The following is a 118,714-nucleotide window of genomic DNA, read 5'->3' as shown; positions in this document are numbered from 1 at the left end:
CAGGAGACCCAGGCAAGAGGCTTGCAAGTTCAAGGCCAACGTGGGCAATTTAGCAAGACCCTATCAAAAAATAAGAGCTGTGGTTGGGCATAGCTCAGTGATAGAGAGAAGGGAAGTGAATCAATTTGTGAGAAATCAAGGACATTTACTAACCTTGTTTTCTTCCCTGACCCCCTTTGTTTTGGATGGACAGGATGGGGTTGAGCCTAAAAATAAACTGGGAACCCCAGGAGGTCAGCCACTGACCAGCTGAGCTTACTCAAAAGTTTTTCTGAACTTTAGGTTCTTCACTGAAATTGTGTTGGGGGAAGAAGGGTGTACTGGGAATTGGACCCAGGTTGCTCCACCACTGAGCTACATCCCCAGGCCTTCTTACTTTGAGACAGGATCTCACCAAGTAGCCCAGGCCAGCTTTGAACTTACCATCTCCCTGCCATGCCACACCCAGCTTTTCTCCAAGGTTGCTAAAAAATTATTAAAATTAAAAACCGAGTTACTGCTGCCACTGCCCAAATAGTTATGATAATCTGGGGAACTGCTTCCACACTTCATGAAATTAAAAACTAGTGTGACCTTGACAGGGCATTTGCCTCTTAAAATACATTTTGAGGACTTGGGCTGAGGCTCAGTGGCAGAGCACTTGACTAGCACATGTGAGCATTGGGTTCGATCTTGAGCACCACATAAATATATAAAATAAAGGTATTGTGTGCATCTACTAAAATGTATATATTTAGATATACATATCTAAAGTGTGAGAAAAAGGCTTTTAAATCAATAGGACATATAGTAAAACATGAAGCTTTTTTTTTTTTTTTTTAAAGAACCATTTTTTATGCTTAATATATTTCAAACTATCTTTTCCCAGTGCATGCTTTAAGAACTCTCAGGTTAGCCCCTAATCCTTAGACTCTGCTTGCTGTAGCTGCCTGGCAAGGTTCTCACCTGGCTGCACAATGCAATTGCCTAGAGATACTTTTAAAATACCAATCAATACCTGGCTGCCACCCCAAACACTGTCATTTCGTATCTGGTATTGAATGTGCCCTGAGCAGCAGCATTGTCCCAAGTAATTGGAATGTACAGCAGTTAGCACTGTTTGGTCGTGGTAATGGCCTAAAACCTCAACTTGCATGTTACTTATTTTACTGTTTTGGATGGTGATTTCATTTCATTATTTTACCTTTTTGAACAGCAATTGGATTTGTTTCATTAAATGAAATCTACCATAGAAAGGATTTTCTCAAAGTTAAACATACTAAAGTGGGATGGAAGAAACAGTATCGTGGGAGAGGACAACTTTCTTTTAGATTGCAACCTACTCATCAGTTTTTGTTGTTTTTGGTGGTATTTTGCATTCAACAGTTGGTTCACTTGGATTATGTCCTCACTTTGGAAACTGCAATATTGTTTAGTTCTGAACTCCAGCATTACTTCTTAGTTGAGGTATTCAAAGAGTGCTGGATGCTCAAAATAGTCTTTGCTGTAACTGATGCAGAGGAGGTAAATTGAATCCACTGATATTTGCCAACAGTATCTTACTCTACTTAGGGCTGGCTTCACTGTGTACCAAGTTCCTACAGTTTTCATCATGAGAGGCAGTAATTATTATAACAATGGGACTGAAGAAAACAAGTCACAATCACAGAGGTCTCAGTATTGTGAACAGTCAAAATCTGTAGAGGGAACAGTTTTGGTGGATTTTTTAACAAATATTTTTCTCAGTTGTAGATGGATACAATACCTTTATTTTTATCTAGTGCTGAGGATCGAATCAGTTTCTCATACACGTTAGGCAAGCAATCCCCCACTGAGCTACAACCCCAGCCCCAGAACAGTGGCAAAACTAAAAGTAAGGTTGAAACTAAAGTAAGGTTGGTGGTTATTCTCACCTCCTGGGAGACTTACAGTGAAAGGATCATAGGAAACCTCAAGGCCAAAGTTTTGTCTTTGGGAAGAAGTTTATCTGGTTATTAATAATTAACATAGCTTGCTTACACAAAGTGATCAGAAACATATGCTTCCTAAGTGTACAATGTCAGGTGTGGCCACTAGTAATGTTCCAGTGCCATCCTTATGACATTTTAGCTTCACCTCATTGTCACTTTTTCTTTGACCAGTTCGATTTCCCCCTCCTACAGCACTTGCTGCTGTTGCCTGTCACATCTTAGGACATACTTCATCTGTCCTTTTATTCTCCAGTCCTCAACTTCTACTGCTGATTCGTTTTCATCTTCTCCTGTGTTTGTACACTTGGCTCACCCCAGTCTCAAAAGTCAGAGCTCACTGAATAGCACCCTGGATGGTTTCCAAGCCCATTTCAGAAATTTCTGCTTATATGTCAGTCACTGCCAACTCAGCAAATGAAACAAATCAAAGTGGAGAAAAGTGCTATCCAGGGAGAGGCCATTACTGGGAGGCTCAGTGAAGAACAGGTGCCTGTGTTGGTTGGGGAAATGAAGTATTTCAGAATGGCCAGCCCAGTGATGTCTGAAAGGGAAACAGGCTTGGGCTGGGGTTGTGGCTCAGTGGTAGAGTGCTTACCTAGCATGTGTGAGGCACTGGGTTTGATCCTTAATACCACATAAAAATAAACAAATGATAGTATTGGGTCCATCTACAACTAAAAAATATATTTTAAAAAAAGGAAACAGTCTTGGGAAGACAGGCAGAGACCTAATCAAAGGACTTTAAATGTTTGGCAGCTGTACAGCCAATCAATTTAAAGCAATCCCAGTGGTGCGAGTGAAGAAATTTGCATTTTAGAACCTTTCCGCAGGTATCTCACCAGCAGGTATCTCACCGTGTTATTACTGGGAGGTTTGGGACCAAGCAACCAGGACAGGGAGGATAGGAATGGAAGATATTTAAAAGGCACAATAGAATTTAATGAATGGATAAACTTTGTTAATTCTCACAATTCTGAGGAAAGGAGTCATAGAACCTTTCTGGAAACCCAAAGGATGGATGGTAAGGTGGTGTTTAAGGAAGGAAGGAAACCAGAGAGATTACCATAGAAAACTAAAGGACTTTTGAGGCACAGACCAAAGATATGAGATCCCATGAAATACTGAAGTATTGACTTGATTTGGAAATTGGATTATTGGAGATCTCAATGAAAACTGAGTCTAAGCCAGAATTCAATTTAAAAAGACAGAATGATAGGCTACTGACTGTTGGAACCAGGGTACCAAGGCAGAGGAAAGGGAAAGATGGTGAGAATAGAAGGCAGGTGGCTGCTTCCTGAGACATGGAAAGGATGACAGCTGTGGCTGATTCCCTGTAGCAAGGGTTCCAGAAATGTGGTGAAGGTGCGTTAGTGAGTGACCATGTTCTCTGTAAAGAGGTGTGCTGGACATACTGCTGAGAGCAGTGCAAGCTCCATCTTTGCCACCTAAGGACAGACGGCTGAAGCTGGGGAGGCACAGAGTACAAGAGTGTCGAGGCATGGCCACATGGCTTTCCCCCAATATGCTAGACAAAAAAAAAAAAAAAAAAAAGGCAAATAAAAGTTACACTGATTGATAGTTTGGAAGGGCTGAGATTAAAAGCCATACTTTGGGGGGAGGGTGGAGGACGGGAAAGGCAGCGGAGCACAACAGACACTAGTATGGCAATTTGTAAATCAATGGATGTGTAACTGATGTGATTCTGCAATCTGGGTATGGGGTGAAGGTGGGAGTTCATAACCCACTTGAATCAAAGTGTGGAATATGATATGTCAAGAAATTTGTAATGTTTTGAACAACCCACAATAAAAAATTTAAAAAAAAAAAAAAAAAAAGACTGGAACAAGACAGGGATGCCCTCTTTCACCACTTCTATTTAACATAGTTTTTGAAACACTGGCCAAAATTCTAATTTCTGTTTAAAACATTAAATTTAACCCTGAAAAGAAAAAAAAGCCATACTTTAAGATGTGAAGAGGATGCAACTGATTGTTTGATACTCAATAGCTATTGTCAACCTATATGTTCCCAAATCCAGGCTTTGGATGAATTTATTTTAAGACAGACACTAAGATTTTCAGGCAGAGTGGTGGAGGTAATGGATACAGCATAGGAAGAAGGCATTCACTTGAAATTCAAGTGTCTTTAGATATCTTCCATAGTATGTGACTGATTTTTAGTAAATGTTAGCAAAATCCCAAAGTGTCTATTCTGAGTGTCTCTAATATGATCATTTCCTGGGGAGGGGGCCAGGGATGGAATAAAATATAATCTTTGACCAAAAGGAGTATTATGGAAAAAAAAGAACATAATACAGAAGGTACCAAAACATACAATAACAATTTTCACAACTTGAAACATTTAGGAAATGTTCTAAAGGGAGGTGGACTTTGAGATTAACTTCCAAATAGGATGAGTGAGACTCATGCTTTTATTAAAAAGTACCATCAGGTCCGGGAGCAGTACACCTTTTAATCCCAGCGGCTCAGGAGGCTGAGACAGGAGGATCAAAGTTAAAGGCCAGCTTTTGTAATTTAGTGAGGCCCTAAGTAACTTAGAGAGACCCTGTCTCAAAATAATAAAAAGGACTAGAGATTTGTTCCATGGTAAATTGCCCATGGGTTAAGTCCCTAATACCCAACCCCACAGAAGTACTATCAGGTGTGTATGGAAAAGATAAATGATTAAAACAGGAGCATTTAAAAACATCTTTTGGAGCCAGGCACAGTAGCGCACGGCTGCAATCTCAGCGGCTTGGGAAGTTGAGGCAGGAGGATCATGAGTTCAAAGCCAGCCTCAGCAGTAGCAAGGCACTAAGCAACTCAGTGAGACCTGTCTCTAAATAAAATACAAAATAGTGCTGGGGATGTGGTTCAGTGGTCAAGTGCCCCTGAGTTCAATCCCTGTACCAAAGAAAAAATCTTTTGTCAATCTAAGTAGTATCATCAAATGCATAAAGGTCAAAAATATTAAGAATCCATTCATCTAATAAACAAATTTTCTTTGTAGTAGAGCATTAAGATGCAGAGTCACAGGACCTAGTTTTGTGTGAAATTAGGCAATTCAAGTGATCTTTTTGGTACCAATTTCTTAACCTGTAAAAGGGCTAGAATTACTTGTACTTCTTACCCTCCGAATGAGAACCAGATGGCTTGACTCTGAAGTGGGTCACATATATAAATTCTTTAAGTGTGGCTAACTAAAATACTAAATTACATAAAGTAGATCATTATAGTTCATGATAAAAATTAGGAAGGACTTGGCAGCATGCAGATGTTTGCCGAATATTCTTATACTAGGAAGCAACAGAAGTGGCATTTCTTCACACTTGTAAATATTGTTAAAAATATCACCAGAGACAAGATAAATTTCATTTCTATATTTCAGAAAACCTACTTGAATACACTTTGAAACAAGAGTACAACAAAATAGAATATACTTCAAATGTTGAATATACAAACTATTATAGTTCAAATCTGAACACTGGTACTTTCCCTCTTAAACTTTTAACTAAAAAAGAAAGAAAAAGTAAAAGAAATAAGGAAAAAAAAAAGAAAAAAGAAAAAGAAAGAAAACAAATGCCAGGTACTAGAGCTACCTGACAAAAATTCATGCTGCGTCTGAACTTCCAAGTGACAGTAGAACTGAAACTGACGTGTCTGCACAGATACCAGGGCTGAGTGAATGACACAGGCATGTTACAGCAAAAGGCCAGAGCCAACTGTTAATTTGTCCACAATTAAGAAACTGACAGACTTAAAACTACCATATAAAATGTTACATGTAAATTCTATAACAATACTGTGCTAGGTACAAGATTTTTAAAATTTTTCTTTTAATAAAAAAGCTTTACACAAACAAGCCATTAGCTTATTTCAAGAAAGAAAACCGAAAATTAGTCTAAGGCCTTTGTTTTAAATCAGCTTAAGCTATATGATATTAAAAAAAAAAAAAAAAAGTCGCACTAGATCTTTTTTGCTATCCTCTTTCTGAAGCTTTTGGATCCATTCTTCAATTCACATTCTATAATACCTATATTAGCAGAGTCTTCACATAGCACCAGTTAAGTGAGTACTGTGCGAACACAGTAATAATTGCTGGTATGCATATAAAATGCATCAAAAATTGCTCTATGTAACAATGAGATCACCCATCCCAACCCCTCCCCACTGAAAACTATATAGCCTCTTACAGATGTTAGTGTTCCAAGTCTTAGTGTAACTTGATATTGTAGTGAGCTGCTTGGTCCCTTTCAATCCTTTTCCTTATTGACGGGTTCAGTTGTTTCCTACTGTAAGAGGCAGTTTTCTGTCAGCATCTCAATGTGTAGTTCATTTCCCACTGAAACATGGGATAGGTAATTTATTTCCAGTAAGTTTGATTGTTTTCTTAAATGCATTAAAAATGTTTTAAAGTCTTCCTTTGACTTTTCTTGATGACTTCCCTTGCAAACGTTTATGTCAGTACTACCACTAACAGTCTAAAAGTCCACAGTGGAGCTGCTCTTTATTTCTCACATGTCACTAGTCCTTCGGTCTTCATAGTTACTGGAAGGGCGAGAGCTGAAGGGGCGCTGACAACCACCACGTGGGTCACTGTCTTATTTCCATCTGCCGGTTTTTCTTCTACCAGCTGCAAAGTTTTCACATCATGTTCCTGCTTTTTTACTACTGCTTCTGATTTAACCTCTGGCCCTTTTATCACCGCACTGATAACTCGAGGAGGAGTCTGGCCAGATGCCTGTTGAGTGGGCACTGATAGTCTCATTACAGGTGTGCCATGGGCTATTGAAACAGGGGTAAGTGCTCTCACAGCCAATGGGGTTCCAACAATGTTAATGCTTCCTGATCCAGTCAAATTGGACTTTGTCTGCAGTTGACACTGTGCAAGTTGTGTAGCTGGGATGGTAATGATTTTGGCAGGCTGCATGGTGATTTTGTCTCCGTTTTCAGCAGAGGCTGGCATCACAGTAGGGATTGTCTGAATGACTACCTTTGGAGAAGTCGCTGTTGTTGGACTAGTGCTGGTTATTAATGGTGCACCTGCATTCACTGACTGAACTGCCACAGTTGAAATCTTCTGACCCAATGATGTCATTACAACAGGTACTTGCATTGCCACACGAACTGTCCTAGTAAATTAAGAAAAAAGTTGGTTATAATCGATGCTTAACTAGGAAATGAGTCTGTGCAAAAAGATGAATAAAACTCCAAAATGTGTAAAATTTTACAGATAAACTGGCAATCCAAGCTTAAAATATGAAATACAACAAAACAAATTTAAGAAAAAATTAAAACCCACATTATAGGTCCATCCAGTGTTGCTCTTGCCTAGTATGTACAAGGCCCTGGGTTCAACCCCACCATTGTGGAAAAGGAAAAAAATCTATGCAACCAGAAAAACCAATTCAAGTTACTTGAGGCATCTACTTTAACAACAAGAGTATTTAAAATATCAAGCACTTTTTAAAGTCCTGACAACAGTGGGTTTGTAGAATGTTATAATACGTACTAAACAAAAGGGGCATTTCCCGAGGAGCCTTTTCCAAAAACAGTACACGTTACAAATAACTATATGCCCCTCACCTTGGAGCTGTTGCTGCTGACACAGAAGCCGTAGTGGTCGGAGACCTGGAGGAGGCATCATGAGCAGGGGAAGTGATATTCACCACTCTAGATACACCCTTTTCTGTTCTGGAGCAGTTTATAGGAGAAGAGTTTTTTCCACCACGAACAGAAGTTGCTGCTTTCAGGAGACTTTCTGCAGACAGTGACACTCGTTCTAATGATTTCTCATCAGCAGCTGCTGCTAAATCTTCATTGCAGGTTTCACTTTTGTCATCATCTATGACCACTATGTTTTTGGGCATATCCTTGAACTGATACACAAGCCTCTGACCTTCAACCTTTGCAAGAATTCCCCGCTGGTAGTAGTATCTGAAAAGGGGAAAGATTACTAAATAAATCAAGTGTATTATCAGCCCCCTGTCCAAAAATGCAAAAACATGCACAGCAAACACCAGCATACATTCTCCTATCCCTGTAAGAGAAGGAAGAGCTTACGGCGTGGACTGCTCAAAAGGTTTCAGATATGCAGCAGAAATGAAGTAGAACGTGATACCATAGGCCCTATAATGGTGAGATCTGTTAAACAGGTGGCTAATTTGACTCTTTTTTATGTAGGAGGGGGGCAATAATGGAGACTGAATACAGGGGCACTCTGCCACTGAGCTATATTCCCATTTTTATTTTGAGGCAGGGTCTTGCTAAGTTCCTGAGGCTAGCCTCAAACTTACAATCCTCCTGCCTCAGGCCTCCGGCCTCCAGAGCTGATAAGATTACAGGCATAAGCCACCATGCTCAGCCACAACTCTTTCTTAAATGAAGTAATTACTGGAAGAAATTCTATTAGGATTTACAAAGGTTATGAAAACAATGTGACATTATATGAACAAATTACTTGAGTCACACTTACTAAGTGAGATGAATCTATGGGATTTGTGACTACTATCACATAAAACCCAATGTGTTTGTTTATAATACCCTTAGTATGCCCACCACATTGAAAATTTTGTGGATTTCTCAAACAGACAAAACTTAGAAAATTTTTCATATCAAGAGAAATCCATTTGTAACAAAATTGCAAGAAATTAAAAAGCTAAGTAACTTTCGAAACTTTTAGAGGGGGGTTAATTTTTTTAAAGGCCTACAGCTTGTAAAAAGGATTTTTTTTTTTTCTGTATTTTTCAATGATGCTGAAATTATAGGCATGTGGATCAAACTCCTCACTCTTTACCTATTTCCCAATCTAAGAAGCTCCTCTAAAATACTCTCTAAAGTTATATTAAGGGATTTTTGAGCTCTTAAACAGCTAACAGACAATATAGAGATATATACAAGTTGAGTTTGAAAACTGGCTCATTTGTGTTCTTACCTTAAAGCTCGTCCCATAGTTTCATAATTCATGTCCGGTTTGTTCTTATGCTTTCCCCAAAGCTTAGAGACAGCCTTTGAATCCACAAGCTTGAATATACCCTTTTCTCTCTGAGTCCACTTAATATATCGAGGACACGTATTTTTATCTTGAAGTAGATCTAAAAGAAACTCCCACAAATAGGTTGTGTTTCCTTTAAAAACAAAGCAAAAACAATTCATTAACACAATTAAAGGCAAATAAAGTATCCTTTTTTATAATATAGAATGCCTACCGGAACTCTGTGGCACACAGCAATGTGGGAGGCTGAAGCAGGAGGAATGCAAATTTAAAGCCAGCCTCAGCAACTTGGTGAGACCCTGTCTTAAAATGAAAAAAATAAAAAGGGCTGGGAATGTAGCTCAGTGGTAGAATGTCCCTGGGTTTAATCCCCAATACCCACCCCTTCCAAAATAAATATAAAATAGAATCCTAAATATACTTGCTTGCTGATCTTAAAAACTGCACGTTTCCAATTATGATACTAATAAAATAAATGTCCTGGGTTTTGTACTATCATGTATCACTGAATTCTAGAGTTTGAGTTTAGTGAAGAGAAAGACACAATTCTTAGCACAAAAGTTAACCTGAATTAAACAATCAAATTTATTAATTTGCAAAGGTCTGAAATCTGAATAAGTTAACATATACCTGTGTTTATTGTATTATACAAGCCTAAATTCCATATCAAAACTAATCAAAAGGCACTATTAGTTTTATTAAATAGGCCAGCAATATATAATAAAATGTGAGAAACTTTTTGGCATCAGTCTTAGGATCTTTTCGATCCTAAGATCCTACATCCCCAGTCCTTTTTTAATTTTGACACAGGGTTTCACTAAGTTGCTAAGGCTGGTCTCAAACTTGAAATCGTCCTGTTCCAGCCTCCTGAGTAGCTAGGATTTCAGGTGTGTGTCACTGAACCCAGCAACAAATTATTGCCTTTGAAACCAGATTTTTAAAAAACTCCTCTCATCTCTTTCTGCTGGTTATACCGGTATAACAAAAATAAGTAATATATTTAAATAATTTCATTGTATAAGACATTTGTGCTTCAGTCTTAAACATGAGCTTCTTAAATGGACTACTAGAAAGAAATAGGGTGATCCCTAAAATTAGTATTTATCAAATGTCAGCTACATCATTAGCTCTGGATCGCACAACTAATATTAAAATCTGAAACTGAGGAAATACATTATTCATCACATATAGTGCTTAAGTGCAGTGGAGGATACAGAATAAAATTTAAAACCTGGTTTCTACCTCAAGGTATTTACAATTTAATAGACAAGAAACAAAAAGTAGATAAGTTAAACAACACTACAGGAACAGTATATCAGAAGGCAATGCATAATTACATTCCAAATGAATCACAAAAAACAATGGGGCCTCAGGAATGGGAATAAAGCAGGCTGGCAAAACATCACAAAGACTTAGAAATTGGCTGAAGTTTGCATAAAAGGAAGGAATCTGGGCAAATAAAATAAGGAACTTAATCCCCAAAAGAAGAAAGAAACCCCGCCCACCCATTGGAAAAGGGAAGAGAAGTGGGCAGGGGTCATGAGAAAAGCAGGCTTTTCAGGTTTCTTTTATTCCCTGTGGAGCCTTCAGAAGCAGAGGTTCTGAAATTGATGAAAGAACAGAAGCGTCCTAAGGAGAAGACACCACCACTGGGCCACCAAGCAGTCTCCATAACCTTAAACCCAGACCCAAGCTACAGGCTACCTGAGAAGCTTCCAAACCAAGCTGCCAACCCAATTCTCCTTTAATCGACACACTGACACTCTTCCTCTGGTATTTAATTTTTAATCTGGATTTCCCTCACAATTAAACAAATTCATGGTTCCAGAGTGGAACCAAGTATGCATCTCTCAACCTAAAAAGACTGACCCTCAATTTTCACAATATTACATTAACTATCTCTGAAGCTCTATTACATCAGCATCATTAACCTAGAAACCGATGAACCATGTATCAACTACATTAAAATTTGTTGCTGGGGGCATTTTTATTTTATTCACAGCCAGGGGATTATCAGGTCCTTAAAGCAGACATAGTAAAAGTGAGCAGAGGCTTTATGCTGGAAGAAATTTTTATACAGCAGAGACAATGCCTAATACATAGCAGGAGTTTGCTTCAATGCTTGTTGAATTAATTAAATTCATCAACATTGCTTGGTTATCTTTAAAAACTCCACTCAAGTTTCCATCCAAGTTAATTAACAATCCTAGTTCTGGTTTTAAGGAAAACAAGATTCAGAAAGGGAAGCCTTCTTTGTCAGGTAAAGCCTATGTCATTTTGTAAAGGAGGAGACACTGCTAGATTTTGAATCCAGGTTTGCCTAAAACAAGTGTCCACATTGTAACATCTGCCTCAAGTTTAAGACTGAAATTTTAATGAAAAGCAATTTTTAGGCTGGGGGTGTAACTGTATGGTAGAATGCACGCTTATTAGAATATGAGAGGCCCTGGGTTCATTCCCCAACACCGCAAAAACAAGGGGTGCGGGAGGAGGATTTGACTGGTAAAAATAGGTCATCACAAAATTTTTCTCCAGAGTTAAGCATAAGGTCTTTTTTAGAGGTGAAGGGAGTGGGATCCCAGGGATTGAACTCATGGGGGCTTTACCACTGAACTACATACCCAGTCTTTTTTTTTTTTAAGTGTTGAGACAGGATCTTATTAAATTACTGAAGGCCTCACTAAATTACTAAGAGTACTGCCTTGTACCACCATGCCTGGGTAAGCATAAGGTCTTTGGGTGTAAGGATACCACTGACACTGATAAGAATTATAATTTATCTATCAAATCTTAGTCTGAAAACATTTATTCATTAAAGTGATTAATTTGGGGCTATCAGATTATGAGACAAAATATATCTAAAACCACTACTGAAATGTTACTTGAAGTCATTTTACTCAATGAATTAAGAAAACAGAGTGGGGGAAGCTTATTGCAGTTTTTTATTTTTAGTGAGGATACACATATTTTCAAGCAAAAAGTTTTTCAAATCTTAAGTTTTGTCTCATGACTGAAATTTGCTGATGAGAAAATTAAATTCAGCCTGCCCTAAATTCTTGTACTGCTTTAAACAAGTTAAAAAAGTATGTTTCAGAAACAAGTCTTAGTTGTAACCTCTTTCAATTCAAGTGGCTCTGTGTGGGGATGAGTGCTAGTATATACACACGCGCCCCAAAACCAGCGCCCCTAAGAAGGATGTGCATCAAGTTGTCCTAAGGATGTCAGGACCTCTTGATACTCCCCCCCAGTGTTGCTATGGCTATAGAATCTCAGTGGAGGTTGGGGATGACAGGGAGGACCAGGTCTAGATATTCTGATAAGGCTCCCCAGGTAATGCTGATCCATCCCTAATTTAGAAACACTACTAGCAACTGTAGTCCCATATACACATGTAGTAGAAATGATTTTTTTTTTTTAAACCACTAATGTAAACATGTTACACCTAACTGGGGGAGAAAGAAAATGCTCATCTCCAAAATAATCCTCCCCAAATTACCTTTTCCTTCTCTGGGTTTCTTCTTGATACCTAACTCAGGAGACCCATTGGAAATTGGTGATTGCTGGGTTTTTGGTTTACGGCCAACTGAAAAAAATAAGATATCGAAAACAGGAAAAATAACAGAAGTATGATTAGCTGACCCTCTGATAACATATTATTAATTTAACTACACATTAACATATGGCCTAAAATACTCAGTATATGTATGTAAATAGTTGCTTCTAAAAGCAACATTTAAAATACTTCTGCAATTTTAAATGAAGCAGCTAGCTCCTCTTCAAGGTATGCAGCAAATAAGATACTACCAATCTATTTTTATGGTCAGAGCCTCAATCTGCTAACCTTTTTACATTAATGTAGCAATACCAACAAGTCCTAGTATAATGTTTTTTGTGGTGCCTGGGATTGAACCCAGGGCGCTTAAGCACTGAGCAACATCCCCCCCAACCCTTTTTTAAAATATTTTATTTAGAGGCAAGGCCTCACTAAGTTGCTGAAGCCAGCTCTGAACTCACAATCCTCCTGCCTCCGTCTCCCCAGCCACTAGGATTACAGGCCTGCACCACCATGTCTGGCTTTTGTATTCTCTTCTATGGGATTGTTAGAAACAGCTCTACTTATTGCAGAGGATATGATGATCTATAAAGTCCTCTGAGCTCAAATGAGGAAAAATAAAAAATATTAAAACACTCTCTATTGCTCTGAAACAGATGATTCACCAGAATTTAAGCAAAAGCGTTTAAATTCCCCTTCCTCAACATGCACATATATTTTAAGAGTTAAAAAAAAAAATTCCAGGTGATTATTTTTTATGTCTAATAAATGTCTGTGCCTTTCTCTTTTGTTTCTCCTCATTTCTGTCATTAGGCTCTCAGACTAGCATCTACAATGAAGAGAAAAGCAAGGGCTAAATCTACACTAAAGAAGGCATAAGTCTAAAATGAGTTACATTAGATCCTCAGCACAGATGAATGACTACTTGGCAGAGAGGAAGTCTGAAGGAAACAAGTCTATCATGTTTTCAGATTAAAAAAATTACTGATTTGGTGACTGTCATACAGTTAGGATTTCTGATGTCATTCTCTCTTCTCCATTAGCAAGGCTAATTTAGATTAACCACATAAAGACCTAAATTGTCTTAATACGTATTATAAAATAGATATTTTCTAGGACTTCATTTTGGTAACTAATAAATGAAACTCTGCATTTACAAAAACCAGAATGCAAGTTCTCTGGTGTCCTTATTAGAATAAAGCTTAATTTCTCAAATAATACTTATTCTGTCAGTAATAAATCTAATATCTTCACCATCTCCTCAATTCAAGCATGAAAGCCCAAGGTGAAAAAGAGGCTAAATCAGGTGTGGTGCCATGCACCTGCAGTTTCAGCTACTCAGGATGCTAAAGTGGGAGGACCAGCTAACCACACAAGTTCAAGACCATCCTGGGCCACATAAAGAAATCCTGTCTAATAAAACAGTTGGCTTAATTTCTTTTCTTAGAAGGTAGCATTTCCAAATCAGGTTCCTTAAGAAATTAACAGAGTACTCCTCAGTAGGAAATAGGGCTCTATCAAATTAACTTTTAAAACACCGACACTGAAGCCTATCCTTTCTTGGAAATATACTACATACATTAGTAATTAAAGGCACTGAAAATAAAAAAGCTCTGCTACTAAAAAATAAAATGTACTTGAAAAAACAAAAGTAATGGCACTCTGATGATTCACTGACATCCTAATGGCAATGAGTATAGAATAGTTATATGTAGTTTTTAGATGGTCATTCAAGAAGAGCTTTCAAAGATATAGTAGTAAATTGGCAAATTATTTCCTGATTTATATCATACACATCCTGGTTCTCTATATGACCCCCGCTGTTCATGTTTTTTCCCATCTTTTTTTGTTCTGTTTTTGTTACATGCAACCAGCCAAAGGCTTTTAGTGGGTAGTGAGTTAATAAAGCTGCTTATATGTATGTCATTTGGTTTTAAACATTTATAGTAGGAAATAATTCTTGCTTCTAAATTCTCTTTCCTATCTTTCTCAAGACCCAGCTACCTCCAGGTATACTATGGGGGAGGGGTGGACCCCAGGGCCTTGCACATTCCAGGCCAGTGCCCTATCCCTGAGGCACACCACCTCCCAGCTTGGTGCTCTGTCCATTTCTTCCTTACAGCAGTGAGTACACGGCAACAATTTATGAATTTTATTCATTAAACTGGGTTTAATGAATAAAAGAAAATACCATTATTTCTAACATACCTTATTTTTGCTTTCTTTTCCCCCTCTATTTAAATGCAAAGACATAGGGAAGAAACTAAAATTAGATGAGTACCTAACTTAGGATTTTACTCCTTTCAAATTTTGGCTCCTTTAGTTTCAATAGGAAAGAATACTGGTATACTCTGTTTCCATGTGAGATTGGAGATGCCCTTTTTAAAAATTTTTATTTTGAAACAGGTTCTCACTAAGTTGCCAAAACTGGCCTCAAACTAAGTTGCCCAGTCTGGCCTCAAACTTGCAATCCTCCTGCCTCAGCCTCCTGAGTAGCTGGGATTATATGAATATACCACCATGCCAGGCTTAAAAGCTCCTTTTTAGATAAGTACCATTAGAGCCTAAATACAAACTTGTTTAAACAGTATAAATGTTAAAACACAAAATTAAAATCTCAGTTTGTCATCAGTGAGGCTCAAGTCCAGAAACTCATGGCACCAAAGTAAAGCCATTCAAATTTTTTAAAAATAATAAAAACAAAAAACTCAATCTGTCTTTTAATATTTTTTTTTTAGTTGGACACAATATCTTTATTTTATTTACTTACTTTTATGTGGTGCTGAGGATCGAACCCAGGGCCTCGCACGTGCTAGGCAAGCACGCTGCCGCTGAGCCACAACCCCATCCCCAATTTGTCTTTAAGACTAGATAGCATTTTTTATTTTTTTGTGTGTGTCCCTTAAAGGGGGGAAAAAAGTTCCAGCAAAAAAAAAAAAAAAAAGTCATCTGTTTTCTCAGAAATTTATAAATATTCTCTACCTTTTTTCTTTTTCATTGGTTCATGGCTCTCTGGTGACGTAGGAATAGGAGAGGTATCCATTGGTTCAGATTCTTCAGTCGACACCTCCACTACAGTTTCTGTAATGACATCTGGCCTCATAGCAGCATGGATAAATTCTGGAGTTGATACACAAGGAGGAACAAACACTTCCACTATAAAAAAAAGTTGAAAAATTAAAATTTCCCACCCCTATTAATATTTCTTATAGGGATAGTTCAATATTTAGAAGTAAGGTTTACCATGAATCAAAGCAGGATAAAAACTAAATACTAAAGAAATTAATTTGTTGAATATTCAATATGATCCAAAGTATGCAAGAAAATAAAAGTGAAAGAAATTATCTTAAAGGTGGTAAACAATCACTTTTTTTTTTTTTTTTTTTGGTGTTACTGGGGATTGAACCATCCAGGAGTGTTCTATCACTGAGCTACATCCCCAGCCCTTTCTTATTTCAAACAGGGTCTCAATAAATTGCAGAGGCTGGCCTCAAATTTTCAATACCTCTTGCCTCTGCTTCTCAAGTAGCTCAGATTAAGGCATGCACCACCACACCAGGCTTCTTCACACTTTTAAGCTCTCTATAAACTTTTGATTAATTTTGACAGCTGGGAAAACATTTTAAAATTATGGTCTAACAGTTCTTTAGTAATTACTTTCCTTCCATATATCCATAATTATTCTTTAGGTAATATATGCAAATTTATCAGATTTATAAATATGTATTCAGTAAAAAGTATGCACTTATAGTTCATTTTAGAATATAAAAAAGAAGACTGTTCATTACAGATCAATGAAGATTACATTTCAATATTTCAAATTCATATTTAATGAAATAGTCCTGGTTTTTAGGTCAATAAAAACAGTACATACAAATTGCTATCTTGTATGGTATTACACACTAATGTTGCTCTGGCTTCCTTTGAATATGCGTGATTAATCTGTATGTGACATTTCTATTTCAAATTTAAAGATATACTATCATGGATTAATATATTGACCAATAAGCCATAATTTACTTCTCCTATCCCTGAATAAAACACAGGGATCCCTATTTGAATTAAAAAGTATAGCTGCTCTTAGCATTTATCATAAATTGGTATTAAGTATCTATCTCTATCAAATCAAAGTAATATTTGAACATTTTATTAAAATTAGCACTACAGTCTAAAAAGGAAAAGGAGATTTAAAAAGTTAACTCAGAGGCTGAAGGGGCATGAAGGAAATGGCATAAGCTCCCTACTCCACCATCAAGGGTTCCCTAGAATTATTGCCTGTTTATAACTGAACAAAGGACTGATAGTGGTCACAGAAGGCAATGGCCCAATGTGCCACTCTTAAGGACTCTAAAAGGCCTAAATTTACCCAGAATTATGGATACATACATAACATAAAAGGCTATTTCATAAAAATCTATATACCTACAGTATCATTTTCTGCATCATTTATTATGAGATTAAGTATTCAAAGTAGGATTTGGGAACCTTAATAAAGATCAATCATTCTCTCAGGTTTTTATGTATAATAGACCTTTGAGAAGTCCAACAATAATACTCTGGCATTAAAAAGTCTTCATTCTAATATGAAGTAATATGACAGTAAGATGAACAGTTCACATACCAGGACTTCTTGCATCCCTCAAGCAGGTAGGAGATTCCATATGAAGCAAGGCTTCAGCAGCTTCAATCGTCTTATCTGTACAGTGTGCATTACTGCTATGAACTGAGGCTTCCACTGGGGGAAAAGTAAGTTTTACTGAATTAAAAATGAACTACATACATTACTGTTTAAGACATAACTATAAATTATCTTCTATGTGAACAACTCTATTGATAATACTTACAGAAATAACTTAAAACCAAAATAAGGTAGTATTTACACTTAATGAATGTGCATTTAAAAAGCAACCAATGAGGCTGATGAAAAATTAATGAGAAGTTTCTGGATCTTATCCAAAGGAACACAAAAAAAGACCCTCCCTTGAAATTTGAAGTCTGTATCAATTTTAGGCCAAAATTAACTTGGGGGTGGGAAGCAGGGAGAGGATGGTGTAGATTAACAATCCTACAAGGTCAATTATATATTTTGATATATTGCCACTAAAAACTACAAGTAAGAAAATACTTAACAGAATCGGTCAGAAACATTTTTTATTTCTAAGTGATTTTAATAAATTAGTTTAATTTACAGAGACTCTCTTGAATGAGCAGGGCTGCCTGAGATGTATAACAACACCCATTAACTTTAGCTATAGGACAATTGGGAACTTTCTTCACAATAACCTTGTTCTTTTCCTCGGAACTTCACTTGACTTTGCTAGGTTTTACCTTGGGGATTTTTTTCTGTTTTTGTTTCATTATTTTGAGATTGGCCCTGGCTGGTCTCAAATTTGTGGACTCAAGTGATCCTCCTGCTTCATCCTCAAGTAGCTGGGACTACAGAGGCCCACCACCACACCTGGCTCTCTTAAGAGATGTTTAAGTTTCTTTAACAGTTATCCCCCCACCACAAAGCCTTTTCTAATTCCATCACCTTTTGGGTGTCTCTTCTACCACTTCTTTTCATGCTTTGATATTAAGTTACTTGTGAAACTGTTCTAGTCTCTGCCACAATCTCTTTAGGCCTCAATGTTCTTCAAAAAACAGGAATATTACTTACCTCAAATAGTTTTTAATACCTTTATTTTGTTTGTTATTTTTTTCTTATGTGGTGCTGAGGATCAAACCCAGTGCCTCACACATGTGAGGCAAGCACTACCACTGGGCCACAACCCCAGCCCCAACCTCAAATAGTTTTGGGAATTAAATGATGTGATTTCCATTAAAAAAAAAAAAAAACTTAGCACAGTGCCTGGCATATAAATAACTTGATAAACAGTGACAACTTAACACTCCCACAAGATACTAATAGACTCCTTGAGGTCAAGGGAGCTATCTTAACTCAACTTTATAGCTGCTATAATTCTCAATGTTCTTTTATGTATTGAATGTCGAACAACCCACTGACCTTCCAAGGGAAGTGGGGGACAAACTTCTTAATGTTTTATTAATTTTGCATTATATATTCAAATACTGAATACTTTCCTTGGTAAAAGGCTCTAAAACATATATGTGTAGCAGTTTTTAATTTGATAGATTTTTCTCAAGATGTCCTCTCAAGAAACTGAAAGTAAATGTTTATACAAGTTTCATAAAATCATATTCAAATTCACAAGTTCTATTCACTAATGACATGAATCTTTATTTTCAGGAAACTTATAACTGGGGAGAAAAATCCACTTGGTTTCAGAATTCACCAATGCTAAAGCTTCAGCTTTAAGCACCAGTCATTTGGGGAGCATTTATTTTAAAAATCCAGAGACGGTTCCACCACCTGTTGCACATCATCCACACTCTCAACCAAGGTACTAGGTCTCTCCAGTTGCTCTTTCCATTTATGGAAATCTGCTCAAAGCTAAATGGTTCCAGAGAGGCAGCCAAACCTCTAAGTAAATCTATCTTTAGGTGACCCTGCTTACTCTTATCTGCAGCTTCACTAAAGCAAAGGATTCAATCAGTCCTTCTAGCTCAAATTTTTAAGAAACTTAGTAGTAAGTATAAAATATATTACTATTCTCAGGAATTTTTTCAAAGTGCCTCCCTACAATACTCACATATACTACTGAACCTGGAAAGCGCACACAGGTTTTAAAAATTTAATCTAGGAGCATTCTCTTTAAAAGTCTGCTTGGTGCTGCAATTTAGCTGTTGTCTTAGGTGCTATTAATAAACTATCCTGTGTAAACTAATGCCTTATGTAATTGTGTTAAGACACACCCTAAAACTCTACCATATTAAAATCAGACTTGAAGTATTCAGTATTAGTAATTTACCAGATTTTTAAGTAATTAATTTATGAACAAAATGAAATTTGCCTAACACATACTATGTGCCTGAAATTCTTATGTAGTTTGAGGCATATTTTCAAAACCTTAATTTCTTGTTGTTATAGAAAAAATTTTAAAGTGTTATTTTCTTATATTTCTGACCTTTTCCTTCTCCCCAATGTGCAACATATTATATCCTAGAAATGCCTTTTTAAAAAATTTATTTGGTAAGATAAATACATATTATAAGAAAATTTATATCTTCAATTTAGGATGAGAATATAAAATATGTATATGACATCTAAGAATTATCGACCAGAGAACTAACAGTTTAAGGATAATCAACAAGTGGTTGCTGAGTATTTCACCAGTGTCTGCCCTGTGCTACAAATCTGGGATACAGTGTGAATAGGTTGTCTAGCTTCATGAAGCTAATAGTTCAGAGGATGTCAAAAACTTAAGTATAATAAAATATAATTTTAAAAGTTACTCTGTAAGACAACAGCTCAAGGAGACCACTGATTTCACTTCTTTTTCGATGCTTACTTCTTTCACTTTCATCTACCAACTCAAATAATGCTAAACACAAAATTCCAAGAGCTCACTCTCAATTTACAATAATGTACCACTGACAGTTCCAAGAATACCTATTTTGTAAAAACAGGCACTATGTCTATACTTTTGTTAACAGAAGTAATTTTTTTTCCCTTGCACTACTGGGAACTGAACCCAGGAGTATGCTACTACCAAGCTGAACATCCCCAGTCCTTTTTATTTATTTTTTTGAAGGACAGTCTCACCAAGTTGCCCAGACAGGCCTTGAACTTTGAATCCCCTGCCTCATCCTCATTGTGTGCCACCAGCCCAGCAACAAGTAGTTTTTGATAACAGAAATTTTAAGAGCCACCTCTTTTATACAAGTTTCTATAATTAAAACAATTTTTTTCAATACTATTTTGTTCAGATCAGTAATTAAAATTTAAACTCAAACTACACACAATTCTAAAACAAAAGCATAAATTTAACAGTGTTGTGCAATGAAAGTAAGTAAACTAAAAGCAATAGCTGAAAAATAACACTCCTTACCTCTTATTTAAAATCTGAGAGACTAGTATCCTTTTTAAACCTGTGTATGAAATTTACAGAGGAAAAACAAGCAATTCCTTTTAAATAGAAACAAATGAAGCTGAAAGTAACCAGAAAGGTATCATTTTCTAGTAGTTCATATTACTAGTCAATCCTCCTTGAAGAAATAAATGCATCAAATACATTTCAAAAACTATTTTCATTTTAAACACAGTGCCAAAACTAAAAATTGCCCAAGTCTTCATTTACTACTGGTAGGAATATTCTTGTTCCATTTCTATGTTTCTAATCAACTGGTGTTTGTATGGTAGACTATTCCAGACTCACTCAACAGCTGTTACAAAATACCAAACTTGGTAATTAAGTCTGACAAGAGGCATACCTCTCAGCTTTGCATAAGAGAATGCTGGCAATGGATCTAGTTCATAACAATGTTCTCAAGTCAAAAACAAAATTTAGTAGCAATTTCATTTGAGAGCAATGGAGGGAAATGTTAAGATGTTCCATTAAGTGACAGAGTACTCTCCTACAAACAGCACCACAAACCAGTATCACAAGATCATCACTGTTCAACCACCACACACTTAACTTATGTCATGCACAGGCTGTAACAACAATAGTAATGAAGAATACAAATGAAGGCAATGGAAAGAGGGGAAAGTAAAAGTTTGGGTACTCTACCTTTTTTTTTTTGCCCTTGACCTAATTAATGTATCTGTGTTATAAACTATAAAAGAGAAAATAACTAAATACTATTTTCCAAGAAAAATAACTAAATACTATTTTCCAAACCAAAGCTGTCCAATAATAACAGCAACACATATAAACTTTTCCTGTAGCCACGTTTCAAAAAGCAAAATTAACACCTTTGTTTAACCCAATACATCCCAAACATTGCCATTTCAACATGTAATCAATATAAAGAAATTTAAAACTCTCAGTCACATTTCAAGTACTCAGTAGGCTACTGGCTACCATACTGAACAGGAATACTGTAATTCAGCTCTTCTCAAACTGTTTCTATTCAGAGGACCCCAGAGTTTGATAATATAAGGTCTTGTCTATAGATATGTATCATATTTGAAATTAAAACAAAAGAAATTTTAAAATACTAATTAATTTTAAAATAATTACTTGTAAACAAACGCCTTTGTGAAAACTTCTAAACAAATGTTGTAAACTTTTATAAACAGATTACTTGTAAACAGATTTCTTTTTTAAACATTTAAGTTGTAGGATGACACGACACCTTTATTTATTTATCTATTTTTTTTTCATGTGGTGCTGAGGATAGAACCCAGTGCCTCATGCATGCTAGGCAAGTGCTCTACCACTGAGCCACATCCCCAGCCCTGTAAACAAATGTTTTTATGAAAAACTTTTTTAAAAAATTTATTTTAATTAGTTACACATTACAGTACAATGAATGAAAAACTTTTTTTAAAACAAAAAATTCAGAGTAGCTTTGTTTTTTACATTTTTGCAAATCTTTTTTGTTGTGCATGCATACACCTACACCACTGGGGACTGAACCCAGGGCCTCCCACATGCTAAGCAGGAACTACACCACAGAGCTACATTCCCATCCCTGAACATCTTTTTAATACTTAATTTATTTGAAGGCAGACAGATTTACCTCCTTCATTCAATATGTTGGAATACTGTGTCACAGCCTTTAGCAAACTCCTCGCATACTTGTGAAAGTGAAAAAACAAATGATCTTTTAGTATCATCAAGAAAACAGTTTTAACTTCCCAGATAAGACTCTTGGGACTCTCAGAATCCCCAGATCAGAGAATATGGGTTTTAAGGTACACAATTGTGTATTTATCATCAAATGTAATCAATAATAACTACATTCTATACTCATTTCTATGAGTTTTAGCTTCTAAATATAAATATCAATATGTAAATGAAAAATTACTATTCCATTTCTATAAGTAAAACATTATTTGTCCACTTACATATTAAGGATTTTTTAAAAGCTGCAATTTTTTGAACATTTAAACTACAGAGTACACAAACAGTTATTTTAAATGTCAAGACATCCTTCTCTGCCCATAAAATTGGTTTCAAAATTAAATTGCTTTATGTTGAATTATCCTGGTTGACTTTTTACACAACAATGTTACTCTGTAACTCATTTTTATATAAATTTTAGTATTAATGCTGCAATGAATTCTGAAGGTCAATTTCAATACAATTCCCAACCAGCACCCCTTCCGCACCCCCACCCCTTAATAATACAAGGGACTGAACCCAGGGCCTCATGAAGGTTTGACAGAATTCTATCACTGAGCTATACCACCAGCCCCCAAAGGAAAAATTTTTTAAAGAAAATTAATACCATTTTAATTTTTATTTCAACACATGCTTCCTGTCTTTTTTCACATACTGCTATTTTTTTTTTTTCCTATTGATACATGTTGAGCACTCCAAATCTGAAATGCTCTGGCATTTATGCAAATATTCCAAAATCCTAAGAACTCTGAAATCTGAAACCCTTCTGGTCCCAAGCACTTCAAGATAAAGGATACTCAACCTTCACTAGATATTCCAATTCATAGTAAATCAGAAATAAAATTTACAATTTCAAATTTCATGACAAATGCTGACAAAATACAACTTTTTCTTTTGTCAAGTGAAAATATTCAGGCAAACCTTCCAGAGAAAAATTTCCCCTTCATTTAGTAACTATTATAAAACAGAACTTCTGATGCCTTTACTTCTCAAATGTAAAAAAAAGAAAGAAAGAAAAAGAAGTCAAGGAATGCATATGTGGCGATACAAAGGTGGCATTTTTTTTAAAGTTGTTGATGAACCTTTATATGGTGTTGAGAATCAAACCCAGTGCCTCTCACATGCTAGGAAAGAGTTCTACCATTGAACTACAATCCCAGCCCCAAAGGTAGCATATTTTAAACCAAAATCTTTCAGGAAATCCAGACCATAGACACACAATACTTTCACATAAATTCTAAGCATTAATGCCAGACATTTGTTTTCCTGTGTTAAGCTAACTATACTAAAACCAAGCCTTAATTATTAAACTATATAAATAGACTTAATGTATGTACATAGCCTCAAATTCCAATTTGTCACCCATTTATAAATAAACTAACCTCTTAAATATGTAATACCACAAACTCGTAGTATAATTAAAAAAAAAAAAAAAAGAAGAGCTTTAACTTTCCATTAAATATTCGAACCAATTATAACTTTAGAGCTTAAAAAAATCTTAGAGGTCATTTACTTAACCCTGTCAGAGAAAATGAAGCCATAAGTCACCAGGAAAACCTAGTGTTAGTGATAACTAGATAAAGATCCTCAACTCCTTGTTTCAGGGTCAAGGCTCACTTTTACAAATCCTGTTGTCAGTGAAAGTTTTATAAAGTGTTAAGTCTTGACCACAAAAAGATATTTTGTGTATATAAATGATAGTGATATATAATAAGCTCATTTATTTCATCCCACTGACAGCATAAATACTGACAGCTGAAGGAGTACATATACATGATAATTAAGTTCTAAAGGAAGAAAACATTAGCAAGTCTATTCTCTTGTACTTTAATATGTGACAGTAGTTACCACTCCACACTAATCATCAATCTATTATTATAATCACCACAGCTATTCTTACATTTATACATCATAGAGATTTTCATGTATCTTCTCAACTAGATCATAAAATCTCTGTGAGGAAGAATTTTCTCTCACTCTTGATGACCTCCCTCAGAGATAAAAAGTGTGTCCTGACCATTTTACAAATACAAAATTTGCTAATATGACAGAAACTGGCAGCAATAAAAATTTAGAACCATGTATCTTAATTTCTGGGATATCTCTTCTAACTTATCAAACGCAGTGCAAGGCAAGTGCTCTACCACTGAAGTACAACCCTTGTCCCCAAACATATTCTTTGTAGAACATCATGATCGAAAATGGTATTGTATAACACATAATCTTTCTTATTTGCGCACTCTGGAGCTATGAAAACAAGGTACACAGCTTGCCAGAACATGAAAAGTAAAAGACATAACTATAAGATCTGCAGTACTAAAGAAATTCAGTAAAGCTGGAAAAGGACATTTAATTTCTTTAAAAACCTTTATCATGGCTGTGGGTGTAACTCACTGGTAGAGCACTTGTGTAGCATGCTGTGGCCCCAGGCTCAGATCCCTAGCACCAAGGGGGAGGGGTGGGAAGTACACCATTATCAAAAAAACCAAAACTCTGTATATTCAAACCAAACACAGTTTATATCTACAGGTCACTTCATTTTGCTGATCATTCCCAAGGACTAATGAAAAAAATGCCTCCTACTGATGAAGTTAAGCCCTCTCACCTTTATTGTACTTTTCAAAAGATCTAACTGCAGAAGCTATTTCAAGGTTCTCTGTGGAGTATTCAATCAGTGGAAACAACCTCTCTCATTCAGCAGTCACCATTATCACTGACCCAACCAATTGTAATTATTGACTGCAATATAAAGTCAAAAATTTATATTAATTCATATTGTATTATTAACGGACCGAAAACATAAAAAAGAAGTTTTCATTGTGCTTTCTTGCATTCATTAAATTCGTGTGTGTGAGAGAGAGATGCTGGGGATTGAACCCAGGGCCTTGTGCATTCGAGGCAAGCACTTTACCAACTGAGCTATGTCTCCAGTCCAAAAACTTAAAAGTCTTCATTTCAATTACTACTCAGAATACTGTGATTTGTCTTTGGAACTTATGAAAAGTACAATACTACGATTCATAGAATAAAAGGCTATTCACCATGTGTTATACAATACATATGGTTACATGATTCCAGTTCTGTTAAATTTAAAGATACACGTGTTCATGTTTTATCCTCAATCGAATTGCATTACATAGTTTTGCAGCCAAACAACTAATTTCAAGACTCCCTACCTAAAAACAATGGATAGAAAAAGTGCAAGACCTTTCTTAGCATTACTATTCCTTGGACATTTCTCATTTTCCAATTCCCATCGACAGTGATATGACACAGAACCCGGAGAAAGGAACATGTATATTTATTATTACATTAAGCAAATAATATTCAAGCCATGCTACAACGACCTAGGGCCCTCACTGTGCCGTCTGCTATTAAGCAAAGCTGCTTTTTCTATGTAACTTAAGTCCATGCCCTTCCGCTGCAGCAGTGGCGCTGCACATCCCCCACCCCTCAGCCACTTCCGTGTTTACACTCCTCTTCCCTCCAATTCCATGCGTACATTGTCAGCTTCACTCCCGCCCAATCTTCATTGGCCCAGCGAGGGCCCGTAGTCCCGCCCCCAGAAATCAACGTTCTTATTTGGAACATCTCAGAGAGCAGATTGGAACGGGAGACCTGTCAATCCCGCGGGTTCTGTCCTCTCCTAGGCGCTTCCGCTATGGTGGGAGGTTTGGGGGGGAGGGGAAAGGGGGCAATTCCGTGCGGAGACTTCCCTGGGCCCAAGACTCCCTCCCGCCCGCCCCGCTCCTTCACATTCACCCACTGTTTACAAAAATAAACGCTCTTCCCTCTCGCCCCGACGCACCAGGTCAGGGGGACGAAATATACTCCGTGTCCTTCCCATTCTCTCCCCCAAAAATACACCCCACGAGGGAAGGGGCATAAACCTAGTTTCTTCACAGCCACCCACTAAACGAGGAGAGGCGAGCCCCTGGGAGCCGTAGCACCCCGGTTCCTCAACGTTATTAAGTGACCCTTTCCAGGACCGTTACTCCTGAGCTGCATAATGCGGGGATGTGGGGAAGAGGGAGGGTCCGGGCATTTTTTGGCGGGTACCGGTCCACCGGACATCGCCCGGGGCTGCCCGGTCCATGCGGAAGTCACGGATGCGTAGGCGAAGTCTGAAGGGGGGCGGCGAGCGTCCCCCGGCAAGCCCGCCGCCCCCGACCGCCGGCAGTAGCGGCCTCTCCAGCCAGACAGCGTGGCAGGCGCAGCGGAGAGACAACAGCTTCACTCACTTCCTGGTTCCTCGGCAACTGGGGTGAAGCGCGCAACTCGTCCGCCCCCGAGTCCCCAACTTAACCGCGGCTCGGTTCCCCAGCACCCGCTGGCAGCGCTCCTCCCGGCAGCTGCCGTCGCCGCTCGCCGAACCCACCCTGAAGCGACAACGCCGGATTCAAGGCAGGTTACTCTCCAAGGTGATCACTTCCTGATTCGTCGCCTCCATTACTTCATTCACTCCCCCCTCTCCCCGGCCGCCCCAGTGACTGAGGTGGACACTGTTCCCCCTGCACTGACCGCTACCGGGGAGGCACCCCGCCTTCTGTGCACCCCCTCTGCCGCTGCACCGATGCACAGGAGAAAAGTTCCCCTGTCCTTACCGGCCCGGATGAGCAGATCCAGCTGGTTGGTGGGTCCCTCATGCAGAGACGTCGCCATGTTTATCCCGGGGCTGGAGCTGCTGCTTCACATTGACTTCCACCGTGAGCAGCGGCGGCAGGGGAGGAGGCGGAACCCGCGGCCGGAGACACACGCCGTGCGACCGACACACACTCACGCACTCGCACACACTCCGACGCCCGGATCCTTGCGCGTCCTCCGACAGGAAGCCGCGGCCGGCCCGCCTCCCGCCGCCGGGCTGAGAAACCCCACCACCTAACGGCAGGGCGGCGGCGGCCCGGCTGGCAACGCGATCCTTCCGCCCCGCGCCCAGACAGGAAGTCCCGACGCCCGCCCGCCCGAGCGGCCGCGGCGACACCTGAGGCTGCGGCGCCCGGCAGCCGGGCCGGGACCCGGCCCTCGGCCGCACGGGGCGCGTTTCACGCCCTGCGGAAGCCGAGTCTGCAGTCGTGCCCCCTGCAAAAGAGCCATTAATCAGGTGGTCCTCCTGGAAGCGACCGAGCACTGTCCCGCAGCTGGGAGCAGCGGTGGCTCTTAAACTTGTCTGGGCCTTTTTGTAGCTTATGCAACACGATCAGTTCCCTTCAAAGAACCACACTTTAAAACAGGAACGCCAACGAAAAACGTCACATCTAGAAAATATTCCAAAAGCATGGACTTGGAAAGTAAGAAGCTTCCACTACTTTCCGAGCCCGACTTGGTCCCTCTCCCTTTCAGAAGTCATAGGGCAGGCTACACAGGCACGCAGCAAACAGAACGCAGCAGCCCCGGGCGCTGGCTCCCCTAAGGGCAGTCTGAAACCTAGGTGCCCTTACATTTCTGTTTGTTCGTTTGGAAACGAAGGTGTTCATTTACACCGTCATCTACTTCAACAATCTTTTTGCGAGAAACTAACCTTCTTACCAAAAAAGTACATATTAAAATACAGTAAAAGGAGATAAATTACCAACTTTGTGACTATGAAGTTAATTGAAAACACAAAAAGTCAAGCCAATGAAAATGATGACTGGAGACCTCATTATAACAAGAAAAAGTCTTCCTAAATTTAAGATAAAAATCATTTGAAACAAAATGTTACCCTGAAGTTGTCACAAAATTTTCATAACACATTGCCTTCTACAGATTAAGTGTTCGGTGTTTGCCGAATAAACTCAAAAAAGTTTTGCCAGATACAAATTGAAAATAACAAGGTGACATACGTTTTATGATTTGAATTGATTATTTAGAGAAAAAATATTTAACAGCAACATTTATAAAAATGAATAAAATGATTTTTATAAAAGTTTACCCAACAGTGCAGCGTCAGAATGGATTTGCAAAAAGCCCATGATTCTTTTTTTTTTCAAATTTCTTCTGTCACTATTTATTCTCTAGGACCTTCCCCTACCTCTGCCTTATTACGAAAAAGAACCCACGTGCTGTTTCCAAAAACAGTTCCCTTTAGTCCAAATAAAGATCTCTTTCTTGGAGTAAGTAAACCTGATAAGATTGAGGCAAAAGAAACTAAATGACTGGTTACTTTCACTTATTGGTAATCAATATGAAATAAAGATCATCCACTGACAGTATCTTTAACAGTCTCCATGTGAGGGATAAGGAATACCAAGACGGAACCTTTAGTCAGACCACCAAAATTGATAACAAATCTCAATTTTTACCTTTATCAGTATTTTTTCATGCATTATGTTTAGAAAAGAAAACAGTACCATAAGCCCAAGTATATTTTTTGTGGAGGTGACAAGACAACATGGCTCAAGAATAGTCTTCTCAATGTAGGAAAGACTCAAGTCTGTAGCCTGATAGGCAACTTTTACTTTACTATCTGCTTTTAAAATGTATCTTAAGAAGTGTATGTGCATGTATGTATGTACGTGTGTGTTTTTAATTTTCTGTACATCCTAATTACATGTGTCTGTGACCACCTTATATTTTTATCTCCAGGAGAATAGCTGTGTGTATTCTTGCATAATATTTATTTTACTTATATACACAACACAAATGAACTCAAAAAGACTGGAAAATATTACTATATTCTAAAGCTCTTGTAAAAACAAAATTCTCTGGGCATTAATACCATTATACCTTACTACTGTAACTAGGCTTTCAAAAGCTACTAATGCTTTTTAGAGACCAATAAATACTAACTGGGAATAACAAGAAAGGATAAGCCATTGCTCATATAAGCTAGAACAAACATCCAGGACAGCAATGTACCATTTATCAAAAGTCTAAAAGAAGCTCATGTTTCTGATGTAGGAATTTCATTTCTAGGCTTATCCTGAAGAAACAGGGAAGATATTCAATGGATTGCTCTATTTAAAAACAAAAACAAAAAAAGGCACAGTAGCACAGATCTGTAGTTCCAGTTACTAGTCAGTCTGAGGAAGGAGGATCACATGAGCCTCAGAGTTTGGGGGAGGCTGGGCAATATAGTGAGACACACCTCTTTAATGAATAATGATAACTTCAAATTTGAATTTTTGGGGGAGGAGAGTGCTTAAGACCAAAGGTAGGGATTCACAGAATGGGACTTTTTGATGTTCAGTTTTTTGTCGGTAGTGGTGGTTGAATCCGCGGCCTTCTGCATGCTAGACAAGTGCTCTACCACTGAGCTATATCCCAAATCTTTTTTATTTTATTTTGAGACACTCTCACTAAAGTTGCTAAGGCTGGCTTCCACCTTGTGACCCTCCTGCTTCAGCCTCCCAAGTAGTTGGGATTACAGGTGTGTACCGCCATACTCAGTTCCTCTTATTCCCCAAATTTTTAACATGAGAAAATATTAGAAATATAGATGTGGCAAGATTTATACATTTTTCTATAGTTATAACTCAAACCATGGGGCACACATGATTGTACATATTTATATATAAGTATGCATGTTTATATATATCACAGTATGTGATACATATACATACATTTAAGTATATCTCTGTGTATATATGCACATACACATCTGCACTTTTCAAGTTTTCATCATGAGTAGGTAAAGTAGAATTTTTTTTCTTTTTTAAGCTATGAATTTAACCCAAGGGCACTTTTTACCACTAAGTATATCCCCAGCCCTATTTATTTATTTGTTTTTGGTGCTGGCAATTTAACCCAGGGTTGCTCTTCTATTGAGTCATATCCACAGCTCTTTTTATTTTTATTATGGGACAGGGTTTCACTAAATTGCTTAGGACCTTGCTAAATTGCTGAGACTGGCCTCAAACTTGCAATACTCCTGCCTCAGCCTCCCAAGCTGCTGGGATTACAGGCATGAGCCACCATGCCTAGCTATGAGCAGAATTTTCTTAAACTTTTGAGTCTGAATGTGCAGGCTATTACCATAGACACTTTAAATTCATATTCTGCTAATGACATTACACTTAGAAAGACATCCTCTATAACAAAGTAACTAATATGTCCTTGAAGAGGGAAAAAAGGAAAGTAACAGCTTATTGAATGCTCATCCAATAAAAGTCTTTATGCTAAATACTTTACCTTCCTATTTTACTCACTCCTCTCCACCTGCCTATGAAATACATACTACTATTATGCTCATTATATAGATGAGTGAACTGAGGTTAGAAAAGGGCAGGGTCAGCATGCAAACAAGCACCCTGACACCACAGCCCTCGCTCTCAACACTCCCCAGGAACCAAACTAACAGCCTGTTTACCTGAGATGATAAATTTAGTGCCTACATATTTTCTCATCCACACACTTTTTTTCACATTTCCCCCTTCATGGGAATTAATTAATTCCCCCTCTCCTTTTTAGTGTGGACAGTACTTAGTTCCTGTCTTCTAACAAAAAGAATAAAGCTGAAGATGAAAATCAAATGCCACTCAAGTCATGAGTAGCCCCCCCCCCCCCCCACAGCAGCTCTGCGGAGCTGAAACATAAGGCAAGAATGTCCTGCCAAGAGCCATGTCTGACAGACAGACCCTCCAAGTCTTCAGATGAGTGAAGCCCTCGATGACCAGAGCCAGGGCCACACAGCAAAGCCATTCCTCAATTCTCAACCTCAAAAATTGTGTGAGACGGTAAATGTTTGGTGTTGTAATGGGGTGGCTTGTTAATCAGCAAATATGTAACTGACATGGAAAGAAGGGGAAGTTTAAAATCCCAACTGGTCACAACTCACAATTTTAAGAAAGGTTATAAAGCTTGTTAATGGTCTCTAATTTTCAAGGACAGAATCTTAAATTCATTTCATTTGTTAATTTGCTTTAGTTGGGCAAACTCTTTCAATCACTAATCTCTTGTGTTTTGAAAATGTCTGAATATATAATCATTACAATTAAAGTACACTATAACCAAAAATAAAAACCCTTGGCCTTTTTACAGAATTTGAATGCTAATGGCCACAAAATGTTCACTTGTGATATTTGGGTGATTTTATAGTCCTGTAGTAACAAGAATAAAAAAATGCTTGAGATATATAATTGTTCCCAATACCATATAGGTTTTAAGTGTTTTTATTTTTAGATTACACTAATGATTTCATTTGTATCCTTTTGATATCTAGTACAAAGAATGATACAATGTTATGGTTGGAAAAGAGTCAAGTGATCCTATCACCCACAGGTTTTCAAAACATAAAGAACCTGATCATGACCTTTTTTCTTTGACTATCATGGATTAGGCATATGACACAGGAACACCCAAACCTATAATGTGTGCTCTTTCAGATAGTCTCCAGCTAGATTCTAACACAAAGGGTGTGGGAAGTGTAACTGAGAATAATAACACAAAGGGTTTGGGAAGTGTAACTGAGAATAAAATCCGGGATCATTCCACCTCTGAACTTGTATCTTCAGCCCTTTTTATTTTTGAGATACAGTTTCACTAAAAGTGTCAAGGCTGGCCTAAAATTCACAATCCTCCTGCCTCAGCCTCCAAGTGAAATTACAGGTATGTGTCACTACACTGGCTCCTATTTTAATTAGCAAGCTCTCCAACCACCAAAAGGAGAATTACATGAGAATTAAGTTTTCCCTTATTCTATATATACCAATAAACTTGAGGCCCCAAGAAGTTAAATACTTTGACAGAGATCATAAAGTATCTTATGATTTCAAAGTCAGAAATTCCAGAAAAATCTTCTATGACATTTATAGGTTATAAAATAGATGAAGTTAAATCCATTTTACTATTACTTTATATATTGCCAACTGCAAAATGGTTGCTGTTTTGCTTTTTAATGTCAAAAGCTAAAGCAATGGGAAGTATCTTTCTGAGAAGTTAAGAAAAAGAAATATTTTGAGCAGTGAGTAGGAGAACAAACAAGAGGAGGTCGGTCTACGCTTTTCTCATACAATCATACTAACAAATAATGAAATTCAAAGTTTGTGTTGCACATGTTTAGGAGAAAAGGGAAGTCAAGAAAACTAATCTATAAGAAAAAAGACAATAAGCTAGAATCAGGTGATTTAGGACCACTAGGTAAAAAACTTGGTTCGCCTACATGAGAAAACAGGAGTACAGTCTACAGATTTACAAAGAGAAAAGATGAGTTAGTTCATGTTTTATCCTACGGTTTGTCTATTTGCAGTTTTTCTGGTCTACTGGCTTATTTTAATATCATATTTTACATTATATAAGTAAAATAAAGATGCTTGAACCCACAGTCACATATACATTCATGTATTCAACAAATAATTAAGCTTATATGCCTACAAACTGGAAGCCCTAAATTATTAACAAAAGAAAAAAAGTAGTCTGACTTTTCAATTCACTGAGTCCCCCCCTTAAGAGTGAAAGTCCTAAAGACAATATGATATACAAAACTGAATATACATAAAGTTAAACAATAATGGGTATATGCTACATCTTTAAACCCCACCTAAGAAAGTTCAAATATTTATATGCGTACAAGCCTGCACAAGCCAGGCACAGTGGTGTACACCTGTAATCCCTGTGGCTTTGGGGGCTGACATAGTAGGAGCCCAAATTCAAGGCTAGCCTCAGCAATTTAACAAGGCCCTAAGCAACTGAGACCTTGTCTCAAAATAAAAAAGTAAAAAGGGTTGGAGATGACTCTCAGTGGTAAATTGCCCCTGAGTTAAATCCCCAGTACCAAAAAACAAAACAAAAGCCTCAAAAGTAATGAGAGTTTTTTGTTTTTGTTTTTTGGTACTGGGGATTGAACCCAGGAATGCCTAAACCATTGAGCCACATCCCCAGCCCTTTTTGTAATTTATTTATAGACAGTGTTTCTCACTGAGTTGCTTAGGGCCTGGATAAATTACTGAGGCTAGTTGAACTCGAGATCTTCCTGTCTCAGCCTAATGAGCCACTGGGATTACAGGCATGAACCACCATGACCAGCGTCATGAGTGTTTAATAGAGGTTCACAATGACAAAATTTTCTTAAGAAAAGAACATGGCTCTTTTTAGATTTTCATGACTTCTAAAATATTTTATCATAAATCATCTACAATAAGAGCATTCATTGTAAGGTATAAACCATGCAAATCCTATAATGAGTGAGTAGCCAGTATGTACCATTGTTGATAACTACATGGCTTAGTTATAATTTGACTTTTTATTCATGTTGTTTACATTTGACTTTAAGTTTTCCCTGGGCCAAACTCTCCTAAGTTTGATTGTTTTTCTCTACTTGAGACAGGGTCTGGCTAAATTGTCTAGGCTGACCTCAAACTCTCAATCCTCTTGCCTTAGCCTCCCAAGTAGCTGGCATTATAGGAAGTTTGTTGATTATATGCTTCATGATTTATACTAGGCAAAACACTCCTTCAAACTTAGCAATTACTCATAGGAGACTGCAAATTAATTATTCCAACTAGTCTTTTCTAATGAATATTAGACAAACAAGTAACACTTATTAAGCACCCAAATATGCATGGCACTCTGCAAAGTGAATTAAAACAGTTAATGGTCTCTATTTGAAATAATACTGTGACAATTGATTTCAAGGATTTGAGTTTTGTTTGGGGCATTTTTTGTTTAGTTTGTTTTTTTTTTCTTTTTCAATTCCACTTGTAGATCAAGATCAAACTCAGGGTCTCACACATACTAGGTGAGCATTCACCACTGAGCTACAGCCCTAGCCCTCTTAATTTTTTTTTTTTTTTTTTTTTTATTTATTTTAGTTTTTTTTTCGGCAGACACAACATCTTTGTTTGTATGTGGTGCTGAGGATCGAACCTGGGCCGCACGCATGCCAGGCGGGCGTGCTACCGCTTGAGCCACATCCCCAGCCCCCAGCCCTCTTAATTTTGAAACACGATCTCATTAAGTTGCTGAGACTGGTCTCAAACATTTTTTATTTGTTTTAATTAGTTATACATGACAGTAGAATGCATTTATGCACTTTGATATATCATACATGGATGGGAAGGTCTCAAACTTTTCATTCTCCTGCCTCGAAGCTTCCCAAATAGCTGGACTTATAGGTATCTATCACCATGCCCAGCCTAGCAAATTTTAAAAGTAGTTCTTATGCAAATTGTTACCGAAAACAGAAGAGAGCTGTGCACGCCTGAAATCCCAGTGCCTCAGGAGACTGAGACAGGAGAATCACAAGTTCAAAGCCAGCCTCAGCAAAAGTGAGGCACTAAGCAACTCATTGAGACCCTGTCTCTAAATAAAATATAAAATAGGGCTGGGGATGTGGCTCAATGGTCAAGTACCCATGAGATCGATCCCCAGTACCAAAAAAAAAAAAAAAGAAAGAAAGAAAAAAGAAAAAGAAAGAAAGAAAGAGAAGAGAAAGCCACACCTAGATTATTTGATGAGCCCAGTGTAATCTTGACTCTAAAATTAGATAAGAACAAGAAAATACAATTACAGTTACATTTCACTTATAAATATACAAAGCAAAGATCTTTAACTGAAGGCAAAACAAAGCAAAATGATGAGAAATGTGGAGAGGTGACCATCTGAGAATGCAAGAAGAGATCAACACCTGAGAATCCATCACTTTACAGCTATGTGAACAGGTTAGAGGAGAAAAAACAAGATGTCAAAGAATGCTGAAAGGACAAAACCAAAGAAACAGAAAAAGACTCCTTAATTTAATATACATACTAAAAAGCTCACAACAAACATTAAATTTCAAGTGGCAACTTCAGACACACCTCCTTCAGAGATTAGGAAGGAAACAGGGATGCACAGGAGGATCACCATTCCTCAACATAACACCAGGTCCTTGACCATAGCATAAGAAATGAAAAAGAAATACGATGACTAGAAAGAAGGAGGGCTGAGTTGACCCAGCTGAGGCCCCCACTAGACAAGCCAGCTTCCAGCTGATGGACAGATCAACACATTTAAGAGGAACCAGTTCATATCAGCAGAACCACATGACCACAGAGGTCTAGGAGAAATAATAACTGGTTCTTCTTTCAAATTTTGATTTTGATGTTTTTGTTTTTTCGGGGGGGTGGGGGGAAGAGGGAGTACTAGGGATTGAATGAACATAGGGCACTTTACCAATATCTATATCCCACTCCTTTTTATTTATTTATTTATTTATTTTAGCTGTAGATGGACAAAATACCTTTATTTTTATTTATTTATTTTTATGTTGTGCTGAAGATCGAACCCAGTGCTTCATGCATGCAATGCAAGTGCTCCATCACTGAGCTACAGCCCTAGCCCTCCTTTTTATTTTTTAAATTTTATTTTGAGACAACCCTAAGTTGCTGAGGATAAATACTCTTAATGTGGATTGGAACATAATAAGGGGTATATACTAAAAATCTACAGCAAATATCATACTTCATGGAGAAAAAGTACGGCAGCTAGGTATGGTGGCACATGCCTGTAATCCCACAGGCTGAGGCAGGAGGATCTCAAATTCAAAGCCAGTCTCAGCAGTTTAGCACTGAAATTTAACAAATGCTTTTTGGATCTATTGACATTGTTACATGGGTTTTCTCCTTTACTCTAGTTACATGATTACATTAATAGACTTCCTAGTATCTGGCCATCCTTGCCTCCCTACTAATACATCTAGTCATTATGTTTTTAAATCAATGCTGGATTTCATTTGCTATTCTTTATTTTGAATATTTATAGCTGAGATAATACATGAGTTTAACCAGAAACTTTTGTGTACTGGAAATTTTAAGCTTAGGTTAGTCCCGCTTCACAAAATCAGTTTGGAAGTTTTCCGTCTTTTTACTACTTTTCTATGATAATTTGGATATAACAGGAATTATGTATACCCCTTAAAATATAAAGTACTAGAACTGGGTCTGATGGATTTTATTTAAATATATATATGAGCAGCATGCATATTTAAGATTTTTAAAAACGAGCAGCATAGATATGTAAGATTTTTTTAAATGAATCATTATTGATTTGTTCAGGTTTTCTATTTCTTCTTGAGTCTGCTATAATTTACATATTAAGATTATCTATTTCAGGGCTGGGGTTGTGGCCCAGAGGTAGATTGCTCGCCTAGTATGCGTGAGACACTGGGTTCCATCCTCAGACCACATAAAAATAAAGATACTATGTGTCCACCTTTAACTAAAAAATATTAAAAAAAAAAAAAAGATTATCCGTTTCATGGGTTTTCAAATTCCTTGGCAGTAGTTTGTTCAGCATTCTTTTATAGTTTTTAAACTCTATTCTGTTGTTCATATTTTTTGTTCTCAGTGCTTATTTATCCTTTCTCTCTCTTTACAGAGGACTGTCCATTTTATTAATGTTCTGGTTTTATTAATAATCTATTATTTTGCCCAACACAGTTGTACACACCTAAAATCTAGCTACTCAGGAGGTTGAAATGAAGGACCACAAGTTCAAGGCCAGCCTGGCAACATAGCAGGCCCTTGTCTCAATTTTTTAGAAGGCTGGGGAGTTGTACGTGGTGATTCATGCCTGTAATCCCAGAAACTCTCGAGTCTGAGGCAGGACTTAGATCCTCAGCAACTTAGCAAAACTCTATCTCAAAATAAATAAATAAAGGATAGGATGTAGCTTAGTGGTCCCTGGGTTCAATCCTCAGTACCAAATGAGAGTGGAGGGGTGTGGGGAGGAGGGGTGGACTGAAGATGTAGTCCAGTGGTAGAGCATCCCTGGGGGTTCAATCCCCAGTACTGTAAAAACAAAATCTATTGTATTTTTACTTTCTATTTCATTAATTTTGATGTTTATTTTTATCTTTCTTCTACTTTATTTGGCTTTGTTATATTGGTCCTTTATTAATTTATTAACATCAAGATTTGAATATATGCTCATTATATCAATCTTATTTTCTAAGAAATACATTTAGAGCTACTCTATTACCCAGTGAATTCTGCTTAAGTCACATTCCAATTTTTTTTTAAGATGGACAACTTCATAAATTTATGGATCATCCTTATATACAAGGGCCATGCTTATCTTCTCTGTATTGTTCCAATTATAGTATATGAGCCACTGAGCAACATCCTCAGCACCTTTTTATTTTATTTTTTTTAAAGAGAATTTTTTTTTTAATATTTATTTTTTAGTTTTCGGCGAACACAACATCTTTGTATGTGGTGCTGAGGATCGAACCCGGGCCACACACATGCCAGGTGAGTGCACTACCGCTTGAGCCACATCCCCAGCCTTGGCACATTTTTAAATATCTTTATTTTTATTTATTTATTTTTATGTGGTGCTGAGGATCAAACCCAGTGCCTCACACATGATAGGCAAGCGTTCTATCACTGAGACAAAACCCTAACCACTCAGACCCCCTTCCCCCCACCCCCTCAGCCCCTTTTTAAATTTAGAGACAGGTCTCACTGATTTGCTTGGGGTCTGGCTAAGTTGTTAAAGCTAGCTTTGAACTTGTATTCTCCTGCCTCAGCCTCCAGAGTGGCTGGAATTACAGAAGCATACCACCATACCAAGCCCAGGTTTTAATATGCAATGCTTTCATTGTTATGTAGCTATTAAGTATTTTATAATTTTCATTTCCTCTTTGACCTGTTAACTGAGCTTTAGTTCCCAAAATCATAAAGTATTATGATTGTCTTTTCATTGTTTTCTAATTTTATTGTACCATCAAGACAATATATTCTGAACATTGTTGAAATTTCCCTGTAGCATAGCATATGGTTAAAAACTGGCCTTTGGATAAATTTTAAAATATCTGAGGTCTTACTTCTATAGTTTAGGTACAATATTCTATGTTACTTCAATTTATGAAGTTTGCCAGTCCTGTGGCTCAATTCTTTGATGCCATTTTAAATTCTGTGTCTAATTGACTTTTCAATTTTGAAATGTGTTCAAGTCCTACTATTTTGTAATTATGTCTGCTTCTCCTGGCAATTCTGAAATGGTGTTGTAAAGTCATGCTGTTAAATACATGTATGTTTATGATAATTATGCTTTCTGACTATTCTTTTTTCCCAGTTTGAAAACACTCTTTGACCTGATTAAAGATATCCACCCTAAATTCTATCTTATTTCTCTAGATCCTTTGATTAGAATTTTTCTAAATGTTTTTCCATTTTTTAAATTTAGTTTTATCTGTTATGTGTTATCTGTTTCTACTTATTTGATTTACTTTTATGACTCTGTTATAAATATCACAGATTCATTCTAAGAACATCCTTGAAGGTTTTAATACAATTTCTGGCATGCTTTGGACTTATTTCAACTATCTTGATTTATAAATTCTATTTCCATCATTTTTTTCCTTTCCTTTGTTGCCTTGTGAAGTTGGGTCAAGTTTAATTCCCTAACCTAGTAGTTCCCTAACCTCTCAACCTGGTATTTTGAAGGTATGCCCCTTGCTACAGTCTGAGTGTTTAAAATACATCTTTCTCTTTTCACGTGTCACCTCCAGATGTTGTTTCACACAGCTCCTTTGCTATTCACATTACCTTAAGGGCCATCACAATCTGGTTCCACTGTACCTGTCCAGCTCACCTCTCAACCCTGCCTCTCCTACAAAGGACTGCTGGTTAAATTGCACTGCTCATCAGTCTCTAAATACAAAATTCCTGGCATTCTGTTCTGGTCCATGATGCTTTTCTCATTCACTCAACAAATAAATACTTTAATGAAAACCTACTGGGTTCCTGACTGAGAATTCCAGTCAACAAAGCAGATATGGTCTCTAACTTTATGGACCACAGTGTGTAAATATCAAGCACATAAATACAAATATAAATATCATGGTAAAACTTCATGAATTAATGAATTCAGATAAGGCAACTGGTATAGTTGCCCTTCTTTATCAGTGGGTTCTACATCCTCAGTTCAACCAACCACCAATTGAAAATATTGAGGAGGAGCACTTGTACTGAACAGAGACAAACTTTTTGCTTCCTTATTATTCCCTAAGCAACAGATAACCTGGGGCTGGGGTTGTGGCTCAGCAATAGAGCATTTGTCTAGCACGCATGAGGCACTGAGTTTGATCCTTAGCACCACATAAAAATAAAATAAAGTTTATTATGTTCACCTATAACTAAAATAAACATTAAAAAAAGATAACCTATTTATAGAGCACTTATGTTGTATTAGGTATTATAAGTAATCCAGAGATAATTTAAAGTACACAGTAGGATGTGCATAGATTATATGTAAATATTATGTCATTTTATATAAGGGGCTTCAGGATCTAAGAACTGGTATGGGGGGGTGGAGGGTAGATACTAAAACCAAACCACTACAGATAATAAGGGACAACTGTAATTGGCTCCCATTTTCTACACCATCTTCAAACAGCAGTCACATAAGGACATAACTACCACCAGGTGGCACCAAACCACAGTCAGACTTGGACAGACCTGAGAGAACTTAGTCTGAATCCTGAAACCTACTACCCCCATTCCACCCCCAATACACAGAAGAGACCTCCTTCTCTGCGCAGAATGACTCAGGTCATTTCATTAAATTCACAATAATGCCAGTTTTTATAAGAACTGAACTTTTTGAAGTGTATTTACTACTATATGTGGGTATCTAATATATTACAAGTTGTGGCAGGTGCTAACCAAAAAAACAAAAAAATGGGGCTATGATAAAAGTGATAGTTATCAGTTAAGGCCTGCCCCCAACCCCATTCAGAAGCTGACATTCAAACTAAGGATAACCAGGAGTTAGAAACTAAAAAATGAAATTTTTTCTGGAATGAAAATGGTATACGGGAAAGTCCAATGGAAGTTAAAAGTCTGGATTCATGGGTAGAGACAGCAGTAGAGGGAGGGAGGGACAGGATATAATTCATTAGTGTACAATGCTTGGGCCTGGGCTCTGAAGTCCTACTAGGCGCCTGAGTTTAAACCCCTGCTTCTACACCTGAAATAGCTGTTTAGCCTTGGAAACATTATCTGGCCTTAAGTTGTAGAGAGTGTGAAATGTGTTAATATGTACAGCCTTCAGGACTATTCCTGGCAAAAATACAAAAAAAAAAAAAAAAAAAACCTTACATGTTAGGATATTGGTGGGGGTTTTTTTGTTTGTTTGTTTTGTTTTTTTTTTTTTTTTGTTTTTGCTTTTGTTTCTGTTTTCTATTGCTGTTTCTAGTTAAATGAGAGAGGCCAAATTTTTCAGGTTCTTGATGACTGTGTTAAAAACTCCTGAATTTGTGCAATAAGAACAGGCTAAAGAATCATTATTCCACTTACAAATAAACTGGCATGATTTGGTAATGGCCTAAGAGAGGGAGGGGAAAATAAAACCAGAAAAGTCTTTGCTTCCCAAATGCATTTTATCAACCTCCCAAGCTCAGCTCAAATATGAAATTTCCATTAGAACAACTAACAGCTCTCTCCTTTCTCACTCTTACAACACTGATTTTATTAAACATTATGTAGAATTGTTTCCTTAGATATTTTCCGCACAAGAGAGCAAGCTCCTTTACAGCAGGGGCCCTATCTAATTTCTTTTCTAGTCCACACAAAACACAGTGCTATGCACATCATAAGCAGCCTCAAGTAGCCCCACTAATAGTCTCAGATCCAGGGCAGCTACTCAGAGTCTTTTCCTTCCTTTGACAAACACAAGAATTCAGCCTTTCTTTTCCTTCCAGCTATTCTGTGTTTCGGAATTGTTTTCCCGCAGACTAGCTGCAGAACTAACTAGAGTCTCTCATTAGCCTCCCCATTTCTTATGATCTCCAAAAACAAGTATATAGGAATTCTTTTTGTTAAAGCACCTGCTACTAATTACTAGAGAAACAGAAGACAACAAAATTGAACATAGGGTTATATGATATTACAATGGCATCTCCCTTTGTGAGACAGAAAGCTGAACGCACTGGCTCCTGCCTTTGCTTTTATTTCCAAGAAGATAGCTCACCAAAAATTCTGCCTTTTTTCATGGAGGCCTCTCTTCCCAGAACACTCAGGCCTGCAGATAAAGCCTAGGCAAAATCATTTGTGTTTCTTGCCTCTGTAGATGACTAGCACTCTTAAGAGTGTCACATAATGTTAGCAATGAATCAAAAGCAAATGTGACGCTGCCAACCTTGTTTTCCAAACCAGATGGCTGACACTTAGTGTTGTAAATCTAAATAGATACTAACTGTAGACCAAAGTCTATAAAGATAAAAAGAAAAAGCATAGTTTATTCAAGAAAGCAAATGTCTCAAAAAGAAATTACTACCTTTTAATTTTTCATCTCAAACTAGATCCTTGGTTTCTTCTTCAAAAGATTTTTTTTAATTCCAAGTAATTATTCTAAATCTTGACTTTATTTTCTGACAATTTGCATTTTAAAAATGTAATATGGAAAGAAAATAAGAATTCAGATCTTCCTAAAAGTTTTCTCAAACATAATGCACAGTATCTTTTTGCTATCTAAAGAATTAAATCTTTTCTTTTTGATGTAAAACATTCTAGAGTGATCTCTTGCAAACTCATCTAGTAACAAGAAAATCTCTCTAAAATGCTAACAAATAATCCTATTTTGTTTAAATATATTCCTTTTTTGGGGAGAAGGTGGTAACTGAGGAATGAAGGCACTGGACCACTGAGCCACATCCCGAGCCCTATTTTTTTTTTAGAGACAAGATCTCACTGAGCTGCTTAGTGCCTCGTTGTGGCTGGCTTTGAACTCGTGATCCTCCTGCCTCAGCCTCCTGAGCACTGGGATTTCAGGCTGTTTGAATATATTCTTATTTTTATTCAAATATATTCTTAAATAAGTCCTGAAAAATAACTACATATTATCACCACCCAGTCTAAAATAAAACATATGAAAAGAATTTTAGTTAAAATTTTTTTTAATTAATTACTTTTTCTTCTTAAGTAGTCTATGTATTTTAGCTGATTTACAAAGTAAAAAGAAGCAAAAAATTCCATTACAACCAAACACAACCTAAAACCTGGAGAATACAGAAGTTCTTTTATAATTTTTTAAAAAGTTCTATTTTACATAGAACATAATATTTGATAGTCTATCTTAATAGTATATAATGGAAGGAAAAGGATATATATATATATATATATATATATATTGGAGTGGGGGGGTCAGTGATAGGGGTTGAACCCAAGATCTCATGTGTGCTAGGCAAGTGTACTTCTACTAGGCTACATTCCCAGCCCTGACTATATACTGTCTTCTCTTACTACACTCAATGAGTAAGGGGGACAGGGATTAGACATGTAAATTATAAAAAAGTCAAAGTTAGTCCTACTTCACCTCCTAATCCCACTTCCACTTCATAAGTATCATTGCAAACAGGTTAAGTTCTTAGTGCTGTACCCTGGTTTTTCCATGAATGGGGTGGGAGGATCACTCTAAGTTGGTGGGGGTCTTTTTGTGTTTGTTTGTTTTTGTGTGTGTATGTGTTTTAGTACAGGGAATTAAACCCAGGGGCACTTTACCACTGAGTATATCCTCAGTCCTTTTTATATTTACTTTGAGACAAGGTCTCCTTAAATTGCTGAGACTGGCCTTGAACTTGCAATCCTCCTGCCTCAGCCTCCCAAGTCAATGGAATTACAGTTGTGCACCACCACATCCAGCCCACTCCAATTTTTGATGGTATTATTTCCTTGTGTTAAAAAATTTGAGCTGGGCAAGGTAGCATACGCCTGTAATTCCAGCGGATTGGGAGGCTGAGACAGGAGGATTGTGAGTTCAAAGCCAGACTCAGCAAAAGCAAGGCTCTAAGCAACTCAGTGAGACCCTATCTCTAAATAAAATACAAAACAGGGCTCAGTGGTCAAGTGCCCCTGACTTCAATCCCCAGTACCCACCCCCCCAAAAAATTATAAAATTATAAGATTTGAAAAAGAAGTCCTAAATTTCATTTGAAAGAATAAAAGGTCCAGAATAGCCAAAGCAATTTTAAGCCAAAAGAAGCGATGCTGGAGGCATCACACCTGACTTCAAATTGCACTACAGAGCTATAGTGACAAAAAAATGCATAGTTTGGCATAAAAACAAACTTATAAACCAATAGCACAGAATAAAAGACACAGAGAAAAATTCACACACACATCTACAATCGTCTTGGTATCCTTGACAAAGATGACAAAACATACACTGGAGGAAAGACAGCCTTTTAGACAAATGGTGTTGGGACAACTGGTTATCCACATGTAAGTTGTTATCTCTCACCCTGCACAAAAGTCAACTCAAAATGGATCAAAGACCTCAGAATTAGATAAGAAACTATGCAATTCCTAAAAGAAATTAAGATCAACACTCCAGCTTTTAGGACAGGCAATGACTTTCTCAATAGAAGTCCTAACGTTCTGGATAGTGCCAAGAGTTAATAAATGGGACAGTATCAAATTAATAAAGCTTCTGCCCAGCACAGCAAACAATTAGGAATGTGAAGAGAGAGCCCACAGATGGGAGAAAATCTCTGCTAGCTACTCTTCTGAAAGAGAATTAATATCCAATATCTATAAAGAACTTAAAAATTTACATCAAAAAATCAAATAACTCAATTAACAAATGGGCAAATGAATTACACAGATGCTTATCAGAATAAGAAATACAAATGGCCAACAAATACATTTAAAAAAGTTCAACAACGTTAGCAATTAGGGAAATGCAAATCAAAACTATACTGAGATTTCATCTCACACCAGTTAGAATGGTAGTCCTCAAAAATGCAAATAATAAATGCTGGAGGGAATATAGAGAAAAAGGAACAGTTTAACACTATAGTGGGACTGTAAATTAGTATAACCACTATGAAAATCAGTATGGAGGCCCCTCTAAAGATACACATGGAACCACCATATAACCCACCTATGCCATTCCTTGGTATTTATTCTGAAAAATTAAAGTCATCCTACCACAGTGAGACATGCATACTTAGCAGCACAATTTACGATCTCCAACTATGGAACCAGCCTAGGTGTCCATCAGTGGATATATGGATAAAGAAAATGTGGTATATATACACAACAGAGTTTTACTTATCTATAAAGTAAAATGAAATTATGGCACTTGCAGGAAAATTGATGGAACTAGAAACCATTATGTTAAGCAAAATAAGTAAACTCAGAAGGTCAAGGATCCTATTTGCTCTCTTATGTAGAAGTTAGAGAAGAAAAAGAAAAAGAAAGGTGGAAATGGATCTCTTAAAAATCAAAGGGAGATCAGTAGTGGAAAGGGACCAAGGGGTGAGAAATGGGAAGACAGGGGGGAAGAGCTGGGGAGTGATACTGGCTAATTTCTATTGTTATAGTGTGTGCATGTAGAAATATGTGACAACAAATCCCACCATTATATTCAACTATAATACACCAATAGAAAATTGTGGAGAAAAATTGTAAGATTTAGGAATGCTTAAATTCCATTTGACTTGCTCCTCCGCCCCTAAACTCAAAGGCTGTCAGCTATGTCCTCCTGATAAAATTTAAATGTGACTACCACAGAAGCAATAATGTTAAGTCTGTAAATATCTCAACTTTACCTAATAGATATTATATGGAAGGGGACAGTGGAGAAGTTATTCTAGCAGTGGACGCATGAGTTTAACCATATTGCTTAATTCCAAATATTAACTCCAAAGAAAATTTTCAGGAGTTATGTAATCTGATTTATGAAAAAGCAATTTTAAATAGTATGATGAACTTACAAATTTTTTCTTCACTAGATTCTAAGTATAAATACAGAGACTCTTTCTTGTCTACCACTATAGCCTCATGCCTAAAATAGTACCTGACACACAGTAGGTATTCAATGAACATTTATCAATGAATTAATTGAAAGTAGTAATGTATTTTATCCTCTCATATACCTGAAAGAACTTTACTGTCTTTTTACCCCTCAATAATAAGCTTTAGGGCTGGGGTTGTGGCTCAGTGGTAGAGCACTTACTTCACATGTGTGAGGCACTGGGTTCAATTCTCAGAACCGCATATAAATAAATGAATAAAACAAAGTCCATCAACAACTAAAAAAAAGTATTTAAAAAAAAAAAAAAAGCTTTAGTGGCTATCAGAATACAGCAAGTACCTGCAGTGGTAACTGGGTTTTCACAGTGTCAGAAGCTCTTTTGGTGATGCCATTCCCAATAGCCTAGGGTAATAATTTCCAAAGACAGATCCTTAAGCCAATAGCATCAAGTATCATCTGGGGACTTGTTAGAAATGCAGATTTTCAAGTCCCACTACAGACCCTCTGAATCGGAAACCCTGGTCAAGCCGGGGGACAGTGCCAGCTACTAGGAAGGCTGAGGAAATGGCTTGAACCCAAAGTTCAAGACCAGCCTGGGCAACACACTCAGACCTCATCTCAAAATAAATAAATGAATGAATGAATGAACAAATGAAAGAATGAATGAATAACAGCTATTATGGACCAGCAATCTTTACACAAGTCCTTCAAATAAGTCTAATGTGAGCTCAAGTTAGAAAACCACTGGCCACAGAAATTTATGCTATGAAGATAAATGAAATTTCAAACCAACAAAGAAGTCACAAAATATTGAATGGACCTTTAAAGAAATACTAAATATTCAAATGGTCAAAGAAATTATATGAAGTCTATCAATTAAAAGACATAGAAAACTACCATTACATTTAAAAAGCTTTTTTACCCCCTTAAAAACCAGCAGGTATCATAAAACTGTACTTAGTATGTGATACATTTAATATAGATGTCAGATCCCTACTATGGATTATTAGAAAAAGGAGAACAGAAGCAGGGCAGAACACAGCAAGAAAGAATGATGAAAAAGTAGATGACAATTAAAATAACAAATGGATGAGATCAGAAAACAAGCTTTCAGCTTCTAATGAAATTTAGCACTTTAATTTCAACAGTTTCTTTCTTTCTTTCTTTTTTGTCCCCTCTGTACCAAGTATTGAACCACAACCCCAGCCCTTTTTTAATTTTGAGACAAGGTCTCACTAAGTTGCTTAGGGCCTCGTTAAGTTGCTGAGGCTGGCCTCAAACTTGCAATACTCCTGCTGCTGCCTTCCCAAGTTGCTAGGATGACAGGCAGACACCATCATATTCAGCTAGTACTTAAATTTTAAATAAAAGTACAAACCACAGTAGTTTGAACATACCTACAACCTTATGATCAATAAAAACCACAGATATTTTCACACTCTATTACATTTGTTAGAGATATCTCAAAATAGTTATGGTCATCCTACCTGAAACTACAGCAGCATATAAGATCTGCCATTGGGCCGCTGTACTTAAGGGAATAAGCAGCACATTCACTGATATCACAATTTAAAATAGTTTGATAATTGTCCATTATTTGACTCCCTTATACTGCTAGGTACTTTTACTTTATATTTTAAAATGTTATTCTGAAAGAAGGTTCATAGGCTTTGCCCTATGGCCAAAGAGGCTCATGATACAAAAAGACTGAAAAAAACCTCAAATATTAACAGGTAAAAAGATTAAGAATCTGAAGAAGCCTTTTGGCAGAAAGATGTTCATATTCACCCCACCTCCTGCTGTCCCCTCTGAACCCATTTGGGTTTAAAAAGTTCCATTAAAATCAAAAAACAAGGGGCCGGGGTAGTAGCTCAGTGGCAGAGCGCTTACCTGGCATGCATGAGGCACTGGGCTCAATCCCCAGCACCATATACAAACAAACACATAAAATAAAGGTATTGTGTCCATCGACAACTTAAAAAAATGTTTTTTTTAAAAATCAAAAAACAGCATTAAAAGTAATAATAATCAATAGTTGAAAACCATAATTAAAAGTGACAGAGACATCTTACCATTCAATTGGGAATTTTTCACATTATAGAGGAATTAAATAAAAGCATCTCTCAGCAGATAAACAGAATTCTCCTAAGTTCCTTAATCTCATCAGAAACATTTAGGTAATCTAAATTCAAATTTGAATTTTAGAAAGGTAATATGACACACCTACCAAATATAACACTACAGGCAGACATAAGACTCCCATAATTAAACTGATCAATCATGAAAGGATCAAGAAACTCTTCCTAGAGATATCTGACCACAGATTTTGAAAAACTAACCAGATAAAAGTGGGAGGGGCTATATTTTTAGTAAATATAGTCATCCTACTTGAAACTAAGTCTTAGAAAGTTTTGGAAGTTAGTGAATCACACACAAAAAAAGAAGTGATAAGAGCTGAAAAAGGAAAGGTGAATATAATATGGTAGTGTATCAAAGTCTTATGTCTTTCTCTGATCTGAGTGTGTATATGTGTGTGTGTGTGTGTGTGCGTGCGCACGGCACATGTGTGCACACACGCACACACACACTGGAAATTAAACTGAGGGTCTCACACATGCTAAGCACACATTCTACATGCCCAGCAACAGCATACCTTTCTAAGGCATTTCATTTTTTCCAGTTATGTCTTAATAATTAATAAAAGGGCTTTATGAAGGAAAATGATAATTGTTTTCAAAAGCTTATGCTAGCAGCAGCATGAAGAATGGATGAAGTTTTTCTAATGTCAACACCATGCTAAACATATTTTTTATTAATTTTCACAACAGTGAAAGATAATGATACTTCCCATTTTGGAGATAAAAAAATTCATACTAAGAAAAACTAAGTGATTTCCTCAAGGTGACATAAATATTAAAAGTAGAAAGTGGGGCTGGGATTGTGGCTCAGCAGTAGAGTGCTCGCCTAGCACGGGTGGGACCCAGGTTCGATCCTCAGCACCACATAAAAATAAAGGCACTGTGTTATGTCCATCTACACCTAAAAAATAAATATTAAAAAAAAAGTAGAAAGGGGACATGATTCTGTTTTAGTATCTGGTAGGAAAACAAATTCATAACACTATTAATACTTGTTTTATGGAGGCCTACTGAAAAGTAAAGAATAAAGAATCTTTCAGCAGTGCTTTAGAACAGAAAGAACCTGTCCTGGGAATCAGAAGACCAGGGTTTCTGGACTAGTTCCACTGCTAACTAACTCTGGCACCTTTTAAGAACTGGACTAGATTACCCCTGAAATTCGCTCCTGTTTCTATATTTTTAAAATCTTTGTAAAAATGACATAAATTGACTAAAAAAGGATTCCCAAAATAGCAAGACAAGTTGAGAATGGCAGACAGAAGGCAACAAACCACCCAGCTCTGAGAACAGGCTAAGCTTTATCAAACAGGTAAACATCTGCCGGTAGAAAATAAGATCAAAGAACTGAGAAACTGGCTGCTTAAGGAAGATGCCAGAAGACACAAATGAGTGGGATGGAAACGTTCATACTGAAACTTAAGCTTTAACAACCATAGTAGGGTAAGCATGCTTCCTGCCCACTTTCCAAGAACTGTTACAGTAGTGCTGATGGCAGTGGTGGGAAAAAGCACCATAGCACCTCTTCTTTACTTAATGGAAAAAACCTTCTGTCACAGGTATCATGTTCTCTCTCTGAAAAAGCCCACATAGACCTTAAGGAGAGGATCATAAAGAAGCAACATCCCCACAGATAACCAACCAACTTTACTTTTTTCAAGATGTTTCAGCAACTTCGAAAAGGAAAGCAGGGGGCTCCGCTCCATGGTAGAATGCTCACCTAGCACGCATGAGGCACACATGAGGGTTTGCTCTCCAGCACTGCGTAAATAAGTAAATAAATAAAGGGAAGCTAATGGCAGTAGTTTCTTGGTCCAAAACTTAATTCTGATCACTAATGTAAGATCATTTAGGGGGCTGGGGATGTGGCTCAAGCGGTAACGCACTCGCCTGGCATGCACGGGGCACTGGGTTCGATCCTCAGCACCACATAAAAATAAAAGATGTTCTGTCCACCGAAAACTAAAAAATAAATGTTGAAAAGTTCTCTCTCTCTCTCTTTAAAAAAAAAAAAAAAAAAAAAGATCATTTAGGGTCTGGCCAATAATCCTAACACATAGTATTTAACTCTCTCTCATATACAAACTTATAAAATCTAAATCTGGGCAGGCAGTGGGGGATACACTACTAGGCAATGAGAAAAGCAGCATTAAGAAGTGACAAACTTAAAAAAGAAGTTAAACAGCTAAATATGTGCAGTTTATTATAAAGGAGAATAATCAGCCCTATTGTCTACTTATGCCTGCAGTACACTGGCACTAAGTAGTATTACTCTAAGGACAGAAAACTAATCTGTAAGACTTAGTCTTAAGAGATGTAATGTTCTCTAAAAAAGACATACCTTTTCTTTAAAAATCACAATTCACATTTGCATATGAAAACCTCTAAAAAGTCTTGATGTAAATAAATCTATTTAATTCACCCCAAATTTTCTAATTTATTGAATCAATAATTCTAGTTGTTTGTTTGTTTGTTTTTTGTGGTGCTGAAGATTAAAACCAGGGCCTCTTGCTTGCTAGGCAAGTTCTCTACCACTGAGCTACATCGCCCCCCACCGCCCCCCTTTTTTTTGGTACTGGAAATTGAATACAGGAGTGCTTAACTACTAAGCTACATCCCTACTCCTTTCTATTTTGAGACAGGATGTCGCTAAGTTGCCTAGAGCCTTGCTAAATTGCGATCCTTGTGCCTTTGCCTTCCTAGTAGTTGGGAGTACAGGCATGTGCCACCATGCTTAGCCCAAAGATTCCATTTTTGTCTAACAGTTAATGATATATGTAAATCATCTTGGAAAACATTGCTATCTTTGATGTGAGCATGTACTAGCTATATCAACTCAAAGAAAATATTTAAAGTTTGAAGAATTTATAGTCAAAGCTAAGTAATGCCTGTGCCACTAGCATAACAGAAGAAAAAGCTACCCAATCTCAATACTAAAACTAAGACTCTTCAGGTATCAAAATAGGATGAAGCCACTGACCATCAGTAGAGCACGTTTTGAGGTCCCAATCCTTCCCCAAAACAACACAATAGTTGTGCCATATGTTCTTGCCTGATTCGTGTTGTAACCAGAGAAAGCTATCCAAAGATGAAATGTTTGTATATACCATGAAATACAGCTAACTTAAGATTAAATCTGGGTACCAAAAAAGCCAGATCTTCAATTTCATGAAACATCCTTCTAATTAAGAAAGTGACCTGATACCCATGTCATAAGCTAATTCATGCTGCCATAGTATGACGTTATTTATAAATAGGATCTCAAAATTGACACAGGTCATAAAAAGAAATATGGTTTATATATGTAACTTACACCTGAATTCTTTTTCATATCCCTACTGAGTGGCAGTCTAGTTCATGCTTTAAATCAACTCCCTCTCTATCTTGGAACAACTGCCTTGCTTCAGAGATTTGGATGTAAATCACTACCTATCTAAATCCTTATAAAAGTATAAACTGGTACCTAATATGCTACCCCCTTCCAAAACTTGTTGAACTGAAAGGTAACTTCTTTTTTAGCAATGTTAAAGCTCACTTATCTGGGATTTTCATATTTCTATTAATATCAAAACAGGATAGTAGGTATCTTAAGGAAAAAGTAAAGAGGAATATATTAGATCAGGTTACACAAAAGGAATTCAAACTAATACTCCTCCAATGTTTAATTAATTTGGGGAGTAGGTACATGGGCACTGAGTCTTTCACAGCTCTTTTCCTGTTTTAAATATTGTATATTGTATATTACTTTTTTTAAAAAAAGATTCCATCATAAAGCCCTTGTTGTCTTTTTTTAGAGGGGAGGGTACCCAGGTACTCAGGGGCACTTGACCACTGAGCCACATCTCCAGCCCTATTTTGTATTTTATTTAGAGACAGGGTCTCACTGAATTACTCAGCATCTTGCTTTTGCTGAGGCTGGCTTTGAACTCAAGATTCTTCTACCTCAGCCTCCCGAGCCGCTGGGATTACAAGTGTGCACCACCATTGTACCTGGCTTATAAAGCATTTTTATTTACATTTAATTGTACAGGCTCAAAGCACAGCTCTTTCATATGTAATTTTGCTCATGGTACCTACTATGACTCTTTATTTGATTTTCTTTTTAGACCACAGAATCCCATTGAAAAGTGACACTCAACCTGAATGAAACTCTATTTATTGAAGTAAATATGTCATATTGAAGTTCTTTTTACTCTTCTATCTCAGCTGGTAGTAGTGGCACACATCTGTAATCCCAGTGAGTCAGGAGGCTAAGGCAGAAGATCACAAGTATGAGTCCAGCCTGGGCAATTTAGCAAGACTGTCTCAAAATTAAAAGGGAAGGGAAACCTAGGGATGTGTAAGCTCAGTGGTAGAATACCACTGGGTTCAATCCCCAGTAGAGGGAAAAAAAAAAAAAAATCTCTCTCTCCACAATCTAATACCTTATTGTTAGTTTGTATGCTTTTAAACAATGTAGTTAAATTATTTATTTTAAATATTCTCTCTTAGAAGACAATAAAGGGGAACTGGAGTTGTAGCTTAGTGGAAGAGCACTTGCCTAGCATGCGTGAGGCACTGGGTTCAATTCTCAGTATCTCATATAGATAAATAAAAAAAAAAAATCAAAGTCCCTCGACAACTAAAAAAAATATATTAAAAAAAAAAAGACAATAGGGGCTGGAGTTGTGGTTCAGTGGTAGAGTGCTTGCCTCATGTGTAAGACACTGGGTTTAATTCTAAGCACCACATATAAATAAATTAATATAATAAATACATCAACATCTAAAAATATTTTTTTAAAAAGACAATAAAGAATTCAGAGAGCTTTCTCAGCACACATTAGGATTTCCATACAGCAACTCATACCCATTTTCAGAAGCCAGATGTTTTGATGTCTAATTCCAAGTAAATGAGAGTTTGGGAGAAAACTCATAATTCCATGATATCCTATTTCATTAATTCTAAGATGCACATTTTTTTAAAATTTTACCATGTCTGAAACCAGGATGTATCTTATAATTGATGGTCTCTTAGAATGTATAATTGGCAGTTTCTTTCTCTTTTAGTGATACAAAAATAACGTTTCTTACCATTGTTGGCATCTTAGACTAAATGAAATTCGGTTATTAAAATATTAAAAAACTTTTTCCAATATTGCTTTCTAACTGAAATCACAGTACAAGTATAATTCAAACAATTCTAGAATGAAAACTCAATACACTTACGGTTCACATTTTGCCATTTCATCTATGGCTAGGCTTGGGGTACATTGTAGCTCAGTGGTAGAGCACTTGCCCTGGCATGTGTGAGGCACTGGGTTCAATCCTCTGCACCACTTTAATAAATAAATAGATAGATAGATAGATAAAATTTTAAAATAAAAGAAAATCTGTGGCTAAATCAAGAAAATAGGTACCTAGGGCTGGACCTGGGGCTCAGCAGTAGTTCACTTGCCTAGTATGTGTGAGGCACTGGGTTAAATTCTCAGCACCGCACATAAATAAATAAAATAAAGGTTCATCAACCAAAAAAAAAAAAAAGTTAAAAAAAAGAAAATAGATAACTGGAAGAAAACATTAAAAAAAAATTTAGAAACGATCTAGATGAGAAGAGAAAATAACAAAAGCAAAAAGGAAAAAAGAAAGACTTGAAGATGTTTAGTCAATAGCAGCTTCCAAAGAAAGAGATGTATGAAGTTGCCCTACACCTTTATCTAGAAAAGAAGCAATTATTAGGAGCAAGGTGAGGGGTGACTCAAATAGCAAACCGTTCATGAAGGAAAACACTATTTTATTATATTTCCCTCCTTAAGGAGGTATTATTGTTGCCCTTTAAACAAAAAAGTACTATAGGTAGATGAAGAAATTTTAATTAAATGTTAAACTGTAAACATTCTGAAAAAATTAAAACCAACCTACCAGCATTGTCTTCCTTCTGGCTCAATCTGTTTCACCTTCAGGTAATCCTAGGGTAGGGGCTCCTTTTCAGATCCCCAGTTTTTCATGTCGATCTTCTACCTCCCTGTGGCAACAATATTTTCTAATTAAAAGCGTCCTTTTGTGCCACAGGGAGGATTTCTGATGGTATAACAAATATAAATGTTATCACTCACAGCTTATCATTAAGTCAAACTAGGATTCCTGAGATTCTTTAAGAAAGAAATTGGGCTTCTTAATATTCAATTGATAAATCTTTTTATTTTTTAAAACCACATTTTAAAAACCAAAACTTTCATTTGTTAAAAAAAATAAGCATTGATTTTTTTATTGAATTATGTTAAAATTCTTATTCATCTGTCTTTTCAACTAATCTTTAAATACAATTTTTCCTTATTATTAAAAGAAGTTTTTTGTTATTGTTTTGTTTTATTTTTTGTTTTTAAGCTTTCTTGATCATTAACTATAATAACAACTTAGGAGCACTTGCTTAGCATGTGTGAGACCCTGGGTTCAATCTCCAGCTGTGCAAAAAAAAAGTCCTAGGAGATAATAGAGTGGAAGAAGGGAACCATGGAGAGAAAAGAGGGGAGGAAGAGGGGAAAGGGCCATAATACAGACCACATCATATTGTTTTACTGTGTGCATGCACAAACATGTAATAATTAATATAATTATTATGTATAATTATAATGCACTAATAAAAAACGGGAGGAAAAAAAGCAAAGTCCTATCTCTATAGATCAGAAGAGAGAAGCAAGAAGTTAAGAACTACTTTGCTGCCAAGGTTTATCAGTAAAGAGAGTAAGTCTACTTGTATTATATAATACAGAGTAATTATGTTCAAAATATACATTTACAAGAAGAATAGAAAGAAATGTTAAAAATATTAAAAATAAGCAGTGATCAGCTGGGCATGGTGATCTATGGTCTGCTCTATAATCTCTACTACTCAGGAAACTGAGGACAGGAGGATCACTTGAGGCCAGAATTAGGGTCAGTCTGGGCAAACAGCAAGACCTTATATCAACAACCAACCACACACACACACACACACACAAAAAAAAAAAAAAAAAAAACCCTCAAACACGACCGTACCAAATTAAAGTCATTTGGAAACAAAAAAGTCATCATCTCCTTATTGGTAAGATCATGGGCGATGATTTTCAGTTTGTAATACTCTCCAGTTTTTCCACTGAGCATATATTGCTTTTATGATAAGAAGAAAAATCAAACTTAGTATAAGCAAGAATGATTAAAACCAACTACGATTAAGAGACAAGAGCTCATCTAAATACAACATTATGAGACAAAAGCAACATTATGGCTTTGACATAATACATTAGATGGCTATATTGGTATAGCCATCTTTTGTTAAGACTTTTGTTAAGACTACCCTTTAACATTTTAAATAACTTAGGGCACTCGATATTTAGCATATTTACAAAAAGAAAATATGTTTAAGATTTTACAGGTCAGGCATGGTGGCACACGCCTGTAATCCCAGTAGCTCAGGCTGAGGAAGGAGGATTGCAAGCTCTGCAATTTAGAGAGACACTGTCTCAAAATAAAAATTAAAAAGGGCTGGAGATGTGGCTCAGTGGTTGAGCATCCCTGGGTTTAATCCCTAGTATCAAATTTGGGAGGGATTCAATTTTTCAGTATTGCCTAACTAGCTATTATATGTTCAATGTTCAACACTATATTCAAATAGAAAAAAAAATATGACCTTCATTTTCATGGTGCTTATACACTCACAGGGAAAACAAGAGTATATGCAAGAAAAATATAAGTACCTAAATCCAGATGGATAACAATCAGAAAAGAGAATGTTTAATGTAGGCCACAATAGTTGTGGAAAGTTTCACACAGCTGAGCAGATCAAGATGATACCAGAGCATGTTATGAATAAAGGAAACTAAAGCATAAATAAATAGCACAGTCCATGCCAGAGGCAGTACGGAAAAGAGCCAGGAGGCTACAGTGTTTCTACAGATAAGAAGGCCAGATTATGATGAAGCATCTACTTCTGGATGTTTCCTTAAACCACTGAATTTGGCAAAGGAGTGGCCTTTGAAAATTGGTAAACAAAGCGCTTAAGGAAAATAAGTGTAGATGCCAGAGCACAATAACTTAAGGGATGAATGATAAGGAAAAAGTATAGAGGAAAGGCATAAAGTGTTTGTCTTTTTAAAACGTGGAAGTAAGAGGAAAGGGGGAAAGACAACAGAGATGTAAACAAAGTTAAACAATGTTCTGTGTTTAAGGCACACAGAAAGGCAGGAATCAAGGCAAGGGAACTTTTACATCACAAGCATTGTGTTTCAAGTATTTATTTTATGGAATCCTCACAACCTCGAATTCCTATATTTTATGACAGAGAAACACTGAAAAGTTTAAAAGCTGCCAATTAAGTGACAAAGCAGAAATCTAAACCTGGAACTATCTAACCAGAATCAATAATATTCTTCCCTTTCCTACTGAAGAAAGTTACTTAAAAGGTGGGAGGATGGATTGGGGGGGGAACCAAACTCAGAAAGAGTTACCCAAGATTTTCTATATTTGATTACTCTTTGACTCTTCTTCCTGTTCTCCAAAATATAAGCATTCCCGTGGGCTGGGGATGTGGCTCAGTGGTAGAGTGCTTACCCAGCATGTATGAGGCCCTGGGTTCCATCCCTGGTACCTAAGGTGGGGGGAAGCATCCCTAAGATTATTAATTAATTCTCTGTCCTCTTGTTCTCTATCACAGAGACAAATACAGAATCTAAGTATCTTCCCATAGGTAACTCTCTTCAGTACCTCTTCTCTTGGAGATCTCATTTATTTCCCACAGCTTCAAATGATAAGCCCAAATCAGTCTCTCCTGGACCTTACTTTGCTAAGTTTCAGTTGTATTAGTCAGCTTCCATTTGTCCCTCCTGGTCTACTATCCACATTTCTCTATCCCAGGAGATTGACTTCATGTACAAGGCTCATGTGGCTTCAGAAATGCTTTGGTTAATGGAGTGCTCTGGCCAGGGGTTACAGATAAGGAGGAGAATGAAAATCAGGGCACTTAATCCCAGGTTCCCTTTGTGTGGTACTGCCCTCCAACTAGCTGTGTCCTTTGATGAAGGTTTCAGAATCTCCCAAGTTGAGTTTTCTCCAGAGCTGCTACTTCTGATTCTAGTAGTCAGTTCCTCCATCCCCTGAACCCTTGAGCCAAAGGACAGAAACAGCTGCTCCTTCTAGCTATGGAGGAATGCTGTCTCTCTTCTGATCACCCTAAGCTTACCCATATGTTCTTAACTAGTCCTTTATTAAAATAGTCCATAAATTATATTAACTTGAACATGGCAGCTCTTTTGTCATGGGACTCTGACTACACACTTTATATATATTTAATTATCTAAATATTCCTTCTTATATGTTCTGTTTCAACTCACAATCAAAATGACTATTACCAAACTTACTTGCTTCCCAAACAGTTTTGTACTCCTCAAATCCCTACATAACATTGCTATCACTTCTGGTCAAAGAATAGAGAAATACTGTTGCTGACTATGGCCCCTCCTTTACCTGTTATGTCAAGTACTGTTAAATCTTCACAGTCATACTGTTTATATAAGCCTCTCCTGTTCCTATTACTACTACCTTGTTTTACTATTTCTCAACTCATCTGACAATAGCTACTTTTCCTACCTCATAGTTTCCCCTACCATTCATCCTATAGCCACTCAGACACTAATTCCATAGTACTTTCTACTCCAAACCTTGCAAGTCTTTCTACTTCCTTATATGCTTAATTACTAACTCTTGAGATTCAATTAAACTTATATCTATATTTATGTAATTTTTAATAATGTGAACATGAAAACCTGCATTTTCAACTCTCTGTAGAGAATCCAAGAAACTCCTCTCCTCCCAACACTCATCACATTCATCTACAAACAGGCCCTGAACCAGTAGTCTACAGTCTCTGGCGAAGTTATTTCAGGGCTGTCAGAGTCAAGATCCCCCTTCATATTTCACAATCATTCCTCAAAGGCTCTGATGATTACTAATCTAAATCTGTCATGACAAATAATTTCTTAAAGGTTTAGATGAATATACCTATTTTTTAAATTTCAAATTATTTATTTTTTCCTATAAAGTTTAAGAGATCATCAGTATTACACATAAGTGATTTGAGGGAAAAAATAAACTTTTAATCTATGAGAAGAAAAAAAATGGTGATATAGCTCAGTGGTAAAATTTTGCCCAGCATGCACAAGGCCCTGGGTCAATCCTCAGCTCTGCCTCCACCAACCAAAAAAATAATAATAATAAGGTGGGGGTCAGGGGTGGCAGCAGCAAAAAAGCCCATAATTACCATTAACAAAATGTGAAACACTTTTATACACAAAATAATGAAGATGGTTAGATGCCAGTCATTATATAATTTTAGTACCCCTACCTGAATAACAATGAGAACACTGTTTATGGTATGAACATACATGTATGTGTATACAGGAATAAAAGAAAAACTTCAATGTGAACATGTAGTGAACTGTAACATCAGGTTTATAAATATAACTGTGAACACTTTGTAGACTGATATAACCTAAATTATAGTAGAAGGATTTCAGGAAGTGTTTCTTAGAGGTCAGATCTCAATTACCCCAATTCATCAAATAAGAACTGCCATCTTGTAAATAATTCCTTTCCTTTTCTTCCCAGTTTCTTCTCTAAAACTTACACATATTTGGAATTTAAGTTATAAAACTTTTATTGTCATGAGGAATTAACTTGATCCCAATTCATTATCTAAATGGCCAACATACATTAGAGTAAGTCATAACAACATTTACCCATCCATGTATGATCTGGATATCAGAAGAATGAAAATTTATTCAGATTTTAATTCATTTAAAAATGTGACTCTTTAATAGAAACAAAATTAAGCCCAGATTTGCTGATTTAAAAACCAATCTATGACTATTAATAATCTTCATAAAGTTACATTAAAATTCATGAGCCAGAATGGAATTAAATGTATAAGATGAACTTCTGAAGTACTTTCATCCTTTCTAGCATAAAAGAAAAATAAATCTAAAAAAAATTATGAAGTATTATTAAACAACTACTTCTTAAAAAAATCACAAAACTGTTCTCTGACCCAGATTTCCCATATCTTCCTTTTAAATATCATAATCACTCCCTCTACCCTATAAATGACATCATCACCCTCATTTCAAGAAGACTAACAAAATTAAATCCCTTAAGTGGTTTACATTCACTTTCTATTAAAAAGCGTTTTTAACCTGAATTAATGTAAGTCAATTAAACATTTACAGTCAGCTTACAGTTAATAACATCTGGAGTCAAATACAGTGGAAAGTACTTGTGCCTCTCCAGTGGCTGGAATAATGTTTAGCTCTAGTTACTTGGGAGGCTGAGGCAGGAGGATCACTTGAGCCCAGGAGTTCAAAGCTAGCTTGGACAGCACAGTCAGACTCCACTCTTTTTTGAGGAGGGGGGGCGACTAAACATTTGTCTGAAACGCTCGGAGATTTTTTTTTAATGTGTAAATGGGGTACTGGAGTTTGAACTCAGGGGCACTCAACCACTGAGCCACATCCACAGCCCTATTTTGTATTTTATTTAAAGGTAGGGTCTCACTGAGTTGCTCAGCACTTTGCTTTTGCTAAGGCTGGCTTTGAACTGAGGCTGGGTTTGAGATTCTCCTGCCTCAGCCTCCCAAGCCACGGGAATTACAGGCATGCGCCACCATTCCCAGCTATGCTCTGGGATTTTAATATAAACATTTATCTACTTATGCCAATTTGGCACAGTAGTTCTCTCTCTCTCTCTCTAAGTTTCCAATTTGTTAACAAAATCAGTCTTTATTTTTTTTAATATATACTCCAAAATATCATTTTATATAATACTCTTTTAGCTGTACTACCTATCTTTTTTTTTCTGTAAATCGGGTCCCACTCAGGTATAGTCATGAAGGTTGTATGCAGAGTGTGGCTCCTTGTTTTGATAAAATGATCTGATTAGCACGTCACCGGCAGCAAGCTAGCAACAGTCATAATCAGTGCTCTGAAGAGCAAGGTAATTTAAGAGCAAGGTAACGTAGAGACCATTTTATCTCAAACTGTCAGCTCATCAAAAAATAAAACAAGAGGGAGAATAACTTTTAAGCAGGAAAAATTAGCAGTCCTAGGGATTGCTATTGGGCCTCACAGAGCAGAAAAACATCAAATACTTTTAATCATAAGAGTTTGCTACATTAACAGAAACGTATCTAAATATTCTAAAATTTCACTAGGGTAGTAAATCAAGTGTAAGGTTTCTTTTTCAACAATAACAGTTGGTTTAAAATAAATTTTCATGTTTATTATTATGTAATAGTTACTACAATCCTTCTAAGAAAATACCCTGTTATTTGGTCATGGTAAAAATAAAAATAATTCTCCAAGAATTATACGCATTAATCTCAAGTTATATATATAGTTATTTTACCACACAGATGGATACCAAGATTTGTAAGAAGACAAAAAGAGGAACCTGACAGACCATTACAAAGATACTTTTGACCTAACAGGAAAAAAATTCACACTGCTCCATCAGCATTGAGTCAAAGACTCTTAATCAGTTATGAGACTATCGTATTTATTTTTTTAATTAAAAAAGTTACTCTCATACACTAGTCTACTGACTTCTATAAGTAAATAACAACTAGTTCAGTATTTTCATTCCCAGAAAAAATAATAAAACAATTTTGCTTATGGAGCTGTAATTTTGTCTGCAAACTCTACAATGAGACTATTTTATCTCAAAGAATCACAATGTAGAACTCTATTATTTCTACATAAATTCCCCTAAACAGAGATGTTTCACTGGTTTCTAAGCTATACTAAGTAGTATTAAAAGAGGTTCTTCAATAAGATTCATTTGGCAATCAATAGTAATCTTGAAGCTTACAAAATAAGAAAAGTATAAATAATGAACATTTTGTGAGATGTCTACCTGTTTCCACATTCTCGGTCTCAACTTCTTGTTCTTCTGCCACATCTTGCATCATATAAGTCTCATCATCATAAACCAGAACCTGGGCTGCATAGCCCTGCTCTAATCTGGCACTTGGCACTGGCTCCACAATCACTGCTGGGTATTCAGAAACCTTTTCACTTTCCTACAAGAGCAAATTTAAAAAACAATCAACTTTTTTATTCATAATTTCTGGATTCACTTACAAATCCTTGAGTTCATACAGTCCCACACAATGAGTTTGTGTATCATAAATATGAATGAAAAAAAAAAGAGATGGAAAGGCTAACTTTAATCTTTTTAAATCTCAAGAGACAAACATTTTAAATAACCCGAGCTTAAGGATTAAGATGATATATTAAAAATGTGCATATAATTTCACTTTCTCATGAAAGCCCACTAAAACTGCAGTATAAGACTTTTTATTTTTCGCCTAAACTCACAAAAAGAAGAGATAAGAGCAACAAAATCTTACAGGACTAAAAGCACATGGATGAGCACAAGAAGGTTTAGCCAACCCAGGAAAGCCGAATCACAGGCTGGTAACAAAATAAACTAGGACACCAACTGCTCCTGGAAATGGAGAGGCAGAAGGTTATAGGGAAACAGTAGGGGATAAAATAAGGAAGATTCCACAGAAGTTGATGGGAAAGCACTTTGGTCCCTAGACCCAGCCCTCTTCCGTCATGACTGCTAGGTGACCAGCTCTCCTTCATCTCAGTGAGTCAAAGACTGACTTTGTGGACAGGGAAAAACAACGAGAATCTTTGAGATACAAGAGGCACATGTGCAGGTATCAGACCACACCTAAACCAGTTTCCAATCCTCTTTTTACTCTCCTGTTTTTAATCATGAGCAGACAGACAAACTTTACTAGACATTCAAGGAAAGCCTCTAGGGAGAGGGAAAAGATAGAGGATGGGAAGATAAAATTGAAGCACTCTCCAGGAGCAATTGATAAAAAGATAAAGCAACCGAAAGTAAAGACAAGACAGCAATTATTAGAGGATCCAAGGAGGTCCAAAATCTGAGTAACTAGTATTACAGAAAAAGGAAATGGATGAATGGTAGGGAGGAAGGAAGGACAGATAGATGAACAAAAAAAAGGTTTGAGAAGAAATCTAAGAAATAAATCAAGAAAAAATTCTAGAGATAAAGAATATGAGCTGCCCATTTGATAGAACTCATCAACAATCTAGGAGAAAAAAATTAAGAGAAGTAGGTACACTGAGGCATATTACTGTGACATATCATAATATTGAGGACAAAAAGAAGTTTCTATAGAATTCTAGAAAAAAAACACAGGTTACATACAAAGAAGCAGAACACAGACTTCTCAATAGTCATATCAGAAGGAAGATGATAATGAAGTGATTTCTTAAAAATTATGATGGCAAATTACTTCCAATCTAGAATTCTTCACCCAAACTGTCTTATGAAAGACAAAAATATTTTCTTAGACACGACAGACCTCAAAATATCTACCTTCCTTCCATCCTTTCTCAAGATGCAACTGATGACTACATCCCATTAAAAGAGAGAATAAACTTTTTTTAAGGAAGATAATTTTGGGTACAGGATATAGGAGATCCAACATAAGACAGCAGGAATCTTCAGGAAGATTATAAGGAGAGATCCCAGGATGTCCGCTACGCAACCAGTCCATCTGGTAGCAATGTGACTCCTGAGACAGCATGATGAGTTGTCATTGTCAAAGTAACCATGGACATTCCTAAGTCCAGAATGCCCAAGTAAGCCTATCCCAGCGTTTTATCCATACCTGGCTTACTCCGATGTACTACTCACTCCACCTTGACTCCTATTTCAATCAGATGAGAATACTCATTTCACCCCCAAAATGTAGTCTGCTTTGATCTTCTCCAAAGTGTTGAAAGAAGACCACCCAGCTTAGAGAAAAAAAAATAGAGAACCATATTCTTTTTCTTTCTTTTTTTTTTTTTTTTTGGTGGTGCTGGGGATTGAACCCAGGGCCTTGTGCATGGGAGACAAGCACTCTACCAATTGAGATACATCCCCAGCCTGAGAACCACATTCTCTTTGCTCTACCAGTTCATACTCTAGCACTGCTGGACACCAGACCAGGATGTGCCTTAGGCCCCCCAAGAACTAACTCATGATAATGCCACTGATTATCTGAGGAGCTCATGAAACTCAGGGAATTTGCTACTGGACTATTCCACCTGTCCCCTCCTAGAAAGCTTAAAATAATACTGCCCTTTCCTAAGTCAGCTGGGTGCATCTTTTTTTCCCCCCAAAATAAGTATTGTTTAGGAATATCTTCATATATGATAACTATAAATAAAACTAAAACAATAATACATAAGTCAGGATAATGGCACCTCTGGGGGAAAAGATGGGATATAAGAGAGGGGAACACTCAGTTATTCTAAAGTGCTGGTAATTTCTATTAACTTGAATAATAGATAGTGGGCTTTTTCCTTTTTTTTTTTTTTCATTTATTTATTTATTTATATAGTGGGCTTCTTCTAAAATTATTCTTAAAATGTACATATTTATCTTATATACTCCATTCTATTCTACTGTAGCCTACCTCCTCAGAAGAGCCCCATTCTTATGATTTCAAGCAGCATCTCTATGCTGATTACTACTGAGAATTTATCCTCCATTTTAACCCATCACCCAAACTCAGAATCTTTTTTTTTAGACAGGGCTATGTTGTGCTCAGGCTGGGCTTGAACTCATTATCCTCCAGCCTCAGACTCCCAAATATCTAAGTACACAAGCAATGTACCATCATGCCTGGCTCAGAATCACCAAATTCCAAACTACCAACTTACCATCACTACAGGAATATTTAGCCAATGCTTCAAGCTTAACATGTCTAAATGGAACAAATGATTAGCATCTCTCCCTCTTCCTTTCACCCACTCTGTTCATCTCTAAACCTCAGTTTTTTCATATTTAAAAAGGAAATTATAATATTCATATTTCACAGAGTCTAAAATAAAATATGTACAAAATACTTAGCACAGCATCTACCACAAAGTATATAGTGTTGACTGTTATTATATTGTAACAATAGTCTTCAAATCTGTTTGCTCCTGTTACTTCTCTGCACAAAGAAAAAGCTTTGATGACCCCCCCATTTGTCTAAAAGGCAAGGTTAATGCACTAATCAATGGCTTTAACTCTTTGGAATATAACCCTCACCCCACCTATTGTGGGTTGAGTTGTGTCTCCCTAAAAAGAGTCCCAACCCCTAATAGCTACAAATATGTCCTTTTTGGAAACAGGGTCTTTGCAGATGATCAAGTTATGATGACACAGGATAAGCCCTAATCCAATCTGACTATACCTTTCCTTATAAGAAGGGAAATTTGGACAGTGGCAAACAAAAGTGAAGGGAAAATGATGTAGAGGTACAGAGAGAACACCACCTACAGGCCAACGGATGATTAAGCTAGAAACTAGGGGAGAGGCAAAGAAATCTGCACTTGCACCCCTTAGAAGGAATCAAATTAGCCAACACACTGATTTCAAAATTCTAGCCTCCAGAACTGTTAAGGTGATAAATGTCTATTATTTAACCCATACATCTTATAGTACTTCATTACAGCAGCCTCAGAAGATTCACTGCCTTTACAATCTTACTTCCTACATTAAAGAAGCTGTTTAATTATAAGCATTGCCTCTAATTTTTTTTTTTTAAGAGAGAGTGAGGGGGGGGGAGAGAGAGGGAGGGAGGGAGAGAGAGAGAGAGAGAGAGAGAGAGAGAGAAGTTTAATATTTATTTTTTAGTATCGGCGGACACAACATCTTTGTTTTGTATGTGGTGCTGAGGATCGAACCCGGGCCGCACACATGCCAGGCGAGCGCGCTACCGCTTGAGCCACATCCCCAGCCCGCCTCTAATTTTTAAACATGAACCTTTCCATGACTTCTGCTCAAGTCATTTTGTAGTCTCTGCATCTATCCAGATCTTTTTCAGCTACTGAAACTTTTCATCTATTCCAGGGAGTTGCCGTAATCCCCACTCTGAATCAATTTTTCATCCAAATACTTTTAGAACAAGTTGTTTACCTAATATCATCATTGTTCATTGTACTATATTATAATTATTTACATATCCAACTCCTTGACTAAATAGCAGGATATCTGAGAGCAAAAGTCTTATCTTAGCCAATGTTTACATCCTCCTCAACAGTATGCACTTCACATAAAGTAGCACTTAATTATTTCTAGCTTGGTTCACAGAACCATAAAACTCAACAATTTTTAACCTTAACAGGTATTCACAAAGTCAACATTTGCTATTTAATAACAAGAAGTAACTTCATGAGCTTTTTCTCCACCAAATGATAAGAGAGGCCCACTACATGCAGATTTGCAGATAATCAATGCCTTATATTGTATAGAGGAGCTATTTTTATTGGAAAATGTGGGAAGAAGAGGAAGGAAACAAGAATTCTTGCTTTAAAATAAAACAATAAAAAGTAACACATCCAGTTGCTATTCTACCCGGGATTACTTTGCTTAAGTCATCAAAATATGAAATAATTGAAATGCATGAAATCCAGATTCAGTTGGTCTTGACACAAACTAATTCTCTAGAAGCTATGATTTACAAAATCAGCAAAGAAAATACAGGCTACCCAATTAGTCTAAATTTCAGATGAACAAATGCTTTGGGCAAGTAAAGTAAAATGTTACCTGTTATTTATCTGAAATTCAAATTTAACTGGATGTCCCGCATTTTGTCTGGCAACCTTACGATAAGTTCTAACAGCGACTTGAAAACTTCCATTCAAGGAGATTCTTAGTTTAAAGAGGAAGGATAAAGGTGTATGTGTACTGACACATGCCTGAAACCCCAGCATTTAGGAAAGCTGAGGCAGGAGGATCATCCATTCAAAGCCAGCCTGGAGGCCACCCTTGGCAACATAGCAAAATTCTATCTCAAAATACAAAAATAAAAAGAAGGCTAGGCATGAGGCTCAGTGGTAGAGTACCCCTGGGTTCAATCATTGGTCTCTCTCTCACACACACATACATACACACACTCATAAAAGGGCAAGATAAGCACCAAACTGACATATTTACCTAAAAAGTGCTTTTATATGCACTTAGTCATTGTTCCTAGGTATTAAAAAGTTTACAAAAACAAATATAATAAAATGGCTGAAAACAGTGGTAATTGCAAATAATCTTTTCATCGCTGTATTAATAAGCAGACATGAAATTACAGAGTATGTAAAGAATACATAAATTTGTTTCACATTTTTTCTTTTGTGGTAAAGTAAAGCCACCTTCAAAAGCCTTATCAAAATTAAAACACAAAGCATGGCAGATTTGAGGGAAACTAATCCCCCTACCTCCCACTGTTGACCCCTAGAAGTCATTTCAAATAAATACATCACTAACTTGCTATGCAAACCCAGTTTTAAGACCCCTCACCCTAGGTATTCACAATGCTAAAAAAGAGTCTAAACAATAAACAATGACAAAAAAATTCATCAGAAAGAGACTGAATAGGGCTGGGGATATAGCTCAGTTGGTAGTGTGCTTGCCTCACATGCACAAGACCCTGGGTTCAATCCCAAGCACCACAAAAATAAAAAAAGAGAGAGAGAGAGACTGAATAAATAGACATATCTATACAATGAGAGATACATAGGAAATAAGTTAAGGCAGATATCCATATATTGGCATGGAAAACTATGCATGATGTAAAGAACTCAGGGAGGGGGATGGGCTGCTGGATAGTACTACTGTATAATTGCACTTCTATAGAAGTGGTTTATATATACATTACAAAGTTTAGAATAATATACCTCAAACTAAATCTTGTGGGAAAGAGGTGAGCAGACAAAAGATGGTATTTCATTTTCTTAGTATATCTGTGTTTACTATTTTTTTTAAATATTTGTTGATTGACCTTTATTTATTTATTTATATGTGGTGCTGAGGCATACAGGTATGCCTCAGGTATGCCAGGCAAGCGCTCTACCGCTAAGCCATAACCGCAGCCCTACTATTTTTTTTTAATATTTATTTTTAGTTATAGGTGAACACGATATCTTTATTTTATTTTTACGTGGTACTGAGGATCGAACCCAGTGCCTCATGCACGTTAGGTGAGCGCTCTTCCTCTGAGCCACAACCCCAGCCCCAGGAGTTTACTATTTTTTTCAATGAGAAACTAAGAAGAAAAATCAAAATACTTATACTTTTTCATTTAAAAGTAACAATTAGAACAGTAATAAAAACTTTAAACCAATAAGAAATAACTTGAAAATTCTAAGAAATACCATCTATATAACACAAAACTGAATTCACTCAACAGATAAGAATCTTTTTTTAAATTTAAATCTTATTTTTAAATCAACTTTATCCAGCCATATTTATGTAAATAAAATTCACCCATCTTAAGTGTACAGTCCTACGAATTTTCACAAATGCAGATATCCTTGTAACTACTGTTACAATTAAGAAATACAGCATGCCAGAAAGTTCCTTTGTACCCCTAAATCAGGCAGCACCCCCAAACACACAGGTTAGGCAACCATCAGTCTAGTCTACATCTGTAGATTTCTATCCTTACAGTTCTGCTTTCTCTAAAATTTCATATTGGAATCAACAATTTGTCCTCTTTTATGTCTGATTTTTTTTTTTCCTAGTACTAGTAACTGAACCTGTGGCCACTCTACCACTGACCCCTATCCCCAGCCCTTTTTACATTTTTAGACAGAGTCTAAGTTGCTCAGGCTGGCTTCAAATTTGCGATACTCCTGCCTTGGCCTCCCAAGCAGCTTGGTCCAATTCCTCAAAAAATTATATTTATATGTTTTTGTCTGTGTCCATAGATGATTTCTTTTTATTTCTGAAAATTCCACTGTAGCTAAACCAATTTTTTATCCATTTACCTATCTTCCTATGGTTACAATGGCTATAAACTTTCGTGCTCTTCCCTTCCCTCCCATTTGATATTTACCTAGGTGTCTAATTATGAGATCATGTTAATTATACAGTTAATTTTATTTATCTACTTATTTTGGTACAGGGATTGAACCCAGGAGTGCTTATCCACTGAGCCACATCCCCAGCCCCTTTTCATTTTTTTAATTTGAAACAGGGTCTCACTGAGTTGCTAAGCGCCTCACTAAGTTGCTGAGGCTGGTCTTGAAGTTGTGATCCTCTAGCCTTAGCCTCCCAAGTCACAGGATTATAAGCGTGTGCCTCCATGCCCAACTTGTACAGTTAATTTTAAAAGGACTCTGAAATTATTTTCCAAGTGGTTACATTATACAATCCCATTAACAATGTATGAGAGTTCTAGCTGCTCTATATCCTTCCCAACATATGGTTTTACTCTGTAATTATCTTAATTTTGTGTAAGTTTGTAGTAGGATCTCTTTGTAATTTTAATTTGCCTTTTTTTGACAGCTAATAATACCGGGCATTTTAATAAGTGCTTACTGGTCATTTGTTTAATTATCTATTCAACTCTTTGGTCTACTTTAATGGGTTGTCTTATTATTTTTTATTTTCTGAATATATTGTTTAGTTTAAACATTTTAAGTTTGTCCCTCAAAGATGTAATGGATGCTTGGTTATCAGGGTGGCAGTGTTAAACTGGGATGTTTTTTAGGCCCTGTAGTTATTATTCTTGTCAGGACTTACGGTAGTTTTTATGGAACCCTGAGGGAGTTATAAAATTGAGCCTTGCCCTTCTTGGCCACAATGGGTTCCTGTCTCACTAGGTGATGTCTCTCTCCTGCATGCACTCCCATCAGTATGATGCCATCTACTATAAGACCTCCACCAAAGTTGAACAGAAATTGGCAACCTCCAGAACTGTGAGCTAAATAAACTTCCTTTCTTTATGAAGTACTTAGACTAGAAATTTATTATAGTAACATAAAATGAACTCATACAAAGTCTGTTTTCAGTATATGTATTCAATATTTTCTTCCAATTATTGGTTTTCCTTTTCATTTTCACAATAGAAATTTTTTTTTTTGGTGGTGCTGGGGATTGAACCCAGGGCCTTGTGCATGCAAGGCAAGCACTCTACCCAAGAGAGATACATCCCCAGCCCACAACAGAAATTTTTTAAAGAGCAGAAATTTTTTATTTTAATAAAGTTCAATTTATCATTCATTCCCTTTCATGTTTTTGTGTTTAAGAAATTATTGCCTATTTCAAGACTGAAAAAAATTTCTCCTGTATTTTCTTCCAGAAGTTTTTATAGTTCAGCTTTTATAAATCCATAATCAATTTTGAGTTATTCGTCGTGTACAATGTTGAGAAAGGATTGTGATTTATTTGCATATGGATAATTAATTGTTGCACCATCGTTTGTTAAAAAGCCTATCTTTTCTCCATTTAATTATATTATTCCACTTAGTTCCATTACTGAATATCAAGCAGCTTGTATGTGTAGGCCTATATTATGCTCCACTGATCCACATCTTTTGGTACCCCTGTACCATACCATCTCAATCAGTGGTGTTTTTAGTAAGTCTGCAAGTCAGATATATAAGCCTTTCAACTTTGTCCTTAAGCACAGTAGCTAAGTACTGCTTTAGTTAAATCCCTCAAATTTTTTAATTCATCCCTCAAATCTGGATAGTTCTCATTTTCTAATCTTCTTTCTTGTGGTCTATTCTTTTTTTTTTTTTTGGTACTAGGGATTGAACCCAGGGGCACTTAACCACTGATCCACATCCCTAGCCCTTTTTGTTTCGTTTTGAGACAGGGTCTTGCCAAGTTGCTTAGGGCCTTACTAAATTGCTGAAACTGGCTTTGAACTCATGATGCTCCTGCCTCAGCCTCCAAGTTGTTAGAATTACAGGCATGCACTACCACGCCTGGCCCATGATTTATACTTTAACTCATGAGATACATAAAGTTAACTACTTAATATCCAAATAGTCAAAGATTTTTGCAAATATTTTTCTGTTGCTAATTTCTACTTAAATTCCCTTTGGGTCAGATAATTTTCTCCATATCATTTCAATCACTGAGATTTGTTTTATAGCCAATGTATATTGGTTAATTGACCATGTAAGCTTGAAATAAATGTGTATTCCTGCTACAGTTGGGCAGAGTCCATAATATCGAATAGATGAAGTAAGATGATAATGTCATTCAAATCTTCTAAAGCCTTATTGACTTTGTGTATATTTATTCTATCAATTACAGAGAAAGGTATGCTGCAATATAATCAACTAATATGTGGATTTATCTATTTTTTATTTCTGTTTGGTCAGTTCATGCTTAAAGATTCTTTTATTATTATTTTTTTTTTTTTTAAAGAGAGAGAGAGAGATAGTGAGAGAGAATTTTTTTTTTTAATATTTATTTTTTAGTTTTCGGCGGGCATAACATCTTTGCTTGTATGTGGTGCTGAGGATCGAACCCGGGCCGCACGCATGCCAGGCGAGCGCGCTACCGCTTGAGCCACATCCCCAGCCCCCTCTTTTATTATTTATGATAAATTCATTATCCCTGGTAGTGAAATCCATCTTTTTTAATGATTAATATTTATATAATATGTATCTATTTCTATACTTTTACATTTTTGGTGGTACTGAGGGTTGAACCCAAGGGTGTTCTACCACTGAGCTGCATCTCCAGCCCCTTTTGAAATTTTACTTTGGAGACAGAGTCTGGCTAAGTTGCTGAGGTTGGCTTAGAACTTATAATTCTCCTTGCCTCAGCCTCCTGAGTTGCTGGGATTACAGGCGTGTGCCACTGCATACTGCTTTATTCTTTTACTTTTAAACAGTTGTTATTCTTTTTTTTTTTTTTTTTTTTTTATTTTTTTTAGTTTTCGGCAGACACAACATCTTTTGTTTTGTATGTGGTGCTGAGGATCGAACCCGGGCCGCACGCATGCCAGGCGAGCGCGCTACCGCTTGGGCCACATCCCCAGCCCCCAGTTGTTATTCTTAAAATGAATTTCTTATATGAATCATAAATAGATGTGGCTTTTTTATAAAACCCAATCTGATATTTACCTTTTGACTGGAATATTTAGAATATTTACATTTAGTATCAATAAAACTGGGTTTAAATCTACCACCTTGTTCTTTGTTCACTGAACTGAGTGTTTTTTGGTACCAATTTCATTTCAAACCTTGTTTCTTTGCTTTATTTCTTAGTGGTTGCTTTAGATTTTACATTATGCTTCCTAACTTATCAGTTGACCTACAAATAACATGCTACTTTATGTTTAATAAAAATTATAATAGTATCCAATTCTCTCCTCTCAATCTTTCAGTCTACTGTAATATATTTACTTCTTCACATTATAAACTCCATTGTTTTTATTTTTGCCTTGAATAATTAACTTTTTCAAAAAAGTAAAAATCATTTTATACACTTAAAAATGTTAGGGTCAATACCATATTGAGTGTTTTTACTACAATAAACATTTTTTAAAATATTTTTATTATTTATTTATTTATTAAAGTTCTGGTTGGACACAATACCTTTATTTTATTTATTTATTTTTATGTTGTACTAAGGATTGAACCCAGCACCTCACACGTGCTAGGCAAGTGCTATACTGCTGAGCCACAACCCCAGCCCCTACAATAAACATTTCTAATTGATTTTCCAAAGAATTTTAAATTTGCCCACACATAAACCATTTCTCCAGTGCTTTTCATTCCTTTGTGTAGATCCAAGTTTCCAGATGGTATCATTTACCTTCTGCCTAAAGAACTTATTTTAAACATTTCTTGTAGGATAAATATGTTGGCAATAAATTCTCTCAGATTTTGTTTTGGGAAAAAAATCCTTGAAAAGAGTTTTCTTCTGGATACATAATTGTAGGTTGACAGTTTTATTTCTACAGCATTTTAAAGATATCATTATCCTCTGACTTGCACAGTTTCAGCAAAGATATCTGTAGTGATTACCTTAGTTCTTCTTCTTTTTCCTATAAGTTTATTTTATTTGTTTTTTTATGCAGAGCTGAGAATCAAACCCAGTGCCTTACACATGCTACGCAAGCACTCTGCCACTGCGCCACAACCCCAGTCCAATAGGTCTATTCTTTTAATCAAGTTGGGGAAATGTATGATCATTATTTCTTCATGTATTTTCTTTGGTTCCCCTCTTCTCTCACTTTGGGATTCAGATTACATGCACCTTAAGACAGCCTGATGTCCCAGATTATGAACATAGAGTCTCTATTCCTTCTTTCAGGGGGCTACTGGGGATTGAACCTAGGGTTACTTAACCACTGAGTCACACCTCTAGCCTTTTTAAATATTTTATTTAGAGACAGGGTCTTGCTAAATTGCTTAGGTTGGCTTTAAATTTTCGATCCTCCTGCCTCAGCCTCCTGAGCTGCTGGGCTTACAGATGTGCAACACCACTGCTAGCTACTGTTCCTTTATTTGATATTTTCCTCTTCTTTTCTCTTTGATTTGTTAATGTAGTTTCCATGGCTATCTTCAAATTTACTGATCTCTTCTTTCTTTTATGGTACCTAAGCTATTTTTAATCCTATCTAATAATTTTTTTTTTCAGACAGTATGTATTTCATCTCTAGAAGTTTTATTTGGTTCTTTCACGAAAACTTTACATTGTTAAGTGATGCATTTTGGTGTCTGCTAAGTGTCATGACAAATATTTATGGATCAACTTTTTGAGGGGAAGGAGGAGCTGGGCATCAAATCCAAGGCCTCGTGCATACTAGACAAGTGCTCTACCACTGATTTACATCCCCAACCCCTACATCAACTTTTGAGGCCTATTTTTAAACCTTTAAGGCAAGTTTGGACTATCCTTAATTCTAGAGCTAGGTTAGTCCGACAAAGCCCTTCTGGAATCTCTAACAAATGCCCTGGGGCATTCAACAAGGACTCCCAGGCCTGAGGAATTTCAAATTTTTTAGTAAATTACTGGAATTATGCCTTTTTGGTCATTCTTTACCTGGCCTCATGGTGTTTCCTATATCTCAACAAATGAGCAATAAGCCAAAGGATGAGTGGAGCCCAGGGCAGTGTTCTGTTGCTTCTCTGGGAGGACTTTTTTCCTTTTGGATACGCTACTCCTCTAATGAGTCACTTTAGCCTCTCCAAATTTTCATTTTTGTTTCCTTATTTGAGTGAGACAGTTACAATCTGCTTTGGTCCCTTTTCCCGACACTGTAGCCCGGAAAGTGGCAGTAAGCCAGTTTAATCACAGAGACGCCCTTCTCTCAGGAAGCACAGTTCAATACTGCCAGCTGTTTCCAAACTATGGTTTCATATGCTTTCATATGCTATTCTGCTAGTTGTTTATGTTGGCCTCCGTTATTCCATCATAATCTAAAGTGTAAAAACTCCTAATTTGTTTCTCTGATGTACAGTAAATGATCAATTAATACTTGTCAAAGAACAAATGAATGAATTAAGCATGCACATAGATAGTCTATGTGTACATACTATCTATGGACATATGCACATAGATAGGAAAAAACAAATTGATTGTGGGAATAAAGTATGTTCTACAGCTGTGGCTTCTCTTAATAGGCTTTGAACCAGTTTTAGATTCAAATACAACAAAGGGAACATTTAGGAGTCAGCAAGTCCACTAACATTTTATCCCCTTCCCACTGAATGTGTCCATCACAGATCTGGAACTTGGAAGACCCAACAAACACAAAGCAAGCAACTAAAAGAATCCAGAGTCCAAAATATACACCTCCAATATCCTAACTTGTTTCTCAAGCATGCCATTATACCATTAAGTTGGTACCAAACACTAACAATAGCATCTTTCACAAAAAATAGAGAAAAGAAACTTTTAGGAAAACTATTCATTTTCTTACCTCCTCTCTAACCAAATACGGATCCATTATTATGACAGTGCTATTTTATTATGACTTAGTGCTCTTCCAATATTCAGTTTTCACTCAACAGTGAGAATAGAAGCCAAGACCTAAAAGTCTATATTTTTAACTCACATCTTTTTTTTTTTTTTTTTTTTTTTTTTTTTTTGGTGGTGCTGGGGATTGAACCCAAGGCCTCATGCATGCTAGGCAAGCACTCTACCAACTGAGCTACATGCCCAGCCCATAACTCACATCTTTTTATTCTTCAATATTCTCAATGACAAGAAAATGACCAAATGTGCTAATGATTCAAAACCTGAATTTATTTTTTGATTTAATTATCTAAATTCATAAATGCATATATTAGATTAAAATATGATTGATCGCCACATTGACTTAGAATAATCAAGAAACAAAGATGGTAAATTTTTAAAACAGGTATAAAATTCTAACTTAAGAAGAATTTAATTGGGGCTGTGACTCAGTGGTAGAGTGCTTGCCTGGTATGTGTAAGGCACTAGGTTCGATTCTCAGCACCACATATAAATAAATAATAAAAATAAAGGTTTATCAACAACTAAAAATAATATTTTAAAAAAAGATGAATCTAATTTAGGTATTTAGGTACAGTATATTTCTATATGCTCTATAATCCAAAATAATCAATTTTATTTAGAATTTAAATTTATCTCTCAATGAATACTATAATGTTCTATTTTTTTCTTCCTTCAAGCTCATTTTAACATATGCACGTTCCAAATATTCAAGTCAGCCTTGCAGCACCTTCTTCAACTTCTATTACTTAAATTATATGAGGATACATGACATGCACATATACAATTTCATGCATTGTACATTACTACCCTCAAATACCTGTTTTCAATTAATTTCAAAATTAGTTCATACAATAATTTCTATGAACAAAATAGAAATGTAAAACATCAATGCCTAACCTCTTGATTTTCTACTCCATTGCTGGAAAGCTCCAAAACAGAACCTCCATTGTCAACCACTGCTGATGTCATTGTTTACTCCCTGAGGAAGCTTCAACTTCTATGAATCAATGCAATTATAGGTTCACAGATGATTGCCAATGTTATAAGTTTGCATTATCATATTTTAAAAGTCAATAGAGATGGAGTAGAGTAGTTATCCAGAAATCCAGTCTTCTAAAGATGATTAACCAGAGAGCCTAAAAAAAGGAAGAATTTGAAAGTTATAAAAAATACACAGGAAAGATATAAAGTATAATTTAGTTTGCAATTCAATTTCTAACACTGGTTTAACTAAGAAAAAGAGGACAGGCTTCTACATCTCCATGTCAATAGAGGGCACTAATGAGCATTCTACATCTTAAGAGTTTAAATTCAAGTTCATGAACTCGCTGAATAAATTTTTACGAAGCTATTGTATACAGATGATATGGTTATACACTTCAGGAGATAAAATGTTACATCTTTCTCCCTTTACAAGATGTAATTTTATTACATCTTAATTAAATTTTTAAAAATACTTTATGCATTGAATATATAAAATGTGCTGGACTGAGACTATTTCTAAAACTTTTTACCTATTTAACAAATTAAAATGTTAGTTTTAAAATATGCATTCTGTCCTTTGGCTCACTTGGTCTGTTTGTTTGAATAACATAATTAGAACTGTTTTTTGCTTACAGCAGCACTCTCATTTAGTATTCACACTGCATACACTACAGAATTCTAAGACTAATTTGAGTTTCTTATACTTTCAAATAAAGTAATTTAAAAATAAAATAGTGAAACCAAGCTAGGCATGGTGGCACACGCCTGTAATCACAGAGGCTTGGGAGGCTGAGGCAGGAGGATCGAGAGTAATCACAGAGGCTTGAGAGGCTGAGGCAGGAGATCAAGAATTTAAAGCCAGCCTCACCAAAAGTGAGGCGCTAAGCAACTCAGTGAGATCCTGTCTTTAAATAAAATAAAAAATAGGGCTGGGTATGTGGCTCAGTGGTCGGAGTCCTCCAGGTTCAATCTCTGGTACCCGCCCCCCCAAAAAAGGGAAAACATTTGGAATGCCTTTGTTATTATTTTATTATTTTGGGGGGGGGTAATGTTTTGCTAACAGTTAAAAGTAAAACATAACAAATTGTTTCAAGCAACCTTTTATCAAACCTCTTAAGCTTTTTTCCTCTTGCAGAAATAAATGTTCGTGTGTATCATCTGCAATTATTCAACAAACTATTCCTAAGTTACTCTTATTTGATTTTGTATATATTAAGCTTTTCATACAGAAAACACAGTCCAAACAGAATATGTCAAAATTAAAGAATGTAGAAAAAAACAAGCATCTTAAGATGGAAAAGAATATATATTCCTAATAAATATTATGCCTTTACATGAAACTTGACTACTGCATCATATATATGTAAATAAACTGATAAAGAATTTCCATAAACTTTTACAATAAAATTAAATATCTGAAAAAAAAAGAAGAAATTTCATCTCACTACCTCAGAATGATTCAATACCATCAGACTTCTTTTTTAATCTCACAAACAAAATGAAACAGGAAGTTTTCTTATATCTTAAGAAAATCTAAATAAATTCCAGTCCCATCATACTGACATTTATTGTTGTTATATAAGGTAATGACTATTTCAAAATCTGTTTTCTTAAATATATACATAGTAATAGTAAAAATAAAATTACTTACAATTCGAATATTAAGTAGTCTAAGCATCCTTCACTATTTTCACAACTTGGCAAGAGCTAAAACCTGAACCAGCAGTTCTTTGAACTACTAGTGGGAGGGGGAAAAAAGAGAGTATTAATATAATCCTACCAAAAAATATTTTGCCCAAATAAGTATGATTTAGATAGTAAAAATTTATTAAAACAAATCATATCCAAAGTTTGGTGACAGACATTTATTTGAACATGATAAAAAAATTATTTCTAGGTTAAGTAGAATCAAAATTTTTTATCAAATTTAAAATTTTAAGTCACCACTAAATAGCAAGTGATTAAGGACACACCCAACATACATGTAGCCCACACCCCATATTATGAGCTACATTTCAATCAACAGCAGGATTTCAATAATGGCTGTAAGCATAACTCCTGCTGCTTAGGAACATGAAATCCAACTTTAAATAAAGAAAACAAGCTCCTAAACCCAATATGAATGATATACCACCATCACTTAAGTCATCTTCCTGCAACCTAACTCCCCAGACTTAGCAACAATAACCATCTAAACACCTACCTCCTCAAACAGCCCCTCCTTTCCGTTAATCTATGCAGTGAATCTTGAGCCTTGCCCCATCAATTATTCCCTTTTCCCTTAGCCTCTAACTTAACACTGCCTCCTTTTGTTCAACATGTTTATTTTAAAAGACCCCCTCATTTTTAAAATAGAAAAGTCCTCTTTGAATATCCTGCCTACCGCTCCAACTACTGCTCTAGTTTCTTCCACCCTCAGATAAAGTCCTAGAAAGAAATCAGCTTTTTGCATTCTAACCCCAGTCAACTGAACTTTTTACTCAATTCTGCTTTTCTAGTCCAATGGAAACATTTTTTCATAAGACTTGATGCCTATGAAGCATTTGACACTGTTTATCTTTCCCTCCTTAAAACTTTTATCTTGAACTTACTTTTTCCTTTCTGCTCCTTTTCATTTTCTTTTGTAGGCCCAATCCTGCTTTTTAAGGGCTTGGGGCAAAAGTATAAATGGAATCCTATATTCCATGTCTAAATATTTTAAAGTTATAGGTCAAGTTAAAAAGCTGCTAAATTATTATTCTTTCCTTCTATCTTGACAAACATATTCTATAACAACGTGAATGACCAAGTTCTAATTTTGAATTCTCAGACTCCCTCAAGTTCTGTAGGGGCCTGGGAAGTCATAATGACTCCCCTGGCCTGCAGCCTTCCCTGTCCCTTTTCACTTCCACCTTCAGTTCTACTCCATACCAGGGGCCTTAGATGCAAGCATGTGGTTATCCCAGCCCCACATGTCCAAGGTTTCGGTCACAGGCCTGCTAACAGCTGCTCCTTAGCCATCCCTTAGACCTAGAGAAGACCATACACACTGTGTGGTTCAGTTGACAGAGGAGAGAATTAGGGAAGGTACCTATGAAGGAATACTAAGAAGAGAATTCTGGAATCCAAATAATTAAAAATTTGACCAAGAAAGAGACCAGATAAGACTAGTCCCTTGACTCCTCAACATCTTAAGGCTATGGTGAGGTACGTAACTGGAGGAAGACCTGCTAAGGATCTCTAAACAACAGAGTTCCCACATGCTAAGTCTAAGGACAGTGCTGCTCCCTGGTCAACCGTTACATGTAGGTGTTTCCAGAATCCCATCCCTTGTTCTTTTATCTTCTGATTCCTTATACCCTTTTTTCCCCCCTTCTTTTTGGAGGGGTGGGTGTAACCAGGGACAGGAACCCAGGGATGTTTTACCTTGGGCTAAAAACAGCCATACCTCACCTCTTTTTGAGACAACTAAGTTGCTAAGGGCCTCATAAAGTTGCTGAGGCTGGCTTTGAACCTGTAATCCTCCTGCCTCAGCATACTGAGCTACTAGGTAAAGACTTGCACCACCACACCTGGCTCTTTTTTTTTTTTTTTTTTTTAATTCTTTTTAGTTATGACACAACACCAGGATACACCTTGACATAATTACGATAGCCTGGAACCTAATGTGCTGTTCCACACTTCCCCACCTCAGCTCCCCTCCTTCTACTTCACTGATCCCTCTTCAACCACTTACAGTTTATTTTTAATTAGTGTCCTATGGATATACCTGATGCAAGGATCCACTATGCCACAACCATGCATGCACATACAAAAAGCTCTGTTCTTCTCCGTTCCTTCCCCTTCTTTCCTTCCCCTTCTTCTTCCTCAATCTCCATTGTCTACTCTACTGATCATTCCTCTATTTTAATGAAATTCCCTCTCCCCTCTTTTTTATTTCCTCTCTCTTTTTTTAAATTTTCCTACCCCACCCCTTATCTTGGATTAGTTTCTGCATATCAGAGAAAACATTGGACCTTTGACTTTTGGGGATTGCCTTATTTCACTTGGCATGATAGCCTCCAGTTCCATACATTCACTTGCAAATGCCATAACGGCATTCTTTATGACTGTGACTCCTTACACTCCTAAGATATAACATATATGTCTATGACTTCACTCAAATCTCTCTTCCAATCTAAACCATTCCCATGGGCTCTAATTTGTCCACTAGGAAATTTCTCATCTCTATTACTTTGTGAAATTAGACTGAGTATAAATAAATATTAAGCATCTATTCCAGGATAATCAAACACTCTACTCATTAATTCAGTTTTTTAACAAATAATAACTAAGCAATATCAGAAGCTAGGACAATTTTAGTTGCCAGGGGTACAGCAACAAATAAAGGAAAAAAAAAAAACCCTCTCCTTATGGATCTTACATTTCAGTTAGAGGAGAGAAAATAAGCAAAATATGTACAGTTCATAGATGGTGATAAAAGTTAAGGAACTAAATGAACCACAAGGACAGGAAACATTCAGCAGGGAGAAAGTCTGCCATTTCAAATTCAGTGGCCAGAGAAAGACTTCCTAAAAAATGTGACACATAAGTAAAACCTGAGTTCAGAGTTATCATATTAGTAGATTCAACTATCCGTTTTTCAAAAGGCACAAAAAGAAACAGGAAAACTTGGCCCATTCAAAGAGACAAACATAAAATCAGCAGAAACTGTCCCTGAAAAAAACACCTGATGAATGATCAACTAGACAAAGACTTTAAAGCAACTGTCTTTAAAATTCTCAAAGAACTAAAAGAGGATGTGGAGCCTATAATCCCAGTGGCTCAGAAGCTGAGGCAGGTGTATCCCAAGTTTAAAGCCAGTCTCATCAATTTAGTGAGGCTCTAAGGAACTCAGCCAGACCCTGTCTCCAATAAAATATAAGAAAGGACTGGGAATGTAGCTCAATGATTAAGCACCCCTAAGTTCAATCTCTAGTACCATAAATAAATAAATAAGAAAAAGGGCTGGGGGTGTGGTTCATTGGATAAGCACCCTTGGGTTAAATCCCCAATATAAAAAAAAAAAATTAAATTAAATTGAAAAAGAAGATGTGGAGAAAGTCAAGAAAATGATATATGAAAGGGGGTAAATATGAGCAGAGACAAACAAAACTAAACAGAAATCAAATGTAAATTCTGGAGCTAAAATGCATAACCGAAATGAGAAATTCACTAGAGCAATCCAAAGAAAGATTTGAGCAGGCAGAAGAGTCACAGAATTTGAAGACAAGAAACTGGGTGTTATTGAGTCTGAAGAATAGAAACAAAGAAGAAGAAAAGTGACCAGAGTTTAGGGGACCTGCAGAATACCATCAAGTGGATCAACATATATATGTCCTGTGAGTCCCAGCAGGAGAAATGGGAAAGAGAGAGAATATTTGATGAAATAATGCTGAAAACGTCCCAAATGTACCAGGCATGGAGGCACATGCCTGTTATCCCAGCGGCTCAAGATGCAGAGGCAGGAGGATCACAAGTTCAAAGCCAGCCTCAGCAAAAGCAAGGTGCTATGGCTGGGGCTCAGTGGTAGAGCACCTACCTTGCACATGTGAGGTACTGGGTTCAATCTTCAGCACCACATAAAGATATAGTTAAAAAAACAAAACAAGATGCTAAGCAACTCAGTGAGACTGTCTCTAAATAAAATATAAATTATGCTGGGGATGTGGTTCAGCAGTCAAGTGTCCCTGAGCTTAATCCCCTGTACCCACCCCCAAAAAAAAACAAAACAAAACTTAGTTTCCCAAATGTGATGAAAGACAAACATACAAGAAACATGAACTCTAGGCTGGGGTTGTGGCTCAGTGGTACAGCACTTGCCTAGCATGTGTGAGGCACTGGGTTCAATTCTCAGCACTGCATATAAGTAAATGAATAAAATAAAGGTCCATCAACATAAAAATAAATTTTAAATAAAGAAACTTATAAACTCCAAGTAAAACAAACTGAAGACCCACATCAAGATGTAAGTGAAACCAAAGACAAAGAATTTTGAAGGCAGCAAGAGAGAAACAACTGGTCAGATACAGGGGATACTCTGCAGAACATCTCATCAGAAACGCTGGATGTCAGGAGACATGGGCCAATATATTCAAAGAGCTAAAAGGAGGGGACGGGGCGGGGAGGTTGTAGGGGACAGCCAACAACAAATCCTATATTTAGCAAAACAAGCCATCAAAAGTGGGGAAGAGCTAGGCATGGTGGCTCACACTTGTAAACTCAACTACTTGGGAGGCTAAGGCAAGAGGATCACAAGTTCTAGGCTAGCCTGGGCAACTGAGTGAAACCCTGTCTCAAAAAAAATGAAAAGGGCCAGGGACATAGCCTACTGGACGACTTGCCAGCATGCAGAAGGCTCTGGTTTCCATCTGCGTGTATCACTCACTCACTCACTCACACACACACACACACAGAGTGAACAAGAAATTAAGACATTCTCAGGGAAACAAAGGGTCAATTACCAGCAGACCTATACTGCATGAAATGCTAACGACGTCCAACAAGGTGAAATGAGATGACACTAGACAGTAACTCAGAACTATAAAAAGAAATAAGGATCTCAATAAAAACATATATGGGCAATTATAAAAAGTATTACTGTAAAGATGGTTTGCATTTACTTTTTTGTTTCCTATATAATTTAAAATATTAACACCTTTAAAAAAATTTAGTCTAAAAGCCAACATTATTATAACTTTGGTTTAAACTACACACTTTATTTTCTACTTTTTTTTTTAATGTACTAGGGATTAAACCCAGGGGTACTTTATGACTGATCCACATACCCAGCCCTTTTTATTTTGAGACAGGGTCTTGTTAAGTTACATCCTGGTTCAATTGCTGAGGCTAACTTTGAACTTGTAATCCTCCTGCCTCAGCCTCCCAAGTTGCTGGGATTACAGGCATACACAACACACCTGGCTATTTTCTACATAAATTATTAGCTTATGTTGGACACACAATGTATAAAGATGAAATCATGTGACACTAACAACTGAGGCGAGAACTGTATATCATTTTTATGTTATTGAACTTAATGTGTACAAATTCAAATCAAGGGGCTGGGGATGTGGCTCAAGCGGTAGCGCGCTCGCCTGGCATGCGTGCGGCCCGGGTTCGATCCTCAGCACCACATACAAACAAAGATGTTGTGTCCGCCGAGAACTAAAATGTAAATAAAATATTTAAAAAAAAAAAAAAAATTCAAATCAAGTGCATTTAGTGCTCAATGTAATTCCCATAGCAACTTCAAAGAAAATCATTATAGAATACATGTAACAAGAGTCAGGAGCAGTGGTGCACACCTGTAATCCCAGCGGCTCAGGAGGCTGAGACAGGAGGAATGCAAGTTCAAAGCTAGCTTCAGAAAGGGTGAGGCCCTAAGCAACTCAGTGAGACCCTGTCTCTAGGGAAGTGCCCTGGTCATCCCCTCCCCTCAAAAAAAGAAGAAAAGGACATTAAACATTAATTAAAGGTTCTATATTACAAGAAAACATAACAATTATAAATATTTAGACAGGATGACAGACCACCAAAAATATATGAAACAAAAATAGAAGTGGCCAGGTAAGGTGTCACATGCCTGTAATCTCAGCAAGAGAATAGCCTCAGCAACCTACCAAGGCCCTAAGCAACTTAGTAAGATCCTGTCTCAAAATATTAAAAAGGTCTGGGAAGTGGCTCAGTGGTGAAGTACCCCTGGATTAAATTCCTAGTACAAAAAAACAAAACAAAACACAGAACTGAAGGGGAGATACAGAGAATTCTACAATAATAGTTGGAAATTTCAAATAGCCCCCTCTCAAATGGATAAAACAATAAGATAAAATAAGAAATGACCTAAATAATACATTAAAACAACAAGACTTGAAAATCACATATAAAACACTCCTTCCAATAACAGAATACACATTGTTCTCAAGTGCACATGGGAAATTCTTAAGTACAGGCCACATGTTAGACCACATATTAAGTCTCAACATATTTTTAAAAGAACAGCTACCATATGAAGTTTCTCTGATAACAACAGGATGAAATTAGAAATGAATCTGACAGAAGTGAAAGTGGAAAATTCAGTAAACTGTGGAAATTAAACAACACACCCTTAAACAACCAAAGGTTTATACACCATAACCAAGTGAGATTTATTCCTAGAAGGCAAGGATTATTCAACACACAAAAATCAATTAATGTGGGGCCAGGGTTGTGGTTCAGTGGTAAAGCACTTACCTAGCATGTGTGAGGCACTGGGTTCAATCCCTGGCACCACATAAAAATAAACAAATAAAAAATACAGGTCCATCTACAACTAAAATAAATTTTTTTCATCAATTAATGTGATTCACCACATTAACAGAACAAAGAGGAAGCAGATGACAAACTCAATACTTTCTCAAGATAAAAATACTCAACAAACTAAGAATAGTTTACCTAAACATAATAAAATCTACACATGAAAAATCCATAGTGAACATCATTCTTAGTCTTAAAAGACAGAAAGCTTTTGCTCTAAGAACATCATTCTTAGTCTTAAAAGACAGAAAGCTTTTGCTCTAAGATCAGGAACAAGCAAGGATACCCACTTTTGCCACCTGTGGTCAACAAAGTACTAGATGTATTTGTCAAAGCAATTAAGCAAGAAAAAGAATGAAAGGCATCTAAATTGGAAAGGAGAAAGTAAAATTATCCGTTTGAAAATATGATTTCATAGGTACAAAAGCATAAAGATTATGCAAAACAACTAGAACAAGTAATAAAAAAATATTAGAACTAAGAAATGAATTCAGTAAAGTAGCAGGATTACCCGGTATCATATGTATACCTGTAATCCCATCAGCTCAGGAAGCTGAGGCTGGAGGGCTACAAATTCAAACCCAGCCTTAGCAGCTTAGCAAGGCTCTAAGTAACTTAGAGATACCCTGTCTCAAAATACAAAAAAAAAAAATATATATATATATATATATATATTTTTTTTTTTTTTTTTTTTTAAAGGCTGGGAATGTGGATCAGTGGCTCAGTGCCCCTTGGTTCAATCCTTGTACCCCCCCCAAAAAAAAAAAAGAAGTAAAATAAAACAAGCAGAATTTTTTTTTAAAAAACGTTATCAATTGTATTTCTATATAATAACAACAAAGAATCTGAAAGAAAATTACAAGAAACATCTATTTATAAGACGAACAAAAAAGAATATACTATGAGGTAAAGAAGTGAAATATTTATGCAATGCAAACAGTAAACATTGCTGAAATAAATTAAAGACATAAATAAATAGAAATACAATCCATAAAATTTAGTCTTTTATGGACTAAAAGAAAATATTGTAAAGATATCAATATTACACAAAGTGATCCATGAATTCAATACAATCCCTATCAAAATTACAGTAATCTTTTTTGCAGAAATAGAAGGGGGATCAATAGGGTAGAGCAAGCAGACTGGGGGAGGGAAGAAAAGGAAAGGGAAAGTAAAGAGGAATGTGACTGATAATTTATGTTAAGTGTATATATGACTATGACATGATGAATCCCACTATATATATAATTATAATGCATTATTAAAAATGAAAAAAGAAATGTAAAACCCATCCTACCATTCAAAGGAAATCTCAAGAAACACCACAGAGCCAAAACAATCTTGAAAAAGAACAAAGCCAAAGGGTTCACACTTCCTTACTACACAGCTGTAGTCATCAAAATAGAATGGTTTGGACATAAGGACAGACATATAGACCAGTGACAAAGATCACAGTGCCCAGAGATAATGCCTCAAAAAGTTAAAAAATGGCTGACAAGTATGCCAAGACCACCCAATAAGAAAAGTACCATCTTTTCTTTTTTAACAATGGTACTCAGAAAACTAGACATCCATGTGCAAAAAACCAAAGACGGATCCTTCCCTAATAGCATATGCAAAAACTAAAGCAAAAATATATCAAGGATCTAAGTGTAAAATTTAAAACAGTAAAACATTTAAAGGGCAAAACTTCACAATTCTGAATTTGAAAATAATTTCTTAGATATGACCCTAAAAGCACAGGCAACAAAAGAAAAAATAGACAAATTAAATTTTGGGGCTGTAGCTCAGTAGCAGAACGCTTGCCTAGCATGTGTGAGGCACTGGGTTTGATCCTCAGCATCATATAAAAATAAATAAAATAAAGGTATATTGTGTCCATCTACAATTAACATTTTTTAAAAAATTAAATTTCATAAAAATTTTAAATTTTGAATATCAATAGACACTATCCACAGTCAGCCAGGCACTGTGGCACATGCCTGTAATCCCAGCAACTCAGGAGGCTGAGACCAGAGTATCCCAAGTTGAGAACATCCTCAGCAATTCAGTGAGGCTCTAGGCACCTTAGTAAGATCCTGTCTCAAAAAAATATAAAGGGACTGGACATAAAACTAAGTTGGTAAAGTGCTTGCCTTGCATGCTTAAGGCCCTGGTTTCAAACCTCCGCACCACAAATAAATAAATAATAAAAATAAAAAGGGCTGAGGATGAGGCTCAGTGGTAAAACACGGCTGGGGTCAATCCCCAGTATCAAAAAAAAAAAAGAGAGAGAGAGGGGAAACACTATCCACAGATTAAAAAGGAAATACACACAATGGGAGAAATGTTTGCAAATCATATATCTGATAAGCAATTTATATCCAAAATAGAGAACTAAAATTCAACAACCACCACCAACAAAACCCAATTCAAAAACAGACAAAGAAGCCAGGTGTGGTGGCTGCATGCCTGTAATCGCAGCATCCTGGGAGGCTGAGGCAGGAGGATCCCAAGTTCAAAGCCAGCCTCAGCAACTTAGGCCCTAAGCAACTTGGGGAAACTCTTGTCTCTAAAAAAAGTATAAAAAGGTCCTGGGGATGTGGCTCAGTGGTTGAGTGTCCCTCAATTCCTGGTACCAAAAAAAAAGATCAAATAACTTGAACACATCTTTCCAAAGAAGATAACCAAACAGCCTACAAGCATCACTAATCTTTAGGAAAATGGGAGTCAAACTACAATGAGATACCATCCACACAGCATCAAAAATACAGAAAATAACAAAGGTTGGAAAGGATGTGGAGAAACTGGATACCTTAGGTACTATCAGTAGTAATATAAAATGGTATATCTGTGGAGGAAAACAGTATGGTGGTTCTTCAAAAAGTTAAAAATAGAATTGTTGGGCTGGGGCTGGGGCTCAGTATTAGAGGACTTGCCTAGCATGTGTGAGGCACTGGGTTCGATACTTAGCACCACATAAAAATAAAATAAAGGCATCCATCTACAACTACAAAAATTTTTTTTTAAAACAGAATTGTCATATGATCCATCAATTCCACTGCTGAATGTACAACCAAAAGAACAGAAAGCAGGGTCTCAAAGAGATACCTATACATCCATGATCACAGCAACATTATTCATAGTATCTAAAACCTGAAACAACTCAAATGTCCATCAACAGGTGAATGGATAAGCAGCACATGGTATAGTATATATCCATACATGGGCATATGATTCAGCCTTGAAAAGAAAGGAAATCCTGCAATATCCTACAACAGGCTTAAAACTTGAGGACATTTATGTTAAATGAAATAAGCCAGTTGCCAAAAGGACAAATGCTTTATGGTTCCACTTATATGAGGTACTTGGAGTAGTAAAAATCAGACACACCCATGTATAATGGTGGTTGCCAAAGCTCAGGGGAGGAAGGAATGAGAAGCTGTTGTTTAATGGGCAGAGGCTCAGGCAGAGAAGGATTTTGAAAACCAGCCTGGTTGCAGTGAGACCCTGTCTTCAAATTAATTTTTTTTAAAAAATTAAAGGTCCAGGATATCTCAATATAAAGTACTTGTCTTGCATATGTGAGGCCTTGGGTTCCATCCCCTGTGGACACCCCCCCCCAAAAAAATACAAAAAGATGTTCAAATTCACACTGAAATGAAAATTAAAATAAGAATGTGAAAATTAAAATAACATTCTATCGCAAAACTGTGGGAAATAAGACACACTTGTACATTGCTGGTGGGAATGCAAATTAATGTAACATTCCTAGATGAGAATTTGGCAATATCAAACACCACTATATATGCATTTTTTCCTTTTAACAGCTTTATTGATATATAATTCAAATACCACAAAGTTCACCCATGGAGAGTGTAAAATTCAGTGGTTTTTAGTTTATTCACAAAGTTGTACTATCATTACCACATAATAATTTTAGAACATTTTCAGCACTCCCCCACCCCTAAATTATCCCATGTCCATTAACAGTTACTCCCTATCCTGGCCCAACCCTGAGTTCCTGACTATGTCTACTTTCAATTTCTAGATATTTGCCTGTTCTGGCCATTTCCTATAAACAGAATCACAGTCAGCCCTCCATATCCACAAGTTCCACCTACTTGGATTCAACTCCAGATTGAAAATCTCTAAACAATATAGTATTACAACTATTTACACAGCATGTACATGATATTACGTTTTATAAGTAATCTAGACATGAATTACAGTTTATGCAACTAAACTTGTACAATGGTAGTATGGAAATTTTCTAGAGTATCTTTGTATGATTATGCTTAGCCAAGGACATAGCTTAAATTATTAAAACAAAAAAATAAAGCTTAAAGTATAAAAGTATAAATCCATACTGCCTACTTCTTTTAATTTTTTTTAGTTGTAGATAAAAATAAATGTTTTTATTTGATGCTGAGGATCTAATTCAGTGTCTCATACGTGGTAGCGTTCTACCACTGAACTACAACTCCAGCTCATGCTTCCTACTTCTAAGAGAACTTTTGTTCTTCATAACTAAATAACATAATGCCTCTGATTCATAGGAGGTTTAAGTTAATTCTGTGGCTTAGAACACCAGAATCATTAGTGTCCATTTTCATCTAAGATCTTTATTTTCTTAACATTCTTGGTCCTATTAAAACATTTCAGTATACAAAAATACAGCAATGTTAATAAAGAAAAGCATTTATCACGTGTATGATGGTCATCATGATCAGTGTGGTACAGTTTTTACAAATAAACTGGGGCTAGGGTTGTGGCTCAGTAGTAGAGCACTTGCCTGGCATGCATGAGGCATTAGGTTTGAGCCTCAGCACCACATAAAAAAATAAACTAATTAAAGGTATTGTGTCCATCCTCAACTAAGAAGATTTAAATAAATAAATCAATGAACTATCATACCCTTCAATAAATAAAGTATATCAAGGAAGGAAATAATTAGGAATATGAAGAGAGAGCCCACAGAATGGAAGAAAATTTTTGCTAGTTACTCTTCTGACAGAGGATTAATAGCTAGAATATATAAAGAACTAAAAAAAATTACACCAAAAAAACAAATTAAAAAAATAAAATAAATTAACAAGTGGGCAAATGAATTAAACAGATGCTTCTCAAAAGAAGAAATACAAATGGCCAATAAATACATGAAAAAATATTCACATCATTAGCAATAAAGGAAATGCAAATCAAAACCACACAGATTTCATCTCACACCACTGAGAATGGCAGTAATCAAGAATACAAATAATAAAAAACAAATAACCCAATCAATAAATGGGCCAAAGACCTGAAGAAACACTTCTCAAAAGATGATGCACACACAATCAATCAACAAGTACATGAAAAAATGTTCGGCATCACCAGCAATTAGAGAAATGCAAATCAAAATCACTCGAAGATTTCATCTCGCTTTAGTCAGAATGGCAGCTATTATGCATACAAACAACAGTAAGTGTTGGCGAGGATGTGGGGAAAAAGGTACACTCATACAGTACTGGTGGGACTGCAAATTGATGCAGCCAATATGGAAAGCAGTATGGAGATTTCTTGGAAAATTGGGAATGGAACCACTATTTGACCCAGCTAACCCTCTCCTTGGTCTATCCCCAAAGGACTTAAAAACAGCATACTACAGGGACACAGCCACATCAATGTTTATAGCAGCACAATTCACAATAGCTAAACTGTGGGACCAACCTAGGTGCCCTTCAATAGATGAATGGATAGAAAAAATGAACTCACAGCTAGGGAAAGCAAAAAGCAAAAGATTACTAAGTCTGGCCTGGGGCTGTAGCTCAGTGGTAGAGCACTTGCGGAGCATGTGTGAGGCACTGGGTTTGATCCTCAGCACCATATAAAAATTAATAAAATAAAGGTCCATCAACAACTAAAACAAATATTAAAAACACACACCAAAAAAAAGATTAATGAGTCTGACTGCACCAACTTGTTTTTTTAATTTACAGTAACAGAAATCAAAACAAACTGAAAGAGAATGGGGGAAGTTATCTGTATGCCTCTTCCAAAAAAATAACAGAGGAAGGCAAAGGAACTCCTAAAAGAAATACACATAACTAAAATTCTATTAAGGATTTTTAAATAGATTCTATTAAGACTCATATGAGTAAACATGTGAGTTTTTGTCAAGGTTCCATTTTTCATGGTAAATTATATCATCAAAAACAGACTAATGTTCAGGCTCATTTTTCAAGTGTATCATAGTCAAGGATTATGATTCATCCAATTTTGTACTTCTGGGGTCCAAAAGGTTAAAAATCTGTATTGATTTATTAATTTCCAATCCAAAGTGTGAAAGATGCTTACTTGAATTGGTTCTTTTTAACTGTGAAAGTTGAGTACTCTTTACTAATCATTTGACAAACTCTTTTTTTACAATTTTCCAACAAGTTGTGATAATATTTTTTTAATTACTTCTTAATACAATTCCTAATTTGTGAGAAAGCTGTATCAGCAAGTGAGTAAGTTCTCTTACCTGGACAGCAAATATATTTTCACAACCTAATAGATCAGAAAGTAGTCTAACTCCATTTATATGACATTCAAGAAAAGCTAAAACTACGAAAACAAGATCAGTGGGAAGACTCTAATCTCAAAAGGACATAAGCAAACTTTCTGGAATAAAGGAAATGTTCTTATGTTGATGGTGGTAGTTATGCACAATGATAGAAATTTGTCAAACTCAGAAATGTAAAGGTGAATTTTACTACATCTGAATTAAACTTCAATAAACTTTTTTTTTTTTTTTTTTTTGAGTACTGGAGATTGAACCCCACCACTGAGCCACATTCCCAACTCTTTTTGTGTTTCTGAAATAGCTAAACTACTTAGGGTTTCAATTGCTAAGTCAGGCCTTCAACTTGGGATCCTCCTGTCTCAGCCACTCAAGTTGCTGGGATTACAGATGTGCACCACCGCACCCAGATCACTCAAGCATTTTTATACATTATCATTCCATCCTTACAATGGCCCTTTTAAATTGATATAATTATCTCCTTATTACATAGACTATTTTTACTGTACTTATAAAGAGCTAGTATAATATAAGAGTTAAAAATCTGTTGGCCACTGTATTCCCAGAACACAACAGGAGTTCAATAAATATTTGAGCTTTACCTCTGTGTGATCTTGGACAAAAACTCTTTAAACTTCAATTTCCTTATCCATTATAAGACTGTAAAATAACTCTTTAAGAAGTAGATGTATTTAGCTCTTTTCATTCTTTAAAGTGCCAGGTATGACATTATGAGCATGAATGAATGAAATTTATTAATTTTTTCATAATACAGAATAAGACACTGGCATAGGGACAACATAGAAATATATGATAATGATAAAGCTTCAGATAAGCATATAACGATATAGCTGGGATACAGCCTATAATCCTAGCTACTCGGGAAGCTAAGCAAGGCCAGCCTGGGCAACTTAGTGAGACACTGTCTCAATTTTTTTTTTAAAGGGGGGCTGGTGCTGGGGATATAGCTCAGCAGTAAAGAGTATATGTGTGTATACATTTTTTTAATACACACACACACACACACACACAGTGACATAGGGCTAGGTATGTGACTAGTGGGAGAACATTTGCCTAGCACACAGGAAGCCCTGGATTAATTCCCAGTAACCCCCCGCCAAACACACAAATATATTTACATACATACATATATAAATATAGATATACAGATATATCAATGTAACTTAATTGCTCCTCATGTGAAACTGAAATGTTCATTCTAACAATTTTAAGAGAAAATTAGCACATTTGAAAAGGCCAGAAAGTATTAATGAATCTTTTAAAGAAAAAGAATTTCCTTTCACAAATGTCAATGTGATCATTTTGAGAAAAGTTGAAGGACTACATAGTTTAGAAAAGTTGGGGCCCATACTTCAGAATTGAGATAAACAATTTTGCCAGTAAGATTTCATCTCCTGGGACATATTTCAGAGATTAGTGATTAATTAAGACATTTAAAATTGGATGCTATACATGGACAGGATAAGGAAAATTGCAGGAAAGCTCTTTTAATCTGGAAGACACCTTAGAGCTAATTTTGCAGGAAAAAAAAAACAGACTAGAGAGGCTAAGTGGAAAACTAAGTGATATATATATAACTGCCAATCATAAACATTTTTACAAATTTTGAGAGTCCCATATCATGGCCAACAATATCCTAAAATCTTCATTTACTCGTGGCCCTGACACTAGGCCATACAATTAAGATATGTATTCTTAATCATAATTTTCATGAATATAGTATACACACCCATGTGTACATGGCATACACACATGCAAGCAAACACACACACACCACAGCCAGGAAGTAAATATAAATAATTTCTGATGTAATCATCAAGAATACAAACAATAATAAATGTTGGCGAGGATGCAAGGCAAAAGGTATACTTACTTATACATTGCTGGTAGGACTGCAAATTGGTGCAACCACTATTAGAAAGCAGTATGGAGATTCCTAAGAAAACTTGGAATGGAATCACCACTTGACCCAGTCTATCACTCTTCGATTTATACCCAAAGGACTTAAAAATAGCATACCACAGTGATGCAGCCACATCAATGTTTACAGCAGCCCAATTCACAACAGCTAAATTATGGAACCAACCTAGGTACCCTTCAACAGATGAGTGGATACAGAAACTGTGGCATATTCACACAATGGAATATTACTTAGCCTTAAAGAAGCATGAAATTGTGGCATTTGCCGGTAAGTGGATGGAACTGGAGAATATTATGCTAAGTAAATAAACTAATCCCAAAGAACCAAAGGCCAAATGTTTTCTCTGATAGGCAGAGGCTAACTCACAATAAGGGGGCAGGGAGAATAGAGGTATTTTGGACTAGAAAAGGGGAGTGAAGGGAAGGAAAGGGCATAGGGGTAGGAATGATAGAAAGAGTAGGACATTATTACCCTACGTGCATATATGATTACATAACTTGTGTAACTTTACTTCATGTACAACCAACGAAAGAGAAGTTATACTCATTTGTGATCTAAATTCTGTTTACGATATCTTGATGTTTTCCTTACCAGGCATGTTTTGGCTTTTCTAGAAATCTTCAACCTGAACTTGACTTGCCACATTCCCAGATACAACCTAATCTATACTGACTTGTTCAACCTGTTTTACGATGATGAAACTCTAACAGGGAAGTATCACCTAAAAATACTCTAAACCATGTGCAGTGGTACACATTTGAAATCCCTAGTTATTCAGGAGGCTGAGGCAGAAATCACAAGTTCAAGGCCAGTCTCAGCAACCCTGTCTCAAAATTTTAAAAGGTGGGGGAGGGGGGTATCCTGAGGACATAGTGGTAGAACACCCCTGGGTTTCACCCCCAGTATCACAAAAAATATACGAGTAAACATTTTTCAAATAATCAGATGTCAGCTATTTAAAGACTTGATGAGCACAGAGACAAGAAAACCCAATCGACCTGACCTGGCTACCCAGTCACCAGGGAGCTAAAAGTGATATTGCTGCTTAGCTATACCCTTTGAATGAATATTTTCATCCTCTTAATTGCTCTGTTGCCATTTCACATATGCTCAGATTCTAAGGCAGCAACACTAAGGGTCAGAACAAGTACATAGACAAATGGACCCCATTAAGCACATTTTAACATCCAACCTATCTTGAGGGGTAAGGTAAGCCACACAGTTCTTAATACCAATTCATTGCCCTCAATTTATGAATATCTTACTCTATGAACTCTTTGTAAGAAATATTAAGTTGTGGAAACAGATGTATTTAGCTATTTAAATTATCTGAATAAGCAAATTTTCAAATCAAGTGAGAACTAGACATAAGGACACAGATGCAGAAGTTTAGGTTTGGGGAAAAGTAACAATCAGAGTCAAAATTTATGCCCTGAACATTGCTCATATGTTTGAAAAGTCTCAAGCCAGGTACCGATAGCCTCTTGTTCATTCAAAAAAAAAAAAAAAAAAAGACACACAAGACTTTATGAAGACTTGCTTTCAACTAGTTCAACTAGCTTGAGGTAGTCAAGCAATTCCCCTACCCAAGGGTGGAACTAGAAGTGATCAGAAGTATGGCAGATTCCCAGTCATAAGAAGACCTAGCAGAGCATGTGGTGGATACTATGATTTAGGCAGCTTGGGAAGCTGAGGCAGGAGGATCACAAGTTCAAGGCCAACTTCAGCAGTTTAGCAAGGCTGTTTCAAAATTTTAAAAAATAATAAAATAAATAAAAAGTGCTGGTGATGTAGCTCAGTGGTTAAGTGCCCTTGGGTTCAATCCCTGGTATCCAAAAATAAAGAAAGAAAATCTAAATCTAGTTAGGTTTTGTCTAACAAAGCAAACTTAGAGAAACTTTCTTTTTTACAGAGGGATAAACTGAAGTTCAGCAACCATCATTCTGAAACCCCCAGTGCAGGCAATTTTAACATTTGCCAACTTCTTCACTTTGATGATTTTAAAAAGCAGTACAAAGAACTGTCCTTTATACAAATCCTGTTAATATTCTGGTTTGACAGGATATGAATCCATTAGGGTGAATTGATCCTAGAGGAAAGTGAATAAATAGTTTAGAGTGTTATTTCTGGGCTGGAGATGTGGCTCAAGCGGTAATGCGCTTGCCTGGCATGCGTGGGGTGCTGGGTTCCATCCTCAGCACCACATAAAATAAAATAAAGATGTTGTGTCCACCAAAAACTGAAAAATAAATATTAAAAAATATTTTTTAAAAAAAGAGTGTTATTTCTTCTTCCAAACAATGTATAGCTAAAATTCACAGAGCACCTACTCTGTGCTAAGCATTATTCTAAACTCATATGTAATACTCCATTTAATCTACATAATCCTACAAAAAAAGGATATTCCTGTTTACATGCAGAGAAACTGAGACACAGGAGGTTTAAGTAACTTGCTCAAGGTCAACCAGCAGGCAAGTGAGAAAATTTCAACCCACACTGCTTTTTCTGCCTCATGATTATGCAAGATGTTGCTTTTTTTGGTTTTGGTGTTTTTTTCCTTTTCCAGTACTTAGGCTTGAACACTAGGCCTCATGAATGTTAGGTGAGTGCTAACAACTGTGAGGGAGGGGTTGTTTTGGTTTTTGATTATAACTGTAAAAGAATCATACCAAACTTCTTCCCGCCCACCCTGGGAGATCTCTCCTAACTTATAACAGAAACAGATTGGAAGTCTTGAGATATGTTAAGTGAAAATTTATATATATCTTATCTATGTAGGTATATGAATTCTTCTTCCCTGTCCAAAAAATAAAACGGTATCCTGCTTATTAGTGAATTACCTAGCTCACAAATTCTGTTCCACAAATTGTATAGGCCTGGGGTGGGGGGATTAGTATCATTAGCAATTGTCTTTCTTGTTGTCCTCTTAAAGAGTTTGTATGGTTTTTAGAAAGAATGTTGGCCTGAAATCCTCTACTAACAAGAAACAAAGATTCTCAAATAAGCCTGGTATCCTAATTCAAATTCGTCCACCTTTCAAATAAAAGAACTACCAGAAACCAAACCAAACGTTTTTGTAATGCTAAGTAAAAAGGATACCAGCAGTAGAAACTAGGGGGAAGCCTGCACCTAGTTTCCCAGTTTGAAGCCTCAACTACTTACACCAGTATCTCCCTTTACCTAATTAAGCTGAGGCTCAGGCTTCCTCCAAACAGCCCAGAACACAGCCACTTACATATATAGAATGGATGATGTATGTAAAATGTATGAGTGAATGAATGAGTGAAGAAATGCACCTGGGACTCTTCTTCCACAGATGCTGACACTCCAATCTTCAGCTTCAGTAGGGCAGAATCTCCCTTCATCTAGGTATGTCAGGGTCTCCTCTATATGTGGAGATTTTCTAGAACTAAAAGAATTCAGCATATAGTTGTACTCACAGCTATAAGGAAAATAATTAGCAGGTCATAAGCAGAAAAGAACAAGTGAAATCTGGAGGAATCTCTCCTTACCATAAGAGGTCACACAGAGCTTACTCCCTTAGCAACAAAAATGCAGCAACATGTTTGCCATGTTTATGTCCAGGGAAATCCACTGGGGACTCAGCATCTAAGGTTTTGTGGTGGACTGGTCACACAGGTACCCTCTGCCTAGCACATACCAAAATTCCAGACCCCCAGAAGGAAAGCTGGTGTCCATCATAACATATTGTATACAGGCTTGGGGAGCACTGTGAGAGCAAGTTCCCATAGGCCGGCCAAGAGCCAACGTTTTTCTAAGGATGGCCACCTCAGCCTACGATGTTAACTCCTCAGAACAGCAAGTTATTAAACTTCTCTAGATGTCAGACTCACTTGAAGAAAGAGGAAAATAGAAACCACTTCATAGCTACCATAATTATTATAGTATAGAGTCCCCACGGTATTACTATTCAGTATGATAAAGACTTCAAGACCTAAAGATTAGTTGATGACAGTGATAAGGAAGACTGAAGAAAGTTACAGCCATGGTAAGATATTAACAAAGAATTGGAGTAATTTTTAAATGGCCTTCAAATTATGGTATATCTCGGTTGATTTGACATATATAGCTTATTTCAAAAATATCTGGCTTCTACATACTAGGGCAAACTGAACATGATACATAATATATGACATAATGAGAAACACTGGAGGTTACTGTTCATCAATAAAAAATTGGAGGCTGGGGTAGTGGCTCAGTAAGAGTACTTCCCTAACATGGGTGAGGTACTGGGCTTGATTTTCAGCACCATATAAAAATAATTAGATAAAGATACATTGAAAATTCTTTAAAAAAACGTTTTTAAAAATAACCAATAGTGGGGCTGGGGCTGGGGCTCGGCAGTGGAGTACATGCCTGGCGCATGCAAGGTACTGGGTTCAATACTCAGTACCATATAAAAATAAATAAATAAAATAAAGATATTATGTCCAACTACAACTAAAAAAAATATTTTTAAAAATAACCAATAGTGATACTCTGGAAACGTAATTTGTATTTATCTTCAAAAAATTCATTTACATTAAAGCTTTTTTGTACTTTGTTTTTTACTTTTCTTTTTTGCTGTTGGGGATCAAACCCAGGGCTCTGAGCCCATAAGGCAAGCATTTTATCGATAAGCTACATCCTAATCCTCACATAAAGCTCTGAAAGACTGTATTCCACAGTCAAATGTGAAGGTATTTTATATTACTATTAGTTATATCACACAAAAAATAACTTCACTGGATTTTTTGTTTGGGGGTGTTTGGGATTTTTTTTTGTTGTTGTTATTTGTTTGTCTGCAGTGCTGGGGATCTAACCCAGGGTCCCACACATAACAGACAAGCACTCTACATCCCCAAACCCTTTTTCATTTTGAAAAACAAGCACTCTACATCCTCAGCCCTTTTTCATTTTGAAACAAGATCTTGCTAAACTGAGGCTGGCCTCCAACTGTGATCCTCCTGCCTTAGTCTCTGGTTACTGGGATTACAGGTGTATACCACCACGACTGGTGATGTCACTGTTTTTAATAGTGTAAAAGGAAAACAGTATTTATTACCAACATATTTAGAAAATCAGTCATCATACAACCACATGATATTATCTGTTCATTTTGACCCATAATCATAAACAGATGGAAATATAATTTTATAATACTCACATAAACTGGTTATGTTACTATGTGAAACTACTACATCAAGTGGGGAATAGACTATGTTCTACCACCCATCCTGCTTCCACAAAGATTCAGAGTCAAACTGGCAGCAAAATAGGTTTTACTCAAAGGTAGCTTTGAAGGAAGAGAGAAGAAATTTTTGTTTCAAATTTCCATCTTCAGAAAAACTGAAGGGCCAGGAAAGGTTTTACAGGAGGAGGCCAAATGGGACAAAAGGCAGGAAATATACATATGTAGATTTTAGCTAGGCTCTGTTAATCAGGAATGTGTTCATAGGCAGCCTTTACAATCAGTATGAGGAGTGCAGAAAAAGAAGTTATCAGGAAGTTTAGAAGTTAAAACAATTTGGAGTTTTAATTCTCAGTATGAGGAAGCTACCCTTGATTTTAGAAGAATCTGTTTTAGTTAAAGTTGTTATAAGAATCTTTGACATTGCTACAAGTGTATTACAAATTTAAAGTTCCATAGATATTGACATTTTATTTTTAGATAGTTAAATTTCAAAGAAGAAAGTGGTTTTCCCTGATTTTTTGGGGGAAAGGGGGTGCCAGGGATTGAACTCAGGGGTACTCAACCACTGTGCCACATCCCCAGCCCTATTTTGTATTTTATTTAGAGACAGGGTCTCACTGAGTTGCTTAGTGCTTCACTTCTGCTGAGGCTGGCTTTGAACTCTCATCCTCATTCCCAAGCTGTGATCACAGGCATGTGCCACCACACTCAGCTTAAAATTTTTATTGGTGCATTATTGTTGTATATAATGATGGGATTTGTTATTTCATATTCATAGACGGACACGACATAACAATTTGATTTGGCCAGCACTTCCCACCTCCCTCCCCACCTCCTATTGCTCTACAGATCTCCTTTTGATTACCTTGAGATCTGCCCTCACTTTTTTCCTTTTTCCTCTCTAGCTTCTACACATGAGAGAAAATACAGGATCCTTGGCCTTCTGAGTTTGACTTATTTTGCTTATCATAATGGTCCTGCAAATGCCATAATTTCATTTTTCTTTATGGCTGAGTAAAACTCCATTGTGTATATATACATTTTTCTTTATTCATTCATCTGTTGATGGACACCTATGCTGGTTCCATAGTTTGCTATAAAATAAGAAAATTAAGCCAGAAATCAACAACAGAATAAAATATGGGGAATCCCCAAATGTTTGGAAATTTTTAAATAACTCACATTTTTAAATAATTCACAGTCAAAGATGAAATCACAAAGGAACTAGAAAGTATTTTGAACTGGAAGAAACTGTTAAAAAGCATATCAGAATTTGTTATAAAACCAACCCAGTGTCTGGAGGAAAATTTATAGCTTTAAATTCCTAAATTGGAAGGATGAAAGATCTCAAATCAATAACTAAACTTCTATTTTAAGAAACTAAAAAAAGAAAGGCAAAGTAAATGCAAAGTAAGCCGAAGGAAGAAAGACTAAAATGGAAATTGATGAAACTGAAAACAGAAAAACCATATTAAAAAAAAACAAGACTTTAACTAAACTTGTTTCTTTAAGAAGAGCAATAAAATTGACAAAGCTAGAAAGATCAAGTGAAAAAGGATACATGCTAGAACGTAAGGAGTCAAAAAGAGACATCACTACAAGTACATACAGGAGGCTGGGGCTGGGGCTCAGTGGTAGAGCACTTGCCTAGCATGTGTGAGGCACTGGATTCGATTCTCAGCACTGCATATCAATAAATGAATAAAATAAAGATCCATCAATATCTACAAGAAATTTAAAAACATACAGGAATATCATGAACTATATGTCAAAAAATTAAATAGCTTACATGAATGGACAAATCCTTAGAAAGACAATTAGTAAAACTAACTCAAAAATTAGCATAGAATCTGAATAGATCTACAACTAAAGAAATTCAATCAGCAATTTTTAATTTCCTAACTAGAAAAACCCAGGCACAGATGCTTTCACTGGTAAGTTGTTAAGTTCTATCAAATATATTCAACAAGGTAGTAACACCAATACTTCACAAACTCTTACAGAAAATAAGAAGCAGGAATGCTCAATTCATTCCACGAACCAGTATTGCTCTAATGCCAAATCCAAAGATTTTCACAAGAAAAGAAATATACAAGGCTGGTAACTCAGTGGCAGAGGTTTGCCCAGCATGCACTGGGCACTGAGCCCTGGGTTCCATTCCAGCACTACAAAAAATAATCTTTTCTCTTTTTAAAAGAAATATACCAACCAATATTCCTTACAAATACAGATGCAATAATGTCCAACTAAAATCAACAAATCAATTTCAGCAAAGTATAATTATATACAATGACCAAGTTCCATTTGTCTGAGGAATATAAGGCTAATTTATACCTGAAAATCAAATAACATAATACAATATTAATGGAATAAAGGACAAAACCAATGATCATTTTAAAAACTAGGGTGACCAATCTTACTGGTTTGTCTAGGACTGAGGGGTTTTCCAAGATTCAAGACTTTCAGAGCTAAATTCAGGAAAGTCCTGGGAAAATTCACAGCTGGTAATGATAATATAAAAAGCATTGACAAAATTCAATACCTATTTCATGACAAACACAATGAAAAAATTAAAAATAAAAAGAAACTTCCTCTACCAATTATGATGGCAGCATTATAATCTTAATAATAAAAGACTGAATTCTTTCCTCATAAAAGTATACAGATGCCTACTCTCCCCACTTTTAATCAACCTTGTATTGGTGGCTTTAGTCATGAAAGGAAAGAAGGGAGAAAGGAAAGGAAATGGCTGAGGGAGGTAGAAAAAGAAGGGAAAAAGAATGCAGGGATGACATGAAACTGTATGCAGAAAATACTAAGGAATTCACAAACACACACACACAAAAAAAAAAAAAAAAACTAATAAATGATTTCAGTGACATTTAAGGATACAAGATCCATCTGCAAAAATCAACTGTTTCTATTATACTAGCAACAAAAATCTGACACAAATTATTAAAGATAATGCCATTAACAATAGCATCAAAAAGAATAAAACAGGCATGAACCGATCAAAAGTAGCATTAATATGGTATATACTACAATGAAATATTACTGAGCCTTTAAAAGGAAGGAAATTGTGCAATATGCAACATGGACAAACTTCGAGAACATTTGACTAAGGGAAATGAACCAAACACAGGACAATACATCCACTTATGAGGTATCTAAAATAGTTAAACTCCGGCTGGGGCTGTAGCTCAGTGGTAAAGCACTTGCCTCGTAGGTGTGAGGCCCTGGGTTCAATCTTCAGCACCCCCATTGATGGAAGTAAGGAAGGAAGGAAGGAAGGAAGGAAGGAATTATGTCCGTCTACAACTAAAAAAAAAAAATAATGAAATAAAATAGTTAAACTCAAAGAAGCCAGGAGCTGGGGTAGGAAGGAGTAAGGAGCAATAGCCATAAAGTTTCAGTTATGCAAGATGAATAAGTTCTACTGATCTGCAAAACAATATTTTGCCTATAACGAATAGTACTGTATTCTATACTTAAAAAGTTAAGGGTAGGGGCTGAGGTCGTGGCTCAGTGGTGGAGCGCTTGCCTAGCATACATGAGGCACTGGGTTCGATTCTCAGCACCATATAAAATAAATAAAATAAAGGTACTGTGTCCATCTACAACTAAAAAATGTTATTTTTTTTTTTTTTAAAGTTAAGGGTAGCCAGCAATGGTAGCACATACCTGTAATCCCAATGGCTCAGAGGCTGAGGGAGGAGGATAACAAGTTCAAGGCCAGCCTCAGCAACTAAGCCAGACCCTGCCTAAAAATAAAAAATAAAAAGAGCTAGGGATGTGGCTCAGTGATTAAACACCTCTGAGTTCAATCTCTGGTATCCAAAAAAAAAGGTAAGGGTGGGGGTAGATCTGACATTTAGTGTTTTTACTATAATTTTTTTTTTTTTACAAAAGAAATGGGAGGACTGGGGATATATCTCAGTTGGTAGTGCTTGCCTCACATGCCCAGAGCCCTGGGTTCAATCCCCAGCACCACCACCAAAAAAAAAAAAAGGAACATCCGATTTGTTCACTGAAAAATGCAAACATCATTATTATAGATGAATGTTGAAGATGATCAATAAATGGTAAAAAAATTTCATGTTCATATATTAGAAGACTCAATATGATAAGACAATAACTCTCCCCAAATTCATTTATAGATTCAATGCAAATCTCTAATAAAAATTCCAGCAGACTTTTTTACAGTAATTAACAGGCTGATCCTAAAAACTTTACACAGGACCCAGAATAGTTAAAACATTTTTTAAAAACAAAATTGGAAGGCTTATACTACCTGGTTTCATAACTTACCAGAAAGCACAATGAATTAAAACAGGTGGATAAAGATATAAGGACAGACATATATATAATGGAACAGAAGTAAGGGCATATGAATAAATTTATACATTTAAAATCAATGGGAAACTGATCACTTTTTCAATAAATAGTACTAGAATAATCCATAGAATAAAGAAGAATTTAGACCCTTGTTTCACATCATACACAAAAATTAGCTCAAAATAGATCATAAAATTGGCTGTGATTGTGGCTCAGTGGCACAGTGCTTGCCTAGCATGTGTAAGGCACTGGGTTCGATTCTCTGCACCACATCTAAATAAATAAAGATCCATTGACAACTAAACAGTATTTTTTAAAAAATAGGTTATAAAATTAAAATGTAAGAGCTAAAACTATAAAACTTATGAAAGAAACAATGGAGAAAATCCTCAAGACATGGATTAGGCAAAGCTCTTACACAAAACAACAAAATCATATCATAAAAGAAAAAATTAAAAAACCAGATTTCATCCAAATTAAAACTTGTGTGCTTCAAAAGTCCCTAATATTCAATTTAAGAAGAAAAGAGAGGGGCTGGGGTTGTAGCTCAGCGGTAGAGAGCTTGCCTAGCATGTGTGAGGCCCTGGGTTCAATCCTCAACACCACATAAAAATTAATTATTTAAGGAAAGAAAGAAAGTTATTGTGTCCATCTACAACTAAAAATATTTTTTAAAAAGAGGACAGGGGGAGGGGCTAGGACTGTGGCTCGGCGGTAGAGCGCTGGCCTAACATGGGCTGGACCCGGGTTAGATCCTCAGCACCACATAAAAATAAAGGTATTGTGTTGTGTCCATCTACACCTAAAAAAAAAATCTTAAAAAAAAAGGCAGGGGGAGAAGACCAGTCACAGACTAGGAAGAAATATTTGCAAACAACATATCTAGTAAAGGACTTATATCCAGAATATACTATAAACTCTTACAAGTCAGTAAGAAGTCATTCAACCCAACTTAAAAATGGACAAAAGATTTGAACAGCTATGTCACCAAAAGATATATGAATGGGTAATAATCATATAAAAAGGTGCTCAACACTGTGAGTTATAAGGAAGTTTGAAATTAAAACAATGAGTTAACCGCTTCATATCCACTCAGATAGCTATTCATAAGTGTTGTCAAGGATATGAAGAAAACTGGAATTCTCATATGTTACTGTTAAAAATGTAAAGTGGTACAGTCACTTTGAGACACAGTATGGCAATTTCTTCTAAAGTTAAATATAGGGCTGGGGATATAGCTCAGTTGGTAGAGTGCTTGCCTTGCATGCACAAGGCCGTGGGTTGGATTCCCAGCACCACAAAAAAAAAAAAAAAGTTAAACATATGCCTGGCAGGTGCATTTGCCTGTAATCCCAGTGGCTGGGAAGGCTGAGGCTGAGGCTGAGGCAGGAGAATTCCAAGTTCAAAGCCAGCCTCAGCAACATAGCAAGGGCCTAAGCAGCAAGACCCTGTCTCAAAATAGAAAAATAAAGAGACTGGGGATCTAGCTCAGTTGGTAGAGTGCTTACCTAGCATGTACAAGCCCTGGGTTCAATCCCCAGCACCACCAAAAAAATAGAAAAATAAAAAGGGCTGGGGATGTAGTTAAGTGGTTAAGCACCTCTGGGTTCAATCCCTGGTACCAAAAAAAAAAAAAAAAAAAAAGTTAAACGTTTCAAAGTAGTTCTACTCCCAGGTATATACCCAAGAAAAACAAAAGCCTATATCCACATTAAGACTTAAATGTTCAGGAAGCATTATTTAAAATGTTCAAAAACTGAAAACAATCCAAATATCTATCAACTGATTTAACAAATACCAAAAAGAGGTATATCCATACAAAAAAAAACTTACTATTTGGCAATAAAAAGGAATAAAACCCTAATATTAATACACGCTACAATATAGATGAATCGAAAAACATGCAAAGCGGAAAAAAATGATGTAAAAGACTATATACTGCATAATTCCATCATATGAAATACCCAGAAAAAGCAAATAAATCTATGGAGACAGAACAATTGGTGCTTGCCTAGGGATGAAAGATGAGGGGAATGAGAAATAACTGCAACAGGCCAGAGAGAACTTTTAGAAGTAAAATGTTCTAAAACAGACTTGTGATAGTTTCTGAATTCTATGTATTTACTAAAAATATTTAATCATACTCTCAAAATGAATGAATTTTTGCTTTTAATTAAGTTGAAAACCTAATTTCTTTAAAGTGTACACTCCCAAGAGAAATGAAAACATGTTCACCAGAAAAAAAAACAAAATGTACACAAACATCCACAGTATTATTCATAATGAAAAAGTAAAAAAAAAAAAAACTCAAATGTTAATCAAATGAAGAATGGGTAAACACAATAAAGTACATTTATACAATGAACATTATTCAGCAATAAAAAGCACTGACACATGCTACAATATGCATAAATTTTGAAAACACTATGAAAGAAGCCAGTCACAAAAGACAACATATTGTACAGTTTCATTTTTATGAAATTTCCAGTACAGGCAAATCTATAGATAGAAAGTAGATGAGTGGTTCCCTAAGACTGTGAGTATTGGGGAGAAATGGTGACTGCTAATGAAAGTAGCTTTCTTTCTGAGAGTGATAAACATGTTCTAAAACTGTTGAAGTTAATGGTTGCACAACTCTGTGAATATACTAAAAACCACTTAACTGTATACTTTAAATCAAACTGAATGGTATGTGAATTATATCTCAACAAAGCTGTTACCTCTTCCCCCAAAAAAGGTATTGAACTGTGAGCAGGTAAAAACATCAACACTGGCAGGGCCTACCACACCCTACCACAACTGAGGATACTTAGGACAGAAAAATCCCAGTTTGAAACTCTTTCCAACTACACTCAAGCTAATTATTTTCTAAGTGAGTGTTTATACCCTAAATGAGGTACAATGATTAATCCAAGTGTTCAGCTAAGTTTAAAAACAGGATAATATTAAATATTCGAATTTCACATGCCCAAGGTATTTCAATTTTTACTTCATGTGTTTAACTACTAGATGTCTCAATTATATTCATATGAATGCACTCTGTAAACTGTATTGTCTTATGTAAACTTTAATTATTCTTAAATTCCCTTAAAATAATTATTTTCCACTCATTAAAGTTAGAAATTCTACCTTTTGAAGAAACTCTAAAACACAGCTATCCATAGCTACCTCAGTAAACCAGACCTTCTGTGATCCTGGCACTAGGTAAAGTATATAATTCGCCTCTCGACAGAGACTCGGATAAAAAGCAAAGCAAATCTGATACCAAACGCAGATATGGTTCTCTCATCACCGGATTAAAATTTAAACCACACAGGTCAAGTAAATGTTCAAAACACAAGAAAGAGGGGGTTCAGTTTTACAATGAGGTGTCCCCATCTTAGTACTCATTTAATGAAGTACTAAGAACTTAAAGGCTATTCTGCGGGGCATCTGGCTCCTACAAAGACAGCCCAGGACGCTGGCACACCAAGAACACTAGAAACTGTGCGATCTGGATCCCTCCTGGCGCTATGGAATATTTTCTGTCCTTTACTGACGGATAAAAACCCCGAGCGGAGCGAGGGGGGCCGGCTGCCCGGCGCGCAGCGCGGCGGGGCCAGCGGGTCCGCAGCCGGCAGAGCCCGGCCGTCCCCCTCGCGCGCGCCCACGACACTCCAGAGCGCGGTCCCCGAGGGCCAGCTCCGCCAGCAAAGGACCCAGAAGGCGGTCACTGGACGTGCGTGTCACTGAGCCCGTTTTTGTTTTGTTTAAAACAGATTCCGAGCACAGGCAAGCCTCCCTACCCCCGGGAATAGGGGGAGCTGGCAGCAGGGGGCCGGCGTGGAGAGCGAGAATAAAAGAACGGTCGAGTACAACCTGTCGTGCCAGCCGGCGGCGGAGGCGAGGGAAGGTACGGGGCGGCGATAAGGCCCGACGGGGAAGGAAACTCCTGTCCAGCCCTCCCGCCGCCCCGAGCGGCCGGAGCCTCCAGGTCCCGCCCCGAGCTCGCCGCCCAGCCCCGGCGCCGGCCGCAGCCTCCCGCCGACACAGACCCTCCCAGGACGCGCTTCCTCCGGAGCCGGACCCCCTCCCTGGCCTCCCCGGGAGCCGAGGCGGGTCAGTGCAGTCCGCTCCTCGGCAGAGGTGACTCGCGCCGAGATGTAAACACAGCGCGACCAGCTGCGCGGGCCCATCCCCCCCCACCGGGGTCCGTAACCCCGTCCCACCCCGCGCCCCGCGCTCCCCGCGGGCAGGCGCGCAGCGCGCCTTCGCCTTTCTCCAAGTCCCGCTCCCGACCGTTGCCCGGGGCGCTCGGCCCCCTTCCCCCAGCCCCCGGCCGGTGTCACCGCCACAGCCTCCGGAAAACCCCTCCGCAAAGCCGGGAGCAAACAACACAGGCGCGGGGCGGGGGCGCGGAGGGAGGCGGCGGCACTCAGGACGGCAAGGCTTTATCGCCGCGCCCTTCGCGCTCCCTCTCACCAGCCTCAGCGGCCCGCGCTCTTACCTGCTCTCCACGTCGCCGGGAAGACCGCGGCGTCCCTTTCCCTCCCAGCAGGGCCGCGGACTAGCCGCTGCTGCCGCCGCCTTTGGCCGGGCGTCCAGAGGGAGCCGGGGCCTCCCCGGCAGCCCGAGCCGCTCCACAGGGAGAGGAGGAGACAAAACAGAGGCGCGCCGCCCCGCGCAGCGCCCCCCGCCCGCGCCGCCCCACCGACCCCCAACCGCCGCGGCGACGGCGGCGACACAGAGCCCGGCGCGGGGAGCACTGGTGGCCCCCGCCCCGCTCCCGGCCCCCTCCCTCCACCCCCGCTCGGCTCCTCCCCTTCGGCCTCCTGCCGCCGCCACCAGGACACTCGAGTCCGCCTCCCCCACCCCGCCCGCTCCAGGCGCTCCTCCCTCCCCACGCGGCGGGGGGGCGGCACCGCCAGTCACCGCAGCGCCTGTCAAACGCGGGCCGGCTATTTATACCCCGCGGGGCCCCACCGCCCCGGCTCCCGGCTCCCGCCTGCCAACCGAGCCTGCCCCTCGCGCTCTCGAATCCCGCCCTCCCCTCGTCGCCCAACTTCTCCCAAACCCGGCTTCTCAGGTAAAGACGCTCGCCACTAGTCCTGCCCCTGGGGGTCTGCCCATACCGCTCTCGGCTCCCCGCTCCGACCCCAGACTGCTGCGGGGGCTCTGCCGCGCGGGGCAGGCGCGTGGGGACGGCGGGGCCGCGCGTGCACCTGCAGCGCCCGCCCGCTTCTCCCCGCCGGCCGGGACGGCACGCACACTCCCTCGCCACTCTCGGAGCCCTCCGCGGGCCCGCCTGTCACCCCCATCCCCAACTCGGGACTCCCGCCTTTCTCCTCAGGGGACTCCGCACTGGGGCAGTCTGACAGTGAGGGCCAAGGGTTGCAAAAACTCTAGCCCGTGTTCTCGGGGTCCCCGCTCCCAGCCTCTGCTAAGTGAAAGGTGGGGGCGCGGGCGGGCAGGAGCGCGACGCCGGCCCCGCCCCGGCCGCTGACGCACGTGGCGCACCGCCCCAGCAGCCTCGCGCCCCTCGGCGCCGCTGCTCCTCCCCGCTCGCAAACGCCCGGCCTAGTACACCCGCGGACCCCGCCCCGTTCCCAGAAATTACCACCCGCCCAACGGCCCGGCTGCGCGGCGGTTGGTGCCCGCGTTTGCTGGCGGTCGGGCCGCTGGGCCCAGCGCGCAGCTGCGGAGCGCGGCGGGCGGCCCCTCGCGCTTCCCCGGGAGCCCGGCGCCCGCACCTAGCCTTTGTCGCTCCTCTCCCAGTCAGCGACGGAGAAGTAACTCTAGCCCCAGTATCGATGCAAGAATGAGGGAGTGTGTTGGCGAAGGAGTCTTTTGGCCCAAGTGCCTGCGAATTCGAAAACGAAAACCCAGCAGAAGCTGCACGCTTCTGGTTTCCACACTTTCACACAAAGGGGAACCTCTGCGCAGGGCGCACTCACGCGCCTTCAAGTGCACAAAAGCCAATGACACGGTACCCTCGCCAGTCCTGCGTTGCGAGCGTCTCACTAATGGCCTTTCTGAGGCATGGTTATGCAGACAAACCCTACTATATGTTCCACCACCACCATTCCCCGCTGCCGCGTTTTCTTGTATTTGTTTCTTTAACAAAGAGCACTGACTGTCCCGGTGCGCGCGGGGACTGACTCGGCTCCCCTTTCGGGCGCTGGCAGCCTCACTGCGAGGGACCCAGCGCTTGGCGCAGCATTCACCACGTTTGCTTCTGGGCTCCAGTCTTTCTCTTTTTACTGTTTCATGGTCAATTTTGAACGTAGAAGAAACCCTGAGCGGTATGAGTTATAGCTGAACTTGAAAGGAACGTGGGAACCACGGAAATTACTCTAGAGTAAGGCTCAAAGGTCAGAGAACCACAAGAGGCTCCACTGTTTTTTAAATCCCTGAAGAATCAAGAATTTAATAATCTCTTTTTAAAGTTGTTATTGCCTTTCTGTTTACATCGTGGTGAATCTTCCTTTCTTAAGTAGCCCTGGGGGTTCTTGTTCTTATTTAGGAGATTTTTACTCTTAAAATGCAGGGGAAACCTGGGTAGCATGATAGCTATCCAGAGATCCTCTTAGCTCCGATAGAGTTTTGTGAATTCCTGAGTTCTAAGACATGCAACCATTGCCACCCGTTAGAACCAAAGAATTTATGGAGCTTTGATAACATTGAAAACTTTAAGGCACAGTAAACAAGGTGCTGCAAATGGCATTCTTTCAAGGGCACTATTTTTATCCCCCATTTCTTGCAGAGTAGACTATCACTTCCGGGAGCCATTGCCCACTTGGATGTTTGCAAGTAATAGTCATTACTACTGCATCTGCATAACACTAAGAAGCATGCAAGGACAGAGCTTGATTCCTGAAGTTAAGCGAAGCTCTTACCTGCTGGGTCATATCTTTCCTATTAGCCACCTTGAGAAGAAATGTATCTCAGTGCCAATTGGAAGTAACCTGGGAAGTCCCAGGCTGATACCATTGGTAGATATTATTGTTCCCAAATTCTCACTCTCCATGCCTTCATGTACTTTGAAATGTAGAGTTTTGTGAATTCCTGATTTCTAGTTCCTTCCATTAGAGATAGAATGAATCTCCACCCTGTTGATGTTGGGTTTAGATCATTTTACTTGCCTTGGGCCAAAGGAGTAGGGGCAGAAGTGACAGTGTAATGGTTGTGGACCTGGCCTGAGGGTGTGTTGCAGGTTTCTGCTTGCCTCACTGGCACTCCTGCCTCTCACAATGTGAAGAACATGTCTGGGGAGTCTGCTGGTCCAAGAAGGATGAGACACATGGAACAGGTCTGGAACCACCCCAGTGTGCTGCCAGCAACCAGTAGAATACAGGATGTTTTGTAAGCCTTGTGTTTTGGGGTACTCTTCCCAGGATTAGTGTTGCAGTGGCTGACAGAATAACAGAGCAATCTATCTTCATTGACTCTACTTTTTTACTAAATGAAACCTTGGGTATTGGCCTTCATGGTGCCAAACTTGATATCTCTGGCACAGCTCCTTAGTAGTGAGTGGGTCTTAGACACATGCCTGTGGAAGCAGGCCAAATAAGAAACCCAGAGATTTGCAGTAGTCCTCAAAAGATCTTATATAAGTAAGAAAGGTCCAGTGTGGCCAGAAGTCCAGTAGCATGCTAAGGATCATGGAACACATCTCCATGTGGTAAATGGATTTCTTTTGCCTTTGTTTTTGTTCATTTGATTTGGTAGTTTGGTTTGCTTTGAGTTTTTAGAGTTTTGAGATATCTTTGTATTTTCTATCACATAATTTATTTCATAATTATGCATGTGATTCATTAATACATTCTCATCATTTTTTTTTTTTTTTTTGTACCAGGCATTGAACTCAGGGGCAATTAACCACAGAGCCAAATTCCTAGCCCCTTTTTATATTTTATTTAGAGACAGGGTCTCACAGAGTTCCTTAGGGCCTCACTAAGTTTCTGAGGCTGGCTTTGAATTCACAATCCTCCTACTTCAGCTTCCTGAGCCACTGGGATTACAGGAATGTGCCATGGTGCCCAGCTCATCAATGTTCAAGTAACACAAAATAAACTTTTTTAAAATTTCCAAGTCCTCTTTCCGTCTATGCTTCTCTTTCCATTCCTCACTTATCCTTCATATGTAGCTGGCCATCCCATACCTCTCCTCTTTAACAGATAACCATAAATGGTTTAACTTGTATGTTTTTAGACTTTTTTTCTTGGGCATTTATATACATATAGAAATACTTGTACAAATTAGATATGAATGGGATTACATATTATTTATATATATGTATATATATACATATATATATATAAAATGGTAGAATTATTTATCCTTTTTTCTATGTTCATTTCATCTTTGTTCTAATTATATAGGAAATTCTTTTTAAAAATCTGGCCTGTCTTCAGTGTGACAGGCTAGCCAAAGGAAGAGGTTTTTCTGCTTTTATTTTATTTTATTTTTTTTAAATTTTTTAATACTTATTTATTAGTTTTCGGCGGACACAGCATCTTTGTTTGTATGTGGTGCTGAGGATCGAACCTGGGCCGCCCGCACGCCAGGCGAGCGCGCTACCGCTTGAGCCACATCCCCAGCCCCGTTTTTCTGCTTTTATATCAAAATGTTAAAAGGTCCCAGCGGCTTGGGAGGCTGAGACAGGAGGATCATGGGTTCAGAGCCAGCCTCAGCAACAGCAAATCACTAAGCAACTCAGTAAGATCCTATCTCTAAATAAAATAGGACTAGGGATGTGACTCAGTGTTGAGTGTCCCTGAATTCAATCCCTAGTACCCAAAAAAAGTAAAAGAAAAAAGTAAAAGGGAGGAATACCCTTTAGGACCTTGCGGTTGTGGCAGAGGCAACCAACATGAGGAACAGAGAACTGGGCACGGTGGTGCATGCCTGTTATCCCAGGTGCTCGGGAGGCTGAGGCAGGACCATTGCAGGTTTGAAGCCAGCCTCAACAACTTAGTGAAGCTGTAAGCAAGCTAGTGAGACCCTGTCTCAAAATAAAATATAAAAGGAGATGAGGATGTGGTTCAGTGGTTAAGCACCCCTGGGTTGAATCCCTGTGACCAAAACCAAAAACAACAACAAAGAAAGAAAGAAAAAAAAAAATGAGGAACACAAGAGAAAACTAAGTTCTCAATGTGGTAGGTGGTCAATCAGTTCCCTCTCCAAACTTGTAAATTGGCTCAGAGCTACTCCTTGGAGGCACTGAGTTATGTTTGATTAAATAAAGCCAGGTGTTCCTTTATAATATTTTAAGTAAGCAGTCCAAGAGAACAGAGTGCCCTCACCTTGCCTTAGGACTCACTCATTGTCACTGCTGCTGTGTTCTGTTGGTCACACAGTCCTAATTCAGTATGGGAGGACACTACCCAGGTGTTCATTAATACTAGGAGATAAGGATGGTTGAGGGCAGTGTAGGGAGCTGGCTGCCACAAGAGCATCCATGGTAGTGACTTTTGAGTGACCAAAATAATTCTTAAGCTTGTAGTCCTGATCATTGCAGGTTGGCAAATTCCCTAGTTGCCAATGACTATGTAGACTTTACAAGAACAGCCAGAAAAATCTCTTCTTTGGCCTCTCCTTAAAGAACAAGTGGTTCTGGGCAACTCTCCAGTTGCATTCTGGTGTTAACCTACCTTGTTTGTGAACCAGTCTATCCATTCCTCCTACCACTCCTTCCTGGGCTTCTACAAAGAAGGTTATTCATAATTCTCCTATGTGCTATGTCTGCAGAGGAACCTAGTCCCCAAATTCACTTTTCAGTTTAGGTATTGTCTTGCTTTTTATGAATCAGAATTTTTTGAACAGTTTGTATTAAGCAAATTATAAGAGACTTGCCATACAGAATCACAAAAACCAAATAATTTGGGGGGAACACCTTATGTTTTCAGAATCCAAGGAAGCAATTTTGAGGATGAAATTTGTACCATCAAATGCAATCAGATAAAATAAACTATAACATTTTTCATGAAGTTGTTCTTTGATTTCTAATAAAATAAGTCATCATTTTATACTTTGAGTCCTCGATCTCTTTTTCTCTTTCCACATTTTTTATTGGTGCATTATAGTTGTAAATAATGATGGGATTTGTGTTACGTATTTATACATGCACTCAATATACCAAGATGTTTGACCAATATCACTCCCCACCCTTTCCCTCCTCCCATCCCCTGGTCTCTTTTATTTATTTATAGATAGATAGATAGAAACAAAGATAATTTTGCAGAGTGGGGGTTACTGGGATTGAACTCAGGAGCACTCAACTACTGAGCCACATTCCCAGCCCTATTTTGTATTTTACTTATAGACAAGGTCTCACTGAGTTGCTTAGCACCTCCCTGTTGCTGAGGCTGGCTTTGAACTCCTCCTGTCTCAGCCTCCCAAGCCCACCTTCCAATATATTCTTGAAGCAGTTTTCTCTTTAAAATAGTGCTTCAGTTGAAAAATTTTATTTTTATTCCATCTACATATAATTATTTTTAAAACATTTTATTGCTTTATTAAAATATTTCAAGTGTTTAAGATGGATTGCACTTCATTCTTTAGAATTTCTAAATTTCAATGTTAAAACCAGCTTTTTTTTTTTTTTTTGATTGAACTCAGAGCTACATCTCCAGCCCTACTTTGTATTTTATTAGAGACAGGGTCTCACTGAGTTACTTAGGACCTCTAAGTTGCTAGGCTGGCTTTGAACTTGTGATTCTCCTGTCTTAGCCTACCCAGCCGCTGCATGCCCAACTAAAACCAACTTTTGTAAGCAGATTTTACATTCCTATAAAATTAAGTCAAATGAAATAGACATAAAGATATTTTATAAGTGATTTCAGATCATGTTAATCTTTTTATTTTTTTTTTAATTTATTTTTTTTTGTATTTTTTTTTAATTTTTTATTGTTGGTTGTTCAAAACATTACAAATTTCTTGACATATCATATTCCACACTTTGATTCAAGTGGGTTATGAACTCCCACCTTCCCCCCATACACAGATTGCAGAATCACTTCAGTTACACATCCATTGATTTACATATTGCCATACTAGTGTCTGTTGTGCTCCGCTGCCTTTCCCATCCTCCACCCTCCCCCCTCCCCACCTCTCTCCTCCCCTCCCCTCCTCTCTCTCTACCCCCTCCACTGTATAACCCTGAGGGTCTCCTTCCATTTCCATGCAATTTCCCTTCTCTCTCCCTTTCCCTCCCACCTCTCATCCCTGTTAAATGTTAATCTTCTTCTCCTGCTCTTCGTCCCTACTCTGATCTTAGTTACTCTCCTTATATCAAAGAAGACATTTGGCATTTGTTTTTTAGGGATTGGCTAGCTTCACTTAGCATAATATGCTCTAATGCCATCCATTTCCCTGCAAATTCTATGATTTTGTCATTTTTTAATGCAGAGTAATACTCCATTGTGTATAAATGCCACATTTTTTTTATCCATTCGTCTATTGAAGGGCATCTAGGTTGGTTCCACAGTCTTGCTATTGTGAATTGTGCTGCTATGAACATCGATGTAGCAGTGTCCCTGTAGCATGCTCTTTTTAGGTCTTTAGGGAATAGACCAAGAAGGGGAATAGCTGGGTCAAATGGTGGCTCCATTCCCAGCTTTCCAAGAAATCTCCATACTGCTTTCCAAATTGGCTGCACCAATCTGCAGTCCCACCAGCAATGTACAAGTGTACCCTTTTCCCCACATCCTCGCCAGCACTTGTTGTTGTTTGACTTCCTAATGGCTGCCAATCTTACTGGAGTGAGATGGTATCTTAGGGTGGTTTTGATTTGCATTTCTCTGACAGCTAGAGATGTTGAGCATTTTTTCATGTACTTGTTGATTGACTGTATGTCCTCCTCTGAGAAGTGTTTGTTCAGGTCCTTGGCCCATTTGTTGATTGGGTTGTTTGTTCTCTTATTGTCTAATTTTTTGAGTTCTTTGTATACTCTGGATATTAGGGCTCTATCTGAAGTGTGAGGAGTAAAGATTTGTTCCCAGGGTGTAGGCTCCCTATTTACCTCTCTTATTGTTTCTTTTGCTGAGAAAAAACTTTTTAGTTTGAGTAAGTCCCATTTGTTGATTCTAGTTATTAACTTTTGTGCTATGGGTGTCCTATTGAGGAATTTGGAGCCCGACCCCACCGAATGTAGATCGTAGCCAACTTTTTCTTCTATCAGACGGCGTGTCTCTGATTTGATATCAAGCTCCTTGATCCATTTTGAATTAACTTTTGTGCATGGCGAGAGAAAGGGATTCAGTTTCATTTTGTTGCATATGGATTTCCAGTTTTCCCAGCACCATTTGTTGAAGATGCTATCCTTCCTCCATTGCATGCTTTTAGCCCCTTTATCAAATATAAGATAGTTGTAGTTTTGTGGATTGGTTTCTGTGTCCTCTATTCTGTACCACATGTTAATCTTTAAAATTTCTGAATAAAATTTGGTTTCTTAATAAATTCTGGGAAAACGCCATACTAGTTGGGGGAAGTACTAGAAATACATTTTCTTATTTGTGAGCTGAGCAGTTTTTTTAAAGAGTGTTGAACCCTCTTTCTTCCATGCTTCTAAGTTAAAATTCACTCCACAGATCACCCTAAAAGATTAGAAGAACAAGCTGGGTACTGTGTCATGAGCCTGTAATCCAAGCAACTCCAGAGGCTGAGGCAGGAGTATTACAAGTTCAAGACCAACCTCAGCAACTTAGTGAGGCTCTAAGGACTTAGGGAGGCCCTGTCTCAAAATAAAACATAAAATTAAAAGGGCTAGAGATGTGGTTCAGTGGTTAAGCATCCCTGGGTTCAATTGCCAGTAACCAAAAATAAATAAATTTTTTAAAATGTTATTTCTCATAATTTATTAGCTAATTTGTGTGCTAATTACAATATGAAGGGTTATTTTAGTAATATAGGTAATATTGTTCAGTACCTGTACACTGCTAGGTGTTTTGTGTTGATTCATCTTATGAACAGCATTATTATCTCTTACAGTTGACACCAAAACATAGAAGTTGAGACATTTGCCCAAAGTCACAACACAGCAGGTAGCAAATGGCGATTGAGCCTTCTCCATATCATACTTCTAAACTCCCTTACTGACACACGTATGGCAGCCTTGTTTCAAATGTTCTTGTCAGACATTAAGAATGAAAAATATTGCTCTCTGCTCAGATGAACACCAACCACATGTCCCACCCCCCAAATTCTTAGGGCATCACTGCCACCTTGCAGTTTGACTCACCCCTGCCAGGCCTGCCAGTTCTGCACAACACACCAGGTACTGACACAGTACTGAGTGCGTCTAGCATGTTCCCACCTAACTCTCTGCAGTCACTCCCTGCACTCTGGCTGCCAAGAGATTCCCCAAAGTGAAGGCCAGGACAAGAAGTCCGTCAACATGGAAGTTAAAAGGGCTCAAGTAGGACCATAATCAAAACATGAATACCTGAAAGAAAATGGGAAGAAGAGTCAAGAGTTGTAAAATACTGTGAATCTATGTGAAAAACTGGAAACTTTCACATTGTGAAAATACTTCTGCAGTTAAAGTTGATACTCAAGAGTCCGTGAGGGGCTAGAGCTGTAGCTCAGTGGTAGAGTACTAACTAGCCCAGCACATGCGAGGTATTGGGTTCTGATCCTCAGCACCACATAAAAATAATAAAATGTATTTTTTAAAAAGTATGAATAGGAATGGTAATTTGATAATACCTGTACTTATATGTGATCAAGTCCTTAAAAACCAACTTTGGAAACTTAGCATCAATTTAATAGACATTCTTTCTCTTAATCCTCACAACAACCCATCATGAAGTTGTAGTCATGTGGCCAGTTATGAAACTGAGACACTCGGGCAGTAACTTTCCCAAGACCACCAGCAAGTGAGTAGGGGGCCAGCTAAGGAACCCAGGCAGGCCGCTCCAGACTCCAAGCTCTTAACTCTGGTCTGCCTCATCCTACTCCTCCTCACTGTCATCTCCAGGGGTGAAAGCTTGGTCAGGCCACTCTCCCTGTAGTGTGCTCTCCTAATGCCAGACAACACCTCTGACATGTGATTTGAGGGAAACAAAGCTAGACTCAAGACATGTCCAAGTTACACAGTAGAAGGCAGATTGGACATTGAAGCTTCTCCAAAGCCTGTGTTTATCCACACTTACATCATACTTCTAAATGCCTCTTGATACATGTATGTCTGGAGTAGAGAAATAAAAATGTAAGAAAGAAAGAGTTGTGTATTTCACATATGCTAGCTGTTTTCTATTCTTGTATTAAAAAAAATCAATGATCTTATCAGAAAAACGAAATAAAACATTTACAGTAAATATATTTACCAGAGCCTAAGGCCATTTTTGTATGCTAGGTAACAACAAAGTATTAATTTCTAAATTTAACAGCAGACTGAAATGGTAGTATTATGAGGATAGCATGTGAAAAATATTGATAAGTTAAAAAGAGATTAAAAATATCTCTAAAAAGTACCCTCACCATGGGCTAGGGATGTGGTTCAGAGGCTCAGTAGAAGAGCATTTGCCTAGCATGAAGGAGGCCCTGGCTTCCATCCCCAGCACTGTAACAACAACGTTCTTGCAGATAACAAGCTTTGAGATATTAAAAAGGAATATAGTCTCACTTAAATATAATCTTCCAAAGCCTCCAAAGATTAGTGCAAGCAAGCAAATTTCAAGGTTGAGTTGGGCAGCAGATATACCTACTACCACTCTGAGAATTTAGTCTTCTTTAATGACTCTCACTCTTTTTTTTTTTTTTTTTGGGGGGGGGTCAGTACCAGGGATTGAACCCAGGGCCTGGTGCATGCTGTCAAGCACTCTAGTACTGAGCTGCATCCCCAAGCTAGTCACCCCCAACTCTGATTAACCTCCCACTCTCTCACTGGGCTGTAGGGTCCTCCTATCCAACACTCTTGCTTCACTGCCCTCTAATCTCATGGGTTGTGCATTTTCTACTTCTCTTCTCACATACTTTCATGCTTTTGGGTTTGACCCCAGGACCCTCCCCTTACCTCCACTCCCGCCCGCAGAAGCCATGCTTGGACCATGTGGCTTTGCTGTCTTTGACTATAACTAGATGGTTGAATCAACCATCTAGTTATAGTCAAATATAAACTAGGCTTATATTTGTTCTTTCAAGAATTTGAGAACAAAACCAAGAGGCCATCTGGGAGCTCCTGTATGTGGCTGGGGGCTGGGGAAACCCATGATCTGCCACTGAGAAGCAGGGAAAGTCTTAGGCTATGGCTCTACCACAGGAGAAGCAGATGTTAGAGAGCCAGAGTGAAGTGGGTGGATTCCTGGAAGCTTCCTGATCCCCTCTATTCCAGTGACCAGAATCCAACTTAAATGAGGACTGAAACTTAATATAGTATAAGGGTCCCTCTTTCAAAAAAAAGGAAAATTATGACACCAAATTTGGTATGAATATGAATATTTATTTAGGTTGGGAAGTTTTTTAAATGACAGATTTTTAAAAGCCCATGAGTACCTTCAGTTTTACAAAACCCAGAAAAATAAAATACACTATTTCTTTCATTAACTGCCTAACATATTTAAAGTAATTTTCCTCATCCATTCATTGTCTCTCCATATAATGACTTTGCAGTTTATTTCCTACAGAGAGAATAGAAGGAAATTAATTTTTTTCTCTAGCAAAGATTAATTTTTGTTTGTTTGTTTGTTTTGGAACTGGGGGTCAAACCCAGGCCTTTGCAAATTCGAGGCAGATGCTTTGCCATGGAGCTACATCCCAGCCCGTAAAATTTGTTTTTTATCGCTAATTATCTAAAAAAGTTTATCCCAGCCTCATGACTTGCCATCAATAATGCCATATATAGATTTTAGGATTGCTTTCAATTTAAGTGAAATTCTACCACATTTATTTTATATAGAAATAATATGTCAGGACATTCCTGTTTTCTTATGCAGTGAGTAACCTTTTTTTTTTCCTTTTTTGTGGTGACACTCTACCAACTGAGCTATATCCCCAGCCCAATGTAGTGACTAACCTTAAACAGTCCTTGGATTAAAAAAACCTCATTCACAGCAGAGCACAACAGACACTAGTATGGCAATATGTAAATCAATGGATGTGTAACTGATGTGATTCTGCAATCTGTGTATGGGGTGAAGGTGGGAGTTCATAACCCACTTGAATCAAAGTGTGGAATATGATATGTCAAGAAATTTGTAATGTTTTGAACAACCCACAATAAAAAATAAAAAAAAACCTCATTCATTAACTTGCTATTTGATGTTCAGTGAGTAGTGATAAAATTTTATGTCATCTTTTCAGGCATCAGTATTTAATATAGAATCAGCAACGCATTTGCATCTTTTGTCTCTTTTGTCAATATATTATTATAACATACCTTCTCTCTCTTTTTTGGGGGGGGAGAGAGGGGCTACCAGGGATTGAACTCAGGGGCACTCAACTATTGATCCACATCCCCAGCCCTATCTTGTATTTTATTTAGAGACAGGTCTCACTGAGTTGCCTAGCACCTCACCTTGCCAAGGCTGACTTTGAATTCAAGATCCTCTTGTGTCAGCCTCTTGAACCGCTGGGATTACAGGCGTGGGCCCAGCTATAATATACTTCTCTCTGTCAATTATAGTATGAAATAATCCAGAACTTTACTTATTTTAAAATGTATCTTTTCCTTTCAAATAATTGCTTTTGGTATGATCTGAAATTATGAACTCACATCACTTTTTTTGGTATAATCGTTATCTTTATTTTGTTTCATAGAGCTTTAATTTTATGTAAATAAAATTTTAAATAAATTTAAAACAATAAATGAATTTAACAGTAATTTTTAAATGATAAGGGAAAGAATGCTTCACATGCATCCAAATAAGAAGTCTTTAGTTGTTTTCTTGAAATATTCCAAAATGTCTTTTCAAATTACAGTTAAATCATAAATCTAAGTTTTATCAAAATTATTTAATATTTTACATCTTTTTTGTATATGAGTTTCTCTTCTGCATCTCATCTATATTTAAGAATCTTCACATTGTCATCATACATATGATGCAAGTTTTGAACAATTTACAGTGGACAGATCTCATTGCATGTGAATCCTAAAATGAAAAATCCAAGTTGGCATGCATGCTTACATGCTCCATCTAGGGATTAGAACTGGTTCATCTAAATCATGAACCTTAAAAGAAAACATGTGACTGTTGCAAAGACTGAGGTGGTCTGAAACCTCAGGTATTATGGAGGCAATTTCCTCACCCCAATCCCTACCAAAGAAAAATTGCTAATAGTGGCTGCTACAGATTCCAAGAATGAGTAGAGAGACAAAGATCTTCACTAACTGTGGTTAAAATGTCTTCATAAATTTTACCGAAACACTTGACCATATGAGTATAGTGCTAGGGATCACCCCAGATGTCCTAAAACAGTCAGCTTAACTAAAAGGCCCTGAAGTTTATTAATCTAAGGCCCATCTGCTCACCTGCCCCCAGGGTCCCCAGGGCTTTCTGAATCACCTATTTCATTATAATATGCTTTTTTTTTTTGCTTAGACTACATCAAGTTGATTTACATATTTTGCAAGCCAGAGCGTCTCATGCAAGGACCTATTATATTTTTTGCAGATTGCTGCATTTGAAGCCGGGTGCTGTGCCTGTAATCTCAGTGTCTCTGGAGGCTGAGGCAGGAGAATCATAAGTTCAAAGTGAGCCGCAGCAATTTACTGAGACCCTAAGAAACTCAGCAAGACCCAAGGGGCTAGGGATGTGGCTCGGTGGTTAAATGCCCCTGGGTTTAATTCCGATTACCAAAAAAAAAAAATTACTGCATTTGACATTTGACCTGTAAATGGTATGCTAAATGCTAACTGTTTTCACTTCCACGTGGTTTATACATCTCTGCCAGTTTAAACTTCCTGAAGCACAGGTCTGATGAAATCATTACTCGGAATCCCTGAGTGCAGTCCTCCCCCTAGCATCGAAGGCCTATGTAAAATCACCCACTCAGTGTCCTCCAAGGCTTGCTTCCCACTACTTTTCTCAAAGGAGTCTTAGCACCAGCTACAAGGCTACTCAGATCCCACCCTGAATTCCCTACCTCGTGCCTCTGCTCCTACTCAAATCCCTCCCTTGCTTTGTCTGTCAGCTGCCTATCTTTCAGGGCCCATCTGAAATATCATCTCCAGAAGCTTCTTTTCTGATTTCCCAGCACACCCACTAGCCCCCAACCTAGGTGTGATTTTTACCTTCCTTTGACTCACCACAGCTTTTGGCTTTTACATTGCCCGACACTTTATTTTTGCCTTAGTTTATAATTATCTCGCACAGCAGCCTTACTGATTACACAGGGGTTAGGCTTCAAAGTCAGCCAGCAAGACCAAAAAAAAAGTTACAATTAAAACAATTGCTGGAAATATCTTAAGGAGGTATTAATTTAGAGAGCAACTTATTGCCCTCCTGGGTCATCCACACTCTCCTCCAGCATGAAAAGGCATCACTGTTAAAAGTTGGATAAGATTTGGCCTGCATGGGGGGGACCCTACTACATTAACCACAAAATCTTTAAAGCTGAATCACCCCCAGCTTGACAAAACATCCATATTCAGGGAGTCCCAGGAACTAAGCAGGATAGTTTCCTCATTTCCTATAGCACCCTCCCTCCAAGGCAA

The 118,714-nt window shown here is 37.5% G+C and overlaps 1 protein-coding gene and 1 non-coding gene across 16 annotated transcripts; both read right to left on the bottom strand.

The window, feature by feature from the left end:
- Positions 1-5,313: 5,313 nt before the first annotated feature.
- On the bottom strand, positions 5,314-104,741 carry Elf2 (E74 like ETS transcription factor 2). Of its 15 annotated transcripts, none has more exons than XM_027926615.2 (10): positions 104,567-104,740; positions 75,422-75,508; positions 73,684-73,922; positions 59,896-60,061; positions 17,117-17,230; positions 15,478-15,651; positions 12,439-12,525; positions 8,883-9,075; positions 7,535-7,885; positions 5,314-7,080 (listed from the first exon to the last, which is right to left on the bottom strand). In XM_027926615.2, the coding sequence occupies exons 3-10, from the start codon at positions 73,753-73,755 to the stop codon at positions 6,456-6,458; spliced, it is 1,782 nt and encodes a 593-aa protein (XP_027782416.2). In that variant the 5' UTR covers positions 73,756-73,922; positions 75,422-75,508; positions 104,567-104,740; the 3' UTR covers positions 5,314-6,455. The 15 variants fall into 15 exon arrangements, with proteins under 15 accessions (XP_027782416.2, XP_071470763.1, XP_071470760.1 ...); XM_071614662.1 differs by having other exon boundaries at positions 15,478-15,615; XM_071614659.1 differs by lacking the exon at positions 104,567-104,740 and adding an exon at positions 98,965-99,027.
- Positions 37,098-37,208, bottom strand: LOC114085616 (U6 spliceosomal RNA). The gene has a single exon (XR_003581506.1). It is a non-coding gene; the product is annotated as a U6 spliceosomal RNA (small nuclear RNA).
- Positions 104,742-118,714: the final 13,973 nt, after the last annotated feature.

The sequence above is a fragment of the Marmota flaviventris genome, chromosome 7, assembly GCF_047511675.1.
Source record: "Marmota flaviventris isolate mMarFla1 chromosome 7, mMarFla1.hap1, whole genome shotgun sequence".
In the NCBI taxonomy this organism is placed as follows: domain Eukaryota; kingdom Metazoa; phylum Chordata; class Mammalia; order Rodentia; family Sciuridae; genus Marmota; species Marmota flaviventris.
This window is presented reverse-complemented; position numbering and strand designations above follow the sequence as displayed.

Coding starts and splice junctions, on each gene's coding strand:
- Elf2 (XM_027926615.2), bottom strand. CDS start 73,755: ATGACATCAGCAGTGGTTGACAATGGAGGTTCTGTTTTGGAGCTTTCC. Junction 15,652..17,116: donor GAGGGATGCAAGAAGTCCTG/GTATGTGAACTG, acceptor TTTTTTTTATAG/TGGAAGTGTTTGTTCCTCCT. Junction 12,526..15,477: donor ACCAATGAAAAAGAAAAAAG/GTAGAGAATATT, acceptor TATTTTTTTCAG/TTGGCCGTAAACCAAAAACC.